The sequence below is a fragment of the Elgaria multicarinata genome, chromosome 19, assembly GCF_023053635.1.
Source record: "Elgaria multicarinata webbii isolate HBS135686 ecotype San Diego chromosome 19, rElgMul1.1.pri, whole genome shotgun sequence".
Classification (NCBI taxonomy): Eukaryota; Metazoa; Chordata; class Lepidosauria; order Squamata; family Anguidae; genus Elgaria; species Elgaria multicarinata.
This window is the reverse complement of record NC_086189.1, coordinates 3,447,225-3,566,242: the sequence shown is the minus strand read 5'-3', so window position 1 is coordinate 3,566,242 and position 119,018 is coordinate 3,447,225. Positions and strand designations below refer to the sequence as shown.

Sequence of the window (119,018 nt, the reverse complement as noted above, 5' to 3'; positions counted from 1 at the left end):
TAAATCCCCTGGTTTTTCCAGTTTGTTAAAAATGTATATCTTATCTTGGCCTGTTGCAAATCCCAAATGTTCAATTTGAACGGTCTGGGGTGTGTGTGTGAAGGGGGAGTTAGTGCTTCCCTTCTGCACAACTTGTTTCCTTTTTGTGTAACGTACCTGGGGCGGGTGTGGGATGGGGTGGGGGGAGACTGCAAAATCTCTCTTCTCCCCCCCCCCCCACAAATGGACTCACTTTCTCAAGGTCGTTCCAGGAACAGTAAAACACTCATTTTGAAAGGGTGAAGTGGGGGCAATCTGAGGCTGGAAGAAACGGCCCCGCGCCAGGCCCCCCTAGAATTTGAACGCAGGGTTTCTATGCGCTTCGCCACTAGAGACCACAGGATCTTCTGAATGTTGGGTTGTGATCTGCCACAGGGTCCCACCTCATCCTAAAATGGCTCACACCCATTTTTAAGTTTGTCTTTTCAAGGGGCGAGGCAGAGACCCTCCATCTACACATTAAACATAAATTGGTGGAGTACCCATGAAATTCCCACGGGTTCCCCACCCTTGCAAAGAATACGGGGAATTGCATTTTGGTGAGGCTGAAAATTCTTTTCCATCGATTCCCAGCCCTCCTCTTAGAATTGCGATTCTCTGGGGAAAAGGAATAACTATTCAATCCGATTAAATTCTCCAGTGTGGATCTGCACCAGAGATAAAGAGAATGTGTGTGAGTGTGTGATTTGGGGGGATGGCGGACGGATGACCATAGCAACACAGGTCTAACACTTCAAAATTTTAGCTCTTCACTCCTGTGCAGGCTTACTCACAAGTGGGTCTAACAGGGCTTTCTCCCTAGTAAGTGTCTTTAGTGTTGCAACCTTAATGGGGCTCATAGGACCGTTGATGTGCAGGGGGAAGAGACGGACTCCTAGTCGCAGTGATGGCGAACGACCTTCCCTTTTGCCATCCTGCTCGGGTGATGTGTGAGTGTTTGGAGGCGGGGGGGAGGGGAGCTTCCCCCCAAAGTAGGAGTAGGCCAGTCTTCTTGAATGTAAGTGCAATCCCCCCAACCCATCAATTCTATTGGGGGTTAGAACTGGACAGGATTGCAACGTTCCAGCCCCCCCCCCCCAAGTGCAAGGGAGGGGGCGTAGCTCAATGGGCGAGCCCCTGCTTTGCATGCAAAATGTCTCAGGTTCGATTCCTGGCAACTCTGAAGAGGCTCGGAAAACCTCCTTCCTGGAACCCTGGAGAGACAGGCCGTGTCCGCTAGAACCATGTGCACGTGGCCTCTCAACATTCTCCACCCTATTTGTGGGCAGAGAAATTGGAGGCACAATTTTCACTTGCAATTTCTTGAAAATTTTCTTCCACCCCCACCCCGAAAGAGGCTTCCATTGTTCTGCCTCATTTTCAGGGTGTTTTATAATTTATGTTTGTGATGTATTTGAGCTTACCTAATCACTGCGAGGCAGCCAGGGGTGCAGTGTGTGTGTTTCCTTTCTGTTACGCATCTCTCCGTTGCTCTGCAGCCTCCTAGGCTGCCCGTGCTCCCTGATCTGAAAAGGCCCCAAGGGAGGAATGACTCCTCCGGGCTTTAACAGAAGTGTGGGAAGCCAAGGAGGCTACAGGCTGCCAGAGAGATGAATGTACAATGAAAAAGAGGACACTAGGTAAGATAAGCGTAAGCAACCCAACCCACGAGAATTTCTCAGAAATGTTCACCATTTAATTTCTTTTTGAAAGCTGTTTCTTTCCTCTCAAACGTTCGTGGGGAAATGTGGGGGAAGTTTTCAGTGTCAACAATACCAGGCTCAGATTGGGATTCCTCTGGGATACTTAACCTTCCGGCCAAAACGTCACCCCCTTTTGCAGGCGGAATGAAAGCGCAAACCTCCTGTTTGTACATCAGTGAAGAGCAGCTCAGCACCCTTGTGTCCCACGATGATGCTCCTACGCTTTTAAGTGTGACGACTTCCCATGAGGGATCGTCTGTTCGTAGAGGGCCCAGGTGGCACCACATACGAGGGCGGGACGGGGCACATTCCCGGAGCTTTGCCAAATGCATATCTCAGGATCACCTCTTTTGTTTGTGTCTGAGTGGCGTCTGCAATTGCGTCCCCCCCCCCCAATTGCATCCCTGGGCAGGTTTCTTGCAACAGGCCAAGCAGCCCCCCCCCCCCCCGTTCCTGCAGCAGTGTCAACATCTGGCCCGACCGGAAGGGAGGCACGTCGATAGGGGAAGGTCCAAATCCGGCGCTCCGACGTTCTTTAGATTTCCGTGCCTCCTTTCCTCAAAGGGTTGCTGGTTTTCCAGCTTTTGCACACTCCTAAAAGGCTGAAGTGCCCCTCCCGAGGCGGAGTTACTGGCAGTAAGAGCTTGGAGCTAAAATAGCGCTGGTGGTCCTGGCATTTTGGCCCTTCCCCTTTTTGCCTTTAGCCACGCCCACCACTGGACTGGCCCGTGGGCTAAAAGAAGAGGTGGCCTCTTTCTCCAGGATCGTGTCGTGGGCCAACTTCTTCCTTGCTGGCCTCTGAAGCGCGAGACCCTGTTAGCCCTCCTCCGTAGCTGCCTCTGTATCCCAACCGGTTTTGCTTTGGATGCTTACAGCCGCTGTTGCTGGCTCTTGCTTGCAGTGTCAGGGTTGGGGCCACGCGCTGCACCGTTACGGGAAAGGAGGGTTTGCAAAGTGCAGTGGAAGTGCCCCCTCCCCTCGCCGGTGGCTCTTAAAGGCATTTTGCCAGAGGGCAAGACGAGTCCCCCCACCCCTCTGCAGACGACCACATTTTGGGAACCTTTGCTTCTGCTTTCTATCGCTTTGCTTTGACTTCTGCCAAGTGCTCTTTCACTCCAGGAACCCTGCGCAGTCGGTCTCTAGCTACAAGTAAGAACTTGCCCACAACTCCATGGGACTCGAACCGGGTTCTTGCGGCTCAGAGTTCAAGTCTCCGTAGCTGCGGGCCACACAGATTCCTCATGAATCCATTCACCCAATTTTCGATCTGCGTTTACACTTCCTTTCAGCGCCACTCCACTTTACGAGGCCCTCTCTGCCACTGAGCATGCATTCTGGCCTGGGTCAAATGTGCGCCACTCTGCACGCTGTTTTGGCACAGAAGTAGCTTGGCTAAAGCCCTTCTCCTGAGTCTTACTGGGGATATGATGGGGCATCGGGGAGGGGGGGCAGAGGGTGCCACGCTTCTGTAACTTCTTATTCATTCTTCTGTTACATGCGACTCTCTCTCCAAACTATTTCTTGTACGGACTGTGTTTAGTATTACTTTAAAAAGAGAGGAATTTTATTAAATGACCAAATTTCAAACTGACTCATGATTACTTCTCCCCCCACCGCCCTTCTGTGCCTTAAGACAAGACAATTTTTTTGGCTTTTGGTTTGAGCATCGTCTTAAAAGCAGTGTGCCTGTGCATGTCCTCACCCACAGCTTACAATATTGGAGGAGACTTTTTGTTTTTCATGGACTAGATTACATGCTTAGAAGCTGCTTCCCAGAATCCCCTGGGGCACACGAGGCTGACCGGGGGTCTGCTGCCAAGTAACCCCTGTGTGCTCCAGAGGGTTTGCAGAGTGGGGCGCTGTCTAGGCGGGCCAAAAACAGGGTAAGCTTTCCCTGCCGACGTCTACCACTTAAGCTGTTGAAGGCACAGGAGTGCTTGCCAGGAGAAAAGGTGGCAACCTAACGAGGGATTGTTGGCAGAGTTCCTGCAGGTGGAGAGATGTCATTGCAATTTTGCCCATGTTTGTAATAAAGGAGTTCTGATCAAATTCTTAGTAGAGGGTTTTGTGGATCTCTGCCCACCCACCCACCCACGTGGGCGCCTCTTGCTTGATTCCTTTAGCCTTTTCCAGCTGTGCAATACAGGACAAACTCTGCCCAAACCAGGAAAAGGAAACGCAGCAGGGTCCAGCGTGAGGCCTTGGCTAAATCTGTGCTGGAGAGCTTTTGCCGCAAGGGACGGTTTATTTATGTATGTATTTATTTATTTATTACATTTCTATACTGCTCAATAGCCAGAGCTCTCTGGGCGGTTTCCCAAGTAATCTTCCGGATTGCAGGGAGCTTCTGCTGGGACAAAAAAGTTAGTCTGGCTAGAATTAGTAACTGTCCCTGGATGTACAGTAGTGCCGACTGAGATTACTTTTTTGGTGTGGCAAAAGTACACTCGGCACATGTTCAGAGGTATTTCTAAAAAATGTTTTTAATATATTACAGCAGGGCAGAAATGTAGCAGAAGCATTGCACAAGCATAACCAACAATGTGATGCGAAGGAACATAATAACACAGGCACAAGGAAAACACTGATCAACAATGAATCAAAATTCAAGTAATTAACCGATTCAAGTAATTAACCGATTCAAGTAATTTGGATTACAACTGTAAATGGTGAGCATGCTTGTTGGGTAAAGAGCAGTTTCTCCTAATTTTTCGCCAAAGTCTGTTCCCCTGCAATTTCCATCCATTGGTTTTAGTCCTGGCCTCTGGCGCACCAGAGAAATTAATTTTGTTAACGTAGCACCATTACTGCATTCTGTAAAGTGCAACACAAAGTTCCCTGCCCCAAGGAGCCTGCAGCACAGATCTTCAAACCTTGAACACTTATAGCATACAACAGAATTTTGATTTGCTGTGTGTGTGTATACACACACACAAGTTCCTGGGCTATTCTAAGCTATTCCATTTTTTAAGCTTGCTTTGCATGTGAGTTTGACAGTTGTCATTACATTGATCAGTCACCCTTCTTCCAAGGCAGTCAAGGTGGCAAAGATGATCTTCCTGCCACCATTTAAGGCTCACAATAACCACCCTGCGAGGTAGGTTAGGCTGAGAGATCATGACTGGCCCAAGATCACCCAGGGAGCAGGTAATTTGACACCAATGGAGATGAGGGGATTGTGTTTGGGGTGGAGGAACAGGTCTCTCCTAGGCCGAAATCCTTGGGGCACTTCCAAATGGAGATCTCCTATGGCTACCAAACAAAGACCTTGTGCTTTGTTCTGTGTCTCCATCCTTAATTTTTTTTTTAATGGACTTGAAATCTATGGGGCTTTTCCAAACCACTAGATGGAGTGAATGAGCCGTGCTATGAACTACGCAGCTGCAGAGTGCAGGCAAGAAGAAAGAAAAAGGCTTCTTCCCTTGCCATACGGAGTTGGTTCCCACAGGATGTTTGTGGTCGATGGCCGGCAACTTGCACGGCTTTAAAAGGGTGGCCGGACAAATTCACGGAGGAGAAGAACAACGGTTCCAAGTCCTCATGGTTCTGCGTGGGCTGCGGTGCTGGAGGCAGAGGCCGCCTCTCGAAGCCGGTCGCTGGGGGATCCAAACAGGAGGGGGCCAAACATTGCCTATGCCCTGCTTGGGGGGCTTGCGGCCCTGCAGGGAACTGGGACGTTGGATGAAGAAGGCTTTGGGCCTGACCCGGCACGGCCCTTCGGAGGTCCTTGCTGCTGAACCACTTCGCCAACCTCCTGCCCTCCAGGGGTGTTGGAAAGCAACTGTAGCTGTTGCCTGTAGCTGGACAGTTGCTGTCTGACACCCCTGCAGGGCAGGACGTTGGCGATGGCTGATAGAAGACCGAGGCAGGAATGATTTCAGGGTGGTTTTCTGTTTAGAACTCCCCTCCCCCCCAATGATAATCTGAAAATACAGTGTGTGTGTGTGTGTGTGTACTTTTTAAAGCTTTCATGTCTGAGGTCAATCATGTGCCAATCAGAGTGGTTTCCCACTGGGCCCGTCTCGGCTCCCTTTGCCCCGGCTGCCGTAGCAAGAGCAATTCCTCATCAGCTGCCCCCGAGTGGGACAAAATTGCCCCTTTCCCCCTTCTGTCACCTCTGCTTAGCCCTCTGCCTCTTCCCCCCACCTCCAATCCGCCCCCTGCTCCTGTGTCGTCCGGTGAAGCCTTCACACGTAAGCATGAAAGCACACCTGCTGATGCTCCTGCCTGCGTGAAAACTTTGGAGAGGAGCCCAGCAACCACAACGGAGTGTGTAGGGCCGGCTAGAAGCAATTTCTCTGGACTCCCCCCCCCCCCCCCCGCAAGGAGTAGCAGTACCAAGAACCTGTCAGTCACCGAATGATTCATCTTTTCTCATCTGGCTGTGCTTCAAGAGAGAAGTCAACTCTGTTCCCCCCTGCTCCAAACCACCCTGAGTGAGAAGGGAAGGGCTGAGATTTCGGCAGGTTGTGGGACATGAGTATTGACTCTGGGGCTGTTGGCCAGCCATGGTCTGAGAGAGCTGCTGGGCTGTGCATCGCTGTATTTCAAGGATGCCAAGAACCTCCTCTCTATCGGTGCAATCGCCTTGACGACAACCCTGCTGAGCAGGCCGCAATGAGCTCCAGAACACGTGATCCCCTTGGCCTTCTGCGAGGGGCCACCTAGGCACACAGGAGGCTTTGCTGCCTCCCTTTCTTTCCTGCCTGCTTCAGGTTGAGTAAACAGGAAGGCCCCAGCTCTCGCAGGCGAGCGAGGTGCCGTCGCCCTCGAAGGGTGGTGTGGGAGGGTGGCTTCCTCCCCCTCGCCTTGCGGTAACGGGGGCCAGATTGATTGCTCTCGTTGGCTGTAGCTTGACAGTGCTGATTTCACACCTCGCAGTGAGGCCTGCGAGTGGGAGACCTCAAGCCAGCCTGCAGGGCTGGCGCCGAGGGTCCGCGCCCGAGGAGGGGCTCACTGACCCCTCCCCTCTGGAGTCACGCCTCCTCTTCGCCACAGCAACCTGCTTCTTCGCTGCCTTTCACTCTGTTTCAGGCAAAAGTGGTGAGAAGGAGGGGCAGGAGATGTCAGGCTCTCCTCGCCCCCCATCTCTCTGCCTCTGAAGCAAGCGAGGGGCAGCAAGGAGGAGGAGCTATTGAGAATGGTGGTGGATCCCTGAGTGGGGGCACGGAGGGGGTCCTTCCCATGGGCCCTGCGTCGCTCACTAGACCCCTTTATCTCCCTCTGTGCATCCCCAAGCATCTCTTCTACTGTCGGCACGGAAGTTTGCAGTCTCCTTGGGGCAGGGTCTTGTCGACACGGCTTCCGTCACAGCACAACAGGGCCTTGGACAGTGCTGGGCCCTTTGGCGGTCGTGCTCTTAGCTCAGGGTGGGCCAAAGCGAGAGTGGTGCTGCAGTGCCAGGTTTAGGGTCTAAAGGGGTTTGGGTGGGTGAGAATAGAGAGAGACCAGGAGATGGGTGTCATGTCTAACCCTACTGCCCCTGTTTGAGAGAAGATGTTTCAGGTAATCAATCAGAATCAGATTCAGAACTAGAAGATGCAGCGCCAGACACCAGCCAGCCTGTACCAGTGGGGGAGGAAGCTCTTACGGGTGATGCCCCAGCTGAGAGTCAGCCCTCTCCAGAGCTTATCTCCTCAAGGCCAAATCCTACGCACTTGGTGGGAAGTGAGCCTTCTTCCGGAGGAGAGCATCCCAACAAGCTAGCTGATGCTAGGGTCCGCCAGAAGCTCAAATGTATGGGGCGGAAGGAAGGTGTGAGAAAGTCAGTTCAATTACAGGAAAACCTGCCTCCGCACCAGGCTCCCTGAAGTTATGGGTGTTTGCCGAGTGGCTTCCTATTCTTGAGTGGACAATTGTCTTGCTTAGTTGTCTTCCATAGGGGGAGTTGTCTTGCCTAGGGGGATGTTTCCAAGAGGTTAGACTCTCCTCAGGTAGAAGAGACGTTTCTTGCTTAATAAAAGCTTTGTGGATTACTTAGCAAGCCTCGTCATTTGCCTCCCATCGAAAGCAGTTGTTTTCTGAGAAACATGACAATCGCCTAGAAGAGACTAGCAGGGCAGGGGGCAGGGCTGAAGGAAACAAAGCACACTGGGAAAGCTAGAGAGAGAGAGGGAGGGGAGGTCCAGCTCCCTTTGAAGCAACAGTCACCAAGTATATCCCGCCTTTATTAGGCTCTTTTGGAGATTTTTTTGTACTTCTGCAACCCTCCCTATTTTGAGGGATGGCTACCCTTTTGTTTTAGAACTGCTATGGCTACATATGCATCGGCACTCACACCTGCATGTCAGAACTAGAAGGAGCTATTGGTGGCAGAGGGGGAAGAGAACGTGTGTGTGTGTGTGTGTGTGTGTGTGTAAGTGTAATAAAGACCTGGTTTGGCTGAGGTTTGTGTAGGGAGTGAGGTGGATGGACATTCCTGAACCTTACATGGACATTCCTGAACCGGGTTTGGACAGGTGGGGCTCATTGGCTTCTTGGCTTTGGAAACTGTTATGCGCATGATTAAGTTGATTGGAAGCTGATCCAAAAAACGTGTGTGTGTCCGACCCCCTCCTCCATGCTTTCAGATTAAACAAGGACAGCAGAGTTTAAGAGAGAGAGAGAGAGAGAGAAGCTGATCAACTTTAAACATCTGCTGCTATCAACCTCTTCAGGAAACAGAAATTTGTAATTTCCAGAATCAGATCTCTAAACCCATGTGAACCTTCTTCCAGCCCCTAGCCAGAGGCTTTTCCTCTTCAGTGTCTCCCCAGCCTCAGTTCCTGGCATGACAAGGAGGTGGCTCTAACGCCAAGGCAACGGGAGGTAGTTCCCAGCGGCTGCAGGGTTTGGTCACTGTGCAGCGTGGCAGGCAAGCAACGCTCCTGGAGGGGCAGACCATGGAAGGCCTCTTGCGTACGCCCTGGTCATGCTGGGGAAAGCGTCCCGCTGAGTTGTGTGCCCCCTTGTTACTAGCAGGGGCTTCACGCTTTAAAATTGGCTGCTCCTGCTGGTGAGATTTTGCTCAGTTTGCGCACAACCACCTAGGCGGTGGTGTACAAAATGGTGTCTGGCCAGGCACACACTGGCGCAATGTGAAAAGCAAAAGCAAAAATACCCCCACCCCACCCCCCATGGACACAACATACCAGTTATGAGGGTCGTGTCAGCGCCAGGTTTTGAAGGGGCCTCGGTTGCCCCCCCCCACTCCCAGGACGTGTGAATCGGCAAAGCCGCCCTTGCCGAAGCTGCCCAAATTTCATCTTGAAGCTCCTTCTGACTTGAGTGCGTATCAGATGACAAGCGTTTCCCTTTCCTTTCCTTTTTGCATGAAAAGTCGTGCGTATTTCCAGGCGTATTTCCCAAATGTAGGCATCGGTCGTGCACAGCTTTGAAACAAACAACTTCTTCCATTGCTTAAAGCATGTTCATGAGCATTTTTCAAAAGTTTGCATTCTTTCCATGTGCGTTTTCAACTCTGTGCGTGCCGCCGAACGCGCCGACTTTTGGTCCGTGAGTCACACAAGAAGCTCCGAAATGTACAGGCTTTGACCGCAGGTCGCATCTGGGTCTGCGTTGAGCCTGGAAGTTGAGAACTGGATAAACCCTGGTAAAAAAAATATGACCTGAACGAACTTCTCATACACCCCCCCTCTCGTGAGTCTTTGCCTTCTCACCGCCATGGTCACCAGCTGCTCTTGCTTTCCTCCCTTTCTCATCATGCTTACTTGAAGGGCAGGGAGCAAGCGGGCTGCAGTGTCCCCTGCCCCTCCTCAGCACTGCTGTGGCCTTGGACAGAGCAAGAGGCAGGTGAGCAAGCAGGTTGCAGCAGAGGAGAGGAGGCGCGACGCCACAGGACTTGTCAGTGGGGCCCTGCTGGGGTATGTGCCCTCAGCAGGTGCCCGAGCAGGCTGACCCTTGACGCCAGCCCCGGGTAGGAACAAAAGGATGAACCCCCAGCGCATTAGGAAGAGGACAGGACATACGAGGCTCAGCAGAGTTGAGAAAGTGAGCATTCAGGACTACGGTTCACCTGCCGTAGCACAAGACTCTGCTCACAGCTAAGCTGGTGTTAGTGCTGGTTGAGGGGAGCTGAGTGCAAATCCTAGTAGGAGTGGGATAGTTGTTGGAGCTTTGAGGCTGATCAAGAGGAGGGTCAGTCCAGGAGGAGATGCAAATGAGGCATGGGGGGTGAAGCCAAGAAATATGCCTGGGCCGGGTGGCCGAGGCTAGAATGAGAAGAGTGGTGGTGGACGAGTGCGGGGTGTTGCAGAGCAAAGCTAGAAAGCATTACAAGCAACCCGGCTGTCTGCCCAAGGAAGATCCAGCCATGACCTAGAGGCATTTGTAGCCAGGCCAGGTCAGAAGGGACCAACGTGCTGCTTGCAAAAGAGAGGCGGAGCCGTGGGGCACTGGCCTGTTTCCTCTCCCGGCCTCAACGGCTCCCCGGTTAGAACCCCAGGCCACTGTGACAGCTAATTCCAGAACCATCGCTCCAAACTCGGGTAGACTTTCTCCTTGGGCAAGCTGGGATAGTGCTGGCAGATGAGACAGAACCGTTCCTGCCAGTTGTCATAAAGCTTCACCGCATAGCTCCGCTTCCATTCGTAGTAGCGCCGGTAGCTGGTTTCGTTCATGGCGGTAAGGAAGTGGGCGAGTTCTTTTGCAGAGCTGAAATCATCCACGTGGATGAAGGCCTCGGCGGGGAGGAACCGCTGGTAGTTGGCTCTGGGCGGTCCCAAGACCACAGGGACAGCCCCGGCGAGGAGGGCGTTCCTCCAGAGCTTCTCCGAGATGTAGTCCAGGTGGATGGAGTTCTCGAAGGCAAGGTAGAACTTGTATTTGGAGATGGTCGGCAACAGGCAGTCCGGGCAGAGCCGCTTTCTACTTGCTTTTCCGAAGACATCGATCTTGATGTGCTTGGAGAGGCTGCGGTGCATCCGGGCTCTTTCTTGGGTGTGGTGGTAATTGCTGGTCACCCAGGACACTAAGCCGGTTTTCTCTGGGATCTCCACCGTATCTGAGGTCCGAGGCACGAGCTTCCCGTATGGGACAAAGATGTCCGCGTCCTGCCTGTATGACATGACCCAGTTCCATTCCGTCCCATTCCAGCCAGCCAGGGCTTGGGTATGTTTCGGGGACTCCAAGGAGATCCAGAGCCACTTTTGCCCCGGGTGAGGCCTCGGTTTTGGGAGATGTGGCCTACTCCTCTGGAGTTCTCGGTGGTGGAATGCCACGACGTCCGCTTGGCCGTACAAGCTGCGGTTGTGGGTCAACCAGCAGCCCTCTATGCCGTAGTGCACAGCGCAGATGTCACTGCTCAAGTTCAAGACTCGTCCAAAGGGCCAGTCCCAAATCAGGACCATCAGTGGGGGGTTGCGGAGGGCCTGAGCTCTGCTGGGGCTGCTGAACGAGATGAAGGCCATCGTGCAGAGCACGGCACCAAGAAGGGACACGCCGGGAGGCCTCGTCAGATCGGGGTACAAGACCATTGTACGGGGATATGCCAGCCCCTCGCTCCTTCTGCTTGTGGCTCGTTTAGGGGGTGTCGTTTTCTCTTTCAGCTCAGCCTGGCCTCTTCCTCAGTCACTTTAGGAACTGCAATAGCAAAGGAAGATGAGGGATCACCCCTGTGTCACTCAGAAGCCAGGAGAACAGGGTTGCGAAAGGCCCCTTCCGATTTGGTAAGTTCTCCTTCGCAGATTATAGGAAGCTGCCTTTGACTGGGTCAGATGGTTCACCCTGCAAGCCTGGTCTACTCCACGGCCAGCGATTCTCCAGCACTCTCAGGAGTGCTGAGAGGAGAAGGCTCATTTCTATCACCTGTTACCTGAGCCTTTTAAATGAGAGATGCAGGAGGGGATGGTGGGGGTTAAAAACTCTCCTGCCCAGTGCAGAAAATTGCTTTCAACAGGGATTATTACAATTTTGTCCACTTTCTCTCCCTCCTTCCTCTTTTTATCGCCTCGTTCCCCAAGCCCAGCCAAGTTTCGCAAGGCCAAATTTTGACATGTTCCTTCCCTGTTCCTTACAATGACGTTTAGAAAAGCTTGTGTTGAGGACATACGGATTTTGTTAGTTCCATCCCATCTGTGCTTTGCGGATTGTCGTTCTGTCCTCCACTCAATGACAGAATCAGATTTTGTCAACCAGAATTTCGTTCTGTTCATGCTAATTCGCATGGGCACTAAGGCAAATTATTTTATTTTATTTTATTTTATTTTATTTTATTTTATTTATTACATATTTATACTGCCCAACATCCTAAGCTCTTTGGGCAGTTTACAACTAAAACCATAAAATCCAAATTAGCGCGAATCCTCACCCACCCACAAAAGCTTTTTTAAAAAACAACAGTCCACAAGTTTGTGGTATCTGGATGACTCAGATTCTGTATGCTGTAGAATCTGCAGTTCTGATTCACCAAAATCCGAAATCAGTTGTAGATTTCTCTGCCTTATAGGTGTTTGCTGAGTGATCATGAGACTGCCGCCACCCACCCCAAATCTGTCCTCTACCGTAAACTTGCTAGCTCACTGACTCGCTGCTGAGCTACTTCTCCCTCTTGGCCTCAGCTTTCCCGATACAGGGATGAATCTACTGGCCTACATTACAGGGTTGTTGTAAGGTTTGTGATGCCCACGTGCTAAGGTGTTTGTTTGTTTGTTAATTAATGCCAGTGTTTGTTTATTGACTATCGATATTCATATGCCGCTTTCCAACCACACAGACACACATTCTCCCAGGCCCTGGAGGTGGCTCACAGACAATATAAAAAAGTATTAATTAAATTGTTTTAAATGGAAATGAATTTCACGTAACAATCTGAAACTGCAGTCAGGAGGAGGCAACAATGAAATGCACATCCTTAAACACTAGTGCAGCTTTTCCCAACCTAGCACCCTGTGGATGTGTTGGACTACAACACCCAGCATCCCTGACCACTGGCCATGCTGGCTGGGGCTCTTGGGAGTTGTAATCCCATGCATTTGGAGGGCTGCATGTGAGATTGAAAGCAATATTTCTGAGGACTGGGAGGGGAGGAGAGCAGCAAGCCAGTGGTTAACATTTTTTTTTAAAAAAATCTAACAATGTGAGGCTCCATCATTTTCTGATGCTTTAAGCAGATAAAGCAGCAGGATGCATTTTTCACCAACGGCTGCATCAGCCACCTTTGAAGCATCTTCAACGGCATCCTTCCTCAACTTGGGTCCCTGCAGATGTGTTGGACTACAATGCCCATCTGTCTGAGCTAGCATCGAAGCTTCCAGGTTGGGGAAGGGTGCTCTGAGATGGGTGGGGATTTCACTGAAGATGGTGGACAAACAAAACTCTCCCATGACCTTTTATCCCCATCCCAACCCTATGGAGTATTTTGGGCTAAGAGAGAGAGAGGCAGGGTGGGTGGGTCAAGGAAACCGAGAACCCAAGTCAAACGTTCTAACCACTGCACCACACTGTCTGTCTCAGTGCTAGGTAGCACTGTTCAGAGTCTGGATATGACATGCTTTGCACAGAACCTGGAAGCCCCTGGCTTGAGATCTCCTGTTGGTAATGTTGGTAATGAACAGCCCAGGGTGCCTTGCAGGAGGGGAAAAGGCAGGATATGAAAGTCATAAAATATTATTCCTTCCTCTCACAAGGAACCTCAGGTGTTTAATGTGGCTGATGTGGACTTCCCAAATTCTTTGTAAAAAATGTCGTCATCTGATTCATAATACTACTACTTAGCAGTCAGAGACAGACAGACAGACAGTTATTATAATATTTATTTCTTTACAATATTTATATCTAAGCAGATTCTAGAGCGGTGAACAATAAAAGATAAAAAGAATAAACCACCATATTAAAAGGTTTTTTTAAAAACAAAACAACAACAACAGAAAAGCAATGGCTGGCCAATCATGGAAGGCATGTTGAAATAAAGATGTCTTCAGCAGGTGCTGAAAATGGCACAATGTTGTTGACCTCCAGAGGAGGGGAGCTCCATACGGAAGGGGGCCCACACGGAAGGCTCTGCTCTGGGTGGGTTCCAACCGGGCCACAGGAGTATCGCATATGGTGGCCTCACTGGCTGGAGAGGTTGGTTGATGTTGTTGTTGTTGTTGTTATTATTATTATTAATTATTATTATGTGTAGTAGTTCAGCTAGTTACTTTTATGCCCTGGAATTAATGATCCACTACACACCACCAGTGCCATGTCATGCTTTGCAACTAACACTCTTGATTTGATGGAACAACCACTCTGCTTGCCAACCTGGATTTAAAAAACAACCACAACTCTGTGCATGCACAGTTTTGGATTTTAAGCTCCCTGAAATCTTATGAATAAAATGGTGCTTCTGCCATCCTTGTCACCTGCTTCTCTCCGGGTGATCATTCTACCCCTGCCCGCCCCCTGGGGTTGCAGGGCCCTAGACTTTGCCTCCATGGGCCATCCCTAGCAGGACCACTGGGTACGTGTTCGAATCCTGACACTGCCTGGACCTGCCCAGATGGCATGGGCTGATGGTGACAAGGAGGTGGTGCAGGGAGCCCTGGAGGAAGGAGCATGCCTCCAAAATGCCAGCTGGCACAAAATAAGCAGGCACTTCTGTGATTTTGTGCCACTTTTCCACTTTGAGGCTCCTTGGTGCCTCCCTGTTTTTGGCTGCACACAAGCAGGAACCAGGCAAAATGGCCCCGGTTGCAGCTGGGCAGAATCTAATAGCCACAGGGGCTGCGGGGAAGGAGACGGCTGGCATGAAATGGAGAAGTCGGGTGGAACTGAGATCACAGTGAGCTTAAAAAATCTCTTCTCTCGAGCAACCTTTTCCTTGCAAAAATAATCATATATATGTCCTCCTAATTTGCATACACACAGAGAGAGAAGAGAGAAAATAACGACCTTACCTAGCAGGAACCCTGACACATCAATATACCCTCATTAGAATGTCACACACACACACACACACACACACACACACACACACACGTGCGATAGACTAAAAACCGAGTATATTCAAAATATATTTAGAGCTAAATGTTTCAGCTTCTGCCCTCATCACTAGCTGTGATGTTAAATCAATACTTGTGCATACATACATACACACATACAGATTGTGACATCTGTCTGTCTATCTATATCTGCTCCTCTCTCTCTCTCTCTCTCAATCATCCTTACAGCAAAAAAATAATTCTAACCCTAATTTCCGTTCTGCATTTCTTATTTATTTATTTATGGATTTTTATGCCACCATTCAGCCAAAAGAGGCTCTCACGGCGGCTTACAAAAGTATTTCTTGACATCTTTCTCAAATGTAGATATTTGCAGGAATCCAAGGTTCAACACTTACATGCACGCACACACAGAGAGAGGTTTAGATTTGGCTAGTTTTTAAGCTTTATAGTTATATTACCACTTTGTAGTGGTTGTTTTTCAATCCCTCCAAAATCAGGTTTTTCAGGGGAAGCGAAATATGCCCACTTTTGGTGTGGGCGGCAGGTAGATATGAATTGGGTGTGTGTGTGTGGTGGGAGAGGTAGTGGTGAATCGCTGGCTGTAGAAGAGAATGTGCAGCTCATGTACTGAGTCAAATCAGGGGATGAATTGAGACAAGGCAATGATGGGGAGATTAATTTCGTTAACTGACCATTTTTACCCTGCCTTCATTCAACGTTTCAAAGGCAATATTGCCATTGACCAAGCAAAACCGCCAATATATAAATTACTCCCACTTTTTACTGTAGCAAAACAGAAGATGGCATAAACCAATTTTTAAAAATTCATTTTTATCATAAAATTTAAACAAAATAAAACAAGAAAAGAAAAAAGAATTGCAGCTATATAGATTGGAACAACATAACTTTAAGAATCGAATGCCATTTAAAATCCCAATAAAAAACTACAGATTTCTTTTTTGTTTTTACTATGCTAGAAAATCAAGTGTCTTGCCTTTTTCATGCAAAAAGCAGAAGCTTCTTGGAATGCTTTTAATTAATTAGCCTTTTTTTAAAAAGGAATTTGCTTTGTTTTAATTTTCATTTTTAGACTCCCCCCCACCCCAATTTGGCTCAAAGCGCCTTAACCAAAATCTCAGAAAATCTTAGTATCTTTATGAGGTAAAATCAGTGTAATAGTTTAGTTACCTTTTTTTGCACTTCCTCCTCTTGAGATGCTGGTCAGAATCTCTCTGAGCTCCTTCTTCCAAAAGGCCAGCAAGGGAAGCAGCATGAAACTGCAACTGAGGTCACTTGACCACCCTCCTTCCCTCTTCTTCTTTTTTGGTAAGATTTCATCACAGCCACCTTTTCTTTTCTTTTTTTACACCTTAGTTATACAGCTGAGTATTTCCTGGAACTGTAGCTTTCGTGTGGTTTTGACACCCTCTTATGCTACTGGCACTTGGCTCTGCATTGGGGCAGCAGCAGATTTACTGGAAGTGCCACCCTAAGAAGAAGGCCACTGAAAGGAGAGACCCTGAGTGCCACAGAAAGGCATGCCACGTCCAATTAAGACAACCGGCTTTGCGATGGGGCGTGGAGGTGGTGGTTGAATTGATGCATGTCGTGTAGAGAGATATGGGGTAGGTTTGCTGGTCCCCCCCCCCCTTATCATACTAGAAAGTTGTGCCAGGCAACAGAACTGATTCAGCATAGATAAAAGGAACTTCTGAAGTGGTTTCCTTCTATAAAAGGAAGCAACTTTTTCAGAAGAAGGGACAATTGACTTCACTTACTGCAATCTTTCCCATTGAACGCTGACTTACAGAACGTCTTGCCACCAGATTGCATTGAACACAAGAAGAGCCCTGATGCTGGATCAGACTGAGGGTCCGTCTAGTCCAGCACTCTGTTCACACAGTGGCCAACCAGCCATCAGCCAGGGATGAAGAAGTAGGACATGGTGCAACAGCACCCTCCCACCCATGTTCCCCAGCAACTGGTGTACACAGCCTTACTGCCTCGGATACTGGAGGCAGCACAGAACCATCAGGGCTAGCAGCCCTTGAGAGGCTTCACCTCCAGGACAAGGCGAAATTCATGGAGGAGCACATCGGGGCAGTCAGGTCTGGGAGCTGCTGAATAATTTTCCCACAATACCTCTGAAGGGTACTAGGACAGAGGCATTGTGGGAAATGTGACATCGGCTGCCCAGTGCTGATTGGAACGCCGCTGCCACCCGGCTCACCTGTCTTGGAAATGGCTGTGCAACCAAGGTGTGAAAAATGGTGGTTGGTGATGAAATCTGACCAAAAAAAAAGAAGAAGAAGAGAAGAGGAGGGTGGGAGAGTGGCCTCAGTTGCAGTTTCGTGCTGCTTCCCTCCCCAGCCAAAAGAAGAGCATTTGAGGGAAGGAGCCCTGAGAGATTTTGACCAGCATCTCAAGAGGAGGAAGAGGAGAAAAAGGCAACTAAGGGTGCAATCCTACACACGTTGGCCACACCCCTTCTGCCTTTGGCCACGCCCACCCTGAAAATTCCCCCCCCCCCCCGGGAGTTCAAATCTGGGCAGCAAGTGGCTCCCTAATCCCAGGGCTATATAAATGCTAAAATGCCATTTTAGTCACCACCGCTTTATTATTATTATTATTATTATTATTATTATTATTATTATTATTATTATTATTTATTTATTTATTTATTTATTTATTTATATAGCACCATCAATGTACATGGTGCTGTACAGAGTAAAACATTAAATAGCAAGACTCTGCTGCATAGGCTTACATTCTAATAAAATCATAATGAAACAATAAGGAGGGGAAGAGAATGCAAACAGGCACAGGGTAGGGTAAGCAGGCACAGGGTAGGGTAAAACTAACAGTATAAAGTCTGCACAACATCAAGTTTTAAAAGCTTTAGGAAAAAGAAAAGTTTTTAGTTGAGCTTTAAAAGCTGCGATTGAACTTGTAGTTCTCAAATGTTCTGGAAGAGTGTTCCAGGCGTAAGGGGCAGCAGAAGAAAATGGACGGAGCCGAGCAAGGGAAGTAGAGGCCCTTGGGCAGGCGAGAAACATGGCATCAGAGGAGCGAAGAGCACGAGCGGGGCAATAGTGTGAGATGACAGAGGAGAGATAGGAAGGAGCTAGACCGTGAAAAGCTTTGAAGGTTAACAGGAGAAGTTTATATTGGATTCTGAAGTGAATTGGAAGCCAATGAAGAGATTTCAGAAGCGGAGTAACATGGTCAGAGCGGCGAGCCAAGAAGATGATCTTTGCGGCAGAGTGGTGAACAGAAACCAACGGACTGATGTGGGAAGAAGGAAGGCCAGAGAGAAGAAGGTTGCAGTAGTCCAACCGTGAAATAACCAGTGCATGAACAAGCGTCTTGGCAGAAGAGACAGACAAAAATGATCGAATCCTGGCAATATTATACAGGAAAAATCGACAAGATTTAGCTACTGCCTCAATATGAGGAATAAAGGAGAGCGAGGAGTCAAATATAAAGCCAAGGCTACGAGCTTCCTTGACCGGAGTAAGCGTAACATCATTGACAGTAAGAGAGAATGAGAGATGAGGAGAAGGTTTAGGAGGAAAAACAAGCAATTCAGTCTTTGCCATATTGAGTTTCAAACGACGATGAAGCAGCCAAGCTGAGATATCTGAAAGACATGCCGAGATACGATCGTGAACATCAGGAGAAAGTTCCGGAGATGACAGATATAGTTGTGTATCATCGGCGTACAGATGATATTGGAGGCCATGAGACTGAATAAGCTTGCCCGAGGGCAACATGTATAAGGAAAACAACAACGGGCCAAGCACCGAGCCTTGCGGAACCCCTACTGAAAGGGGAAAGGAGGAAGATGAGCTGCCATTAGCCAACACGCTGAAAGAGTGACCTGCTAGATAGGAGGCAAACCAGTTATAGACAGAGCCACAAAATCCAAGGTCATGAAGGGAATCTAAGAGAAGATCATGATCAACCGTGTCAAAGGCTGCAGTTAGATCAAGGAGAATAAGAACGGAATAATGGCCTTTAGACTTGGCAGTAAGGAGATCATTGGTGATCTTAGTAAGGGCTGTTTCGGTGGAATGCAGAGGACGGAATCCAGATTGAAAAGGATCCAAAGCAGAGTTACTAGAAAGAAAGTCAAGACAGCGAGAGTAGACCGCACGCTCCAGGATCTTTGAAACAAACGGCAACAAAGAGACAGGTCGGTAGTTAGACAGAGATAGCCTATCAAGAGTAGGTTTCTTGAGAATGGGAGAGACTGTAGCATGTTTAAAAGCAGAAGGAAATGAACCAGAGGACAGAGAAAGATTAATAATATGAAGCAAGGAAGGGAGGATAGCAGGAATAAGATTAATAAAGACACGAGCGAATGGGAAAGGGCAGCGGAGAAGAGGTCACTTCACATGCTTGATGTTAGGCGGGCACTAGCTTTTTACAAGTCGCGCACAGACTCCATCCGTAGATCACAGCGACTCTTCATATGTCACAGTGGCCCTCAAAAGGGCTTACCTGCATCAAAACAAAGAATATCGTCATGGATAGTTCAGACCATACTTCTGGCTTATGAACTAGCAGGCATGACACCTCCAACTGGTGTAAAAGCTCATTCCACCAGAGCAGTCGCAACGTCTACTGCGTTCAATAAGGGCATCTCTGTCACAGAGATTTGCAGAGCAGCAACGTGGTCTAGGGCGACAACCTTTATTCGGCATTACAGACTCGATACTAGAGCAAGAGCCGATTGTTCATTTGGAAGAGCGGTCCTGTCATCAATCCTGCACTAACACCTACCCACCTCCGGTAAGTGAGCTTGCTAATCGCCCATATGTGTGATGCACAGAGACCACGAAGAAGAAATGCAGGTTGCTTACCTGTAACTGTAGTTCTTCGAGTGGTCATCTGTGCATTCACACAACCCACCCACCGTCCCCGCTTCGGTGTGGTGCCAGGTTATGTTATATAGATTAGATTTTACAAAATAATTCCTCCTCGGTACCGAGGCTAAGGTCTCAGGAGAACTGAGGAGCTGGGCGGGGACCCTCCTAGACATGCACAATAGGGAGTGGGGGAGGGGTTCCCGCCTAAAAGATTTTCAGCTTTAGAAGTTTCCCGACAGCAGCTCGCGCAGGCGCAGAGCCCATATGTGTGAATGCACAGATGACCACTCGAAGAACTACAGTTACAGGTAAGCAACCTGCATTTAGACAGAGATAGCCTATCAAGAGTAGGTTTCTTGAGAATGGGAGAGACTGTAGCATGTTTAAAAGCAGAAGGAAATGAACCAGAGGACAGAGAAAGATTAATAATATGAAGCAAGGAAGGGAGGATAGCAGGAATAAGATTAATAAAGACACGAGCGAACGGGAAAGGGCAGCAGAGAAGAGGCTGTTTTGAGGTGAAGTTCCACTTTCAGCCAGTTCTAAGTTTCATTTTTGGATTTCAGACCCAGGAGAATCTCTGAATCGATCTTGGACGTGGCCGCAGGCGGCCCAGATGCTCAGCAGACTCCGCGTCCCCAGTCCTGCTTCTTCAAAGTCCGCCTTGTCCCTGATCGGCATTTCCCACGTCTGTCCCTCAGGGGGCGCCCTTGTCCCAGAACTCACCACTTTCGCTTCCGTTTTGATGCTTTCCCTTCTTTTCGCCAGAGATGTCTGAACCACAACATAGAAACTCCCCGCTGCTGCGGATTGTCCTGTGGTCTAAAGTTCGGGTAACTTCGGAAGGAAGGACTACTAAAATGTCCAGAAATCTTGCAAAACCAAAGACACTTCCGAACCAGCCGGCTGGAAAATTGCCAGGAAGAACTCTGCCATTCTGTTTGGACCCAGGAGAACATTTACTTGTATTGAGAAATTCATGTGTGTTTTGTGTCATTTCAATTCTTACTACAGACACATATTGTGTTCAGTTATACCAGTGGTTCCCAAACTTTTTCAGGTAACCACCCCCTTGGTTCCACAAACTCATGCCCAGTGCCCCCTGGGCGCGGCCCCTTTGAATGGGAAGCACCCGCCTCAGGCTTGCCGAGGGAAAAGAGAGCAAACACCTCTGTTTTGCAGCTGGCGTGGCAGGGCACACCAAGCAGGGTATGTCTCTTCATTAGCGTTTTGGTGCTTTTGAAACATTTCAATTCACCATTAAAAGGACTCTTCTTAAACAGTATTAATACATGTGTGGATTCTTCCCCTATATGGCTTGGGACCAAACTACCTTCTCCCATAAAAATGTCCCTGGGTTTTAAGACCTTCTGGAGAGGCGCTTCTCGGAAAAGACCACCTCGAGCGCCCCCCTGCTGCCCCCTTGCCTCTTAACGCCACCCCTATGCAATCCCACCGCCCCCAAGGGGGCGGTACTGCCCACTTTGGGAACCGCTGAGTTATACCTTTGCAAGTTGTGTTCTAATGAAGCTCCATAAGACCTGCACATGCAGAGGTCATATATAGTCTCACTACATTCTTTAGTGCCTTTTAAACAGGGAAGGGTGATTTATTTATTTATTTATTTATTTATTTGCCATATGCAACTTTTTTTCCTTCACAGCACTCCAACAAGAAGAGAAATTGTAACTGTGCTGAATGTACGCAGCCTACTCAGAGTAGTAGCAAGGGTGAAATGTCATTGCCAAGTTTCTGCAGCTGGCAACAGCCCCTACAAAGTCCTGGGTCCATCCATTGTTCTCCATCCAGGTGGGCCACTCCGTTGGGGGGGTTCATTCCCACTCCCTGGAGGATGTGCATCCACTACATGTGATCCCGGCGGGGATATTTTCTGCCTGTTCCAGCAGTTCAGTCAGGTTCCTGAGAGCCCCCGGGGGAATAGGAGCTGTGGAGCGCACTATTTTGTCACTCCAGGGCATTGGTGCTGTTGGACATCTGGAAGGCTGGGCCAGGCGAAGGTCTTGCCCTGCCTGCATCACCAAACTGGAGAAGCTGGGTAAGGATGTATGTCAAATGTGAACCACCCAGAGCGCTTTGGCTATTGGGTGGTATAATATATATCTATATATCTATATCTATATCTATCTATCTATCTATCTATCTATATCAAAGAATATATACTGATAACTGGAACAAGGGGGTTTGAACATATAACACCGATTCTGGCCCGCTTGCATTGGCTGCCTATACGCTTCCGAGCCCGATTCAAGGTACTGGTTTTAACCTATAAAGCCCTACATGGCTTGGGACCGCAATACCTGATGGAATGCCTCTCCCGACATGAACCTACCCGTACACTACGCTCAATATCTAAGGTCCTCCTCCGAGTGCCTACTCCGAGGGAAGCTCGGAGGGTGGCAACAAGGGAGAGGGCCTTTTCGGTAGTGGCCCCCCGACTGTGGAATGATCTCTCCGATGAGGCTCGCCTGGCACCAACATTTTTATCTTTCAGGCACCAGGTCAAGACTTTTCTCTTCTCCCAGGCATTTAACAACGCTACGTTTGTTTTTTAACAGACCCCAGAACTGTTGTTTTTAAATGGATACTGTTGTTTTTATACTGTTGTTTTTATGTTTTTAAATTTTGTATACTTTTTAAATGTTTACTGTTCTTAACTTTTGTAAACCGCCCAGAGAGCTTCAGCTATGGGGTGGTATATAAATGTGACAAATAAATAAATAAATAAATATTGCGAAGAAGAACTTGGCTCGGTCCATCTGGATTTAGACAGCTGGAGGCTTCTGGGGAGCACCTACACAAGCAGTGATAGGAAATATCCAACCTCTGTTGTTTGTCCTCAGCATCTGATATTCAGGGCTCTACTGCTCCCGTTCATGGAGGTTCCATTCAACTAATTCAGCTAATGGACCATTGAACCCTAAAAATGTATATTTTTCCTGCTGGTTTGGAACTAGGCTCAAGAAGGGACAGGGTCAAGCGTCGGCCTCTTTGGGCATGTGACGAGGGCCCACACCCCAGGAGGGGCCCACGGAAAAGATCTCCGTGGAGCTGCTCTTGCTGCTCTTCCTCTTCCCCGCTGCAACCTGCTTGTTCCCTTGCCTCTCACTGTGGCCCAGACAATGGAGGAGGAGGAGAAGAGGTGGTGGCAGTGATGAGGAAGAGCTGGTGACCATGGCAGTGAAGTGCACTCCCTGAGGGAGGGCGCCTTGCCCAGGGGGACTCCAAAATCTGCAACTGGCACCGTATTCATAGAAGTATAGAACTGTGGAGTTGGAAAGGGCCACAAGGATCATCTAGTCCAACCCCCTGCAATGTGCAAGGAAACCATTGCAACCCCTCACTGCTGTCGGTAGACTGTCCCACTGATCATACTGCTCCCAAACGAGGCACAAGCAGACCAGGAAGGGAACACGTTTTCATCAGAGCTGTTACTCATCTGCAACCTTGAAGTGCTGCTTTTGGCGGAAAGGCAGGGATATAAATTAAATAAATAATACTCAGTATGGTAATAAATGGCTCCGTTTTGGAAGTAGAAAACCACCCAACCACCCATGATCAAGAACACAAAGAACGTCCCTGCTTTGATTTCTTCTTTTGCTTCAACTGAAAAGCAAACAAAACCTGTCATTTTATTGTTGTTGTTGAACGTTGTTTTCACTCTGTGCCCTGGCAAGTGCAAATATTTGTAGACAAGTGGGAAACAACTGAAACGGATGAGAATAAATACCAGGGCAGCTGGCACAGCTCTGGCGGTGACGTTGTTCGGTGCCTGGCAAAATTGTTTCTTTTTGTGCGGCCGTTCCAGTGTGAAGCATGGGCTGGCCGTAACAAGGCCTTTGACGTTCTGCTGTGTTTTACTATTTCCTCTTGCTTTCGGTTTTTTTTTAAATTTTAGTTTTAGAGTGTCTGTTTTTAAATTCTGCATGCTGCCTTGTTTTTCAGAATGGTGGCCAGCAAATCTGGATTAATTAATTAATTAATTAAAATGGTTGCTATTGCGAATTCCAGAGGGAGCAGCAGATGCGTTAGTCTGTTGGCAGCAAAAACAATAAGGAAAAAAATGTGGCTCCTTAAAGCAACTTCCCCTAACCTAGCACCTTACAGATGTGCTGGCCATGCAGGCTGGGACTGATGGGTGTTGTAGTCCAACACATCATGAGGTTGGGGACACCTGCCTTGAAGACTAAATGGTTTATCATGGCTGAAGGTCTTTAAGGTGCTGAAATAAGACTTTGTTGTTGTTGCTGTTGTATATTGTCATTGTTGTGTTCATTTGGCCCGAGGAATGGGTGGACAAGAGAGGGGGAAATGGAAAAAGCTGAACCATCCCAGCTGTTGTAACCTTCCCCCACAGGGGAGATGCTCCAGGCCCTGATCAGTGGCCCAGTGGCCCTTTTCTGCCCTTTTCCCAGCTCTACAATATCCTTTTTTTGGGTACGGTGATCAGAACTGTACAAAGTATTCCAAGTGTGGTGGCACCTTAAATGTGTGTAAGGGCAGAATGATATTGGCTCAATTCCTCAATTCCTTTCCTAATTATGCAGGACATGGAATTTGCCTTTTTCACAGCAGCCCCACACTGGGGGCAACATGCTAACCATGCTGTCCACCATGACCCCTCTGAAGAAATTGAAAGCAGGGGCCCGCTTGGAGCATGCAATGGCAGAAGAAAAGAGGGTAAAGAAATTTGATTGTGTTTATCAGGGACCTGATAGGGACTATGGTTTCTATGCATATTATAAAGACTCTTTGTGTGCCTTCAAGTTTGTAACTGTTGTTTTAAGAGAATGATCTGCCAGTTTAACGCCATTGCCGTTTTTTCAGACTCAAAGCCAGTGTGTTGCAGTGATTAGAGTGTTTGACTGGGACTCAGGAGATCCGGGTTCTAGACCCCACCCTGCCATGAAGTTCTGTGGGTGATTTTGGGCCAATAACTGACTCTCAGGCTAACCTACCTCACAGGATTGTTGTGAAGGTAAAATGGTGCTTGGGTTCCTTGCAAGAGGAAAAAAGGCAGGATATAAATGTAATGATGATGATGATGATGATGATGATGCAGTTCCATTTACAGTATCTGATGAAGTGGGATGTAACCCATGAAAGCTCATGCTAATTTAATCAACCCCCTGAACAACTAAAACAGTCTATATCTGTGCTAACTCTTGAATGTGTAGAGAAGGCGAACAGGCTTGTGCTATATTGTTGACAGCAAAACAGTTTGCCAAACTTACTTATACTCTGAGCATGTGCACTTTTGCATTTCCATTTCAGTTAGACCAGGGGTGCAGAAACCTAAGCACAGGGTCCCAGCAGTGTCCCTCCCTTTGTCCAGGCTGCCCCCCCCCCCCATGCTAACATGCTGGAGCACCTCTGCTAAGGCTCAGCTAATTAGGGTGACCATATTTGGGAAACCAAAAAAGAGGACACCTAGGCCGTAGCTAGACCTAAGGTTTATCCCAGGATTGTCCTGGGGTCAAACCTGTTCATCTAAGTGCTACACAGGGCATCCAGTGCTCAGGCAGGGATGAACCCGGGAAGATCCTGGGATAAAGCTTAGGTCTAGCTACGGCCCTAGTGTGTGTGTGGGGAAGCAGCTTTCTGAGTCCTGCAGAAAGTACATTATTCCCCCGCCACTTTAAAGAACCCGATTGGAGTGGAGAAGGGGAAAAGTTTTCATTCTGCACCACCACCATCCACTCCAATTGGGGCCTTTTCTATAATGTCCACGAATGACCCACTTTCCCCATTATTATTATTATTATTATTATTATTATTATATTTATTAGTATCCCGCCTTTTGCCCAATGCTGGGCCTCAAGGCGGCCTTACAAAGTTTAAAATATACATGTGGGCGGGGGGAGGGTAATAAAACCATAAACAATTAAATAAAAATACACAACAAAATTATAAGACATTAACGTAGATAGAGGGCTGGATTATTCTCCAAAGGCCTGCTTGAACAAAAACGTTTTAGCCTGCTTCCGAAAGCCCATCAAGGAGGGAGCCAGCCTAGCTTCCCCAGGAAGAGAGTTCCAGAGCACCGGAGCAGCCACCGAGAAGGCCCTCTCCCATGTTCCCACCAAGCGCGCCTGTGAAGATGGTGGGACTGAAAGAAGGGCCTCTCCAGAAGATCTCAAATCACGGGCAGGCTCATAAGGGAGAATATGTTCTTTCAAATAACCTGGACCCGAACCATATAGAGCTTTATAGGTCATAACCAGCATTTTGAATTGTGCCCGGAAACAGACCGGAAGCCAGTGGAGCTGTTTTAACAGGGGAGTTGTGTGCTCCCTGTAACCAGCCCCGGTCAACAATCTGGCTGCAGCTCTTTGAACCAGCTGGAGTTTCCGAACACTCTTCAAAGGCAGCCCCACGTAGAGCGCGTTACAGTAATCCAATCGGGATGTAACTAAGGCATGTGTCACCGTGGCCAGGTCCGACATCTCTAGGAATGGGCGCAGCTGGCGCACTAGCTTTAACTGTGCAAATGCACTCCTGGCCACCGCCGAAACCTGGGCATCCAGGCTCAGGGCTGAATCCAGAAGTACACCCAAGCTGCGGACCTGCGTCTTCAGGGGGAGTGTAACCCCATCCAACACAAGCTGAATCCCTATTCCTTGATCTGCCTTTTGACTGACTTTAAGACCTCAATTGGAGCTCGGGGTGGGGGAATGATGTGCCTCAAGAGAGCATGTCATTCCCTCCTGCCATGCTAATGGCAGCCTTAAAGAGGAAGGTGTGTCATTCCAGGACATTATTGAAAATTATAGAAAATCCCCCCTGACACCATGGAAAGAACAAAAACCAGGACAAATCCTGGGAAATCCTGACAGTTGGTCACCCTACAGCTAATGTTAGTAAGAGCTTTCAGCTACAATAGCCTGGCACTCTTATGCCGTTGGCTCTCGCCCTTTTGCCTTCAGCCCCCCCCCCCCCGAAATCCCCTCTTCAACTTCTCCAAAATAGAATTTTGGAGAATTTTGGCCCTGGCTTCAATCCCAGCACCATCATGGGTACATAACAGCCATAAAAAAAACCCATTGAGTTTGCTTCTGCACTTGCAGCTCTCTGGGTATTAATTGTGTGGTGGGGGGAAAGGAGAAATCCCACCACCCTCCGGGTTGCCAGGCCATGGACTTTGGCACCGAGCTCCCACCCTAGCTGCACCGCTGGATCCTGGGGATGAACCTCCTCCAGCACCGACCGGATGGCTCCCTCTGCGACTCCTTCAACTCTCTCCCTCCCTCCCTCTCTCTCTTGCGCAGCTAAATCCGAGCGGCCTCTTTAAGAGCTCCGGGCCTGCCTGGAGAGGTGGGCGGGCGGAGGCGAGGCTTCCATGCAATGCAGCAGCGAGAGAGCGGAGGCATCACAGAAGAGGCAGGGCTGCACCTGGTGGAGGAGGAGGAGGAAGGGGCAGCCCTATTTATTATTATTATTATTTGCAAAGCGAAATTGTCCAGGCGCTTGTCAATTGCGCATTTACGCACCGGGTCGTTTGGGGAGATGAGGAGTCCGAATTTTGCGTTGGCCTGCAGAAATCCCTCCCCCGTGCCTGCCCGTTTTTTCTAGCGGGGTGGCTGGGATCGCTGCCTTTCCCCCCAGCCCGAGCTGCACACACACAAAGCCACAGAGAGGCAGGCTCCGGCGGCGGCAGAATCAGGAGCTGTCTGTCTGTCTTTCTTTTCATTATTATTATTTTGGAGAGGGAGGAGAACGAGGCCACCGTAGGCCGGGCTTATCCCTTCCCCTGCCCCCAACTCCCCCCTCCCCGACACCCTACCATTGCATTCCGCCGACCCCCTCCCCGCCGCCACTCATGCCTTGCAGCTAATGCATTGCAAAACGAGCCAGGATGGGGTTTCTGCACCAACTCTATCTCTTGCTATGGAAGAATGTGACCCTCAAACGACGCAGTCCGGTTAGTAATGTGTATTTTTTGTGGGGAGCGGGGAGAGTTGGTGGAGATTTCTCTGTGTGTGTACGGGGGGGGGGGGGCGCGTTTCTCATAGAGAATATATATTCATTCAAAGATCTGGGAAGGTTTGCAGGCTTAGATGGATGCTGTGGCTATTTTAAAGGATTTCTTTTTTTGCAAAAGAAGGAGAAGAGGAGGGGTTTCTCTTCGGGGAGTGGGGGGCTCAGACCTGATAGGGCTGAGGATTGGCCCACGTTGGCCCTTTCATCTGTAGGAGCAGCAGCAGGGCTGTCCGGCCTCTAGAAAGCAGGCAGGTTTTAGGAGCAACTCTGATATGCAAAACAACAATAACAAAACCCCTTTTCATAGGAAGGGGATCAACAAAGACTTGTGGGGAGGGGGTTTGCTTGTGGGGAGGGGGAGAGAAGAGAAAACCAACCAATCTCACCTCCTCCCCACCCCCTTTTCACGTTTGGCCGCAAGAGGGAAGACAAATAGGAAGGACGCTTCCATCCCACATTCAGTTTAGGTGCAGGAAAGTCTCTCCCTAATTTAGAAAGGAGAGGGTGAAGGAATAGGGAACCCCCCCTTTTTTCTGGATTTGGAGGAGGCCAGAAAAGAAACTGCCTCTCATTTGGGCAGAGGGGCAAATGGTGTGCCGCTCTGCGTCGTTTTGGGTGCTCAGTTTTGGTTTTAGTGGATGAAATGGGGGGGGACTTGTCTGTCACTCAAATCCTTCCCCAACCCCCAATTTTGAGCTTATTTATTGCATTGGCTTGAAGCGGTAAATCCACAAAAAGGGATTGGGGGGGGGGGGAATTAAGCCTGCAAGCAGTGGAAAAGATGTCATTCTGCCGGATGTTTGCATTTCAGAAACTATTTTTTTTTTCCTGCGATGTCTTTCAGCCCCAGCCCACCATTTTATTACTGAAATGTTTGGCCCTGGAGCATTCTTTAAAAGTCATCCCTGAACCCTTTAAAAATAAGCAAACAACCCCCAAAACATATTTCTGGCTGCCGACAGAAGCGGAAGTATTTCTCTTGCACGGTGCATTGTTAACCTGTGCAACTGTTTGCCCTGAGATGTGTGTTTGTGTGTGCGTAGAGGATGGAGTTCTCAGTTTGCATGAGTACGCCAGGCCAGCTTGAGATATTTTGCTGTGCTGCATCGCAACCTGGGGTGTGCGCTTGGGATCCCTTGGGAAGTGTACCTTTCATTTTGCTTTCTTGGCAACCCTTAAAATGTTTTTGCTGCCCTGGCTGATGACATCAGGGCGCGATGGAGTCAGTGGCGAGATTTGAATCCAGTTTTCTCTGGATGGGGTTGTAATTGGACACCCTGGCCTTTGGAACTCATTGCTGCAGGATTTTATGGTTGCATTTATTTATTTATTACATTTATATACTGCCCCATGGCCGAAGTTCTCTGGATGGTTTACAAAGTTTAAAAGACTGAACATGTATGTCTGTTAAACGATAAAACAAATGCATGGAGAGAAGAATTCTATCAGCAGCTGCTGGTAATGATACCTTCCAAGCTCCTTTCACAGAGAAAATTAAATTTCCGGAGACTTGTTGCTGGGAATTACAAGCAGCAAAGGACAGATATTCCCATCATGCTCTGCTGGTGAGCATCCCTGGGGCATCTGATTGGCCACTGTCCATTGGCAGAATTCCGATCAGATAGAGCACAGATTTGGCTCAATATAGGAAATTTTATGAGAGAGATATTCCTTCTCTCTGTCTGTCTCTCACACACACAAGATGGAAAATTGCTAGGCTCTTTGTTGCTTTGCCTTCTAGAACATTGATGCATTCCAGAGTGAATGAAATATATATTTCTCCCAGCTGCTGTATACTCAAATTGTACATTTGGGCACTTGCAAATGTACAATGCCCCTGTGGAGTTCACAAAGACATTTGGCCAGCCCCAAGGTGATAACAATAGGAGGATGGACATGCAACCTGTGGACTTTACAATTCACCGCCTTTCTAAGGGGCCACCCTCTTTCTGGGTACAGCGCTGGACCCCAACCATGGAAATGTTTTCCTGACCCATGTATACCTGTGATTCTTGCCCCGCTTGCTCTGAGGCTGAGGAATGGGTGGTTGGGGGTCCCCAGGCTGAGGCTTGGCCCCCCTGTTTTTAAATACTATGTTCAACCCTGCAACACTGGCTGGGGGTCCCTGCGCAGGTCGCTCTTTCCGAGCCACGGAGGAACCGCAGCCAGTTCCAATACACTCAGAATAAATGGAGGGGGTCAGCAACTGGCGTCCTGTACGGCACGACCAGCCCAGGGACAAAATAGGGCTGGAAAAAGTGGCAGCTGCGACAGGCTTACTTTGGGGGACAGGGTGGGGAAGAGGGCTCAGATCCCCGCCTCCCCTCCCCGCCCTCCTCTGGCCAACGTAGTTGCTGACTAAGGGATTACAGCACCCGGCCCTCGGAGAGACGGCCCCTCTGCATCTCTGCAATTAATCACTGCTATGCACTCCCTCCCCCCCCAACAACATGATTTCTCTCTTCCGTGCGTCACTTCAACACCTGCTGGGGATTGGGCCCTTCAGTGTTCTTCTCTGACTCCCTGTCCACCTGACCGTGGCATCGTGCTTCTGCAATGGGCTTATGCATCCATCCTTGTGCTATATTTAGCTTTCTCCAAATCTTATGTGGGTCAGATCTCTCTCCCTCCCACCCCACCCCACCCATTATGTTTTAGAGACCCTTTTCTCCCCTTGTCGAACTGTCCTGCCAGCTGGCAAAATGATTTGGTCTTTATCCTGCACTTTCTTGCCCGATTTCTCTGTCCTACTGCCCCCCTCCCCCACCTAGCAGGGTGTCAGCAGTGTTTAATTGCAGGGATGCAGAGGGGGCAACTCTCCAAGGGCCGGGTGCTGCAATCCCTTAGTCGGCAACTACATTGGCCGGAGGAGGGCTGTTTGGGGAGGCGGGGAGCTAAGCCCTCTTCCCTGCCCTTGCCCCCCTCCCCCCAGAATAAGCCTGTCGCAGCTGCCACTTTCCCCAACCCTATTTCGCCTCTGGGCTGGTCATGGCTTAGGGGATGCCAGTTGCTGACCCCTCCGTTTATTCTGAGTGTATCAGAGTGGGCTGCGGTTCCTCTATCGGTCAGGAAGAGCGATCTGCACATGCACAGGGACACCCTGACAATGTTGCAGGGGTTGAGACCTAGTATTTAAAAACGGGGGTCTACAGCTGAGCTGTGGTACCATAAGCCTTTCCCGGGCTTCAAAGTCAGGGGTTGGGTTTCTCCTGTCAGTTTCTATTCGCATTCTGTGTGAATCGCAAGTATGGTCACCTTCCTAGTGCCACTACCTCATTCACTGCACCGTTTTTCTCTGCAGAAGCGAGTCTTCAAGGGGCATCGATTTTTCTCCCTTTTTCTTTCGCTCTCTTGTCTAAATTTATGTGCATTATAATGAAGGATTCCCACCCACCCACCCCGAACATCTCCAGGGCTTCTGAGGTGTACGGCTCTTTGCTTCTGGGGGGGATTAACTCTGCAGAAGGCTTTTGCTGCAGAGTGTTAAAAACAAAATTTGATTTGGAGGGGCAGGCAGGCATCGGGGGCCTAGGTGAAATCTGTTCCTGGTGTCAAGATGGTGAAAAGAAAGGACCTCTGAGCATACTCAGAGCACTTTTCTGCTTTCCTGTGAATAACTCCACACTGTCTAAACCAGCCTCCCCAAATCTGGTGCCCTCCAGATGTGTCAGACTGCAACATTCCATTTGGGAATGATGGGAGTTGTAGTCCAACACATCTGGAGGGCATCACGTTTGGGAAGGCTGGTCTAAAATGGGGAAACTGGGTTCTTGGGTTGCAAATTGTGCCTTTTGGAAGTAACCAGTGATGTTTCATGGTGGGCTTCCAGCTTGGGCGTGCTTCCTTCGGTAAAGAGGCACAGTTGCCAAAGAGGCTGTGGGGTAGCCCAGCTAAGAATTCATGGTGGCCCGTTGCTTGGGGCACAGGGGCAGATTTCTGGTACGTTTCAACTTGTGAGCCAAGTTTGCAAAAACCAAAAATGGGATTGCGAAGAGCTCCACAAAGCTCTCTCCCAGCGGGGCGAAGGGGCGTCCAAATGAGGTTCAAGGAAAGCAAGTGTCGAGTGACGCTTGTTTGGTGCAGAAAACCCCTCCAGCCCCCCCACATATCTAGGCTCGTGGAACCTGAGGTGCAAGTGACAAAGCCAGGAAAGAGTCCTTGGGGTTGTGGCGGGCAGCGTGATGAAAATGCCCACCCCAGGGTCCAGCTGCTGGGAAAGAGGCAAGCTCCCATTTCGGGCTCATTAGGAAAATAAACGGCCAAGATCATACTACTCTTGTAGAAATCTAGGGTGTAACCCTACTTGGAATAATGTGCACAGTTCTGGTTACGGCCGCTGCAAAAGGATATTGCAGAGTTGGAAAAAGTGCAGAAAAGGGCAACTCAAATGACCCAGGGTCTGGAGCAGTTCCCCTCTGAGGAAGCGTTGTGACATCTGGGACTGTTTAGCTTAGGGAAAAGGCGAGTAAGGGGAGATGTGGTGGAGATGTTCAAAATGATGCATAGAATGGAAAATGTGGCTAGGGAGACCTTTTTCTCCCATAATACTGGGACCCAATAGGGTCATCCCATGAAGATAAACAATGGGAGATTCAGGACAGATCAAAGAGAGAACTCCTCCATGTTGTGTATAGTTAAACTACAGAACTATTAAATGTTGGCTAACATTGTAATTATAACCCAGATGATTGATATCCTATTAACACTCTTTTTTTAAGCACTTTTGCTGGCTCATGGAGGGTATGTTATTGTCTTATCTGTTTGTGAATGGCCCATGTGGCTAATATGCAATAAAGTTTATTGATAAACTACAGAACTCACTGCCACAAGACATAGTGATGGTCACCAATTTGGATGGAATTTGCTAAACCAAGACGTAGCAATGGACATTTAGCTAGGAGAAGGGCCTGGATAGATCTGTGGTGAAAGAATTAGCTGTGATGTGTCTATGGAACCATCATATGCAGGGGCAAGTGCTTCTCTGAGCACCAGGCAGCTGGCAGAGGAGAGTTGCAGACTTCATGCCCTGCCTGTCAGCTTCCATCCCCATCTCTGTCTGGCTGCTATTCGGATCAGGGTGCTGGTCTCCCTTTAGTTTGATCCAGTAAGGTTCGTTTACGCCTGCATACTTTTGCTGGCCTGATTTTAAAGTGGAAAAGAAGCCCAATCCCCATTGGAAAATGGGAATTTCCAATCTGCCGTTCTTTGGGGGTGATGGTGGGAGTGAGGGGACATGGCTGGGCGAGCCAGTGGAGGCTGGTGGATCAGATGCCAGTAGGGCAAAATTTCAGCCAGAAACTGTCAGAGCTCGGAAGGAGCTATAACACTCATGGTAGCACATAATCTCTTACATTACAGGGTCAGCTGATAGTGGATTTGGCCAAATCCTGCCAACTCAGTACGAGGAGGTGTTGAGGCACGGGATTTGGGGCAATTCCTCCCACATACTCCCTTTCAAGGTGACCCGCTGGTGAAGCCGGCTGGGTGGCGGCTTGCAACTGAACGTGCAAAGACGCCTTATCCTCACCTAGTTTGACTCCAGTCACAAAGCCATCGTTCCGAGCCCTGGTATACTGAGGACTGGACTCTGACCCTTATTTGCGCAAAGCAAGGGAGCTGTGGGCCTGCTTGTATAACTTGGAGTAAATGGTCTTGTGGATTCAAGAGGCAGCTGGACAGGCATCTGTCAGGGATGCTTTAGGGTGGATTCCTGCATTGAGCAGGGGGTTGGACTTGATGGCCTTATAGGCCCTTCCAACTCTACTATTCTATGATGCTATGATTTGTGCGCGGGCTCTTCTTGGCCAGTTCATACAGATAATGTTGCATTTAGTGTAGTCCTGTCCCTCCCAATTTCCATGGGGCAGCTGTACCGCCGTGGTGGCATCAATGCAGCTGAATTCTCCAGTGTTGTCATCACACCGGAGACCGATCTAGGTGTGGTGTGTGTAACACGTTGCCCTGGGACTGGCTGAAACGTTAGATATGTTTTAATGAAAGCTGAAGTGAAGATGCTGATGTCCATACTATATCCTCTTTTTGGTGGGCAGCCGACATGCAGTGGTGCAGTAGTCACTTTGACAAGAGGGCGCTCATCATGATATTCTGCATAATATTCCCAAGGAGGGTCTGAAAATGTAGGCAGCTGTGTTGATCCATATCAACAAACCAGGTTTAGGAGCTTTCATCTACACCAAGAGCAGGTCTTTTGTGTAGCTAACGGGTCTGAATTGTGCATTCACAATATCAAGCCGCCCTGAAAATATTTTGCATTACAACAAGGAACAGTGTATTGTTGCCGGAGGAATGTTATTTCCCCATCAGCTACTGTGAAGATAAGCTGAGTTAAGGTCAGAGGGAGCAGCGTAGTCTGAGGGACGAGAGGCAGATGAAGTCAGTGTCCCTGCTAATAAAAAAGTCCTGGGGCCGCCTCCCCGTGAGCCCTGCTTTCACTACGCCACTGTGCGCACACACAGACTCAAACACACCAGAGTCCTGGGAGTAAATTTCGAAGGTGTTGTGAATGTGAAAATGGGACTTCTGTCGAAGGACAGCTGTAGTGGGAAGAAAGGGTGTTGACTCAAGCTTTAAACACACACATGCACGCACTCACTTGGGGTGAGTCTTTGGATTATTTTTCACGAAGATCTTTTGTTATGTTGCTAAAGTGGACTTTTGCGGCACGGACAAAGGGCCATTTGTCTGCGAGGCGATAAAAGCAACCAGAGCAGTAGGTCCCACACAGCTGAGTTATAGGGTAACTTGTGAAGTCTGTTAAAGGGACACTGTGTGCCCTGTGGGTCGTTCCAAACTGCCCTCGCCCCCCCCCCGACCCCCAGCAAGGTCATAAAGCACAGGAGGCAAGTTTAAAGGAGTTTCTCCTTGTGGCCTGGTTAAGAGTGATCTGTTTAGTGCCACCTGAGGTACGTGGTGTCTTCATGAGCAGGCTAAGAAATGGGCGAGACCAGAGCAAAGCAAAGGACAGATGTAGGCAGACAATGGAGTAATTAGGTTTGGTTTCACTTGGGAAGGGAGGTGAAGAATCAGGGGTGGACATCGGAAGTGGGTCAGAGGAGTCCAGTATGGACCAGTCCGACAGGCAACTGCCTGCTGGGTTTCCAGCCGAGTTCTTGTGCAATACCTGCTACCCGTGCTTTAAACCTTCTCCAGATGTTGCCCTGGGGGGGGGGTTTACATAAAAAGAATGTGCTCTTCCATTGAGATGGCCTTCCCAACTGGGTACCTTCCAGATGTTTTGGGCTACAGCTAAGGATGGGAGCAAATCAGTTTTATTTATTTATTTATTGCGTTTATATCCCTCCTTTTTTCCTCCGAGGAACCCAAGGCAGCACCCATAATCCTCCTCCTCTCCAACAACAACCCTGTGAGGTAGGCTGGGCTGAGAGTCTGTAACTGGCCCAAAGTCACCCAGTGAGCTTCCATGGCTGAGTGGGGACTAGAACCTGGATCTCCTGACTCCCAGTCCAACATTTAGCCACTACGCCACACTGGTTTTGAATTAGGAGAAATTTATGTGAAAATGTGGACAATTTTTTTTGTGGGGATATAGCACAGTGGAAGAGGGGTGAAGCAAACCTAAGGTTGGGAAAAGGAGAAACAGAGGCTGAAATGGGTACATTCATCCCTCCCAAACAACAACTCCCATCATCCCTCATTGTTGGCCATGCTGTCTGGGGTGTATGGGCATGGTAGTCTGAAACATAGAATCATAGAATCATGGAATAGCAGAGTTGGAAGGGGCCTACAAGGCCATCTAGTCCAACCCCCTGCTCAATGCAGGAATCCACCCTAAAGCATCCCTGACAGAGGGTTGTCCAGCTGCCTCTTGAAGGCCTCCAGTGTGGTCCTAGTCTTCTCCCACTATCTCAAAGGTTGGAGAAGACCAGGATCTTTTGAAACAGGTGGGCTTTATTTTATGGCACGGTTTGTGACGGGACACCAGTTGTGAACCATTTCTGGTTGGCCTGCAAGTGGCAGGTGAGGCTGCTTGAGTCTCTTTGCTAACCGCCGCCTCTCCCCCAGCCCCAGGAGCACCTCACCTTACGTCAATATCGTTCCTGATTGCAACCTGAAGTGCGTGACCTCCTGGCTTGTAATAAACCAGGAAGTTGAAGGTAGTTTTAAAGAAATAAATGCATTTCTTTCTCTCGTAGGGATTTGTTGGCCGTCTTGCAGGTCTGTGAAACGGTTACAGCAACACAAAATGGTCTTTCTTTGGTATAGTTGCCGGTGCACTGCTTGGACTCGCCTCTCCTGATATAGGTTGGCCGTTGGAGAGATCGGGAGCATTACCTGGAGACTGGAAGGTCATGCAGAGCATTGATGAGAGCCAATGAGAGGAGGGCTTTGCCATGTTGCCCCAACCAGTGTCAGTTTTGGGTGATAGGCAGCAAAACTGGAAACAAAGCCCTAGGAAAAAGAAGTATCCATAAAGCTGTTAACTGCACTGGATGCCGAAGTGGTCAAGCTGTGTCATAGCTGTATTTCTGAATTCCCTTCCCATACATACACCAAAACATTCCCTGCATGTAGAACACTAGCATTTCAGGGAGAACTAAAATGCTAACTTGCTGCGTACCTTATTTTTAAATACGAAGGAACATTTGATTACATGAGCCCTCGCCTTCAGTCACCTGCTGATTTCTTATTCATTTTCACCTGGCCAGCAACTTCCTCCTTTTATACAAAAGAGAGATTAATCTTTTTTTTTTTTTTTTTTAAAAAGCCAACTCTCTTAATGCCTCTCTACTGGATTGAGTTGCAAAGTCAGAAGCACCTTACTTGCTCTGGAAGAACAGGTGGCGAGAGGTGGGTACAGCTCTACCCGCGCCGTTCCCATGGGGACGCACGAGGAAGCGGAGGCAGCGCACTCGACAAATTAGCGCCACATGTCCATTCCTCTCCTCTCCTCTCCCTCTTTCTGACCCCCCCTTCATTTTCTGTGTGGGAGCTTTGGGAATATCACACAACCAAAGCAAAACAGGTGCTCAGCTGGCCGTACCAGTCCTGGGCATTGGTCCGAGGCAAAGGAGGAGTTGTTGTTTTAGTAGGAGGCCTTTGCAAGGGACACTTTGGCCTGCAAACGAGGACAGGAAAGAGATTGGCTGGCATGCAGGGGGTGGGCAAAAGGCACGCCAGTATCACAGAGGGATGCCCTTTTCTCCTGGTTGAGCGGTGGCTGTAAGAATCATAGAATCATAGAATAGCAGAGTTGGAAGGGGCCTGCAAGGCCATCGAGTCCAACCCCCTGCTCAATGCAGGAATCCACCCTAAAGCATCCCTGACAGATGGTTGTCCAGCTGCCTCTTGAAGGCCTCTAGTGTGGGAGAGCCCACAACCTCCCTAGGTAACTGATTCCACCGTCGCACTGCTCTAACAGTCAGGAAGTTTTTCCTGATGTCCAGCTGGAATCTGGCTTCCTTTAACTTGAGCCCGTTATTCCGTGTCCTGCACTCTGGAAGGATCATTAAGAGATCCTGGCCCTCCTCTGTGTGACAACCTTTTAAGTATTTGAAGAGTGCTCTCATGTCTCCCCTCAATCTTCTCTAGGCTAAACATGCCCAGTTCTTTCAGTCTCTCTTCATAGGGCTTTGTTTCCAGACCCCTGATCATCCTGGTTGCCCTCTTCTGAACACGCTCCAGCTTGTCTGTGTCCTTCTTGAATTGTGGAGCCCAGAACTGGACGCAACACTCTAGATGAGGCCTAACCAGGGCCGAATAGAGAGGAACCAGGACCTCACGTGATTTGGAAGCTATACTTCTATTAATGCTGCTGTCACTGTTGTTGGTGCTGGGTCCGGGTTTTGGAGGGTCCTTGGGCAAAGGCATCCCCCGTGGGCCCCTCCTTCAGTGAATCTACCTTCTCACGGCCACTGTCAGCTCCTCGTTGCTGCCCATTGCTTCCTTGAGAGGTAGAGAGCTGTAGCATCTCCAGTTTCCCCTTCTCCCCACCAACGTTGTCTGGGCCAGACGGCGAGACAGGTGAACAAGCATATCGCAGTGAGGAAGAGCTCTTGTCAGTGGGCCCTGCTGGGGTGTGGACCCTCGGCTGGTGCCCGACCAAACCTACCCTTGACTCCGGACATGACTGCTGTTCACAGGTGTCATGGCCCAAAGAACATGAGGAAAGCACTGCTGGATTCCTGCATCGAGCAGAGGGTTGGACTTGATGGCCTTATAGGCCCCTTCTAACTCTATTATTCTAGGATTCTGTGATCAAGCATCCAAATCCGTCTAGTCCAGCCACCTGCTTTGCACCGGGGCCACCGAATGCCTCCCAGAAACTCCGCAAACTAAACATTTTCTGCCCCATGAAAGGGGCTTCTTTGGGTCACGGTTTACTTTCTTATTCCAAGCAAAGGTGGTACCTGGCCATCTCTGTACAGTCAGGAGCACCTGTGCTTGCCTGTGGCACCCACCTGGCCAGGTGGGGAGGAGCAGATCTGTCTAGATGGACTTTTACTCTGTTTCCACAGTTGCTGCGAAAGAGAATGTCATTTAGCTGCATAACCGGCCACCAGCTATGCCCCTGAAACGGGGCAGCAAGGAGAAATACCCTGGAATGCTGACATTGCAAACCAATCCCTTGCCCAGGTTTTTCCTGCCCTACTGGAATAAAAACCTGTTCAGAAGGGGTTTCCTGCATGTGTACACGCACGTCATTTTAAGATTTAGGGTTGCCAACTTTTTAAAACCACCCCTGCTCCTGCGCCTTTAATGGCAGTTTGGTCTGCAGTCATTAGTGGTGCCTCTCACTATACTGAGAAGAGCTTCATTTCCTCGTTGTGTGGCAGTCAAGCTACTGTTACAGGTGCAAGAGCCCTTCCGGGTGGGGCTTTTCTGATCAGTTGGCAACGCCGCCTGTATCTCTCTTGCTGTGTATGACTTGCATTGGTTTTGTAGGAGCTAAATCCTAAGTTGTCACCGTGTGATTTGTGTGTGTGGTTGTTGTTGTTGTTGTTTTGGGGGAGGACGGGGAGCTGGGGGAGGACAAACTGGAGTGGGTGCTGCTTGCAATTCTAAATCTGTTTCCGTTGCTATGGAGACGCATCAAAGAATATCTTCTTTATCAGGCCGGGCCTTGTTTTGCAGGGGTAGCTGAACAAGGAAAAGGGGTTTTGGAAAGGGGTGGGGGAGCAGAGGGAGCGATAAAGCAAGCAGGGTCAAATTTGGGTGGCTCTAGGGTGGCTCTGGTGGCGTGACCTGAAGGGGCCATGTTTTCCGTGGGCCATATTTTCATGGTTCATCCCCCAACCCCGGGCATCCCAACGTTAATTAATGATGGAGACTATGCCAAATTCTTGGTTTTATCTCTTTCTGGGTGCCTTTTTAAAAACAAGGTTTTTCCGCCCCCCCCCCCACCTCTGAACTTGGAGGTTGGTGCTTTGAGGTCAAAGAAGCCCCTCTATAAACAAGCAAAAAACAAACGTCTGCATTTCAAACAATCCACTGTGTGTGTGTGTTTGTGTGTGTGTGTGTGTGTTTAAAGTAGAAAATAATGGATGCACGTTCTTGCTTGCTAAGGTGGCCTTTGAAAATTTGAGGTGCGTTTTAAGGTTGGCCTAGTTTTTTTTTTTTTGTTTAAAAAATTGTGCTGAATTGGCTTTTGTGAGGAACAGGCATATTTTTAACACAGCCCTAAATAGGTGACCTTTCCATAAAGGGTGTTTTTTTTTGGGGGGGGGGCTTCACAGGTCCACTTTTATCACAGGGATTCTGAGGGACAAAGCTGAGAGGTGTCTGTGGGCTCCTGGAGAACCCTCTGCCTCAAAAAAACAGAAAAGGCAAGAAAAGAGGTTGCCCAAGTCAGCCCTCCAGCAGTCGGTTTCAACTGGCGGCGAAGGCATCCTTTACAATACACCGTGACCACATCCTGTACCACATCTTGCCTCACAGTTCCTTCACAGTGGTGGCCTCCGCCTCAAAAATGCTCACCTCAGTCCTCCATGTAGCTAAGCCACAGATTTAGAACTGAACATAAGGACACAGAACATATGAAGAGCCCTGATGCTGGATCCTCCCAAGGGTCCGTCTAGTCCAGCCAACCAGCTGCCCACAGGAAACTCACAAGCAGGACCTGAGTGCCACAGCACCCTCCTGCCCATGTTCCCCAGTAATTGGTGTGTACAGGCTTACTGCCTCTGCTAGTGGAAGTAGCACATAGCCATCAGGACTAGTAGCCATTGAGAGCCTCCTCCTCCAGGAAGTCTTATATATGTCTCCTTAGAAGCAAAGGCCCATTGAATTTGGTGGGGATTAGTTCAGTCCTATGTGTGTTAACTTAGAAGCAAGCCCCATTGAGCTAGACTTAGAAGCAAGTCCCATTGAGTTCCATCGGGCTTTGTGCAGTCCCATATGTGCCAACTTAGAAGCACTGAGTTCCATGGGACTTAGTGCAATCTGATATGTGCCTCCTTAGAAGCAAGTCCCATTGAGTTCCATGGGGTTTAAGTAATTTGGTATAGGATTGCGGTCTGAATTATCCGCTTTGGGGGTTGTTTCAAATGGGAAGTGGTATCTAAATACTAATACCTACCTACCTGCCTACCTACCTGAAGAGGGTTAACATGGGGCTCCACCCATTTTGCCTTTCGCCCCGCCTACCACTGGCCGTGCCGCCCCCCAGAAGCTTCTTTGAAATGGGTTCTGCCCCCGTACTCAAAAACGTTCTGTGCCCCCTGCTATAGGCTGTTGACGTCATTCTCGACCCTTCCAAAATTGTGCCGTTTGGTGAGTTTCAAAAGCATCTTTGTCTCTGGGTTTTGGTTCCCTCCATTCTGTGCACGAGCCCTGCAAAGTGGATAAAACAAAATCCCCTTTGGCCAGTGAATGAAGCTATTGTGTGTACAATGGTAATACAGGCTACCGTTGTAGAAGAATCCGGAGTGAAGTTTGGTGCTCCCCGCTGCGGGACCGGGGTTTTGGTCCTACCACCGTTACGATGCCTGGGGCAGCCTCCGTCCATCGCCTTCTGTCCCCTATATGAAAATCGATGGCCTGCCTCACGGGCGTTGTGGGCACGAATAAGCCATGTTCACTACTGGTCTGGGGAAAGTGCATTAAGTTTCTTGCCACGACAAACGTTTTAGTGATGTCTCTGGAATGTCAAAGCAAAACAAGCCGTACCCAAGCTGAGTTGGGCACTGCCTGGTAGGAACTGGTGAAGGAAACGGGTGTTCATGTTTCATGGTGACAAAGTGACAATTGTGCGAGAGCTCTCCCCTGCCCCCAAACAAGAAGTAAACAAAGAGTGGGGAGAGAAGTCCCAGGAACAATGGTGAAATCCAAGCTGGGGGGGGAGGGCAGCTCCTACTCGTGAGGAGAAAGTACGGAAGGGACTGGCTTGTGGTTCGAGTGAGGGCTGGATGAACAGCTCAGCTCACTGAGCTGCAGAGCGCAGCATAACTTATCTGCACGCTTTGCTCCCGATGCCCAGCTGCGTTACAAGCACAACATGCTTTCCCTCATCAAGAGATATCATCTTGGTGTTCTCCAAAATGTTTGAGATTGGGTCCATAAAGGCTCAGAATAGGGTCTTTAGGGTGCAATCCTGTGCATGTTGAGACAGAAAAAGCCCTACAGCTCTGAGCTGGTTGGGGAATGCTGGGAGTTCTATCTAAATCTGCATAGGGTTGTGTATTTAGTGTCACAATGCCCGCTCCTCTCCGGAACTCCCAGCACTACAGATTTGACAAGTGACGAGTCTTCTGGGGTTTTGCCACCTCCTGGAAACTTACTTACCTGGGCTCTCCCATGAAGCTAAACAATGGGAGATTCAGGACATACAAAAGGAAGGACTTCTTCACACAGCACAGAGTTAAAGGAATTCATTTCTACAAGATGTAGTGACGGCCACCAATTTGGATGACTTTGAAAAGGTGTTGGATAAATTCCTGGAGGAGAAGGTGATTAGTGGCCCCATTCAGAAGACACCTTAAACCATGGCTTTAACCATAGTGGTTAAACCAGAAAGCTGGACCGTGTTCAGAAGACACCTTAAACCACAGCTTTAACCATGGTGAAAATGGTAAAAAGTCTTATTCGCTGTGGTTAAAGTCGTGGTTTAAGGTGTCTTCTGAACGGGGCCAATGGGTACGTGCTACCTCCAGTATCCGAGGCAGTAAGCCTATGTTCACCAGTTGCAGGGGACTAGGTGGACCCTTGGTCTGATCCAGCATCAGGGGTCTTCTCATGTTCTTACCTGTTCTGACAACATTCCCCGGAACGGCAATCTTATCTTTTCCCTTGCTGTTGCGCCATGGTCTCTTCTCAGTTTCACACACTTGTCTTATTATGGTTTTATACCGGGTGTTGTTTTGCGTGTCACTTGGAAGTTTCTTTTAATGGAAGCGATTTGTAAATATCAGAACATAAGGTCACTACTAAGTGGATGGAGCAGGGTGAAGAACAAATTTCACACACAAGATTCCACCAGCCACTCAGCTAGGGGATGTTTCAAAATGAGCAACGCAAAGGCTTCCTACGGGTTCTGCTGGTTTATCTCTGTGTTTCTTGCCAGGCCTCTGCGATGAGAGTTCATCTTGACTTTGAAACCTGATATCCTTCGCCTTTATCACGAATACTGACTTGGAGGGTGTACAGTGGAGTTTCCTTTCCCAGTAATCGCGATGGTTACCTTTGATGTCTATTTCTAAGACTGGAAATGACTAATACTCCATGTTGGCTTTCCTTCCCTGCCTTCGCGCCCATGTTCCACTGCTTCTTGGCCTACAGTGTAAGGCCCTAGCTGTGACTTTATATGAAAATAGGGATGCAACCCAGAGTTTCCCCAGAGTTTGTTGTTGGGTTTATTCTTGCGTTCTTTAACCACTAAATAACCCAGTGTTTCTTCTTTTTTCTAATTGTGAATTTTTGTGAACCGCCCAGAGAGCTTCGGCTATTGGGCGGTATAGAAATGTAATAAATAAATAAATAAATTGGAAATCCCCAAACACGTTAGCTTTCCCTCTTGATCATTTTGGCTGCCCTTCTCCAGGGATGTAGTGGTAAATTCTGAAGTGCGGACGCTCATTATGACTTAATTGCCCATTCATCCTGCAAATACTTTGTGTGACAACAGGGAGAACTCACAGCTATGCATTGTCCTTGGGACTGACGTCACAATCTTTCTAATGCAAAAGGGGCTGTGCGTTGTCCCTGTGAACCCTGGTTCCACTACAATGCTGCCTGCCTCCCCTGCCTGTCATCTTTTCTTCCATGCTACTAATTTTCTACATATCCCACTTAAGCATTTCTCTTGGGCCAGGATCTCTGTGTGTGTCTGTCGTCTGACTCAGTGGAAAACTTGTAGGTGTGTGGGAGGGAACGGGGCGTCTCGAAAAGAAAGTGATCCTTCCAAGTTAAGCCAACAAGCACGAGGGTTCCTCCTCGCTCTCCCCCCGCCCCGGCATTCGAGAAAGGCGTCTTCCAATCGCTGAAGACGGCAAGTACAACCTGCCGTTATTTTAATCAAAGGAAAGAATCTTGTGGCACCTGTTAAAGATGAAAGCTTTTGCCATGCTAAAAAATATATGTACGTCCAAGTCTGTGCAAACTCCCTGTGAACCTGAGGGGGAGGTGGGATTCCTCTTTTTGGAGATGCCAAAGTCACTAGTAAAGGCCAGCAAAATGCCTGTTCTGTGTGTGACTCAGTGTGAAGGGAGATAGGCGTGTATACATCCCCTCTATGCACGCACACCCCCCCCTCAAATGCCCTTTAGTCCTGATCACTGAATTCCAAATTCTTGATGAGTTGATCCATCTGGGTGGGGGCTCACCTGACTGAACATATTGCCTTATTTTAGAGAGAGAGGGAGAGAGATCCCTGCACATAGAAAACTAGCATGTAAGCAGGGGCGGATTAAGACATGCTAAGGCCTGGTTTTTGCCTCCAGTACTAAATGATCTGTTGCCACGCTTTCTTTCTCTATCAGGCAACTTTGCTGAAAGTCACATCAGACTTTCCAATGTATTTACACCAAAGTGATTTCAATTTTAATGCATCTTAATTATCACCAACATTGTTAGAGGCCCCTCATTATACAAGGCCCCAAGGCATGGCTTACTTGGCTTGTTCTTAAATGCAGCACTGCGTGCAAGGGAGGGGGGAATCTAATCCCTGACATGCTAGTTACATCACACTGTTGGCTCCTATTCAGCTTGTGATCTACAATTCCAAGATCCTTCTCGCTTATAGTATTGCTGAGCCAAGTATCCCCATCTTGTAACTGTGCATTTCGTTTCTTTTTCATAAATCCCAAGTCCTACACCTAGGAAAAAGAAACCAAATGCACAGTTACAAGATGGGGGATACTTGGCTCAGCAATACTACAAATGAAAAGGATCTTGGAATTGTTGTAGATCACAAAGCTGAATAGGAGCCAACTATCATGGGCAACAGGGTCCTTGGGCCGGGACGGACAGAGATGAAACCGGCTTGGGCAGTTGGAATACTGGTGGAGCAAGCTGGGGGTGAGGTACAGATCTTGGGTGACAGAGTCCAACAGAGGGCCAGAGGCAGATCCAGGAAACAAGCACAAGGTCAGACACAAGTTCAGAGTCCAAGCGGGGCCAGAGGCAGAAGAGAAGTCCAGTCAACAAGCAGGCAAGGTCCGGGCAGAGATCAAGGCAAGAGGCAGAGTCCAGGAGGAACAGAGTCCAAACAAGGGCCAGAGGCAAAAGTCAATGGTCAAAGGCAAAGCAAGGTTCAGGCACGTACCAGGTAGCAAAGGGGCCAGAGGCAGAGGCGTGGTTGAGACAGGCATGAGGTCCAGCAAGGTGAGGCAAGATCCAAGGTAGCAAATGATCAGGAACCGGCTGCAGCTAGTGCAAGAGACCGTGTTGCTGTGGCAAAGGCTGAAGGTGAAATGCAGCTCTTATACAGGACTTTCCTGGCAGCTCCCAGCTGTTCCATATGAGCCAACCTGGGAATGCCTGCTGGTCTGGGCCTGAACCCTGCCAGGCTTTACCAGCCAGGGCTCGCATCCTGTGAAGCCCTATGGCTGGTTCTATGGCAGGCTGCCGCCAGATGGTGCTGCAGGAGAGGACAGACCGTTTTATTTGAGGGTATATATAATATTACACAGTTAGGATTTATTTGAGGTATACAGATCGTTTTTGGTACATAGTATATTAAAGACTTCTTAAGCATTTCATTCACCTGTACCAGTTTTTATGATTAGAAGCTTTCCCACCCCTTTCTTTCCAGTTCACAGATCCTGACACCAACAGTGTGATGTGGCTGCAAAAAAAGCAAATGCTATTTTGGGTTGCATTAATAGAAATATAGCTTCCAAATTGTGCAAAGTACTGGTTCCCCTCTATTCAGCACCGGTTAGGCCTCATCTTGAGTATTGCATTCAGTTCTGGGCACCACACTTCAAGAAGGATGCAGACAAGCTGGAGCGCATTCAGAGGAGGGTAATGAGGATGATCAGGGGTCTGGAAACAAAGCCCTATGAAGAGAGACTGAAAGAACTGGGCATGTTTAGCCTTGAGAAGAGAACACTGAGGGGAGACATGATAGCACTGTTCAAGGACTTCTCGATCCTCCCAGAGTGCAGGACACGGAATCATGGGCTCAAGTGACAGGAAGCCAGATTCCGGCTGGACATCAGGAAAAACTTCCTGACTGTTAGAGCAGTACGACAATGGAATCAGTTGCCTGGTGAGGTGGTGGGCTCTCCCACACTAGAGGTGTTCAAGAGGCAGCTGGACAACCATCTGTCAGGGATGCTTTAGGGTGGATTCCTGCATTGAGCAGGGGGTTGGACTCGATGGCCTTGTAGGCCCCTCCCAACTCTACTGTTCTGTGATTCTAGTTCTTGATGTGCAGGGACTTGTTTAGAGGAGCGTTCCATCGATTTGCTGCAGCTAGACATCAAAATTTCACTGCGGGGACCAAGTGCTCAGGTTTACTGCGCAGAGCCTAGCGTGAGCCTGGTACCCACGCTTTTGATGCTGGGAGTTGGCAGGGTGCGACCATCGGACTCTGGCTCCTGCGTAATGCGTGGACGACCGCCCTCCTTCAGCGCGCTGCGTGGCAGCGTGAGGTGCTTCAGAGGAATGTGCTGAGTCACCGCAGCCCTCCGAGTCCGGGTTCTCTGTGCTTTGCACGTGCTCAGGCGCATTTGGCACATGCAGTGAAGGCCGACTCATTTTTCTTTGTCATTTAAAAACAAAAATCCCTGCTAGCTGCTCTCAGTTGCAATGCTGGCCACTCTTCTGCGGTGCAACGAGGCCCTCAGACTGTCCCGTTTCACCGGCAGCTCGCTGGGAACCCTCTTTCTTCTGATCTATTATTTAGAAAGCACCGAAGATTAAAACAGCAACTCAACGAACAGCAAAATGACAGCTGTGTTCGCTCCACGTCTTTCTCCCAGCGTGATTTTACACGCTTGCAGGTGTGTGTGTGTGTGAGTGAGAGAGATGGCTCTCTGTGTCTAGGCCTGCTCTTTGCAACCTAGGCAGGGGGTGTCCCTGTGTGGTATAGCCCCTGCTTTGAATGCAGAAGGCCCCTGGTTCAGCCCACAGCAGCATCTCCAGCTGGAAAACAACAACACACATTTATATATAATAAAAAAAACCTTATTAAAAAAACAACAACACACAAATGGGCCCATCTGTAGTTTTTAAAGGTTTGTAAAGGTTTTTATCACACATACATTTACATTTTGTCCGATGTGCCCTTTTATATCTGTATCACAGTGCTTCAGGTTTTAAAATTCTGCTTTTATTGTGTGAGACTATGTTCTGGGCAAAATGTTTTTAATATTTTCACTTTAGATCAGTCTAATTGTGTATATTTTTGTAGCTTAACTCTGTTTTTTGTCACTTGCATGTGTCTTTAAGATCTCTTGGTGCTTTGTTGTCACTATTTATTTATTTTATTTAAACATTTGTATCCCGCCCTATATCACTGGGATCTCAGGGCGGCATACAGATAAAATCATTCAAACAGTATAAAACAGTAAATATACACAGCTAAAAACAAATTAAATCATTAATCAAGCTAAAACCATTACAGAATTCAAAAGCCGTAAAAACAATTAAAACCATGTGCAGCCTTGGTGAATTTAGCTACCAAAGGCTTTGTTAAAAAGCCGTATTTTGACTGGGTACCGAAATGAGGCCCGTGCCAGGGCCAGCCAGGCGTCCAAGGCGAGGGCAGTCTGCAGCCAGGGGGCCACCACAAAGAAAGCCCTCCCCCATGTCCCACCATAGCATATGTCTCACATTGGTGGGACACAGGGAAGGGCTCCTGCAATAGATCTCAAGTGTCGGGCAGGCATATGTTGGGAAAGGCACTCCCTTTAAAGGATAGCATAAGCAAAAAACACAGAGTGTCTGCTCCGAAGAGCTTCCAATCTAAGTCAGACACCAGAGAGGGGGAAGGAAGACCCCAAGGTAGCAGTCAGGCCTGGAGGCAGCACCTGATCTGTCCCCAAAACTGCAAGAAAATGGGAGGCTGAACGGAGTTTACCCTTTCTGTGCACTTCTCGGTTCCTCTCTGGAACTCCCCATTTTTGGCAGGCCTTGGGTGGGGAGGAGCGAGGCCCCAGCTCTTCTCTCCATAAACCCAGGAGGCGAGAGGTGGGCAGCGTTCCATCTGCAGCCAGCTGGTTAGGACGTGGAGTTATGTAACTCCACCGCTGCCCTTTTGCGCTCCCTGAGAAGCAGCTTGTTAACTGATACAGCAGCCATGGCACCTGGGCCTGCCCCAGAGGGGGGTGGTGGTGGTGTGGGGGACGGAGGGGGGGGAGAATTTTCTATTTCCATCTCTGCCCCTGCTGACACCACTACGAGCCAGTCCATACCTGGGTGGGCGAAGGCACAGCAATGCCAGTGGAGGCTGGTGGCTCAGATGTCAGTGGGGCGGTGAATCCGCTCCGGGTTTCAATCAGAACCAATCAAAACTCTGAAGGAGCTGTTCAGGGTCCCTCCGTCTTTGCCTGCCTGTGTACATGGAATTTGTTTACTGCAGACTTATGATACTTCCTGGGTGCCATTTGCCTTTGGAGCCGTCAATGAGGCTTTTGGGCTGCATAAAAGGAAGATGCTTCTGCCTGGGAACGGCGATGGAAGCTGTTAATTACAGCACAATTAAAACGAGCATTTAAGCAGCCACAACTCACAGTCCCAACAGTGCGGGGCTGACTTGTAATGCATTGGTAGGCGGCAAAAAGAGTGAAAGCGGAACTGATGAGTTGGAAAGGAGAGGAGACCAAGATTTGGGTTTTAATTCTCTCTCTCTCTCTCTCTCTCTCTCACACACACACACACACACACACACACACACATGCTGGACTGGGTTCGGTTACAAGCTTCGTTGTTTTGTCCGGCATAGCTAGGAAACATTGCGTGGATTTGCAGTCCGTTACAACTGGAGGGCTGAATTTAGAGCAGAGTGACAATGATTTCCTAGCTCACTGTCGTAAATCACAGGAGTTGCGAGATAAGCAGCAGCTAGAATGGTCATTAAGCAGTCCAAGGTCAGTACGCCAAACTTATCCGTCAGAAGCTGAGGTAGACAACGCTAGATTTAGGGACGCACAGAAGAATGGTCTAAGTCTTTCCAGGTTCAGGTATAGTCCAAACGGAGTCAGGGAGCTGGCAGGAACGCTGCTGGGACACAGCGCCAGTGACAAGAATGGCTTCCAGCAAACCCACAGCCTCTGAGGCTTGCCTTACATTGTGCTGGTGATGACGGAGTGAGGCCGGCTGGGCTGGGCTGCAGCTCCCTTCTGCTTGCTCATGTGCTGGGCCCCTCCCCAAACATGCTCAGGCCCAGCTGTTCTGCTTTCCCCCTCTATCCCAAACACTCACAAGAATGCCAGAAGAACTCCGCTTGGTGGGATCCGATCTAAGATCCATTTCGCCCAGCATCCAGGTCAATTCTGCATTAGAGTGAGAGGCAGGTGGCAGGGCGGGGAGGGGGGAAGGAGCAGCAACTCCAGGGGCCCCCTGCTAAGGTCTTGGCCACCAGCAGGAGCCCAACCAGACCTACCCTTGATGCTGGACCTGATGGCTACTAATGCTAGGAATGGCCGAACTCCACCATGCCCCTGCTTGCACTGGGCTCCTGGTGATTGCCTGACACTGGCATGTGGGGAAAGGGGGAGGTGAGCCGCGCTGCACCACCGGATGGTCTGTGAGCTCCCGGCAAGAGCTCACACCTTCTTCTATGAGCTGCAATTTGAGCACGTTTATCACTGGGAGTATTCATGGAAATCATGGCTTGTGCAAAATCGCAGCCATAAAGTGTGCAATTTGCATAAAATGCAGGTTTAAAGGACCATTTATGCTTGGAATTTTGGGCAAATCGCACTATTTACGATTGCGATTTTGCGCAAATTACAATTTCTGCAAATTTGTGCAAATCACAGTTTTTACGAATTTTGATTTGTGCAAATTGGGATTTGCACAAATTTTAAAAAGTGAGTAACTTTGAGCTTCCTGATTTGGTGCACACAGAGTTGAGGCAGCTCTGGGATCCACAAACTAGGGACCTGGGGGTGGGGGTGTTGCCTCGCTCCACCGTCATCCCTAACTAATATGTAGACCTACTGGAGCAAACCAAGGCCCCATGGAGCCCAACGTGTTGCTGGTGCAGCCGTGTTATCTCTTTTGTGGTGACTGGATTTTGCAGTGCCAGCATGTTCTGAGGAAAGAGGGGTTGGGAGAAATCAGGATTCAGTGCAATGGCGAAATTTTCTCCAGGAGAATTATTGAGTGACACCCCTGAAAATGTATAATGTTTAGGAAGTCGGATTTTGTTGTTGTTGTTGTTGTTGTTGTTGTTGTTATCGCAGTTTCTGTAGTATGTTTAGTATAACTAAAAAGACTGGTCTCTATAGCTCTTGAGGGTGATTATTCCTAGTAGAAGTGGAAATACGCCAGGGATCCGTTGAACTGATATGTCAGCTATAAAGTATATGTGTTGGTATTGATTGATAATTTGATGTGAGATTGATATGTTTGATGTATATACGTTGGAAATGTTTATTTCTTAATTGGTGTGCATAACCAACAGCACCTTATTGATTTATGCAGATGTTTATAAACCACTATACATTTATTTGTTTTATATAATATATTGATTAAGTGCAGTACTTGTGTGTTTGGGGTGGGGTGGGGGCGTGCCTTTTCTGTTTTGTAGCCTTACCGGATCAAACCAAGGCCTCATGTAGCCCAACATTCTGTGTCTAGAAATCACATGAGCATTACGGGAAGGCAACCCCCCTCCCCCTCTGCTGTAGCATTTGATATGCAGTGGTATACTGCCCCTGAACGTGGAGGCTTTGTAGAACCACCATGCTTAATCGTCACGGATAAATATATCCTCCTCTTCCATGAATTTTTCTTAGTCCCATCAATGCAAGGTTGCATCCGCCCATCTCGTGGCGGTGAGTTCCACAAGTTAACCATGCGTTGCGTGAAATGTTTCTCTACTTGCCAATCAGTGTCACCGGATGACCCTGAATTCTAACAGGAGGGGAAAGAGAAAGGAAAACACACTTCTCTCTGGCTGTGCCATGTTTGTACGGATCTGAACCATTGGCGGTAGGGGAAGGAGAGGGCAAGCCAGAGTTCATGCCACTGTTCCATTTCCTCAGTGCCTCTGACTCTCCTGTCTTGCCCGTCATTTTTTCGTCCCCAGTGGGTGCTGGCTTTCGAGATCTTCATTCCTTTGGTTCTCTTCTTCATCTTGTTGGGTCTGCGGCAGAAGAAACCCACCATCCCCGTGAAAGAAGGTAAGCAATGGGCTCAGCCCAGGAGAGACTAGAAAGCAACCAGAGAGTGGGCGAGGTGTCTGGGCAGAGAGCGGCTCAGGTAATGCCTACCTCTGATGCTAACGTGGTCAGTGCCTCCTCCTCGCTTTGTGTAAGTACCAGCTGTGCCGTTAACTACAGAGGCTCTGTGCCCCGAATGTGAAACCGGCAGAAGTTCAACAGGTCAAGCCTTTCTCAGCGCTGCATCTGTTTCAACGTCGGGAAAAGCTTCACCCATAAATGTCTCCCTGTTGTGCCACTGTGAAGCACACAGGAGCCCTAGCAAGCGAGGGGAGTTGGCAATCCTTGCTTGAGAAGGCCGGGTTTTCCCGAGTTTCAGTTACTGAGGCTTCCTGAATGAATAATAAGAATAAAAAGGAAGCTGTGCTTTACTCCGAGTCGCTGTTCTGGGTGTGGCTCCAGATGGGAGGGGGAGCAGTGACTCAGACAGGGGTGCAACAGGCAGCCTCCTCCCAAGAACAGCAAATCCTGCTGACTGAGCACATGGGTAATTCAGACAGAAAGCAGGGAAGGGGACAGGAGTGCTCACTCTGCTGGAGGCAGATTAGAAGGTCAGACCAGTAGATCGTGCAGAGATGCAATGGGCAGCCTCTTCCGTGAATTCAGGTGTGTGTGTGTGTTCACAGTTAGAGAATGACAGCTGCTCCCAGAAAGGGCTGAGCAGCTACTAAGCATCCTGCAGATGTTGCATGGGTGGCTGGCCTTTCGTGGTAGACGACGTGGCCCAAGAGCCCTTGAAACCTGGGCAGGGTCTACATTACTGCTTTAAAGCGCTTTGTAATAGTTTTGACAGCTGTTGGGGCCCAGGACACACTCCAGATACCGTTTTCAAAACTGTTATAAAGCGCTTTAAAGCAGTCGTGTAGATCCGGCCCTGGTGTGTTTGCTGCATCCTCTGCGCGGTGGTCCGAAGACATCTGGCGGTTTGTGTTGGTCTTGCTTCCTGGCCTGTTTGCAAACAGCACGCGCAGGGGCCTCCCCACGCAGGAGGTTTGTTCCTTGCAGCGCCACAGGCCTGCCTCCCCCACCTGGGGCCCTTCGGACGTGTTGGGCTACATGTCCCATCACCCTGCTGGCTGGGGTGATATTTATTTATTTAAGGATTTTTATGCCGCCATTCAGCCAAAAAAGGCTCTCATGGCGGCTTACAAACGTATTTCTTGATGGATCATGTAGTCCAACATGTCCGGAGGGCCCCAGGTGGCGGAGGGTCAGATGTGTGCAAAGCTTCCAACCACGTGTGAGTCTTCCTTGGACCATGTCAATGGTCCATGCTGGCTGGGGGTGATGGAACATGTAGTCCAACATGTTCAGATGGCGCCAGGTGGGCCCTCCAGGGAGACTGGAATAGACAGTAGTGGGCCATTGACATGGTCCAAGGAGGACTCACACGTGGCTGGAAGATTTTGCCCACATCTGACCCAGCGTGGCAGCCTCAAGACTTGCAGCATTTCTGCTTAACAGCGGTAAAATTCGAAGCGTGTACAGATGGGCTGATGGAGACCACCAGTGGCATCTCCTCATTTTATGCTGCGTTCGTGTAATCAATCCCTTGAGCAGCCGTCTCCTACGCCTGTGACGTCCGTCATGCTAACGGCCAATGGTCAACCATCCATCGTGTCACACCTTAATTGTATTTCTGCGTAGCCATTGTCTGACATTTATGCTTTGGATTGTGTTTTTTTGTTATCTCTTATACATTCTCCCCCCTTCTCCCCTCCCTTGTTTTTTTTTTCTTTTTCTTTGTTTGCCTTTCTCCCTGAACCCTTCATACTTCTGTTTACGTTCTTTGAAACGTGGCTTCTGCGTCCTCTCTAGTCTGTAAGTTGGGTTTGTCCTTCCTCCCCCCACACCTTTCCTTTTGCCCCGAGCAAAGCATTCTGGGAAAAGGGCTGCCATATTGGCCTCTAATCCTTTGGACGTCTTTGACTAACATATGCTCATTTTAACCGTTGCTTTCTTACCCTCCCACATCATTCTTTTCTTTTCGGGGTGCGGCCGAAACCACAGGGATGTAAATTCTTTTGTGTACCCAAGAAGAATAAAAGCTTCTGTCAAAAGTTCAAACGAGGCCTAAGTCAAACTAATTTGGCTTAGCCAATTCAATAGTTGCACGCTTCCTTTGTGGCCCTCTGACCCCAAAGAGGCTTAAAGTTAAGTTGAGCACAGGGGTGCACGAAGGAGTTTACTTACCGCGCTCTTAGACCCACCTTTGGCTTTTATTGTTCTCTGCCTTCCCATTTCCCAGCCTAATTTTTGTTCCCAACTGATTACAACTGGGGGGCTGAATAGGAATAGATCCGTGGAGGGTGGGTCGAAGGGTACGGTCCTTGAAGACCTGTGAGCGCTGTGCCATAATAATCTCTCGTCCCTCTTTCTCTGCCTTTTTAACCTGCCTTTCCCCCTAGGATATGTTTAACTGGCTGGCCAGAGCAAAGACATCTTTGGCCGGGGCGGAAAGGTTAGCGGTCATCTCCGTAGAAGTGGATGAAATGCTCATTCAGACACTTCTTGAATCTCAAACTCTTTCTGCTCCTCTTGCACCCTTATACTACAGAGCAACGAGTCAAATTGGATACCGGATGTATTTTAATTTATTTATGCATTACGCAAATGTATATACCGCTTCCCACAAGCTTATTCAAGTGGTGAACATACGATGTCGTTGATCCTAAAAATGCAATGACAAGATGCAACCATCAATAATTACTAATTTGCGACAAAACTGTACGCCTGGGTGAATGGACGGGACGACCACTGACCTTTCAGCCCTCTGAACGTCACCCTCTCTTCGGTTTAATGGACAGAACGTGCTAAACAGTAATGGTACTGATCCAGCACTCACATTACTCTTTGAACTGGTTGTGTGTCTGCCCCCCACCCCACCCCTCCGCTATCAATTTCCCCCACCCCTCCTCTTTCTTCTCACATTCTCCCCTTCTCTAGCTTACTACACGGCTGCTCCGCTCACCTCGGCCGGGATCTTGCCCGTGATGCAGTCCCTGTGCCCCGACGGACAGCGAGACGAATTCGGGTTCTTGCAGTACTCCAACTCCACGTGAGTCTGCACTTTTAGCTCTCGATCTGCTTATTGTGATAAACTTCTGCAATTTCAACTATCACTTGTTTGAAGTAGGAGGGAGGTATGTTTTGCACGGAGCAGAGCGGTGTTGTGTTTTACAACTCAAAGACATGAAAGGAATTCCAAACAGAGGGCACAAGTTGCCTGAGATCTTGTTGCTTGTTGTCTGAGTTGAATGGGTGATGCTTGACTAAGGCTGCTTTTTTGTTTGGTTTTTACTATATGTAAGGTTACAGGCAGCTGGCATGGGGGTGGGTGGGTGACGCTCCTGGTATTAATGGATGCTAGCTGGACATCAACCCTTCGAGGTCAGCAATAGGAAAACAGGGTTGTGTGTGTGTATGAATGTGGAGGGGTCAAAATTCTAGGCCAGATACAGCATTGCAGTATCAAAGGCAGTGAATGCACCAGTTGCTGGGGAACATGGGTGGAAGGGTGCTGTTGCACCATCTCCTGGTCGGCCACTGGGTGAACAGAGTGCTGGACTAGATGGACCTTTGGTCTGATCCAGCCTCAGGGCTCTTCCCCTGTTCTTTAGGCTCAGGGCAGAACTTGATCAGTGTTTGGGAAGGGCGTCATCTCTTTTATTCTTTCTCTCTTTAACTTATTTTTTATTATCATTATGGAGAAGAGGTTAGAACGAGCATTCCAAAGTTATTGAGGAAGTCTGTGTGGCACAAATGGACTGACCTGCTGTTGTGAAAACCGGTTTGGCCTGTTAGATGGCTTAGCTGCCCGGTACCAGTTTTGCACGTTGCGCTCTGTCCAACGTGTGATATTACCTCTCCCGCGAGACTCGGGTGGGTCGTTGAGATGGAGAGATAAAGCAGGAGTGACGCTGGCGTGCCACCCAGTGCCGATCGGACGGAGGCCTGTGCTAAGCATGACGGGCCCACAGATGCAAAATCCTGCCTGCTTTTGTTGATTGCCTGGGGGAAGGGGACATAGCTCAGTGGTAGAGTCCTCGCTTTGCATGGAGAAGGTCAGTGGTAGAGCCCTTGCTTTGCATGGAGAAGGTCAGTGGTAGAGCCCTTGCTTTGCATGGAGAAGGTCAGTGGTAGAGCCCTTGCCTTGCATGGAGAAGGTCAGTGGTAGAGCCCTTGCTTTGCATGGAGAAGGTTCCGGGTTCAATTTTCAGTATCTCCAGGTAGGACAAAGAAAAAATCCAGTTTGAAACTCTGGAGAGTCGTTGTTGCCAGTCAGTGTTGACAATACTGGGCCAGGTGGAACCAAGGGTTTGAATTGGGATAAGGCAGCTTTCTCTGTTCCTGTAACTGGCTGAATTAACACGGTACGGGACTTGTTAGAAATCATCAACCCATCAAGGAATTTCTGGTTGTATCTGGAGATGGGGTACTTCGGGTCCAACTTTCCTAAGCAAAAGGCTGCTCTGCCTTTTGATGCAATAAGCTCCCCACAACCTCCAAGTGTGTTGGACTGCAACTCCTATCTTCCCCAGCCAGCATGATCATTGGGGACGATGGGAGTTGCGGTCTGACACATTTGGAAGGCACCAGGTCGAGTGTGCTGCTAGGGCTGGGTGCTGCTCCGTCCTGTGGCAAAGCCGTTCAGTAACGTCTGAAGAACTGGGAGAGACCAGAAGGCCAGAAAAGTCCCTGGTCAAGAAAGAGGGTGGCCCAAAAGCAGCCCCTGAGGTGGAACTGAAGGCAAGCATGGGCCAGCGGAATAAGTCAGGCACAATCCAGGATTTGGGGGGTTATCTGGAGCCCAGGGGTCACAGAATCATAGAATAGCAGAGTTGGAAGGGGCCTATAAGGCCATCGAGTCCAACCCCCTGCTCAGTGCAGGAATCCTTTAATGATCCTTCCGGTCAGCAGCCGAGGGAAGAAGCCGCATCAGCAAAACTTGGTTGCCAGGGCCCGGGAGCAAACCTCGCTTCTATTTTGTCTCAGCAACCAGCAGGGCTGAACTGAGAGTTTATGTCATCCTTCCCCAACCTGGGGCCCTCCTGATGTGTTAGACTACAGCACCCAGAATCCCCTGGCCTGGGTTGTTTAGCTTAATGGGAGCGGGTGGGTTTGCTCACTCCCTCTTCCGCAGCAGCTGCAACGTCCGAAATGGGCCTCATTGGGAGGTTCGGATGATCATGTCGGTAAAACCCCCCACCAACACCCTCGATGCGGTGCGGGTTGGCGTCTCGTGCAAACCCGCATGGTGCGGCAGGAGTGGCTGCATGCCCACCCTGCAACCTGTACGGCAAGTTACTCATGCCGCACGCCAGGTTCGGATGACATGCCAACCTGCACTGCATCATGGGTAAATCATGCAAATGATGGTTCTGCGCAATCTGCACAGGGGCGGGAGAGAGAAGCCAGGATGGCTTCTTTTACCGGCGCAGTCGTCCGAATCCAGTCATTGTCTCATGCTGTTTCAGGTTACTCTGTAGCAGCCTAAGCCTTGAAGCGTCTTGTGGGACCATCAAGACTCAGACAGTTATTATGGCAGAGGCATTTGTGGATTACAGTTCACTTCTCAGAGGCATGGGGTGTTACCCTCTGTTGAGAGGTCAGGGATCTCCGCACACACGAAATGGTAATGAAATGCAAAAGTTACAGCCCATGACAATTCAATTAAGGATTTTAATTGTATGCGTAATAAGCACAGTGACCCCTCACAACAGTAATCTGTCGTCTCAGTTAACTTGCTATGGGTGCAGTTCTACACATGCTTAGACAGGAAAATAAATCCTTCAGTTCCCAGCGTGCCTCCAGCCAGCCAGACACATTTCTGCATAAACATGCATAGAATTGGGCCCTTAGTTAATTTATAACTGTAGTGGGAAACACAGTCATTGTCTCGATTCAGACCCAACTGTACAGAATCAAACTTCCTTACAAATTTGAATCCCGCTATTTCACACTCATAGCCTTCCTTTGAGGAGGATTTTGCACCGTTGGTTTGTTCCAGGTGGGGCTCTTGGGAGTACGGCGCTGACTTTCCTTCCTTCCCAGGCTCAGCGCCCACCCCGTATAGCTAATGCCTCTCAGTTGCTCCTTCCTGTAGGGTCACGCAACTGCTAGAGCGGCTCAACGAGGTGGTGGAGAAGAGCAATTTCTTTGACCCGAACCACGCGGGGCTGGAAGAGGATCTGGAGTCCTTACGCCGCCACTTGGAGTCTCTCAGCAGCAATGAGCCCAGTGCCATGGAGAGCCACTTCAGCAACCAGGCAGGTATGTCCCAAGACTGGACCTTGGAGGCACAGGACCCCAGCTCAGTGGCTCAGGGTTAGTCCTCCGCATTAGGGATGGGCGAATGAGCTCTCCAGGGTTCCCCGAACGTGGTCTTTCCTCTCGTCTCGTGCCGGACTCCCATTTGCAATTGCTGCTCGCTCAGCACAAATGGAAAACTTGTGCAAATCGAGCAGCGATCAAACTGGAGCTTTGCGCATATTTCCTCCAAATTTGTGCAAATTCCTCCGTAGGCTAAATTGGGGATGATTCTGTCCACAGAGGGAAATGTGCACGAATTAGGAAAATTCTGCAAATTGAACTGGGAATCAGTATCGAGACGAACGCCTGCAGGCGTTTGACCATGTACGAATATTTTCAGAGAAGTCCTTGGGTTCAGAGCTTCGAACGGGCCATGTTCACCTGTTTTGTGAGAAAAAAACCATTTTTCTTTCTTTATTGCATTTCTATACCGCCCAAAAGCCGACGCTCTCTGGGCGGTCCACATTTGACATATATCCTTACCCAGCATCTCCATTTAAAATGACGAGGGAGTGGGAGCTGGGAAAACCGCTTCTCAGGCTGAGTCCCTGGAGCACTGCTGCCCACCAGAGTAGAAGATACAGGGCTGGATGGACAAACAGTTTGCGCTGAAATAAGCCAGGCTTCTGCATTGTTCCTTCGTTGATTGGCATTCATTTGCTAGCCTTTATAATCTTCCTTGTTATTGGTGGAGCCCCTATGATGTCAGAGAACATTTGTGGGCATTAGCTTCTTGCAAGGGGAAGGGTTCAGTCACAGAATGTTGGGAGTCAGCACACTGGCTTTGTGGGAAGTGGAAGGTCAGTTTGGCTGGGGAGTCCAAAGTTCATGGCTAGGGAGTCCAAAGGAATATGTCTTCTCTCCCCCTCCCCCACATACCGCCCCCTCCAACCTCAGATGAAGCTGTGTCAGTGGCTCCCCAAATACTCTGGCGGAATGCAGGGGCATGTTTTTCCAAGCCCTGCTAGCAACAAACCTTTAACTCTGCCTTCCCCACCCCTGATCTCTCCTCCGGCTTCAACCCCGCAGCCCCTGGCTTCACACTGGATTCCACCGCCAAGGACAAACGTGAGTTCCACCGCTTCCTCACGCAGAACCTCTCTCTCTCCAACGAGACCGTTGAGCTGTTGACGGGGTCCAACGTTAACCTCAAGGAGGTGAGTTTTGGTGGGTGGCGGCAAATGTCGGTGCCTGCTGCACGTCCCGGCCCAAACCCCTGGCATGTACCTCTGTTGGCTTGTACATGGAGAAGGCTTTGGTTAGTGGGCTGTGGACGCTGGGTTGGAGGCTAGGATTGAGCAGAAAATGTTGGGCCACCAGCGGGGGCTGCTTGGTTTTTGGTCTCAGCTTCCACACCCCTGTTCTAACGGCTTTCCATGTAAGCAAGATCAGTGGAGGCTGGTGGCTCGGATGCCAGTCGGGCGGTGAATCCGCTCCAGGTTTCACTCCGAAGCAGTCAGAACTCAAAAGGAGCTATCCAAGGTGAGGAAGCACCTTAGATGGCTCCTTTAGAGTTCTGACTGGATTGGACTGGAACCCGGAGCGGATTCACCGCTCTGCTATCATCGGAGCCACCAGCCTCCACATTACCCCCAGGATTTTCTTTCTAAAAAGCCCAAACAAGCTGTCTCATCGGATCGCGCCGGTTCTCTTCTCTAGGTGTACCGGCTGTTCTTTGGCACCTCTCCTGCCTCCTCAGGCGGCTTCCAGGAGCCGTGGGACCGATTCAGCACGGCCGAGAAATTGCTTCACCTGGAGGTGAGGCGAAGCTCTTTGGCTCTCGGGGCCGTTATTTCGGGGGTGGGCTGGAGGCGGGCTGGAGGGGTTTCTGGTGGGCCCTCACTCTTGCAAGGAATGACGGAGTCGGTGCGCCTGGTTCTGTTCCTGTTGGGCCGCCTCCAGTAACTGAAGCAAGAGCGCATAACCAAGGTCACGTCACGGTTATGCTTTTCCATACTCGGAGGTCCAGAGTTTTGTAGTAAAATGCAACGTAAGCCCTACTTAGAGTAGACCCATTGAAATAAATGGGACTTACGTAAGCCATGACTCACTGAAGCGTTATTTATTTCAGTGGGAATACTCTAAGTAGGACATATGGTGCATTTTGCCCTGGGTCTTTGCTTCCTAAATTTCTAGTTGCTTTGGGTGGCTGTGAATGGTTTTGTAGCATGTTTTAGTATGCATTTTATCATGCTGGCTGGGGGATTATGGGAGTTGTAGTCCAACACTTCTGGAGGGTGGCAGCTTGGGGATGGCTGAGCTAGGTGTTAGAGGAAGCGTACCTGCAGGTGATCCATCCCTGTCTTTAGCCGATATGAACCCCCCCTTCCCCTCTCTTCCCCAGGAAAGCCTGCTGGGGGGCCTGCGAGCGGTGGACGATGGGCTGGTCCGTCAGGCGTTGCATTACCCTCTGAAGGGCCCCCACAAGAAGGCCCTGCTGCAGCTCCTCTCCCAAGCCCTGGGCCTGGCTGGCCCCGTGGCCGAGTCCCCTGGCTCCTACAACCCTCAAGCTTTTGTGAAGGACATGGAGGTGAGGGGATGAGGATGGGAGCCGGGCTGGTGGTGGGTGGCGAAGGATGGGAGGGGCGGGTGGCGAAAAGAGGGCAGCTGGCAGCACCTCTGGAGGGTGCTGGGACTCCCTGGAGCCCCCTCTGGCGTTGGTTGGCGTTGCTGGCGGTGGGCTATCGAAGTCACAGACAGCCATTCCCAAACCTTCTACCATAAGGGAACCTGTCAAATTACCCGCTGAGGGACACCCGCTGCGGGCCCTTGTACGGTGTGGAGGATTCTGGGTATATTCTAAGTCAGGTCCAGGAAGACTCTGGGCTGGCCGGTCCAGCGGTGCGTTTCACTGGAGCCTCCGCTCACTGGGGAGCGCAGCCCGAAGCAAAATGTGGCCAGGGAACCAATGACCTGCTTCATCCGTGTTTTGGTTTCGACCCTCCTTCCCACCCTAGAGAGCCTCGTGTGGCGCAGAGCTGTAAAGCAGCAGTTTCTGCAGCTGAAACTCTCCCCACGGCCTGAGTTCGATCCCAGCGGAAGCTGGTTCTCAGGCAGCCGGCTCGGGTCGACTCAGCCTTCCATCCTCCCGAGGTCGGTAAAATGAGTACCCAGTGAGCTGGGGGAAAGGCAATAATGGCTGGGGAAGGCAACGGCAAACCACCCCACTATAAGGCCTGCCAAGAAAACGTCAGCGAAAGCTGGCGTCCCTCCAAGAGTCAGTAATGACTCAGTGCTCGCACGAGAGGTTCCTTTCCTTCCTTCCCACCCTAGAACATTCTTTTCACACCCACCGTGCTGGAGACCCTCACTTGCCGCCCGAGTCAGGAGGAGCTGAAGCGCGTCCTGGTGGTCCCAGCACGCCAGCGCCCCCTCCTGCACGCGTACCAGGCTGCCATCTGCAACAGGAGCGCCAGCCTACGCAAGGACTATTTCGGGCAGCTGGCCGCTGAGCTGAAGGAGCAGCTGGATGCCCGCAAGATCATCACCCAGGTGAGTTCGGGAGTGGGTAGGAGTGGAGAGGCCGCCTCGAAGGCAGGTCCTCCAAGGCTTCCCACAGCATTAATGGCGCGGTGTGTTCCCACCTGGGCCGGGCACCTGATATTTGGCTTCTCCGACGACGGCGCAGCGGCTTTCTGCGACGACTGAAGACCAGCAACTCGTTTTGTCACCAGGTTGCCTGTCCTAGCTGGACTGTCGGGAAAGCCTTTGGCCTGACTAACTTGATTCCTGGTAGCTGCTGGCATGCTGATCCCAGCTGCTGGGATTCCTTCCGATTTGGCACATGCCCCCTATTGCACAACTTTATCACAACAAGGACACCCTTAGGGCTGGTGTCAAGGGTAGGCGTAGCTGGGCACGGGCCAAGGGCCGGCACCCAAGCAGGGGCTGCTGACAAGAGCGCCCCCTGGAGTTGCTCCTTTTCTCCTCCCCTGCAACCGGCCCATTCACCTGCCTCCCGCTCCGGCACAGACAACAGTGGTGGTGGGGAGAGGGGCAGGAGACCCCGCAGCCCCCTGGCTCTCTGCAACAAGTGGTGGCAATGATGAGAAAGTGGGGAGCAAGAGCGGTTGTGGGAAGGGGCTCCTTCAGGGTGCCTGGCCCGGGGGCCCTCCAAAACCATGTGCTGCTGAACTATTGAGAAGCGTAAGAATCCCAACAGCCTTTCTCCCCTATTTTATATGCTGCCCCAGCCCAGCCCACATGTGTCCGCACACTGTTCCCATGCAAACTACCTGAAAAAAACAGTTGGCTAACAAGAACAGGAGCGGGCCAAACCGGGCGTAGAAGAAATTTTCGGAAATTTTCGATGGACCTGAGCATCCCTGGTCGTCCCATCCTCCTGCCTCCTCCCTCGTCCTCCTGCCTCCTCCTCCTGCCTCCTCCCTTGTTCTCCTGACTCCTCCTCCCTCTGCCTCCTCCTGCCTCCCTCTGCCTCCTCCCTCGTCCTCCCTCTTCCTCCTCCCTCCTCCCTCTTCCTCCTCCCTCCTCCTTCTGCCTCCTCCCTCCTCCTCCTGCCTCCTCCCTCCTCCTCCTCCCTTGTCCTCCTGACTCCTCCTCCCTCTGCCTCGTCCTCCTCCCTCGTCCTCCTCCTGCTTCCCTCTGCCTCCTCCCTCGTCCTCCCTCTTCCTCCTCCCTCCTCCTCCTCCCTCCTCCTCCTGCCTCCTCCCTCCTCCTCCTGCCTCCTTCCTCCTCCTCCTGCCTCCTCCCTCGTCCTCCTGACTGCTCCCTTCTCCTTGGCTCCACAGCTTAAACTTGATGAGGTGAACGGCACTGCGGCCCGGAACCGGCTCCGTGCCCTGCTGGAGGACTTGATGGAGATGGAGAAAGTTCTGAAGGACGTGGACATCCTCTCGGCGCTAGCCAAGCTGCTCCCCCAGGGGGCATGTGCTGCCAAGGCTCCCCCCACCACTTCGAACAGCACCAGCCCATCCGGGAACTTCAGCTTCGGTTCCAATTCCAGTGCGGAGGAGGGCAAAGGGGAGAGCGAGCCCCCGATGGAGGACCCCCGTGGACAGTGCTCAGCTTTCGTCCAGCTGTGGGCCGGCCTGCAGCCCATCCTCTGTGGCAACAACCGGTAAGGCTTCTGGGCCCCAAGCTGGAGTTTTGCTGGGTCTCAGTGAGGCATCTCATGGGCTCCTTAGGGTTTGAATTAGGTCATGTTTCTGGGCTTTGTGTTGGCCTCTTAACAAGGGAGGCTGGTGGCCCCGATATCAGCGGAGCGGTGAATCTGCTCTGGGTTTCAGTTTGAGCTCTGAAGGACCTATCCAAAGTGTGGAAGGAAAACCAGAGTGGATTCACTGCTCCACTGACTTCGTGGCCGCCACTACTCAGAACCCTCTGCCTGGGAGCACCCCAATATTTTTTCTCATCCCTCTGCAGAACCATTGAACCCGAAGCCCTGAAACAAGGGAACATGAGTTCGTTGGGGTTCACTAGCAAGGAGCAACGGAATCTGGGCCTCCTTGTTCACCTTATGACCAGCAATCCCAAGATCCTGTATGCTCCGGTCGGCACCGAAGTGGATAAGGTCATCCTGAAGGTGAGGCTGTGAGAGAAATTGACTTTGGGAGCCATTGCAACTAGAGGTGTGCACAGGTCTCCCCTGCCAGTTTCTGAGGTCAATTTGGAGCTTCCACTCTGGATTCTGAATTGAAGCAGGATTTGGATGACTGAAATTATTTGGACATCCAACAGGCTGGAAGATTGAGCAAGGCTTTTTAGTGTATTCCATAAAATCTTCTGGAAATGGAGGCCATGAAGCAGTCACGTACACAACATTTCATGAGCAAGGGGCAACCCAGATTGGCCTGAAGCACTCCTAGCCTGATTCAGGCCACTTTGGTCTGAATCTGACCCGCTTCGGAGCATTTGGCTCCGCCTGCCACTGGAATGTGGCCCCCAAGAGCTACCCTGAAATTGAATTCAGGCCTTGGCCTGAATGAAAGAGGTTTTGCCATAGCTCCGTGGAACTTTAGTGTCCCAGAGAAATGAGTCACGCTCCGAATGCCAATTGCTGAGGACGTGACCAGACAGTCACCTTCTCCCTGCCTGGTTTGGGTGCCTCTCAGCGCAGGAAGCTTCCTTGATTTTAATCCAGGAAGGCAGTTCTTCCATTCCCAAAGCTTAAATGTGTGCCCTATTTTTATAGCCCCAGCCCTAGAAGTAATTTGCAGGGCGTGTGCATGTGTTGCTCATGCTCCTGGTTTTGGTGTCCCTTCCGTTGGATGACGTGTTCCTCTGTCCTTGGCCCTTCTCATGCTGCAGGCCAACGAGACCTTTGCCTTCGTCGGGAACGTGACCCGCTACGCCCAGGTGTGGCTGAACATCTCGGCTGAGATCCGCAGCTTCGTAGAGGAGGGCAAGCTGCAGCAACGGATCCGCTGGCTGCAACAGGTACGGCAATGGTGGGATAGGTCTTCTTCCCCTTCTGCCCTACCTGGGTAACAGTGGAACGGACAACGGGAGTACCCGTCCCACAGCTGTAGCAACACGCAGCTGTAGCAAAGGCTTGGACCCAAACAGAGGACAAAACCACATAGGATGATATTGATATGAGTTCTGGTGCTGTCCCAGAATCCCACAGCGCATTCCAGGGAAGAGGGGTGCCTGTGTTTCCACTGTGGGTTAAGGGTATCTTTCCTGGAATATCCTGCGGCCACAAGCGGCTCTGTGAGGGTTCCTGGCCCCTTGCTGCGCTTTATTTTCTTTCTTCCATTGATGCTCCACCTTTTCCTCCAAGGAACCCAAGACAGCGTGCCTCCTCTCCCTCTTCCTCTCCATGTTTTCATCCTCACAACAACCCTGTGCGGTAGGTTAGGGCAGAGAGTCCCGAACGGGGACACTAGAACTTCAAGTCTCTCTAGACCCAATCAGACACTTCAACTGCTACGTTGCACTGGCTGGCTGCTTTTATTTATTTAGTAAGTCAAGTCAAGTTTATTGTAATTAGCAGCCAGCCATTATACAGTTTCACATAGATGTATTACATTCATCCCCTCGGCCTTTGCCCAGAAGTGCAGGGCCAGCACAAGACGTTTGGCAGTTCTAAAAGTTAGATATGTATTAAAATCGTTCAATAAAAAATGCAGCTTTTGAAAGAGTGAGCTTCCTTTCATCCAAACCAGCAAAAGGAAAGATATAGATTTTCCTAATGTCAGAGCAGACTTCACATTCTAAACTAAAGTGAGTGATGACTTCCAAAAGTAAAAGGTTGCAAAAAAAAATAGCCTCTGGCTTCCTTGGGGATAACCTGAAGGCGCCCCGTGCAATGTGCCGAGGGGAGCACATTTAACCTTTGCCCAGGAATGACCCTTCAGGCTCTGGGGTTAGTGAAACGGGTTCTCTGGGGTTAGCACTTAACCACAAGCCGTTTAGCAAAACACGTTGCAGAAGACCCCTTAAACCCTGCTGCTTAACCAAAAGCCTTAACCAGCAGGGTTTAAGGGGTCTTCTGAACAGGCCCATCATCAACCAGATATTTTGGAAGGTTAAGGAAAGAAGGAGTTGAGTCCACATATAGCTTATTAGATGTACAACTTGTAATTTCAGCCGTATTTAGTAAGCCTCTAGTCCCTTTTATGTCTGGAGCTGTAAGGAAATACCGTGGAGGAGATATTGTTTTCAACCCAGCTGCTCAGGGGAACCCTGCCAGCTCCGGCCTCCTGCGCGGCTGATGAATAAGCCAGCCTGCCCCTTTATGGAGGCTGGCGTTCTTCAGCCCGACTGGATGGCAAAGGTTGGGGAAGGCAGATGTAGGCACTCCCTTTCAGGCCTTCTTGAAACTGAGCCCTCAGTTCAGCCAAGCAGATCCTTCCTGTGCGGGCACAGGGATTTCGGACGCTGCTGAATCTTTGTCCATCTTGCCCAGGAGTGCCTACGCGCCCTGGCAATGGCTCTCCAGACATCCAGGCAGAGAAGCATCGTCTACCCACCTCCTGCCCCTTGCTATTCTTTTAACCAGAAGTGCTGCCTGGGTTGAACCTGGGATCTTCCCTGGGTGCAGCTGGGGCTCCGCCACTGAGCAACAGTCCAATAGGATCTCGACTGACGGAGTGGACGGTTCTTCGGGGGCGGGCCGTGAATCTCTCGGGCAGGGGTGGGCAACTCCAGAGGCTCCGGGGGCAATTTCCCACCGTGGGCCATCTCCCTCCTTCAGGGGGAGCATGAATTTGGACTAAAATGATGCCTAGCTCTCTCTGCCCCTTCTTTTAAAGTGAAGAGGCAGCAGGGTGGTGTCTTGTTCCTGCTTCCACCGGCAAATTCTGCAGCGACTGGAGCGGGGGAGCAGGGGGCCGCGTGCCTCGTGTTGCCCCCTCCTGTCCTAGAGAGAGCCAACGCCTCTCTCCAAAGGACGGTGCCACAAGTCTCCTTGCAGGGTCTACTGGATCCCTTGCCTGCGCTTTGAACATAGCGTGCATGAACAAGAGCTGGAAAAATGGGAGAGAGGCTTCACCCCTGACGCCATCCTTGTTTGAGGTCACACTGCCCTCCGCTAGGAGCAGGGCCTTTCCTGCTATGGCCCCCCGAGGTTCAAATGACATCACCCTGTGGTGTGAGCATGTGCGTACGTGCAGGAGCTGCCTCTCTGCCCCTCTCCCTGCTACATTTGTCTGCTGCCTGCAGATCGCTGCCGACCTACACAAGCATCCCGAAATCCTGAATGTCTCAGACGGCGACGTGCTCCACAACCTCATGGACAGCAACTTCTCTCTGCCCAACACCAGCACTCTCCTGCAGCAGCTGGACACCATCGACAACGCTGCCTGCGGCTGGATCCAGTTCATGTCCAAGGTAGGGGTCCCTGGCCTGGCTCTGGATTAGCCCACTCGCTTGGTTCTGCTCCGCCATTGACGTTCTGACATCGCAGCCTTTGCCAGCCTGGTGTGCTCCATGTGTGTTGGAGGAACAACGGGACACACATTATACCACATGTCTGGAGGGGACCACGTCCCCCTAAATGCTGGTGGAGATTGCAGATGTTAGGATGCAGGGAAGTGTTTGTGGTGCACAATTTCAAAAAGCAAAAAAACAAACAACCCCCGCCCCAAAACTCTGTGAGGAGTTTTCTCTGTTTTAAAACAGAAATAAATATATAAAAACACCACTTCACATCTTTAAAAGCATTACAAGGGACTTTATTATTCCATTCTGAAAAATAATATGTTGTTTAAAAAGAAAAAGAATAGTTTTAAAACTTTTAATTAATGAATTTTTAAAAAGGTGTTACAAAACTCTGGAAATACAAAACCACAGATCCCAATTGCATTTGGTTCTGTTCCATTAAACATATCTGGTGATGTGAGATGCTCAAAGTTTGGAGCAGATCCGGTCATAGGTGGATCCAGGAATCACCCTCAGTTCCAAACATAATACTTGGACATGGAATAATGGGCTCAAGTAACAGGAAGCCACATTCCGGCTGGACATCAGGAAAAACTTCCTGACTGTTAGAGCAGGATGACAATGGAACCAGTTACCTAGGGAGGTGGTGGGTTCTCCCACACTAGAGGCCTTCAAGAGGCAGCTGGACAAGCATCTGTCGGGGATGCTTTAGGGTGGATTCCTGCATTGAGCAGGGGGTTGGACTCGATGGCCTTAGAGGCCCCTTCCAACTCTACTATTCTACTATTCTATGACTTCCTTTTAAATGATCAATTTTAATTTGTTGTTTTATTCTTTTTTAAATACATAAATCTTTTCATGCTTTTATTCCTATGTTCACTGCTCCAGAATCTATTTTTGATGTGGAGCGGTATATAAATATTGTAAATAAATAAACAATAAATAAATAATGCCCCATTCCCACTTGTGCTTGGATGTCTTGGCTCCATGGCAGCTGGGCGCCTGGGTTTGCCTCAGAGCAGAGTGACAGACGGGATGCGTATCCCCGGTTGCGTATCGCCCTCACAAAGTCTCTTTGCTCCCCACCAGGTCAGTGTGGACATCTTCAAGGGCTTTCTGGATGAGGAGAGCATAGTCAACTACACGCTCAACCAGGCCTACCAAGACAACGTCACCGTGTTTGCCAGTACGGTTCTTCCTCCTTTCCCCTCCCCCTCTCCTGACGCAATCAGCTTGCCTCTCTTCCCACTAGCACTAGCCCAGGACGGAGAGGCTTCACGGCCCGGCCTTTCTACCTGCGGTTGGTTTAGTCAGCCTTTCCCAACCTGATGCCCAACGCTGAGAGTTGGAGCAAGTTGGTAAATCGTCCACACCGAGCCATTTTACACACCTCATTTCTCATTGCTGATCATTGAGTGGGAAATGGAGAATGTAAACTCCACCCCACCCCCAAAGCCACTGGAAATCTCTTTCACCAACACCTTCTGGCTTCTCAGATGTCAGCAGCCATGGCTTGCGGGCTTTCCCGCATACCTTTAGGCTAGAAACTTGTTTTTTCTTCTATATTAGAAGGCGAGATGTTTCTTGTGCCCGATGCTACATTCCGTGCCTGTTTTCTATGTTCCTGCAGGGTCTCAACCTTTGTTCTGCCAGCTGGCATCTGTAGAGTTTTCAGGCAGATTTTGCGGTCATAAGGACTAGAAACATGCTCTTAAAAAAAACAAAAGAAGATGGCTGGCATCCGAGGATGCTGCCTGTTGCACAGATAAAAACCAACCAACCAACCACTATTTGCTTCTGGGGTCTGTGGCAGCAAGCCGGAAAGCAACCATGGGACTGCGCTGTGGTCTCACGTCTTGCTTCTGGGAAACCTTTTGCTGGACCTGCGAGGCCTTTGGTCCGGTCCAGCTGCGCGCTTCCTCTTGCCTTCCTTGGTCCGATGCATCATGGTTTGCCGTTCTCTTTCTCTGTTGCCCTTATTGTGTGTTTTCTCCCGCCACCCCCCAATGAAGGTGTGATCTTCCAAACCAACAAGGATGGCACCCTCCCTCCCCACGTCATGTACAAGATCCGGCAAAATTCCAGCTTCACGGAAAAGACCAACGAGATTCGTCGGGCATATTGGCGGCCTGGACCCAACACCGGAGGCCGTTTCTATTTCCTCTACGGATTTGTGTGGATCCAGGGTGAGCACATCCTGAGCCTCTTCTTGTTTTTAGCTGTGTGCTGCAGCCCCAAATATGGCCAATTCTCTTCTCCATCTTCAACAGCGGGAGCTGTTGTTGCATCTTCTTCTGCTTCTCCCAATGCCCTGTCTGTGCGGTTACATCCTCGGACTGTAGGGTAATGAAATCCCCGGTAGGGTATCCCTTGCTAGGGATGTTTGTATTTTGTAAAATCTGTTCCATCCACATTTCATGGATAAAAATATAAGAAGAGCCCTGAGGGTCCATCTAGTCCAGCACTCTGTTCACACAGTGGCCGACCAGCGGTAGACCAGGGACCAACAAGGCAGGATAGGAGTGCAACAGCACCCTCCCAGCCCATGTTCCCCATCAACTGGTGCACTCAGGCTTTCTGCCTCAGATACTGGAGGTAGCCCATAACCATCAGGGCTAGTAGTCCTTGACAACCTTCTCCAGCTGCCTTTCATTCTGGTGTCCACTCATTAACAGAATTGGATTTTTCCCCATTTGCAAAATTCACACTTGCAGAAATGTGCAAATCCGTCCAAAATGCGCATTTTCATACTTTAGCCTATGGGGGAAGTGTGCATTTTCAGCCGGCGTTTTTTTAAAATTTGTTTGCATATTTTTCTGTGATAAAATTTGTGTAAAATTATAGAAAGTAAAAAAAAGAAAAGCCATTCCGCATGTCAATTTCAGTTCTGGGCTCCACAATTCAAGAAGGACGCAGACAAGCTGGAGCGTGTTCAGAAGAGGGCAACGAGGATGATCAGAGGTCTAGAAACAAAGCCCTATGAAGAGAGACTGAAAGAACTGGGCATGTTTAGCCTGGAGAAGAGAAGATTGAGGGGAGACATGAGAGCACTCTTCAAATACTTAAAAGGTTGTCACACAGAGGAGGGCCAGGATCTCTTCTCGATCCTCCCAGAGTGCAGGACACGGAATAACGGGCTCAAGTTAAAGGAAGCCAGATTCCGGCTGGACATCAGGAAAAACTTCCTGACTGTTAGAGCAGTGCGACGGTGGAATCAGCTACCTAGGGAGGTTGTGGGCTCTCCCACACTAGAGGCATTCAAGAGGCAGCTGGACAACCATCTGTCAGGGATGCTTTAGGGTGGATTCCTGCATTGAGCAGGGGGTTGGACTCGATGGCCTTGTAGGCCCCTTCCAACTCTGCTATTCTATGATTCTATGATTCTATGATTCAACAGAATCTGTGTGACTTGTGAAATCTGGTCTACTGTGGAAGTGATAGTTTGGAGTCATAGAAATCCGAACTCATCTAATTCTGTTGCAGATTTCTCCAACATCCCTGTCATTTGCAGAATCCTTTTTTTATATATACTTGGCATGCTGAAGAGGCCATCCACCTTGCCTTCCAGTGCGGCTTGCCTTTTCAGCAGCAGAAACGACCGCAGTGGAAATTGAGGCGACAGCACCACCAAAGAATTTCAGTTGTAGTCCTATTCATGGTGTTTGTTGTTGGATCAGCCTCCAGGGGCAAATGCAGCCAACGGAATGGGCCAAGCAACTTGTTCAGCCTCAAGCACTGAGTCAATGTCAGAAACTTTCTAGGAGCAGGGCAGTCGGATTGGCCCCTTGGCGTCACCTGATCCCAGCTGAACTGGTAGCTGCAATGCCGCTGCCTGGCCACCTGGAGGGGCGGTTCTGAAGGGCAACAGAAATCATGCCACGCTGTCCTGCCCCAGTGAAGTTACCTCGATGCCCACTTAGAGACTCTTTTGCATTTATATAAGACTGGTTTTAAAGCTACTGATAGATACGGACACGGAATAATGGGCTCAAGTTAAAGGAAGCCAGATTCCAGCTGGACATCAGGAAAAACTTCCTGACTGTTAGAGCAGTACGACAATGGAACCAGTTACCTAGGGAGGTTGTGGGCTCTCCCACACTAGAGGCCTTCAAGAGGCAGCTGGGCAACCATCTGTCAGGGATGCTTTAGAGTGGATTCCTGCATCGAGCAGGGGGTTGGACTCGATGGCCTTGTAGGCCCCTTCCAACTCTGCTATTCTATGATTCTATGTACTGAGAAAGAGCGTTGATAGATGTCTGTTGTCTTCCTCTCTCTGCCTCTCCCTCTCCCTCAAAAGATATGATGGAACGAGCCATCATCAACACCTTTGTGGGCCACGACGTGGTTGAACCCGGGAATTATGTCCAGATGTTTCCCTACCCCTGTTACACCCGCGACGAGTGAGTACTCTTGTGTGTGCTTATGTGAGAAGTTCTGGGATGTGCAGAACCTTGAGAGCTGGTGATTCTGTGCCGTGAATGCCTGTGTGTGCACGTTTACATGCAGCAACAGCTGCATGTAATGGCCAAGGTGGCCCTCAGGGTTGAGTTTGTGCACCTCTGCTATAGGTGATGCCCCACCTCTTCCTCTCCCCAGCTTCCTGTTTGTCATTGAGCACATGATGCCCCTCTGCATGGTCATTTCCTGGGTCTACTCGGTGGCCATGATGATCCAGCACATAGTGGCAGAGAAGGAGCACCGCTTGAAAGAGGTAGGACCACCACGGCGATTCTAGGGCTGGGGGAAATGGCGGGCAGGGCATACGGCCTCCTGCGGCCCCCTGACACCGGGGAGAGTCACAGTGGCCAAAGGAAGCCTCCATGTTCAGAAGCAGCAGGCGGCAGTTGGGTTCGCACCTCGCTGGTCTCCTGTTCCAGAGGTGTCTGGTTGGCCACAGGAGGAAACAGGAGGCTGACTAGATAGCTTTTTATGGCTCTTAAGTTCTTGAGACTGTTTTTGGCTTTTGCTTGCATGGGCGCGCGTCCTGTTAGAAGCTCCAAACGTGACCACCTGCCCACCCAACATATTTGCAAGTTGTGCTCGAGTTCGTCTCATTCCTGGTTCTCAGTTGGATTCATGCAGGTTTCCCAACTTGCACAGATTTCCCCATTAGACTGAACCAACCCTGTTTTAGCCTACAGAGAAGATTTCTGGAGACCTGCGCAAATCTCCTGTTCTATTGGCGCAAGTTTCCCATTCGCGCAAAGCGAGCGCCGAGAGCCAACACGAATGGGAACGCGGCACGAGACGAGCAGCGAGGCAACTGCAGCTGTCTCGAACATTGGTTGTTTGCCCATCTGTAGTTGGAAACTCAAGGCTGCCCTTAGCCAAGGCTGTGGCACACACACCCCCCTTTGACTTCATGTTGTCCACTGAATAGTAGACATCCATGAGTAGGTAGAAGAATAGATTCCCAGTGCCTTGTCCGCCACTGCGAAACTCCTAAGAGTTTGGAATTTTCCCAGGCTCCAATTTCCCAGGCTGGATGCTGACACTGCAAAGCAGTTTGGGGGCTCAACTCTGAGCCCGTCCTTAGATCTAAGCTGGATTCTCTTCCAAGCACTCCCTGCGTCCAATCCCAGAAAGTGGCCTCCTGTTCGTGCCAGCGGCCTCCTCCTGCCCGTTCCTGTATGTTGGCAGTGCCACGCTCTGCTGGCTCTCCGCTTAACGAGGCCATGATGAAGTGGCCGGGGCGCGGAGCCAGCTTGCGCTGCCTGTAAGTCGCCGGGGTTCCCAGTAGCCGGGCGCGTGGCTTCCTCTGTGCCAAGGGAGAGAGGAAGGCTGGCAGAGGATACTGGCTGCCAAGAGAGATTCCTCCTGGCGTTGAGCAGTGGAAAGGAGAGTCAGACAAGCTGCCTATAAAGGGAGTTGTAGGTCTCTGAACAAGGCGGCGAATGTTCCAATCTCATTTCAGTAACTCCTCTGGCCTGGAGAGGAGATCCCTGAATCCTGTTAATTCCTCCTTCCTCAGCCTGGTGCTTCTCTGATCCATTGGACTCCAGATGTGGAGTTGGACAATTGTTGTTGTTCATATTATTGTTGTTGCTGCTGTTGTTGTGTGGTCCAACACATCTGGAGGACACCAGGTTGCAGAAGGCTTGTGGGAGATCCAGGACAAATAAAACGAAGTACTTCTTCACACAGCGCATAGTTAAATTATGGAACTCATTACCACAAGATGTAGTGATGGCCACAATTTGGATGGCTTTAAAAGGGGGTTGGATATATTCCTGGAGGCAAAGGCTATCAAAGGCTACTAGCCCTGATGGTTGTGTGCTACCTCCAGTATCCGAGGCAGTAAGCCTGTGTGCACCAGTTGCTGGGGAACATGGGCCGGGGGGTGCTGTTGCACCATTTCCTGCTTGTTCATCTCTGGCCGATGGCTGGTTGGCCACTGTGTGAGCAGAGTGCTGGACTAGATGGACCCTTGGTCTGATCCAGCATGGTACTTCTGATGTTCTTAAGGCTGAGTTACATGAAGACATCAGTGAAAACAATGCCATGAAGCGCACAAAACAGATGCAAACTGCAAAATACGACCTGTTAAAGGGCACAGTCATGGAACGATCCCTTAATAAAGGGGAACGTGTAGGAGAATACTCTTAATTCTGTGGCTTCCATGCAGTTTAGCTGAATCGTTGTTGCTACAGCCAACTGAATTTCATTTTTTAAAAAAAGTTTCCAGATTTCATCAGCTATTGAGGTTGAGGGTGCAGGTTTGGATGTAAGACTAAGCCAATACTATCTGAACAAATCTTTATGGACCCTTGAAAATTCAACCTTCCGTCTTCAGTTCTGTGCAGCCTGTCCTTGGAGAATTCTGTTTGTGGGGTGAAAACAAGACAGATTTTTCCAGTTCTGCCCTGTGGATTTAATTCATTTTCTCTTGCTGTGTTGATTCAATAACAGTAGCCAGTTTATTTTGTTTTTTGTTTTTGCAAAATGATGACAATTCGTGCAAGAGGGGAAGGCAATGTTGAAATTTGAAGAACTGGTGTTGTAATATTTTTAAAGAATGGCGATCTTGCACAAGTGTGCAGGATCACAAGTGCACACGATCGCAGAGCTGTATCCCCTCTTGTCAATATCCTTGTCAGTTTCATCCTCTCCACACTACATCCAGCACAGCTGTATATTCCCTACTTGTCAAAGGACTCTCCGGCATTGACACAAGGGCAGAGCACCATGTGGTGGCTGCCCTGCAAAATAGCCGCCAAGGCCTGGGGATTCCGTGGCCGCATCGTGCACAGAGTCTCAATTCCCAGTCTCGCACGTCCCGACTGCAAAGCCTGTTGGCCCAGAGATAGAACTGGGACCAAAGAAACGAGTGTGTACCACGCAGGGAGCGGATCCGCGCTCTCCGTTTAGCCTCTTCCGTTGGTCTGAAGCTCTAGGCAGGCTCTCTGTGCAGAGTTGCAAAAGCCATTCGCCATATGTTTCTGCTTGGAACATCCTAATTTTGTGGCGAGCCCCAACTCAGCTCCAGCTGACGTCCCGTCTCTGGCTAATTGACTGCTGAGCTCAGCCACTGGGGAAAGAGTTGGGTGAGGAGCCTGGCAGGCCCAGCGCAGGTGGGTCGATATGACAAATGGTTGTTTAAGGGCCTAGATTGAGGCTTTCAGACAGCGAGCGGCCTCCCCTTGGGGGACGGCAAAGCATTGCTGAGCTGTGAACCGAGCGCTCCGGCTCGCCTTGCTTGCTCCTGACCCAGAACATTACGGGTTGCCCGGCGGTAGCGATAACGAGGCTCAGCGCTCACCTCTTATGCATTAGCCATCCAACCTTGCAGCAGCTCTGTAAAGTAGGTCAGTGTTACCGAGGCTATCGAGGGCTACTAGCCCTGACGGCTATGTGCTGCCCCCGGGGTCAGAGGCAGTATGCTGGGGAACATGGGCAGGAGGGTGCTGTTGCACTCCTGTCATACGTGTGGGTTCCCCGTGGGCAGCTGGTTGGCTACTGTGTGAGCAGAGTGCTGGGCTAGATGGACTCTTGGTCTGATCCATCACGGCTCTTCTTCTGTTACTATTCTCACTTTACAGTTTCTGTGTCTGCGGTTGAGAGAGAGAGAGAGAGAGAGAGAGAAGCAGCTAGCCTCAGTTTCTCCTTTGGCCCTGGCTAACTGAGGACAGGGCATTCTCAGTGGTGGCATCCCATCTCCAGAGCTCTCTCCCAGAATTGCGGCATCTGGTACCTACGCTGATGTCATTTTGGCACCAAGCAAAGACTTTTTAAAAAACTTCTCCCCAGCTTAAAAAGAAAAGGAAAACACACACACTTTTAAAGCCACTGTGGAGATCGTGTTTTTATTAGCTGCGTTTCATTTATCATATTTTTTTACTTACTGTTTAGTTTTAGTTTTACACATCAAGAGTAACAGGAGATCGGCTATTGCACGTATGTTATGACTGTACCAAACGTTACTTTGCGCTTGTTATTTTTCACCAAGTGAGAAAACAGTGTAGGAGTTTTAGGTGGGGTGGGGCTAGGGGCAGCCGTTCAGTCAGATTTATTAGTTAAAATCCCTTACAGCTTCGTCCAACATTCCCCAACTTGGTGCCCTCCAGATGTGTTCAGCTACAAAGGATACTGGAAGTTGCAGTCCAATTTTTCTGGAGACACAAGGTTTAAGAGGACAAAAGATCTATCTATGGCTGCAGTCCTGACAGTTCCGTGGAATACATTTATATCTAATCCGTTGGGCTGCTACGGCAAACATAGAAATCTTCTATGCAATGTATTTATCAGCAACACCCAATAAGTGACAGCTTTTTCCCTGGTGTTCAGGAGAAGAGTTTTCTTGAGAATCTCTTTCAAAATCCTCAGGAAATTGTACAGATAATAAATGTTTTAATAAACAAATAAATAAATAATACAATATAATACACAACAAACCATTTCTTCCACCACTCCCTGGCCACAAATACACAAATGACAGTTTACACTTCAGGAGTCCTCAAGCTTTTTGGGTCGGTGGGCACATTTGCCGTTTTGAGAGTGTTGTGAGCGCTTTCACAAGATGGCTGCCAAGGGGAGCTTCTTTGTTGGTAAAATGGTGGCTGTGGTGGGCGTGGCTGGTCACCAAACATTCTTTCTTCTTCTTCTTATTATTATTTATTTATATAGCACCATCAATGTACATGGTGCTGTACAGAGTAAAACAGTAAATAGCAAGACTCTGCCGCATAGGCTTACAATCTAATAAAATCATAGTAAAACAATAAGGAGGGGAAGAGAATGCAAACAGGCACAGGGTAGGGTAAGCAGGCACAGGGTAGGGTAAAACTAACAGTATAAAGTCTGCACAACATCAAGTTTTAAAAGCTTTAGGAAAAAGAAAAGTTTTTAGTTGAGCTTTAAAAGCTGCGATTGAAGTTGTAGTTCTCCCAGAAGTTTTCTCCCAGAAGGCCCACTGGGGAGATGGAAAGAGAAGTCACTTGCCCAAGGATCCAAGGCCTTGAGCTATAAAACACAAACCCTTTGTTTTGAACCCAAATAAAGATCTAAAGCAACATCAATTTTAAAACATCTTCAGAAATAAAATACAAATCTGGAGGGGCAGGGCGCCTAGCGGGTGCCAACAGAGGTGTCCATGACCTGCCAGTGTGCCATTATCTCTCCCCTCTCAATATGGGGGCTGATTGGACTCTGAAAGCTGCATTCTGGGGAGGGCTCTGGACCTGTCGGGTGACTTGGTTTCCATCCCACAGGTGATGAAAATGATGGGGCTGAACAACGCCGTCCACTGGGTGGCCTGGTTCATCACGGGCTTTGTCCAGCTGTCCATCTCGGTCACGGCCCTGACCGCCATCCTCAAGTACGGGAAAGTTCTGATGCACAGCGATGTCTTCATCATTTGGCTCTTCCTCGCCATCTACGCTGTGGCCACCATCATGTTCTGGTGAGTAGGAGCCTGAGGGGGAGGAAGCCACGTGGGCAGCCACAGAATGTGGACAAGGGCACAAGGGGAAGCAGCGTGCATCATCATCATGCACATTTGTGTAGCGTGCCAAGCATATTGCGTACACCCTTAGCATTCCTTACAACAGTCCTGTGAGGTAGGCAAGCATTACTATTATCCTTATATTGTGGGTACTTTTTAAAAAATAATTACATTTCTAGACCTTATGATGATGGTGATAAGAATGGCCATCTGTGTGGCAGAAGTGAAATTTAAACTAGGGACTTCCTGGTTCACAGCTCAAGTTTCTCTGGTCTAGTTTTCTCACTTGGTGTGGCTCTCGTATTCAGGTGGCATCACTTACAACTGCAGGTAAAGGCTAACAAGATTGAATACACACTCTCTCTCTCTCTCTCTGTCTCTATATATACATACACATACACACACACACACACACCAGCCAAACCATCCCTGAACGTAGAAATCTAGTATGTCAGGGAGAAGTTGAGGTGAGAACCCTTCTCCCTGATAGGCTAGTTTTTTACATGCAGGGATTGTGTTGTGTCATGTGGAGTTGCATTCAGACATGTGAGCTGTTCCTGCTGTCAGAAGTGTTCCAGTCCAGGCAGTTCAGTGATAACAGAGAAACTCTCAACTGCATTGCGAAAAGTTTCCATCCATCCCATCAAGCTGCAGCAGAGGGAGAGATGAGAAGTGGGGTTGTTCCATCACCCCTACTGAAAGACCAGCTTCTTGGGGTTTCTCCTTTCCCTCATTTGGCCTCCAAATGGCCACCATTTAACTTTAAGAATTGGTACCTGAGTGTGCTTTTTTCCACTTCTCCTTTTTCCTTTTCTGCCCTGTCTTTTGTTTCTATTGATCCTACATAAGGTGCTCTGGGAACCTTTTTGACCAAAGAGCAGGCTGACAGTGCTTTAAAGAAACAGCTTAGCAATTTGGCCTTGATGCCGCGAATTGGACGCATTTATCCCTGCCTGACAACCGAGAGTGGCTTCCACAGATCGATAACGAGGCAGTCCCGCCCCTCAGGCTTACAGTCTAAAAGACACGACAGTAAAGGAAAAGTCATGGGAAAGGAGGAAGAAAAAGGCAAAACACTGCACCCGTCTTTAGTTCCCAAATACCTATCGTTCTTTCTGGCAGGAAGGGCGAACCAAACTCCGTGCAGCTTGTTCCTTCTCTGGCCAATTAATGGGGCCAGGTTTGTCTCCCCTTTGCCATGATGTTCTTCTTGGGAGGCAGTGTGTGTGTGTGCGGGGAGGGTGCACAGCCTCCCAGTGGCACAGGATTCTGGCTTGGGGACGCAGCTCTGAGCTTGTACACCGCTTCGTCTTTGGCAGCCAAGTCAATGTGCAGTTGGTGAATCATCCTCGAGGCAACGCGGTTGCTTTGGAGAGATGGGGTGACCATTCTTCCCCCTCCACGGAAGAATGTGGACCAGTGGGACATGCCCGTCTCTCTCTCTCTCCCCCACCCCAGTTTCCTGGTGTCTGTGCTCTACTCGAAAGCCAAGCTGGCCTCGGCGTGCGGCGGCATCATCTACTTCCTCAGCTATGTGCCTTACATGTACGTGGCCATCCGGGAGGAAGTTGCCCACGACAAGATCACGGCCTTCGAGAAATGCATCGCTGTGAGTAGCTGCCTCTTCTTCCTTTGGATTCCTTTCCTGGGTGACTCCGAGTCAGCAACCGGGAGCCTTTCTGCCAAACCTGGTCCCCTGAGGGGGGTCTCACCTGCCTCTCTCCCCTCCCTGGCCACCTTGAGCCCAGGCGACTGGTTATTGAACTTGCTAGCAGGCAGCTAGGAGAAGGCGGAACGGGGGTCATTTATGCTCTCTCCCTGCTGCAAATTCCCTGCTTGAAATGTCCCAAGGGAGTGTTGTGCAGACCTGTTTCAGTCTGAACGTAATCGAGGCACAACCCTGTGTCCCTTGCCACCCCTCCTGTGCCTCAGGGAATTGCCAGCCTGTATCCAGGGCTGCACTTTGCCCATGCACAGATTTTCACACTGTTCTCGAGAACAGCTCCTCCTAACTGCCCCCACCCCTGCAGAAGAGCAAGTTTCTGGACTTTATGATGTAGAGATCGAAAATGTTGTGATACCTGCTGATATCTCAGAAGCCAGAGAGAGGAGCCGAGCTGTAAGTCCTCTGAGATGATCAGTGGGCTTAAAGGGCCGCCTTGTTCCCATCCCAGGAGCAGAACCCCTCATGCAAATGTGTGCAGGGTTTATACCACCCTCCCAATTTCTATTTGGAATTTCGTATTGCGTTCTTACATGGCGTAGACCCAGCCTGGTCTGTACATTGTATACTGTGGTCGTCCCACGACCGGCAGTGTATCATCATATAACAGCACCACCGCAGTGGACCTTCTGGGCCCAGGCACCCTCTGGAACGCTCTCCCACATGGGTCCAAGAGGTGGAAACTGTGGCAAGTTTTAGTCTTTCTGTGACTTATAATCATCACACCCACAAGCTGTAGTGATGGACACCAATCTAGATGGCTTTAAATTTGGATGGACAAGTTCTTGGAGGAGAAGAAGGCTATCCATGGCTACTAGTTCTGATGGCTCTATACTACATCCAGGATCAGAGGCTGTAGGCCTATGTATACCAGCTGTCGGGGGACGTGGGTGGGAGGGTGTTGTTGCACTGTGTCCAGCTTTGTTGCTCCCTGGTTGACAGCTAGTTGGCCACTGAGGGAGTAGAATGCTGGACTAGAAGGACCCCTGGTCTGATCCAGCCTCAGGGCTCTTCTGAAGTTCTTATAATCACATTGCTCTGTTTTACTGTTTTTGTAACACTTCAGATATATTTATCCTTGGTTTTACATTGGTATGTAAACCGCTTAGAGTTCTTATGATATCAAGGGGTATAGAAGTAGTTTAAATTAACAAATATGCAAACATGCCTTGGCCCGGCTGATGCCTTTGGATCTTTTCGCCTGCTGTTCTTTCCCAGTCTCTTATGTCCACCACGGCCTTTGGGCTGGGTTCGAAGTACTTTGCCCTCTACGAGGTGGCGGGCGTGGGCATTCAGTGGCACACCTTCAGCCAGTCGCCCGTGGAAGGGGACGACTTCAACCTCCTCCTTTCGATGCTGATGCTGATCATTGACACCGTGGTCTACGGGGTGCTGACGTGGTACATCGAAGCCGTGCACCCAGGTATGTGGTGGGCGGGGAGGCCTTGCAGGTGCACCCAACATCCTGCTGGTCAGCTGGTGGTCCTGAGGATGCGTATCTTCGTGGGGCGGCGGGTGAGACCTGACCTTTGGAAGTATCTGTCCATCTCCTGTTGCCACAGATGTAGGCTCTGTCCCCTGGTTGCTTACCCCTTTATTGGGTAGAAAGGGGTGTGTGTGTGTGTGTGTGTGTGTGTGTGTATGCATATTCATTGGCTTATGCACAGTCAGGGGTGGGCCACATGCCCTTGCCCCGACTCCACCCCCTTTGCCCCGACTCCACCCCTTTGCCCTGACTCCACCCCTTTTGCCCCTGCGTTCTTCACCCCTGCATTAGGCAGAGAGACAAAATCAAAGACAAAATCATCAGTTTCCCAGACTCAAAGTTTAGAGTCCAAGCCAAGAAAGTAGAAGGTCAGGCTGATGGAATTGGGGGGATCCGGTTGTGTCTCCACACCTTTTCTCAACCTGAGTCTTTAGCTGTGGCTCTGGGTTCATGCCTAATCTTGTTCCTCCCCCCAGGAATGTACGGCCTGCCCCGGCCCTGGTATTTCCCGTTGCAGAAATCCTACTGGCTGGGAAACGGCCGCACGGAGGCATGGGAGTGGACGTGGCCCTGGTCGCGAACCACCCGCCTCAGCGTGATGGAAGAAGACCAAGCTTGTGCCATGGAGAACAGGAGGCTGGGTAAGACGTGGCAGCAGCGGATGCCTAGTGGGAGGAGCGCATCTTGGGCTGGGGGAATCTGCAGGAGAAATTAGAACCCGCTGGGCCGGTTTGCTTGCTTTTATAAAGGAGAAAGTAGAGACTTGGGACTGGGGAGAAATTTGTTTGATTCACATTCAAATGTGAAATCACCTGGTTTTGAACTTCTGAACCGATCTGCGAACTGAAACTCTTTGAAATTCGCACTACTCCAAATTTTGCAATGGAGTTCTGAAATAAAATGAATACAAAAACACCTGTGTTGGGGAAAATAACATTAAAATGTATTATACAAGGGAAATTGCTTGTAAAAATGTGAATATTGTGCGAAGTTACAAAAATGCATCTATCAGGGGAAATGCACACAAGTTTTCATGCAAACTTAAAAAAAAATCTCAAAGTTTGGGAATCTAAGATTAGAAAATTTTCCAAAGTTCAAGATGAACCAAACTTAAGGTTGGAAAAACGAGATACTGAGAGAAAAGTTAACGGCAGAGACAGAGAACGTGTTGAAAAGGGGGACTTTGGGCCAATTGGAGACCGTTCTGTTTTGGATGGAGCACCTCTCCACACCTTGCATTTTATATACACCTACCTGCCCTGTTCCCGAGCTTGGTAGGTTTAGGGATGCTGTCTGGGGATACTAGGAGTTGTAGGACGGCAACTGGAGGACGGCAGGTTGGAGAAGTCTCCATTAAAGTTCCACCTGTCATATCAGGGTGGTTGATATATGTGATGCCTTTGCTGTACCATCATGGTCCGCACCCTCCAACATCTTGGTTTTGTTTTGCGTGCAGAGGAGACCCGCGGCATTGAGGAAGAGCCGATTCACCTTCCGCTGGTGGTCTGTGTGGACAAACTGACCAAGATCTACAAGACGGACAAGAAGCTGGCCTTGAACAAGCTGAGCCTCAACCTCTATGAGAACCAGGTCGTGTCCTTCCTGGGTCACAACGGAGCCGGCAAGACCACTACCATGTGAGTGATTCAGCTGTGGCGACAGGGGCCCCAAATGCCAGATTTCAGTGGCTGGTAGAGGGGCAATGTCCCCCTCAAATGCGTCTAAATGAGGGCAGGTTCTACCAAGTGGAAAGGAAATGGTCCCGTTGAATTTCATCCGTCATGGATAGGACTTCATTGGGAGTGAATCTGGAGAAACTCTAACCAGCACCTTGAGAATCTCAGTTTGTTTGTTTTTCTTAAAACAACAAACAAACCAAGATTCTAGACCTTATGCCTGTGAGAAGGAAAGCATGAAAGATATGTGCACAATAAACATAGGCCCCATTCAGAAGACACCTTAAACCATGGCCAAAACCACAGTGAAAAAGGCAAAAAGCCTTATTCACTGTGGTTAAAGCCGTGGTTTAAGGTGTCTTCTGAATGGGGCCATACTGGTTTTACCCTTAAAGGCAGCCTAAAAATATTTATAATACCTCTACTAATCAAATTCTGGAAGTTTTTCCAACTATTTTTCTGGCTCTGCAGGCCCTACACATTTTAAACCAGTTTCAAACCTGCTTTTAAATGTCATGGCCACCATCCAAGGGTACGCTGAGAACTATGGTCCTACGTAGGGTAGGACCATAGATCTGCTTTTAAGACTACATGCACTAGGTAGTGGGCACTGAGCAGAAGGATAAAATTGGGACATTAATTAACTGGTTACAAAACCACTCTAAATTTATATTGCAGGTATGAACTCAACATTTAGCAATTGTGACCCATTGATGGTCAGCTGCTCCTTTGACGTCATGCAGCCTAAGAATTTGCCCGTTACGTTTTTCAAAATGAAACGTTCTATAAGTTACTGGAAAGTATGTGATTTTTCTCAGTGGTTACGTGGATTCGGAGACTCCCTAAATATACTTGGATGGATGCTCAAACGAATGCAATTTGAAAATTATTCAAGCTTTCAGCCTAAAATTTGGTGGTAGATGACATTTTTTGAATGGTTTTGGAATAGTTCTGTTTATTTTGGGCACCCAAAATAGATACCTCAGTTTGCCACTGAGGTGGCAAATTTGGTGGGGGTGAGGGAGAGAACTGTGTGTCAACCCTGTGACTGTTTCCACCGCCATGACCTCCTTTCGATTGGTAGGTGGTAGGCAGATGCTTTTTGATGACATCATCACTCCCTCCCTTCCCACTCAGGTCCATCCTCACGGGTCTCTTTCCTCCGACCTCTGGCTCGGCCACCATTTATGGCCATGACATCCGGACCGAGATGGACGAGATCCGGAAGAACCTGGGCATGTGCCCACAGCATAACGTGCTTTTCGACAAGCTGACGGTGGAGGAGCACCTGTGGTTCTACTCGCAGCTCAAGGGCATGGCGGAAGAGGAGATCCGCAAGGAGATGGACAAGTAGGCAGTGCCGCGTCGCCCGTCGCCCTCTTTCCCATAACTCTTGGGGGTGCACATGGGTGCACATCCCAGATTCGGCAACGAAGCACATAGGAGGAGACTCAGCCTGGGATCCCCCACGTACTTTGCAGAGGAGAGAAGTACCTGATAACAGCACTTTTGCTGAGCTCATGTTGAGTGACAGAATACCTTGGCCACAATCCGTGCAAATGTCTATTTCTGCAAATTAGGAAGAATAGGGTTGGGGGCTGGAGGTTGACGGGCTTTCATCGGCTTGGCCCCCTGGACTTTGGCTCTTCTTCCTTTAGTTGGCCCAACTTGGTCTGCAGTGAGTCAGGCTTGCTAGTGGATTTTCCAGTTTGGGGGTTTGTCCATCCCCTGGAAATAGACATTTGGGCAAATTTAAATTGCAATGTGCATAATTTGCCCAAATTTCAGCTGCACTTTGTGCAATTTTCACACATTTTGGCCACAATTTTTGCAGATGTCTATTTCTGCAAATTTTTATAAAAAATAAGGAAAAGGTCCCTGGATTTCAGGAAAAAAAACATGGCTTGGTTTGCAAATCCGAGCTGAGCCAAATGGGGGGCAGATCACACAGGAGCCAAGCACAAAAACCTCCGGCAAAGGCCATCACATGCCAAGGTGGTCCAAGCTGAGGAATCTGGTCCCAAAGAGCTTGTTACAGGTCAAGATGGGAGAACTGCGGCGGCTTGAGTGCGCTGAGATTCTCCGAAGCCCACCCCGAAGTTCGGTGCGCCTCGCTCCCGTCTTCGTTTGCTACCTGTTTGCTTTTTATTGAACAGGAAAAAAGCACATTTCAAAAGGGAAAACTGTCCTTGCTTTCCCCCATTCTCAAGTACGAACATGCATATTTGGGGGGGTGGGATGTGCCCTCTTTGCATGCAAGCGCGAGCTTAGAAATGTGCAAGTGTTTGTTTTTTTAAGGATGCTTCCCTTTGGGGTTGCAAACGGGGCACATTCTGATGATTTGCAATCAGAAACAAGCCCCTCGTACATCTTCTTATAGAATCGCAGAGTTGGAAGGGGCCTACAAGGCCATCGAGTCCAACCTCCCTGCTCAATGCAGGAATCCACCCTAAAGCATCCCTGACAGATGGTTGTCCAGCTGCCTCTTGAAGGCCTCTAGTGTGGGAGAGCCCACCACCTCCCTAGGTAACTGGTTCCATTGTCGTACTGCTCTAACAGTCAGGAAGTTTTTCCTGATGTCCAGCTGGAATCTGGCTTCCTTTAACTTGAGCCCTTATGGGGATGCTGTGGGTTAGTAACAGAAAGGCAGGCAGGAGGACATTGGAAGTAGCAGGCAAGAAGTGTGGTAGGCAAGAAACAGAAAATACGGGGGAGGCTGACAAATGAAGACATACCTGAGTACTGCCCAAGCAACGGCTTGGATTGCATTTGGACGTATTTCTCTTCGGCTTCACTGCCCTTTCTTCTTCCACTTTGAAACCTCAGGAGCTTTACCTCGGGGGCGCAGATGCAAACCCCAGGTGGAGGCGGCGGCTCTGAGTTCAGGTTCTGCCTGGTCCTGACCCCGCATGATTTGGGAGAGGGCTGGAGACTGTCGGATCTTCCTGGAGGGGGCCCCCCAAGCCCTGGAGTGAGCCCTCAGCCACCTTGGAGTGTTCAAACCCCTCCCTCCCGTTACGTTTCTCCAGGATGATTGAGGACCTGGAGCTGACCCACAAGTGCCACTCGTTGGTACAGACCCTCTCGGGGGGGATGAAGAGGAAGCTGTCGGTGGCCATTGCCTTCGTGGGGGGGTCGAGGGCCGTCATCCTCGACGAGCCCACTGCTGGCGTGGACCCCTATGCGCGGAGGGCGATTTGGGACCTCATCCTCAAATATAAGCCAGGTGAGAAATGAAGGGGGTCCCTGTCCCCCCCCTCTACCAGGCCTCTCGAGACGAGAGACATTGCCGCCTTTCACCCTCTCCTGCGCCACGCGGCTTCGCTTATACTCGAGTGATCTAAAATTTCGAAAGGAGGCATCGTTTGTCTGGAGGCGCTCCTGCCCTCTCCATGTTCAGCACAGAGGCCTGGCTCTTTCGTGGGGTTGGATAGCTGAAAGATCTGCCTCAGACCTTTTCATAGCTGTGTGGGTTTTCCAGGAAACATTTAGATGCCCTAAATCATGGGGAGGCAATCGTTTGGGGCCGGTGGGCACATCTGACACTTTCAAAAAGTGTTTGGGGCATGTTGGAAGCGCCCCCACCCCACCCGCTCCCTGGATTCTCACTTTTCTTACCCCACCCCATCAGCCATTTTGGGTTGTTCCCACCTCTATCCAAGTCAATGAAGCAATATTGCTGTATCATCTCTAATGGGGTGGGGGAAAGGGTCCTCTGCCAAGAAATGCCTGGAGGAGAGAGAAGCCCACCTACCAGGGTGGGCTCCTCCCCTGCAACACACACACACACACACACTCAAAAGGTCTAATTTATTATCTAAATGATCTCAAAAGGCTTTCCCCCCTCCAATTCCCAAACACGTTGCACTGACACTGAGTGCTTGACTCAAAAGTTTGGCCCAGTCTTAAATGTCCATTCACCTTTTTAAAAACATGAAATCAAGAGCTAGTGTGGTGTAGTGGTTAGAGTGTTGGAGTGAGACTCTGGAGATCCGGGTCCAAGTCCCCACTCAGCCATGGAAGCTCACTCAGAGACTTTGGTCTATTCAGTGACTCTCAACCTGACCTCCCTCACAGGGTTGTTGCTGTGAGGATGAAATGGAGAGGAGGAGGAGGAGGAGGAGGAGCAGCATATAAGCTATCCTGGGCTCCTTGCAGCAGGAAAAATAAAAGTAGGATAGAAATGTAATAAATGAATGAAATAAATAAATGTTCCCCCCCTTTCACATTTCAGGGATGGGGCATGTGGTTTTCCGTGAGGGGGCTAATTGGACTTCCCGCACTCTGATTGGCTGGTTTGCCATTTTCCCCACCACTACCACCAACACCCAGTGCCCCATTTGGAGGGTTATTCTGGGGAGAGAGAAAAATGGTAGCCACTCTAATAAAACATGGCGGATGCTGATAGGGCAATGGCCATAATTCTCTATGCACAAAGTAGTGCCTTTCTATCCCATGTCATCTCTATGGTGAAAACATTGAAAAGTTAAGAGAGGAAGCCCAGTTCAATTTTACACCAGTAAGGACCTCAGTGGAGCAAGTATTCCTCCATCTCTATGGGTGTTTCATTGGCTGTGGTCTCTGGGGGAGGCTCTGTGGCCCTGCCGTTCACACCGCCCCCTCCCCACAGGAAGGACCATCCTGCTCTCAACGCACCACATGGATGAGGCGGACCTCCTGGGGGACCGCATCGCCATCATCTCCCATGGCAAACTGAAGTGCTGTGGGTCCCCCCTCTTTCTGAAGGGCACCTATGGCGACGGGTACAAGCTGACGGTCGTGAAGAAGCAGTCGGACTCCCGAACCAATGCGGGTAAGCATGGCTGCCCTGGCCTCGGTGGCCTCCGGCCTCCTTCCCAGCAGCCCTTGCAACAGGAAATGGGATTAGGCTCCCAGTAGGAATGAACCGCAGTTCTTTTCTTCTTTTTCCCCCCAGAGCAAGTTGACAATGCTGCTATTCACGCAACACGCCAACCTACACACACTGGTTGAGTATGAGTTGTTGTTGAACCGTGGGTTATTTGTTGAAGTGTGGGTTAGTGTGTTGTCTGAACCCAGGACATTTCCCACAGGATGGCTTGTTAACCACCCTGAACAACCCAACAACAAACCCTGGGTTCTCAAGGTGGCCTGTTCGAGACAGATAAGCCCCCCTGCATGGCTACTGAAAACATCTTGGGTTCAGACCACTCTAACCCACACTTCAACAAACAACCCACTGAGTGTGGGTAGCGTGTTGTGTGAATCCACTGTGTGGCTGTCTCACATGCAGGGCAGCTCTTCTTTGTTTGTCCTCTGCTTCTGGCACGCTGACTGTGAACATGGAGGTTCCACTAAGCCACCACGGCTAGTGGCCATTGAGAGACCCCCCCTCTTCCTTCCCAGTTTATCTTACTCTGTTTTAAAGCCACCTAAACTCATGGCCGCTATTACACAAATTATGTGTCAATATGTGTTAAGTGAAGAAGCACCTTCTTCCGTCCATCTTGAATCATCTGCCCATCAATTGGATTGAGTGACCCCAAATTCTAGCAGTATGTGTAAACTGTGTATGATTTTATCAACCTCTCTCATTCCCCTCCCAACCCTAACCTTCACTTCATTTCTCTTCCCCCTCTGAATGTAACGCTGCGAATGCCCTGGCCTTTCCTCCTAAGGAAGCCACTGCAAACCCCTTGGTTGCTCTTTCCTGCACCCTTTCCGGCGCTCTGAGGGCCCTTTTCCCCTTGGTCCTCTCTGCCCCTGTTCTTCTGGTCCTGTTGCCCGCCCAGAATCGCTTCCCCACCCTGCCCACGCGTCGATGAGGTGCAAAGCTCCCTTCAGCCAGGCCTCTCTCTCCGTCTCGCCTTCCCTGCTTTTCTTTAGACTCTGGGCAGACGCACAGCGCCCCCTGCCATTCCGCCATCAGCCCCTGCTCCGAAGTGCGGGTCACGCAGTTCATCAAGAAGTACGTGGCTTCCTGCCTCCTCATCTCAAACACCAACACGGAGCTCTCCTACATCCTCCCCAGCGAGGCGGTCAAGAAGGGCTGTTTCGAACGGTTATTCCAGGTATGAATGCGCAAAATCAGGGAGGGGGTGGAGGAGGCTACGGCAGGAAGCAGTGTGTGGGGGGGGTGGCACATAGGGCACATAGGATTTGAATTTCGGAGCTGTCCCACCCCCACCCACCCCGCTTCCCAAAGGCCTGGGTGTGGGAATATAGATGCTGTTTAAATTTTGTGAACAGCCGAACACAGACGTGATATTGCTTGCACTCGTCATGCCTCTCCTCAGGGACGCCGGAAGAATCCACCCGGTGGAGTCTGCTGACCTGCCTTCAATGCAGATTGAGTTGGGCTTTGGCTTGTTTCCTCGCAAGCTGCATTGAGCCAGGCCAGTGCAAAGGGTTTCCAGCCTTTTTATATATGCGTAAAGAGAAATGTGAGCAAATTGCACTTATGATTTGTGCAATTTACAGCCAACATTTGTGCAAATTACACAAACTGGAGCTGCAATTTGCACAAATTTCTAATCCCACACAATTTTTTTAAAACAACAACAAAATAAGTTCCTGGATGTCAGGAAAAACCCACAGCTCTGCTCGCAAATGCTAGCCGAGTTGGGGCTGCCGCGGAAATCCGGCAATAGCAAAAAGGGCCAGATTTCCTGGCGAGGGCAGGGGCCTAATTTAATATATTGAAATCCCTAAACTTATTAAGCATCCCCAATATATTAAGCATCCCTAATGCTTAATATATTGAAATCCCTAAACTAGTCCCAACGGAAGTGTGGTCAACATTGCCACAAGATGCTCTGACTTTGGGGTGCCTCCCTGGGGACACGGTTAGCAAAGTTTTAGCATACCCACAAAAGACCAAAGGCCTGTCTTGTGCAGCCTTCCCCAACATACTGCCCTCCAGCTGTTTTGGACTACAGTTCCCATCTGCCCCAGCCAGCATGGCCATGGACCAGGAATGTGGGGAGTTGTCCCCCAAAACATCTGGAGGGCACGAGGTTGGGGAAGGTGGATCCAAACCGCTGTCCTGATTCCCAGAATGGCCAAACTGATGCTGCTGAGGAGCCCAAAAGGACCCATGAAGGGAGCAGCTCCCCCTAGTGGCTGGAATTGAAGCTGGAGGCTCTGTTGGCCACCGGGACTAGTAGCCTTTGGTAGACCTATACTCCTCCGGGGATTTGCCTCTCCCCAGTGGCACTAGCGTGGCCTCTTACACATGGTCCAAAAAGAGGGCACTAATTTGCATAAGATTTGAATATGCAAGTGTGTATGTACAGGTGCCAATTTAGAAACTTTAACTGTGATCTAAATAGGAATCTATGACATCTCACCATGGTGGGGAATGCTGGCCGGGGGGCAGGACTTGGAGTAGATAGCCCTTAAAGGAGGGAACAGTCCTCAGAGCACCAGGCCCCTTGAGGGGGCAATCCGCACATGGGGCGGCCGCCAATTCCATAAGTTTAGGTCACATGATGGGGAACAGTCTTGTGCCCCTCCCAAACGGGGAGACGTCCCATCAAGAGCATCTCTCGGCGTGATCTTGTGCCTGGATGATCCGCGTGAGTGGGGGGCTTTCGGCTGATCCGGCATCCCGTCACTATCCGGCATCCCGTCACTAAGGAAGCTGGTGGCTGCTTCCAAGGCCAACTCAGCCCGGGTGTGTGTGTTCTCCTTTCTCTCATCCCTCCTCAACCTTCTTTGTAGCACCTGGAGCACAGTCTGGATGATCTGGAGCTGACCAGTTTCGGGCTGATGGACACCACCCTGGAAGAGGTTTTCCTCAAGGTCTCAGAGGAAGATCAGTCCCTCGAGAACAGCGATGTGGGTAAGGGCTGAGACGCAAGAGCCTTGCCCGCTCTCTGCAGTTCCCGGTTGGGAACCCCAGATGCCACCGCCTTCTCCTGCGGGTACCTCGGCGGACCACCGTTTCTCCCTCTCTCTCTTCCCTCCATCCTTTGCAGACGTGAAAGAGTCCAAAAAGGACGCCCTGCCGCTGCCCGACCTGCAGCTGGGCCCCAAGCCCGAGGCCAACGGAGAAGCTCTTCTGGGCTCAGAGGCGCATGAGAAGCCGGAGGCGGATCGGGGCAACCTGCTTGCCTGTGCCAAACTGGCCCAGTCTCAGTCGTCGCTGCGCTCCTCGTCTTCGGCCGGCTCAGTGCGCGGCGATGAAGGTGGGCCTTATTCGGAGTTCTATGGGGATTACTCTCCGTTGTTTGATAACCCGCAAGACCCTGATAACGTCAGTCTGCAAGGTTTGTAACACGCGAGAGACCTCGTGTGTTCCCCTGGGGGGTGGGCAGGGGCAAGGAGAGTCAGGCCTTCTGAGCTGCGGGGGCTGGGGTGGGGGGTTGGCAGTGGCAGGTGCTCTACCTGGAAAGCCTACGTTTTTGGATACCCCTTGTTTTTTAATTAGGGTCGTCGCCTGATTGCAGGAGACTTTAATTTCCACGTGTGATTAAAAATGATGGCTCAGAAGCAAAAGGTGTACTTGGGTGTTTCCACACAGACGGCGCTTAGCCCTAGAATCATAGAATCATAGAATAGCAGAGTTGGAAGGGGCCTACAAGGCCATCAAGTCCAACCCCCTGCTCAAAGCAGGAATCCACCCTAAAGCATCCACCCTGATGAACCATTGCTCTTAGCGAGAAGTAGCGTTGCAGCAGGCCTTCCACACCAGGGAGGGATATTGTGCTTCGTCCTGTCTGTAACAGTGCACTTGGCACAGGAGCGGCCCATTGGTGGACCTCCAGATCTTTGGGCCTACAACTCCCATGATCCCTTGCTGTTGGCTATGCTGCCAAGGGTTGATGGGAGTGGTTGGCCAAAACATTTGGAGGGCCACAAGTTGCCTTCGTGCATGGAAGAAGTGGTGGGGAAACACAGGTGGATTACCAGTGGAAGACAACAGCACCCTCCCATAAGGACATCAGAAGAGCCCTGAGGCTGGATCAGACCCAGGGTCCGTCTTGTCCAGCACTCTGTTCACACAGAGGCCAACCAGCCATCGTCCAGGGACCAACAAAGCAGGACAGGAGTGCAACAGCACTCTCCCACCCATGTTCCCCAGCAGCTGGTGCCCACAGGCTTACTGCCTCTGTTCCCCTTATAATTTCGTGAAGGACGCAGCCTTTGAACTTAGAGGTTGTCCCGTGTGCCGCAACAGTAGGGGTGGTGGCAGCAGAGAAGAGGCATTTGAGAGGGGCGCAGGAATGCTTCTTCTCACCCTTTGCAGATTTTTTTAAGGTATTTGTATATAATTCTTTATTTTCTATTGTGAATATCAACAAAACAGACAGAAAATAGATTGTGAAAATGAAAAACAATAACCATACATTATGTATATAAGATTATCGTCATTTTCCATTATGTTCATTAAAAAAAAGGGGGTGGGGGAGAGAGTTATGCAAAGGTCACCCCATGAAGCTGATGGATGAGAGATCCAGGACAAATAAAAAGAAGGACTTCTTCACACAGCGCATAGTTAAATGATGGAACTCACTACCACAAGATGTAGTGATGGCCACCAATTTGGATGGCTTTAAAAGGGGTTGGATAAATTCCTGGAGGCAAAGGCTATCAATGGCTGCTAGCCCTGATAGATGTGTGCCATCTCCAGTATCAGAGGCAATAAGCATGTGTGCACCAGCTGCTGGGGAACATGGGCGGGAGGGTGCTGTTGCACCATGTCCTGCCTTGTTGGTCCCTGGCCGATGGCTGGTCGGCCCCTGTGTGAACAGAGTGCTGGACTAGATGGACCCTTGGTCTGATCCAGCCTCAGGGCTCTTCTTATGTTCTTATGTTCTAACGACTGCAGACCAGATATCTGCATATCTATCCACTTGCAAGTCTATATATCTTCCGTCCAAAAGTTATTGGGTCCTCAATCCATTGCATTATGGGAGGTGTGGATTTGTCCTTCCAATGTGAGAGTATAAAAGCCTTTTGGCTTTCATTTAGGGACTAGTATTAAACCTCTGAAGAGGCATTCACTCCTCTGAGCGATAGAAAAAGGGGGGTGCGGCTCTTCTGACAATCCTCGTGGCCCGCAGGTTTTCTAGGCGTACGTCATTCATTAATGCGGAGCACCCTTTCGGGCTATCCAAAGTAGATTTCAGTCCCTGAAAACTTGTGCATTTTGAGAAAATTTTGCCTTTTTCAAGTACACGTTATGTGAATGTGAACGCAAGTTCAGGAGTCTGTGAACATTTTCGGAGGAAATTTGCATTTGGGATTGCAAACCGGGCGTTTCCGGGCGCTTTGTGAACTGAAGCGACGTCCTCCTGCCTCCCTCCCCGTGGGTCAGCGTTACGTGCCAGAGAGAGTGAGTGAGTGAGGCCTCAGTCTCTCTTGCCCCTTTGCTCTTCCCCGCTGCAGACCAAGAGGCCGATTTGGAGGAGCCCACGCTGGCCGGCCAGGGCAGCTTCAAGCTGGAGGGCTCCTGGCTGAAACTCCGCCAGTTCCACGGGCTGATCGTCAAGCGCTTCCACTGCGCCAAGCGCAACACCAAGGCGCTCTTCTCCCAGATCCTGCTGCCCGCATTTTTCGTCTGCGTGGCCATGACGGTGGCTCTCTCCGTGCCCGAGATAGGTGCGTGCCCTTCCTCCTGGGAAAGGCTCCCCCACAGCTGGTGCTCTGGGAAGCCAGATTAAACGCAAAGTCTAGTTTTCATTCATTTCATTTATAGTTCTACGTTTATATCCCTGCTTTTCCTCCAAGGAGCCCATGATCCTCTGAGGTAGGCTAGGCTGAGAGTCGGTGGCTGAGACTCTAGGTTACCCAGTGAGCTTCACGGCTGAGTAAGGACTCGAACTCAGATCTCCCCAGCCCAACACACTAACCACTGCACTTCATTGGCCCTTATACCACAAAGGCAGGGAGACAAGGAGCAGCCCAGGAGCAAAGCCTTTTTGCGGGGAAATTCCTGGCCCTAGAAACTTCTTTGGTCTCTGCAGTAACGATTCCCACAAGATCGATAAACACACTTTTATTTTGCCGGGCCTTTGATTTGTTGCTGTCCCGTTTCTCTGGTTTAATTTTTCGGCCATCCTCTCCATTGTGTCGATCCTGGGTTCACTTGTAAAAACAACCAGGAGCCTTGTGGCACCGTGAAGGCTCACAATGTTTATTCTGGCTTAAGCTTCCGTGAATCGCGTGGTATGATGGGCAGCGGTAGGGCATTGCCCGCAAGTGGTGGAGCATTGTGGCGTTGCAAGGTGAGCCCTGGGTTGCGGGTGGCATTTTGCAGCAGATACGGGGGCAGAGTTTGCATCTGGGTCCGGCCCTGTAGCGCTTGAGGATGTCCCGATATCCACGGTCGTTTCCCGGAGCTCCAAAGCCGTTGGGGCAGATGTTGTGTTTCCCCGCTTCCTCCGCAGGAGACCTGCCTCCCCTCACCCTCTCGCCATCGCAGTACCACAACTACACCCAACCGAAAGGCAACTTCATCCCGTACGCCAATGAGGAACGGCACGAGTACCGGTGAGGGCCCGACGGTTTCCTTTTCCCCGTCCGATGGGGCCGCCAGCTCCCGACCCAGAGAGGCCCTGATGGTGTTTTATGGGTTGTGTATGTAGGGAGGAGAATTTTCCTAGTTGCAACTTTTCTGTGATGGGAAAATGCTTCTCAGGCTGCTGGCTGATATCTTCCTGCCCAACACCTCTTCTCCTCCACCTTGAGGGAACTCGGCAATGGCAGATGGGGACCCACCCTTCTCTGCCTTGCGGGGGGGGGGGAAGGGTGTCCCCACAGGCAGAAAGGCCTAGCAGCCATATTGGTATCCCATGATGCCTTTCGCCTGAGAGATGGCTCACTCCTCTCAGCTTTGGCATCTGCGCATGAAGGGAACCTTGTGGGTAGGTTGGTCCTTGGCTGCTTTGGTTAACTCTGGCAGCTCTCCCTTAAGAACAGCCTGTGCCACTCACCAAGGGATCCATCCAAGGGATCTTTGAGCATGTAGAGCGATTGTCCTGAGCTGCAAAGATGGCAGCCAGCTGAGTTTATTTATTATTTTTAAAGGGGTGGTTTCATCCATTCATGATGTGTGTGTGTGTGTGTCCGTCAGTGGCTGACCCTTGACTCCGCCATGCAGCCTTCACCAGGCTGGCACTCCCCACCCCCACCCCCGGTGTGCCGGACTTCAGACCCCGTCTCTTGCAGCCGGCGTGGCCGTTGGCTGTATCCCTTATTAGGCATTTAAAGTGTTTCTGTCCTGCTCCTGGGCCAAAAACGGCTCCTGGAGTGGCTTAGAATCAGTCCGTAAAAAGAGAAGCATCCGTGGCTGCAGGCCCACAGTCTAAAAAGACACAAAAAGGGGATGTGGAGGGGAAAGGGAAGAAGTACACACCTGGGGGGCACCAGGTTGAATAAGAACCTCCGGTTTCTGAGGTGGTGGGACCGTAAAGATGAACCAAGTTTTATTATTAAGCCCTGAGCTTTCGTGGGCGAAATCTACTTCGTCAGGTGCAGGAATGATGGAAGTGGAAGCTGGGAAACCGTCATCACCTGGGGAGGCGGGGGAGTCCAAATTTGTTGGGGCGGTGAATCCGTTCTGGTGACTCCGATGTCCGTGGGGCAGTGAATCCGGTCTGGGTTTCAGCCAGAACCAGCCAGGACTCTTAACGGAACGATCCAAGCTGCAGGCCCTATTTTAGGGTTAGGGTTCAGCACCTTGGAGAGCTCCTTTAGAGTTCTGGCTGGTTCTGACTGATACCCAGAGCGGAATCACTGCCCCAACGAAATCGGACCCACGCGCCTCCCCTGGGCGATGACGGTTTCCCAGCTTCCGAACTCCACCGGCCTCCGTCAGTGTCCAGCTTGGCGAATCTTTTGTTCTTGCCTGCTCTGAAAAATCCTTCTGTTCCTTTGAGTTGAGGGCTGGGGGAGAAAAGCATTCGAACGATATCCCTTCTAACGGACGTTCTTCCCTTTGTGGGGTTGGGGAACTCCCAAACCCACCACAACTTGCAGGCTGAAGTGGTCGCCGGATGCCAGCCCCCAACAGGTGGTCGGGACCTTCTACCTGCCCTCAGGGGTGGGCGCCACCTGCGTGCTGAAAACGGCGTTCAACAGCACCTTGGACCAGCTGGTGCAGTCCCTGAACCTCAACAGCAACGAGTCCAAGATGTTGGCAGCCAAGTACTTCGACGCCATGTGCGTGGACTCCTTCACCCAGGGCCTGCCCCTCTCCAACTTCGTGCCGCCCCCTCCGTCCCCCGCCCCCTCCGACTACCCCTTCTCCCTGGACGAGGACTTGCTCCGGGCCTGGAATTCCACCACCTACCCGCCCACCGTCAAAGGTAAGCCCTGGGAAACCCCTCGTTGGGGCAAAGGGGGCCAGAGGCTTCCCGGAGGTTGAGAATTCCAGCTGGTTTCGGAATAAGCGCCATCGCTGCGGCCAAAACCGCCGTTCTGTTCTATTGGCGAGAATAGATCAGTGCTGCTTATTTCTTTGTTGCTGTTGTGTTTTTAAAATGCATCTTTATTTGTTTTTATGCTATGTTTTAATTAAGATTTTGTTTTTAAACCTGATTGAATCGTTAACGGCCTTGAGTGCTGTTTCTTGGCGGAAAGGTGGGATAGATAAATAAGTAAGGGCGCAATCTACGCTTGTTTAGGCAGAAGAAAGTCCTACAATTCCCATCATTCCCCAGCCAGCCATGGAATGCTGGGAGTTGTAGGACTTTCTTCTGTCTAAACGTGCGTACGATTGCGCCCTAAATAAATTACTCAGGAACACCCCCATTCCTCCTTTTTCACAGGCAGCACCATCAAAGTTGGAGTCTTGATGATAAAACCTCATCAGAGTTCATGACACAAGAGATTTAAGTGGGGCCACATGATTTTAATGGGCTTAATCGGTAGATTAATCAACTAAAATGTTAGTTGATTAATCGGTGGAGGTCAATTTTAATTGGAGAGGTTGAGAGTAAAAGGGGTTCTTTTTTCTGAGAGAGAGTGAGAGAGTGACTATTTCAAGATGGTGTTTTTTTTCCTTTCTTTGAACATTGGTTGGTAGCTCCTGCTTCTTAAATGAGCTAACTTTGGTATCTGAACTATCTGATTTCCTTTTAGCTGGGAATATCTGGGGGGTTTATGTATGTGTGTTTGTTAATTTATTAAAATTTCTGTCCTGCTTTCCTGCCCCAAATGGTGCTCATTTCTGCGTGACTTGAATTGGGAGATTTCAGGGCTGGGTAGCGGCAGCGGTGAAGTGAACAGTGCAGCTGAGTCCTGGCTTTTAAAGGGGGGTGGGGGTGGGGGGCTTACCTACGAGGTACATGGCGGCAGAGGGTTTTCCTTTCTTTTAAATAAATCCGAAAGCTCACCGCTGCTTGATGTATCATGCAGATGCGCATTTTTACGCTTCCTGTAAAAGGGGCGGAAAACCCGCACTCCACCCCCACTTTCGTGGGGCCCAACTGCTGCCACAAAGGTGACAGGACAGAGAAATACTTAGCTCCGTGTTCCACAGACTGCCACCCTAGCTGGCTCCACTCTGAACATCTACCACGTCTCCAAAAGTCTTTAGTTCACATTGGATTCATAGAAACTTTGCACATATTTCACTCTCCTGCGCCGTTTTAATGGCTTCCACCCTGGAAGGCCCTGGGATGAGCAGTGCAGAAACAGCCCCGCTGGATTCAGGGTGCCGCTGCGCAGGGCGCCACCCTCGGTTCTGGGCCCAGCTCGTCTTGCTCGTCTCCCCACAGAAGCCGTCACCTCCGCCCCGTCCCTGCCCAGCGTCATCCACGAACCCATCAAGTGCACCTGCTCCATGCAAGGCACGGGTTTCTCCTGCCCCAGCGGGGTCGGCGGCCACCCGCGCCAGATGAAGGTGGTGACGGGTGACATCCTGGTGGACATCACGGGGCGCAACGTCTCTGAGTACTTGCTCTATACGTCGGACCGCTTTCGGCTGCACAGGTGTGTGTGTCTCATGGGGTGGGGGCAACGGGAGGGAAGGCAGCCTTCTAAAAGGAGGAGAGATGAGGCAGCTCCCTCTGTTCCCCAGTTGTGCAAATTTCAAATCTTACTCCTTGTGTCTGACAGCAGTGTGCTTCTCCCTCCCTCCCTCTCTCTCTCTCTCTCTCCCCCTCAGGTACGGAGCGGTCACCTTTGGCAATATCCAAAAATCCATCCCAGCATCCTTTGGGGCCAAAGCTCCTCCCATGGTGCGGAAAATCGCTGTCCGGAGAACCGCCCAGGTAGGACGCCCCGGTTGTGTTTCGGTCTGTTTCGTGGGGTGGTAGGGCCGGACCGGGAGAGCTTGGTTGGCTCCAAGGGGGCGGGGGCGGGCCCCTCTTTCCGCACAAGCATCGAATCCATTCCAGACCAGCTGCTGGCAGCTGCGTTCCAGTGGTGGGTGATGTCGACCGCCAAAGAGTTGGGCTCAAACTGCTAAAAACGCCAGCCTAATGGCGCTTCAAGCTCTTCTCGCCAGGGATTCAGCCTCAGCATTGCAGCCATTGGGAATGGGGGATAAACAGCATAAAACTGGAGAACTCCATAGGGCCAGAATGGGACTGGATTTGGCCCCCGGGCCTGAGGCTCTCCTCCCACCCCTAGTATAGCAAACATGGCACTGGCTTTCAAATCAGGAGGACATGGGTTCGAGTCCCAGCTCAGCCATGAGTTTCATTGGGTGACCATGGGCCAATAATGATCTTCTAGCCTAGCCTAGCCTACCTCACAGGGTTGTTGTGTGGATTAAATGGTGATGAAGGAGCTTAGCGAAGGAGCTGATGTGCTCTGAACTGTCCCACCTCTCTTTCTCTTCCCAGGTTTACTACAACAACAAGGGCTACCACAGCATGCCCACTTTCCTCAACACCCTCAACAACGCCATCCTCCGCGCCAACCTGCCCAGGAGCAGGGGGAATCCCGCGGCCTATGGTGAGCCGGGCAGCTCCTGGTGCTAGAATCGAGGAGGTGGGCAGGGAGGGAGGGAGGGGGCCAGACATCCCACCTTGCAGTAGCAGGAAAGGCAGAAAACACTCAGGATTGGTGTGGCAATTAGATTTCTTTCTTTCTTTCTTTCTTTTGAGCTTGGTAGTTTCCAGCAGTGTGTGTCTCTCACTTGAGGTGGCGAAAATCTATTCAGCGTCGGGTCCAGGATCTGCCAGATCTGCTTGTGAAGGTCCCTCCACCCAATTTGGGGGGCTCCCCCCTCCCACAGACCTTATACCCACAGCTGATTCAGCAAGGAGCGGCCAGGAGGTCCCCTTCCTCCAAGGCTTGAATGTGGCTCTAGCCTTTGATGCTGGCTGGGGTGCTGTAACTTGGGTGTCTCTGCGTTTGCTCCTCAAATTGATTTGGATGATCGGTGGAGTTGTAGGTCAGTGGAAGAGACCCTGCATTGCACACGAAAGGCCCCAGATTCCATACCTGGATCTCCGGTTAGGGCAGAAGAAACTCCTGCCTAAAACCTTGGAGAGCCGCTGCTGCCAGACAGTGTCAACAATACTGGGCTAGAACTGACGCAGTAGAAGGCAGCTCCTGATATTACTGTTTAATTCAGCCCTGTATTTAGATTCATAAGGACTAGAACCTTTGTTTATTTTTAAGAAAAGGACCATAGCTCCATAGTGGGAGCTCTGGCTTTGCACGCAGAAGGCCCTGGGTTTGATCCTGGGCATCTCCAAGTAGGTGGGAAAATGTCCTGCCTGAAACTCCAAAGATCCACTCCAAAGGGTCACCGGTGCTGGGCTCAGTCTGACTCTGGCTGAGGTGCAGCTTCCGATGGTCCTGTCCTCGTAACAAAATATGCACTTGCGTTAACTAGAGAGTAATTTTGCATCCGGGGCCTTGCTCAGATGGTTGTAATTTTGGTGAACTGGCTGGGAAGTCCATGGCTTCTTGGCTGCCCTTGCCTACCTGGGGCAGGTGATACAAAGCCCTGTGCTTCTCCCTCCAGGTATCACCCTGACCAACCACCCCATGAACAAAACCAGCGCCAGCCTCTCCCTGGATTACCTGTAGGTACCCCTGTGTTCGTTTTACTTTATGGTTTGTTTTCTTCTTCTTCTTTCATTTGACAAACGTTCTCAAAGCAGAGGGGACAACATGATAAAAGAAACCAAATACAAGAAATTATTATTATTATTAGTAGTAGTATTGTTGTTGTTATTATTATTTTAAACTATGCTTTTTCAACACTAGCAAGCTAAACAAGAGGTCACAAATGTTAAAATATGTGTGGATAGGAGATTTCTTTGCAAAGCATATGGGGAAAGGCCAGGGCCTGGAAATGTTGGGAATTTGTAGGACTTTTTCCTGTCTAAATGTGTATCATATTGCGTCCTAAGTCAGCATGGTACCAAAACCTCAGAATACAACCTTCCCATTTAGCTTGTGACTATGCCCAAATGATCGCCCCATGTCATTCTCTCTCTCTCTCTCTCTCTCTCCTTCCTTCCTTCCTTCCTTCCTTCCTTCCTTCCTTCTTTCTCTGGCCAACCATAGCCTCCAGGGCACCGACGTGGTCATCGCCATCTTCATCATTGTGGCCATGTCCTTCGTGCCGGCCAGCTTCGTGGTCTTCCTGGTGGCCGAGAAGTCCACCAAAGCCAAGCACCTCCAGTTTGTGAGCGGCTGTGACCCCGTCATTTACTGGCTGGCCAACTACGTCTGGGACATGGTACTGGGGCAAGGTTTTTTTTGTGGTGGGGGGGCGCTCTGCGTTAGAGAAGCTGTAATCGGGTGGAGGAAAACCTCACAGGAATCCTGTCAGTCATGCTGATGGGATTGTGGGGGCTGGGTCCGATCTTGGGGGTACAAGGTGCCTTCCTCTCACACCTTTGCATGCCTTTCCCTTCTGTTTCAGCTGAATTACCTGGTACCTGCCACGTGCTGCATTATCATCCTCTTCGTGTTCGACTTGCCGGCGTACACGTCGCCGACTAACTTTCCCGCTGTGCTCTCCCTCTTCCTGCTCTATGGGTACGTGGGCTCTTTGGGCGGAGATTAGGACATCCCAGAATAGTATGAGGCAAGCGGGGCAGAGAGCGAGAAATGGGCCGTTAATCGGATCCATCAAGGCCATCCTTACGCTCTTAGTGATGATATTATAATGATGATGATGATGATGACGACGATGAATGACTCAGCGTATAGCCAAAGCACTCAGGTCAACATATGTAATAAAAGCAAATACAATAAAACCAACAATTTCTGTTTCTTAGCCATGGCAGTTAGGAATGAAACCTCCATGTTCAAGAGCAGTCTATGACACATTAGGAGGTGCTGGGAGGAAAGGGCAGGAGGGCGGCTGACTTCTTGCCCTGCTATTGGGCTTCCCAGGGGAGGTTTCAAATGGGAGGTTTGCAGTCTGAACAAATTAGCCAGCGCTCAGTGTGGCAGCCATCAGGTTATACTGAGCAATGCATTCTGGGGGAGAGAAACAATGGCTGATGTCTGTTTCTGAAAACTCAAAGGCCGGCGGTAACTCTGAGCTGCCTCTTGCTACTGAGGAGAACTGGGCTGGATGGGCCTCAGGCCTGACCCAGCCTGGCTCTTCTGACGCTCTGATGGCCAGAGTCGGCATGATCTGCCTCTCACGGTCTCCCCTCCCCGCCCTCCTGTGTGCAGCTGGTCCATCACGCCCATCATGTACCCAGCTTCCTTCTGGTTCGAGGTGCCCAGCTCAGCCTATGTCTTCCTGATAGTCATCAACCTCTTCATCGGCATCACGGCCACGGTGGCCACCTTCCTGCTGCAGCTCTTTGAGCATGACAAGGTGAGGGGGTGGGACCCTGCCAGGGGGCGGTATGACCTCCTCGTGGCCAAACAGCTGGACCTCGAAACCTGGGAGACCTGGGTTCGAATCCCTGCTTAGTAGCAATGGGGAAACAACGGATGCTCCAGTTCACCAAGATCCGGCTTGATGCTCGTCTCTCCTCGATTTGCGAGAACGTGAACATTGGATCGAATGTGAAAATGTGAAAAAAATCCCCAAGGATGCCAAAATTAACCCCCTCCATAAACTAAAGTGTGAAATAGCATGTTTTTTTAAAAGGGCAGGTTCAAACTTTTTTTCCTTAGAAAAAACGAGTTTTCAAGTCCTAGCATAGATTCACAAAATTGCAAACATTTTCAGAGCTGGTGTTCTCCGGCTCACATCCAGGGTTGTGAAAAGGGCCTGCTTGCACGTTTTGCGACTACAAATGAAATTCTCGTACATCCCTGATGCTTAGCGATGTTGCTCACTATGCAACCCATCAGTCTTTTTGTTGACTTAATTTCTTGGCAGCCTTTCTGGTGCGTCCGTTTGCTTGACCCCTTTCAGAAAGAGACAGAGGCAGCTTCCAGGTGGGGCTTCCGCTGTGCAGTGGCCCTCTGCCCCTATAATCGCCCTGCCCCATCCATGGGAATTTGTTGTCTTCCGTTTGTGTCCCCTCTCATGTTTCCCCACCGCCTTTTCCATCATTTATTTTTCCCACGCAAAAATCCATTCAGGAGGAATTGCTGCACAATGTTTTTTGATTGGGGTGGATCGAATTTGTCCATTTTGCTTTCTCCTGTATTTGAAGTTTTTTGAAATCTCACTTTCCGGTATGTGAAGGAATTTGCAACTTTTGGTAAATTCTTACTAAAAACTGAGACAAAATTCTCAACCATCTACACTACCCAAATTCGGCAGGGGCAGGAGAGAGGCATGTTTTACAGCTGTTAAAAATGAGGACCCTGCCAGAAAGAAAGAGGTGGTGGCCCCAGCTTAGTTCACTGCCACAAGACATGTGGGTGGCAACTACTTTCCAAACAAACAAAAATGATAAGCCAATTTTATGGAGGAGAAGCCTGTTAATGATTATGTAGTGGTACCTAAATAGAACCTCCATGTTCCAGGAGAGTCTACCTCTGAATAACAGTTGCTGGGGGGAAACGGGTGAAGATTAGGGCTCCCTTCGGACTTCCCGGAGGGAATGGCTGTGGGGAGTACAAAACTGACCCACCTCATCCTGATCCATCAGTGCTCTTCTTAATGTCCCCTTTCTGTAGGACCTCAAAATGGTGAACAGCTACTTAAAAAGCTGCTTCTTGATCTTCCCAAACTACAACCTGGGGCATGGGCTGATGGAGATGGCCTACAATGAGTACATCAATGAATACTATGCAAAGATCGGTGAGTTTCCCCAACTAGATTAAGAACCCCATAGCAGCCACCTGGTCTCCCCACATCACCAGCGTTCGTTTCTTATAGTCTGGGTTTAGACTATAAACCCAGAGGCATGCCCCTTTGCCCCCACCCCCCACTGAAATGTGCCCCCGAGAGCTTCTCTGAAATTGAATGCAGCCCTTGTCAGGATCAGGCCCCGTCTCCCTGGTGTGTATCCCGAATTGGACTCTGAGCCTGAAGAAGAAGAAGTAGACCAGCCAAGACAGGAAGCGGGGTGGGGTGGGGAATTCTCCAAGACTCTCCAGGAGTCAAGGAGGAATCTTCCCAGGAGCTTCTCAAACAGGAGGCCCAGGCTCAGAGATTTAACCTCATAAGCCCCTTTTGGTGCCTTGGTCTAGTCCTGGAAGCACTCACCGGGGTGGGGGAGGATTTTGAACATGTGCAGAGTGTCTTTCTGTCACTGCTTGGGTTATTACACCCAGCACTGAAATCTCTGGGCTCCCAGTGGAAAGCAGACTTCATGCAAGTTTGAGACCCTGCACCTCTTGCTAATCAAAGTAGCTGTGGAGCTGAGAACTGCCTGAAATGGCCGCTGGGCTTAAGAGTTCCTGAGCAGAAACTGACTTCTCGGGCAAACAGATCCGGCACGGGGGGAGATCTGGCACTCTTTGAAATCTGGCTCTTTCTTTCTGACCCCTTAGGGCAATTTGACAAAATGAAGTCGCCGTTTGAGTGGGACATCGTGACCCGGGGCCTGGTGGCCATGACTATCGAAGGCTTCGTGGGCTTCTTCATCACTATCATGTGCCAGTACAATTTCCTCCGGAAACCACAGTGCGTGTGTGTGGGGGGGTGGGTGGGAGTGGGGGTGGGTGGGGGTGTAGTAGTAGTAGTAGGTGGGGAGCCCTCCGGGAATGTCTCTGGGATGAGGGGAGGGGAGGCTTCCTCTACAACTGAGGCTCTCGCTGTTATTTACATTGCGCCATCCACATGCACCACGCTGTACAAAATATAAGAGGACAGGTCTCTGCCCCGAGGAGATTGCAATCTGAAATTTAACACGGAGATGGTGGCATAGGGAGGGGAAAGAACTGGAGTCAGGAGTGAAGAGGCCAAGGGTGGAGGTTTCGATCTGTTACACAGTCCTCGGCTTGGGTACCTTAGGGCAAAATTCTAGACACCCCAGGGGTGCTCGAAGGATCATCCAGAGAGAGGCAGGTGATGGAACCAGTGATGAACAGGCCCTGTGTTTGCGGCTTTCCCTGCACTTGCAGTTTGAAGACAGTCTCGAGATTTTTAAGCTGTTTTGTTCAGTAGATGGAATCCAAGGGCTCCGTTGCCGCCCCCCTGGTCAATGGCCTTCCAGCTCGCCCTCATGGACTGGCCTTTTCCCTCCCTCTCTCTCTCCCCCCGAGACAAGAGTGCAGAGCCATTTGGGGGCTGCCTTCACCCCAGAGCCTCACCCCACACCCCGTTTTCTCCCTCCCCTCCCCTGAATCTGATCCAGGCGTCTTCCCGTGTCCACGAAACCCATCGAGGATGACGTGGACGTGGCAAACGAGCGGCACCGGGTGTTGCGGGGAGACGCTGACAACGACATGCTGAAGATCGAGAACCTCACCAAGGTCGGGACATTCCGCCTCTCCGTCTCCTTAGGCTCTGGCAAGGGTCAGGGGTGCAGAGTGTGAGGGCCATGGGCCAGATCCGGCCCCCTGAGGTTCCCATAATGGCAGCTCCCCCACCAACCAAAATCCCCAATCGGCAAACGGGCCACAGGCAAGATGCGTAGCCCAAACCCAGAAAGGACCAACCATCCGAGGCTGCAGGAAGTTAGCTGTCCCCTCACAACAGAGGAGAGTTGCTGAGAATGAGGAGCCGGTTCAGAGGCTTTATAGGGCCTGCTGAGCTGGGATTGGCCCTCGGAGGTCAGCTGATGGAATGCGCCAGCAGGCTGGTAGTGCAGCCTAGGTGGCGCCCTTTGGGGTCCGTTTCCAAGGCTTGCCGTGGAACTGGAATGCCGACGGCACAGCAGGTGGAGTGCTGGGTTCAAGGCACGCCCCTACAGACCCTCTTTGAAAGCTTGGCCGGGAGTGGGGAGGGTTACCAGTCTGGGCTTTGGAGTCAGGAGAGGAAAGGGGCTCCTGCCATCTTTTGTCACTTGACGTACAGCAAAGTCGCTAGCCAGGAAAAGTTGTGCCAACAGGGCACACCGTGGGAGGGCTGCTTTGGCCGCTAACGTCCGCTTCCTTTCATTCCCTCGTGGGCCACCAGGTCTACAAATCCCGCAAGATTGGGCGCATCCTGGCCGTGGACCGCCTGTGCGTGGGCGTCCGGCCGGGAGAGTGTTTTGGCCTGCTGGGCGTCAACGGGGCCGGGAAGACGACCACCTTCAAGATGCTGACGGGAGACGAGAGCACGACCGGCGGCGAGGCCTTCGTCAACGGGCACAGGTGCGTCCGGGTTCTGGGTGGGGGGACATGAGTCCCTTGCTTTATTTCAGGGGCGCAAAATTATTTTCAGAATTTTCCTCCCCATTCTAAGAGGTCGAAGCGCCCCGCTTAAGGCTGAGCTGCTGGCGGCTCCAATAGGCTGATATTGTTGGCCCGCCCCTTTTTCCTTTGGCCCGCCCCTTTTTGCCACCCCTGGAAGGCGGCCACGGAATTCCTGCTCCCCCTCTTCACGCCTTCCCAGATGTGTTCCGTCTCCATCTGACCTTTGCCTTCTCCCTTGGAAACACCCCGGCCCTACGTCTCTCTCTCTCCCTCCCTCCCTCTCCGCATCTGCAGCATCTTAAAGGAGCTCCTCCAGGTGCAGCAGAGCTTGGGCTACTGCCCGCAGTTTGACGCGCTCTTTGACGAGTTGACGGCGCAGGAACACCTGGAGCTGTACACCCGGCTGCGCGGCATTCCCTGGAAGGACGAGGAACGGGTAAGGAAGAGCGGGAGAAGGCCTGGATGCAGCGGGTCTTGTCCTTCCCAGAGAGCTGGTTGGCCCATGCTTTTGGGGAAGCTGAGGGTGGGTGGGCGGGTGGTCCTCTGACGATGGACGAGCAGAAGGCCTGACTTCTTCACACAAGATATAATTAACAAAGGCACAGGCTTTGGTCTAATCTACACTGCAGAGTATATCTGCTGATTCTGCTTATACTTGCAGTGTAGTTGGCTTTGAACTGAAGGCTTAACTTAATCACAGAGAGAGAACAAAATGTAATTGCAGCTAAATTGATAAGAAATGAAGTTTGACTTCCCTATGTTATATAGCTTACTACTGTATTAAAATAAAGACAAATGCAGTTTCTTTCTTTAAATTACTTGCTTTCCAAGTGCTTTGGAAATAAAAGGGTGTGTATTATTCAGACTAAACAAGACATAGTTCAGTAATTTGATGATTTAAACAGTAATTTCTAGTTTAAATCCAGAGGTGCTTGGAACTGTGCTTGGAACTGCATTTTCTCCACCAGGAACTTTATTCTCCTCTTTAAAGCTTGGAGAGCACATTCAGGAAGATGTGTTTGCTTTTTCTTCACCTTCCACTTGTGTGGTGTAAATACATTCTGGTTGTGTGCAGCCTTCTCACTGAATCCTCATAACTAACAGAACAAGTATATTAGAAGTTGTTACACTTAACAATTTTATTTATTTATTTATTTATTTATTTATTACATTTTTATACCGCCCAATAGCCGAAGCTCTCTGGGCGGTTCACAAAAATTAAAACCACAGTAAAACACCCAACAGTTTAAAACACAATTACGAAATACAGTATAAAAAGCGCAACCAGGATAAAACCACACAGCAAAGTTGATATAGGATTAAAATACAGAGTTAAAACAGTAAAATTTAAATTTAAGTTAAAATTAAGTGTTAAAATACTGAGTGAATAAAAAGGTCTTCAGCTGGACACAATTCACAAAATTCACAATTCACAATTCACAAACATGCAGCTGTTAAACAGGATCTTCATTCTTTATGAGCAAATCTTTCAAGAGTTGAGCATCGGGCTTAGAGTAATAAGTACTGAACATAAAATTTGGGAACATTAGACTACAGCTTTAATTACATTAAGGACTAGGGATGTGCACGGACCCCCTGATCCTCTTCGCGCCCGATCCTCCTCGATCCGCCTAGGGTCCGCTCCGCTCCGCTGTGGAGCTCCAGCTCCGAATCGGAGCTCCACAGTGGCAGGGAGTGGCGCCAGGTAAGTCCCCCCTCCCTCCTCCCCCTTACCTGTGTCCATCCCGGCCCATCCCAGCTTCACTAGAGCCCGCGGCTCAACCAGAAACTGTAGCAGTTGCGGCCTAGTCTTCCTGTTTGAGTCCTCGGGCTCAGTTGAAGCAGCCACGAGACGGCGGACAGATGCAGGTAAGACCCCCCTCCCTCTTACCTGGCTCTGCCGCCGTCACCGCACAGGCGGCAGCAACAGCGGCAGGGCCAAGTAACCCCCCCTTACCTTTTTTGCGGAGCTCCAGATTGAGGCGAAGGATCCGCCTTCACCTCGATCTGCTCCGCTGCTCCCCCGATCCTCTTCGCCTCCGCCTTAAGGGGAGGTGAAGCCCCCCGATCCGCTTCTGCTTCTCCGGTCCAACAAGAAGCGGAACACATCCCTATTAAGGACCCTACTGATTTCCAAGGTCCTATCTAGACTTATTAGTTTTCAGTCTACTTGGAAAAATTAGAGGAATATATTGTGGTATTTAAATATCATTTTAGGTAAAGTATTTAGCATCAATTTTTGTGAACCGCCCAGAGAGCTTCGGCTATTGGGAGGTATAGAAATGCAATAAATAATAACAATCACTCACGGCCATGAGACGTGGCAGAGATGGCCTTTCAAAGAGGGCTCTAGGCAGCCTCCAGCCTGGGCCCCACCAGGTGTGTTGGTGTTCTTACGATGTGTTACGTCGGTGTGCATGTGACACCTCCCCCCCAACTTTGCTTTTCTCAGGTCGTCAAGTGGGCGCTGCAGAAGCTGGAATTGGCCAAATATGCGAACAAACCTGCCAGCACGTACAGCGGCGGCAACAAGAGGAAACTCTCCACAGCCATCGCACTTATTGGCTACCCGGCCTTCATTTTCCTGGTGAGGGGCGGAGGTAGGGGTAGGGTGCGTGGCACCATCTTCCATGGCCCTCATGAGCGACAGATACTTCAGTACCGTGTAATGCTTTGTTCTTCCCCCAGGGGCCGCAGTAGTGCTAGTACTGTGGTTTGTGTGTGAACTGAATCCAATAAGCACTCTAGCGGCACCTAGGGACAGAAGCCCGGCCTTACAACACCCACGCAAAACCAAGTTTCCAGCCACAAAATATAACCATAGTAAATGTAATCTAAGCAACATAGTGCAAGTTGGGCTTCCTGGACCCATCCCTCCCATACGATTTATTTTTGGGACCTATAGCAACTGATGCTTGGCCTCCTGTGGGGACAGCCCCCATGATGGTGAGGGTTGGGGATGCCAGAGTGTGCAACTAATCCTGCCCTCTGACTGCAGGATGAGCCAACCACGGGAATGGATCCCAAGGCCCGGCGCTTCCTGTGGAACCTCATATTGGACATCATCAAGACAGGCCGCTCGGTGGTACTGACCTCGCACAGGTTGGTGAGGCTGTGGGAACACCCTCTTGCCCTCTGAGGAGGACGAAGGGGGAGGATTGAAGCCAGTGTGGTGTAGTGGTTAGATTGTTGGACTGGGACTGGGGAGACCCGGGTTCTAGTCCCCACTTGGCCATGGAAGCTCCCTGGGTGACTCTGGGCCAGTCATTGACTCTCAGCCTGACCTACCTCACAGGGCTGTTGTGAGGAAAAAATGGAGAGGAGGGGGCGGATCATACGCGCTGCCTTGGGCTCCTTGGAGGAAAAAAGGCAGGGATGATGATGATGATGATGAAACCAGTTGCTGACAGCCCCAGGATGTTCTGCCCAGCCTGACTGGCTCCTTGCTCATGTGCTCTTCCCCCCACCCCACCCTCCACCCCCCAAATTTGTCTCCCTCAGCATGGAGGAGTGCGAGGCGCTCTGCACGCGCCTGGCGATCATGGTGAACGGGCGGCTGAAGTGCCTGGGCAGCATCCAGCACCTGAAGAATAGGTAAACCAAACGGGGGGGGGGAGGGGAAGCAGGGGGCACCCGAGTGTGGGGGGCGGGGAAGTTCTCTCTGGTGAGAGAAAGAAGGGGAGGTTGGGCTTTCTTCGTCCTTTAGTGGTGCTTGTCGGGGTTTTAGGAGAACCCTCCTGCCCCGCAATGGTGCTGGGCGTCTCCCGTTTTCGTGCACAGGAAAAAGTCCTGTTAGGATTGGGGCTTTGTTTGTTTGTTTGTTTAAAAACAAAATTAAACCTGCTAAGCAGTTAATCAGGGACGCATTTTTAGGTGGTCCCTGACCACCTAAAGGTTTCAGTCCTGCTAAAATCCACTTCAAAGTTGGTTTGCAGAACCGCCCCATTACAGTCTGTGGGGCCAGGAACCACGCGTCACTTTGGGCGTGTTTTGGGGGAGACGGGCCGCGCGGGTGGAGCACTGACCTGGCCCTTTTGATCCTGGCTAGGTTTGGGGACGGCTACATGATCACAGTGCGGACCAAATCCAGCCTGAACGTCAAGGAGGTGGTGCGGTTCTTCAACCGAAACTTCCCAGAGGCCATCCTCAAGGTGAGCTGGGGGCCGCGGCGGGGGCCTCTTTCCTTCGGTCTCTGCCACGAGGCGCCTCTGTGGGAGGGAGAGGATGACAAAACCCTCTTCAAAGGGGCCGTCGTCTCCCTGTTCCCACACTCCTTACAAGATTCTACGCCAGCCTTTCTACAACTCCCATCATCCCCAACCAGTATGGGAATTGTAGTCCAACACATCTGGAGGGCAACAGGTTGGGGAAAGGCAATCTATTCTGCCCGTTCCAGAGAGGTTTTGGCTCACCACAAAGAGAATAAGTGAGCCGCTGTGTAACAGATGGCCGGGGAGGGTGTAAAATCGAAAGCCCCAGGTTCAAATCCCCCCAGTTAGCCATGACATTTGCTGAGAGGAAGGGGGCAGTGCTTGGGCTGGTTCCAATCTCTTGCCCCTGGCCTACCTCACAGGGTGGTTGTGGGGATAAAAATGGGAGGGTGAGAAAGAGAGAGAGAGAGAAAGAATATTATTATTATTATTATTATTATTATTATTATTATTATTTATTTATTTATATAGCACCATCAATGTACATGGTGCTGTACAGAGTAAAACAGTAAATAGCAAGACCCTGCCGCATAGGCTTACAATCTAATAAAATCATAGTAAAACAATAAGGAGGGGAAGAGAATGCAAACAGGTACAGGGAAGGGTAAGCAGGCACAGGGTAGGGTAAAACTAACAGTAGAAAGTAACAGTAGAAGTCTGCACAACATCAAGTTTTAAAAGCTTTAGGAAAAATACACCCACTGTGATTTCCCTGGAGGAAGTGTGGGATTTAAAAGAAGAGGAATGTAGGAATGTCTCTTCATTGGCTTCCAATTCACTTCAGAATCCAATATAAACTTCTCCTGTTAACCTTCAAAGCTTTTCACGGTCTAGCTCCTTCCTATCTCTCCTCTCTCATCTCACACTATTGCCCCGCTCGTGCTCTTCGCTCCTCTGATGCCATGTTTCTCGCCTGCCCAAGGGCCTCTACTTCCCTTGCTCGGCTTCGTCCATTTTCGTCTGCTGCCCCTTACGCCTGGAACGCTCTTCCAGAACATTTGAGAACTACAAGTTCAACCACAGCTTTTAAAGCTCAACTAAAAACTTTTCTTTTTCCTAAAGCTTTTAAAACTTGATGTTGTGCAGACTTTATACTGTTAGTTTTACCCTACCCTGTGCCTGCTTACCCTACCCTGTGCCTGTTTGCATTCTCTTCCCCTCCTTATTGTTTTACTATGATTTTATTAGATTGTAAGCCTATGCGGCAGAGTCTTGCTATTTACTGTTTTACTCTGTACAGCACCATGTACATTGATGGTGCTATATAAATAAATAATAATAATAATAATAATAGGACATCAGAAATATGGAGCAATTTTTGGTGCCTCTCCATGTTATAAAAGGGTGTTATAATCATGGAGTCGGGTAAAGCCCTGTGCTGGAGGTGGCTTTGCTCTGCTCTTGTGGATGCAGAATTGGAAATGATCCCCTAACAGGAAGTGAAAACCATCTCCTTTTTTTTTTGCTGTTTAGTTATATACCCCTCTTCTAAATGCTGGAGTTTTACTGCTTATTTTAAAGTAATACTTTTTAAATGGATTTTATTATTGGTTCCTTATCGTTGGTTGTGTTGTTTTTGCTTTTACTGCATGTGTCACCCTGAGAGCTTCAGTTGTGGGGGGACACGGAAGTGGGTTGATTGGTTGAATTAATAATAAAAGCAATTCTTCCGCTCCCCCACCCCACCCCCGGTCTCCCAGGAACGGCACCACACGAAGGTTCAGTACCAGCTGAAGTCGGAGCAGATCTCGCTGGCCCAGGTCTTCAGCAAGATGGAGCAAGTGGTGGACGTCTTGGGCATTGAAGACTATTCCGTCAGCCAGACGACGCTGGACAATGTGAGTGAAGGGTGGGTGGGTAGGTGGGCATCCGACGTGAGAGGCCGTAGCTGGGGGGGGGGGTGAGAGCCGGAACAAAAGACTGGTCCAGTTGGATCAGGCCAAATGGTCTTCCTAGTCCTTGTTTGCCCTGTTTCATCCCTAGTGGCCGCCCAGACGCCCCTGAAACATGCACCAGTCAGACACTAGCTGCCCAGTAGCTTTATATCATTGGGCCTGCTTGTTGACCTGTACTAAATTTTGGCCTTTCCAACTTACATCAGTGTTTCCACCTTGGCCAGTTTTGGGATCTTTTTGCTTGGACCTTCTCTCTAAACAGTATGAGGTTCCCAGCCCATTCAAATGGGCAGTGTTCCTCCCACTGTTCCAGCTATGAGAGACGTGTGGCATAGAATGACACATCAAATCTGTTTTGATCCATCTTCTCCTGCCAAATTGAGTCTGTCGGGAAACCCAGACTTTAGAAATTGGTGTGAAAATGGTCTTGTGGCGGACTTGGATGGAGGCGTTGATCACTTAGTAGGAGATGATGTTGATTCTGGCATTTTTAGTTTCAGGTCTTGGGTACAGGGCTAGGAGTGGCCTTGGTCCGAGACCCAGCCGGGCTGTGAATTGGTGGACCAGGAAACTGACTCCTTGGGCCTCTGGGCCTCTTCTCTCCCCACAACTCCAGGTGTTTGTGAACTTTGCAAAGAAGCAGAGCGACAACTTGGAGCAACAGGAGTCCAGCCCGGCTTGTGCAATGGAGTCTCCCCTGCAACGCCTGCTCAACCTCCTGCGGCCCCGAGCGGCCCCGACCGAGCTGCGTGCCCTGGTGGTGGAGGAGCCCGAGGACCTGGAGACAGACGATGAGGGGCTGATCAGCTTTGAGGAGGAGCGGGTGAGGAAGGGGGAAGGTACGCGGGAGGGACGGCCTTGCGAGGGCTGTACCACCTCGGGTCTTCTATCCAGCCAGCCAGGCCTTTCTGAGAATCCAGGATGTGACAGAAGGATGCACAGAGACGGGGCAAAGGAAGCAGGCTGAGGAGAAGAGGGCAGACAGACTAATCTGATCAGTTTATTGGTTTTGTTCTGTACCCTGACTTTCTTCCACAGAAAAAGGGCATTCAGGGCGGCTTACAATCATAAATCAAACTTGCTTAAAGCAATAAATGCCCAATTAAAATGTGACAATAATAAAAGTTAAATAAAAATAGTAAAAGTAAATAATAAATAATTTAAATGATAATAAAAGTTAAATAAAATGCTAATAATTATTAATAAACAATAATGCAAATTAAATAAAAATGCAAAAGAACAGAGCAGAATGAAATCGAAGGAGAGAGCAGGAGTGGGGAAAACCTCGCCTGGGAGCTTTTGTGGGTTGGCAGATTGCAAATAAAGGAACAGGCCCACCCTGAGCTCAGCGGGGCGGGAGATCAAGGCGGCGGCAGGAGTGTCCGCTGGGTGTCCGCTACTGGCGCCTGCAGCGCCTCCGGCTGTCTTTGTGGTCCCACAGTGTAGATGATCTCTTAGTAAATAAACCTTTATTATGCAAGCCAGAGCCAGACCAGCCACGCTTCAGGTTACAGACCTATATTATTATTATTATTATTATTATTATTATTATTATTATTATTATTATTATTTATTAAGACATTTGTATCACGCCCTATAGCGGGATCTCAGGGCGGCGTACAGATAAAATCATACAAACAATATAAAGCAATAAATGTACACAGCTGAAAACAAATTAGACCTAATCAGCACCCAGCAACACAGAACCAAGTTCTCTAGTTCAGCTTTGTGTAATGCTGGTTAGTCTACAAGGGGCTGCCTTTGGTCAATGCACCGTGATAGGAAGTTGCAACGAGAGCTGGCACCCGCTGACAGTATGAACCCTCAGTAGCTGCTCCAGTCCTGCCCTCGGGAGGCTCTTTAGGCCGCCTCCCATCCCGAGGTTGCTCCTCCCTCCTCACACAACATCTGGACCTTGGGTCCGGTACTCCCGACTCCTCCCGCACCATTAGACCTGGCATTCCTACGGATGGAGAGGTCTCCGGCTGGCTTTGCTCTCACCTATGAGCTGGGATCTGGAAAGACTCCCCTCCTGCGACTTTAGGGCTGTTAGGATGGGGCCCAGGCTCCCTAGTTTGGTTTCAGTCCCTGAGTCAGACTCTGAGACAGAAGTAGAAGAAGCCTAGCCGAGACAGGGAGCAGGGGAGGAAATTCCTTTCGAATCTCCCGGAATCAGGAAGGACTTTTCTCTGGAACTTATTGGCCAGGACACCCAGGCTCAGCGAACGCCTTCCCCATGCCTGGGGACTCAGTCTTTGTCGGAGGGGGAGGGAGCATCGGAATGACAGATCCCAGGGCCCGCCACGGGGTCAAGTGGGCAGAGTTGAGAGGAGGTGGGAGGAGGAGCCAGGGGAAAGCCTTTCAGCCCCCCCCCCCCGGTATTGGGATTCCACTCTGTCTCCTTCTCGTCTCTCCAGGCTCAGCTGTCCTTCAACACCGACACGCTCTGCTGAGGACCGGAGGGGGATGCGACCCCTTCCCTTGGCTTTGGAACCGCCTCAGACTCCCTCCCGCTTCACGTCCACCTTCCTGGGCCCTCCCTCCACTGAACCTCCGTCAAGCGGCTGTCAAGACCAAGGCGGCCGGAGCCGCGTGGAGGGCGGGGGCCTTGAGCAGGCTCCCATCACATGAGCATCCGGTCTTTGCAGAGGGCCACGGCGGCTTCGTGTTGGCCGTTCGCCCCCACGGAGGAGGAGCCCACCCTGACCATGGCTGCGGGCGGGCGGGCGGGCGGGGGGGGGGGAGCAAGGAGCATTTCCCAGGAGCAGGCCAAGTCGGAGGGGTTTTTGGGACTGCCCATAATGCAGCCCTCCGGGCGCTCTGAAGGGGCGCTGGCTGGGATTTGAACATGGGAAATGCCACGGCAGGAGCCCGGTAGGGCTTGCTTGGGCTTCTTTGTGGTGGGGAAGGGCCTGCGCTCCCGTGGCCGTGACGCTTTCCTCTTGACCGCAGCTGGGTTCTTTTGCAAGAAGAGGCGCTGCGCTCGCAACCCCCGATGCCCCTGAGGGCGGGGCACGCGGGAGCCCTCGAGGGAACGCACGCTTTCCCGATGGCCTCGGCTTTTCTGGCTTGGCGGCCTTGCTGTCGCGCACCTGCGGAGGGGAGGCTCTTGCAAGACCCCACCTGGAGCTGGAAAGGCAAAGAAGCCACCGAACTGAAGCACGTGCATCTATGGATCTTGCGGAGTTTGGGGGGCAGTGATTTTCTGATTGGGGGGCACGAAAGGAAAGCGCTGCTTCGAGGAAGTGATACTCTGACTACAAGGCTGTCGGGACGAGCGTCTAACACCTCCCCACACAGGGTGTATCTGTGGGGCAGGCGCCTGACTTCCTCCCCTCTTTCTTTCTCTGTCACTTGGCACGGGGCCAAAAGAAGTGTTTGGAAAAGGTCAAATCCTGCTGGACGCTGCGCTAAGCGTGGGCTTGTGCGTGTCGCTTCGCTCCCCGCTTTCCCTGACCCAGCCCCTGGGTCCTTCTGCTACGTTTAAAACCAACCCATCACAAAATGCTGCCCTTCTCCTTTGGAATTATTATTTAAAAACCCAATGACTAATGTTACTAGTCCTCATGGCTGAAGTGCCGAAAAAGTGCCCACTTTAAAGCCTTCAAAGGGCAGGAACGTCCAGAGGAGGGCTGTATAGTCAAGGCTGGGAGGAAAGGCTCTGTGTGTGTGTGTGTGTGTGTGTGTGTGTGTGTGTGTGTGTTCCAGCTCAGTTTGGATCCCGAATCCTTTCCCGGAAAAACCCCCTCTGCCTTTGCCCAGGTAAACTTTGCTCCTTCCTCTCCCCGCCGCCGCCGCCCCTGCGTGCTTGGAACCATGGCTTGGAACGGGCGCAGGGATAAAGCGGAGCATTCTTTAGCCAATTTCACTCCCCCTAAGTGACGTGTTACACCTGCCTTTCCCAGCCAGATGTGTTGGACTACAAAACCCATAATTCCGCTGTCAGCTTGGATTATGGGTGCTGCAGCCTACAGGATTATGGGCGTTGTAGTCCAGCATGTCTGGAGGGCACCTAGTTGGGAAAGGCTGTGTTTCATCCATAGAGCAGAGCGACTGAGACGCTGCACCAAGAGGGATTCATCCTTCTGGTCATTTTAAGAGGGATTCATTCTCTGAGCAGCCCACACAGCCACTCTGACGTCCAGAACCAGTCCTGGTTCTGTTGGTCTCTGAGTCCATCTCGTCCGCCATCGTGTTCCCAATAGTGGCTGGCCAGAGGGCCCCGGGAGACACACCAGCAAGGCCGTGATGGGAGAAAGGCCAGCTGCCTCTGACCGCAGAGACCCCGTCGGCCAGGCTTGCTGTCCCGGGCGCAGAGCTGTCCATGGGCCTCTCCTCCACCCATCGTTTTGGAGCAGGGGCCATCGCTGCATCCTTCTGGGAGACGGAATGGGGGGGGGCAGGCTGCCTTTCGCTGCAGTTTTTATGGGGGTTCACCTGTAGCGAGGGAGTCAGGGTTGAAACAGATGCGGGTGCTTCAACGGTGATAAATGCCGGAGGGGAAGCGTTGTGAGGATGAGGACCGCCTGGACTTTATCCGGCGATTGAACGCGGAAGCTGGGCTCCAGATCCCTTCTGGAAAATCCGGGCGTTCTGAGTTAGTTCCGGGGAAACTCAGCAGTTTGAATTCTCAGGCGCCATTGGCCACTGACACAGACTCCTTGCACAGCCCTTTGCGGTTTTAAAATCCCGCATGATTTTTGCACCCAGGTTTTGAACGATCTCACTCAATATTTTCTCTGTGCTGGCGGGTGGCACCCTCTTCAGGTGGGGGCTCCTCTCCATCGCCTGCCAAGTGATGCTTTTAATGGGATTGGAATCTTTTGCATGCAAATCGTGACTCGGGAGGAGACCTGAATTTCAACTGTCCAAGGAAGTGAACGGAAATTCTTGAACTGGGTGCCACAAACGAACAGCTGGCATGCCACGACTTATACATTCATTAAAACAAACAAACCCTGAAGGCTTCTGTGAGGCCAAAGTCCTCCTAACCAATCCACGGAGGAGGTTGCTTGTTGCATCTCTGCATGCATCCAATCAGCCTCCACTGGGAGGACAAGTAACTCTGCCCCTATGTGTGAGTGGGACCATTCAGACACTCCTGATCCAGAGAGGCGGCGGAATGACCCTCCCGCAGAGGGAATTTGCCCAGTGTGTCTCTGTGTGAGTCACTGCTCTGGGCTCACCTCCTTCCAACCAGGAGATGATGATACACAGACACATGCAGGGGGGCAATGTGGGCAGGCAGGTCGTTGTTAGCCTTCGCTCTTCCCAGGTATCATGAGTGAAGTAGGTTTCCCGTTTTCATTCAGTGGACTCTTGTGTCTCTGCTAGAGGTGCCTGGAGTTCAGGCGGAGCGCCCCTGCTTTGCATGCGGAAGGGGTCCTGGGTTCCATCCCAGATGCCTTTGGTTAAAAGAAGAGGCAGGAGTATGGTACAACATGGGATTTGCATGCAGAAGGTTGCGGGTTCAATTCACCACATCTCAAGCTAAAAAAGAAGGCTCAGGTAGCAACAGTGGAGGCTGGTGGCTCCAGTTTCTGTGGGGTGAAAAATCCGCTCCGGGTTTCTGTCAGGACCAGTCAGAACTCTAAAGGAGCTTTCCATGGAGTTCTGATGGAAACCTGGAGTGGATTCACTGCCCCACGGACATCGGAGCCACCAGCCCCAACTGGATAGCAGGTGACAGAAAATACCCCTGACTTTCTCTGCCTGAGTCTATGAATGGTCATTGCTGCCAGTCAGAGCAGACATGCTTTGGCTAGGTGGACAAAGGGCCAACGTTTGTCTACGATACCCTCTGTTGCTCTTTATAAACTGTGCCAAATTGAGCTTTGGAACAACCACGAAACATCTCGATTGCAAACTGTCTTTTGAGAATTTGGGGCATAGATTTTATTTATGTATTTCCACCCCTCCCATTTAGCAAGCACAATATTCTTATTTAGTGTGTGTGTGTGTGTGTGTGTGTGTGTGTGTGTGTACGTACGTACATGTACTAGCCAGGTATAAACACTCTTGGTTAACCCCAAGGTGGGAAAAAAGAATTCGTGGAAAAGTCCAGAGATAAAACACGGTAGGTGGAATTTTGGAGGCAGGTTCCTCTTGTCTCAGCAGCTCAGGCAGGTTGCTCAGCATCAGCCCTGTCCGCGATGCCCCTGGAACTTTGGAGCAGAACGTGAGGCTCCGCCCCATCTGACAAGGCGCAAAGGAACTTGGGGGGGGGGAGCCCTGGGCTCTGCCTTCACCCTCCGGCCTTTCTTCTCTTTCAAGTCTCCCCTGAATATCTGACTTCCGGGCCGGCTTCCTGACCTTCTGTGCCTCACCAGGCTGGAGTTCTCTCCGTTGCACCGGTTCGTGTGGGGAGTGGTGGCCGTTGGTGAGGGCCTGACAAGAGCCTGTAAATTGCTAGAAAAAACAAACACAACAGAAACCAGACAGATAAAATGTGAAAATAATTATTGTTTTAATAAAAATGTCATAACCAAACAGTGGCTGCCTGTTGCTTTTGAGGGGCTTGTTATTCTGCAATGTGCAGAGACACCAAAAAAGGGGACCCTGAATGGGGTGGAAAGATTTATTTTTATTAATCTCTGTGTGTGTGTGTGTGTGTGTGTGTGTGTGTGTGTGTGTGTGTGTATTTAACAAAACAGGAAACAAATCGTGAATTGAAAAACGGAAAAAGGAGAAATTACATGCATAGAGATTATGCATAAACTTCAAGAAAAGCCGTCTGAATATGTGTTTATCCACTTGCGAGTGGTGCCTTCGTACCATCCATTCAAATGTGGATAGCGTTGTCAGGTCCTCAGTCCATTGCATTATGGGAGATGAACATTTGGAATATCAGTCTTTTGGCTGTCATAAGGCCTCAGAAAAACATTTGTGCTGACCATACCTTAGCTTCCAAGAAAGCAGTAAATAGTTCAGAAGGACATGCACATCATTCAGTGCTAAAGACAGCTCCAATACAAAGTTTATCCATATGAGGAGGTGTAAAGGAAGTCAGGATTCACCTGACAACCCTGCAAGGTAGGCTCCTGGACCAAACGTCCTGAACTCCCCAGTTGCCCACCTGCCAGCCCTGTCCACACCAATATGAGCTTGCCACAGGAATAAAACACGACACATATTTAGGGACCAAAGCAACTTTATTGCAATCGCTAAAACTAACACGTAAGGCCTTGGTCGGTAAAACAGCCCTTTAAAAAGTAGGAAGGGGGAGAAGAAGGAAAGGGAGAGGGAATGTGGACAAGGAAGAGTGAGGAAAGAAGTGAGAGAAAGCTCTAATACTTAGCCATTACCCCAAGAAGCATTCATACGACCCCACACCCAGCCGAAATCCAGCTGGCCTCCAGAATACTCACACGTTAAAACATAAAAAAACCTTTCTAACTCCGGGCAACCTCCATGGTTGCCATGGACCTGACCTTCCCACTTAATGTCTGCACGCACCACCAAGGAAGATGAAGGAACTTCATCATAGAGCTTTTTATCTCTTTTTGGGACCCCTGGTCCCATGACTTAGGTAAACCAACCAGTGCCCTTCCCGGGCTATAGCCCACCCCCTCCCATAGGGGCCAGGCCACCTCTTTTTCCTACAGCTGAATCCCGCTAGTTTGTCCATAATCTCCAGGTGCCGGCTTGAGACAAGAGTGACCTTGGCTGGCGGCCACCAAAGCCTGGCACAGCCAGTTTGAACAATAGACCCCGGATCCTACCAAGGGGCAGATCTCACAACCCTATGGCAACAGCAACATTAAAGGTACAGGTTTGCACCCCTGTCCTTCACAGGAGGCAACTATTGGACATTGCCAAGACATGGATAAAAGAAGCACTGGGTGCATTACACCTCCAACAATGAGACAAGCCCTTATTTCAAAAAGGTGTTGTGGAGTCCAATCAACCCGAAACAAGGTGCTTTACTGAGTAAGGGGCAGCCTAAGAGCTAATAGGGTCCAAGATGGAACAGCAATGGGCTGTTGGTGTTTTGTGGTTTGGCTTGGTTTTTGAAAGGGATTGGTAATGGCTTAATCCTCATCTCCTGAAAGCCTTGATGATTTTATGGCTTGAAGCAAGGACAGCGAGGGATCCTGACTTGGTCGCCCAGGAGTACAGCTCCTGCTTTGTATGCAGAAGGTCCTCGGTTCAGTCCCAGGCAGCGTCTCCAAGTAGGGCTGGGAAAGAATCCTGCCGGAAACTCTGGAGAGCCAGGGCTGCTGTCAGCCTGTGTCAACAATACTTGGCTAAATGCACCAAAGGCCTGACTCGGTATCAGGCAGCTTCTGATGTTCCCTGAAATCCCCACATTTTCATTTTCAGAAGACTTCACTCTAAGTTGTTGAAGAAAGCAGTAGGGAAGAGCCACACAATATTTATTTCATCAACTCCCCTGCTTCTCTTTAAAACTCCAAACGGAGATGGCAAGGGAGTAACATCTATCGTTAAACAGTTTAAAAAAGAGAGAACAATGTAGAACTCTAAACTCATCGCTGTTAGAAAACTTTAGCAAGAACCAGATGAAGACTGGAGGCACTGCCCTGTATTTCTGGGAGAGCTGTAGAGGTTTTTCGTTCATCTCCATCAGTCTTTCAAAGGTCAGTTGACTCATAGCCCTATAAAGAAATGTTACGGCTATTTTTATGTTCCTGGAGGTGTGGAGCTCTAGCTTTTGGTTTCAGAGGTGGTAAAAGCCCAAAGAGGGCAGGGGAGCAGATTTATACCTCGAAGGAGTGGCAATGCACACCAACCCATGAGCTTTATGGTTTCCAGCAATGGAATTGCAGAGATCTCATTTTGATTTTACCTGGCCCAAGGTGTGCTCTGGAACCTTTGAGCAATTTGTACAAATGAGGGATTTGGTACTGTTGCACAATAACTCTAGCATCAAGTAGTTTTCAATTATTACTGTAGCAAGGTAGGCTATGGCAAAGTTTTCGCCCAGGCCAAATGTTATCTTGCTATAGAGTGGGAGGCAATGGGCTGCATCGCCTATGAAAGAAAGAAGTTAAAACTCTGCACCGAGAGAGCCAAATTCCGCAGCCTACATCAATGAAGCAAACGCAACAGATCTGCAAGACTTCTTTCCTGACCGGCAGCCACGTCTGTATGTGGCAGCCAAAATAAGAAGACATCTTGTGACACTTTGAAGGCTTGCAGTTTTATTAGGGCATGGGTTGTTGTTTTTATGAGCTGCAATCCAGTTCATTAGAAGTGGGAAGTGTTATCCTGAGGACACGTACAGGTGGGGTAAACAGGAGGGAAATGAAAGGCAGGCAGTGCAGGCAGTGACAACAATATTGAGAACAGGGCCCATTCACAGAACAGTTGTTGCTGCTGACACAAAGCTCACATCATGATTCTAAAAATAAAATCGCACGACATACGTGAATTGACGGACCCAGTGCTGGAACCTTTGTGTGATCCGTCCGGTGCCCGATTCTCATTTGCATTTGCGATCGCTGCTCCCGTTGTGCCCAATGGGTAACTTGCACAAAGTGAGTAGCGACCGAATGGGAAATTTGCACAGATCTCCCCACATTTGTGCAAATTAGGAAATTTACACCAATCGAACTGGAAATCTAGAATGAGATGAATACACATTTTTGGCAAATGTTCATCTTCACATTCGGAGCTTCCAACAGGGCCCACTCGCACATTTGCAGACAAAAACAAAATTCTATGGCGTCCCTCGTTGTTAGCAAATTTTTGGGTTGGACGGCCTCTGTCCATATCGTCATTGCTGCTGTTCTCAGTACTCTGCCTAGTGGTAGAGCTGGCCCTGAAAGGGACTCAAGGCTGGGCATGAGAGCGAGGAATGCAGCTGGGCACATGAATGCCAACCCTGAGCATTCTTTTCCCATGCGTCTCTGGCAGCGACAGGAACCAGCTCTGAGCCACGCCAGGAGGGCAGGAGCTTAGCAGAGTTTCAGTGATTGCAAAAGGCCCTTATGTAATATGAAGCAGGCATATTTTCCCTGTCGCTCTGAGCCTTGGGCTGGTTGC

At 50.2% G+C, this 119,018-nt stretch overlaps 2 protein-coding genes across 2 annotated transcripts; one reads left to right on the top strand and one right to left on the bottom strand.

Moving 5' to 3' along the window:
- Positions 1-9,959: 9,959 nt before the first annotated feature.
- FUT7 (fucosyltransferase 7) lies at positions 9,960-11,327 on the bottom strand. The gene has a single exon (XM_063144688.1). It carries the CDS (start codon positions 11,192-11,194, stop codon positions 10,178-10,180), a length of 1,017 nt encoding a protein of 338 aa, XP_063000758.1. The 5' UTR covers positions 11,195-11,327; the 3' UTR covers positions 9,960-10,177.
- A 16,021-nt stretch (positions 11,328-27,348) lies between these two features.
- Positions 27,349-111,682, top strand: ABCA2 (ATP binding cassette subfamily A member 2). Its single transcript, XM_063144914.1, has 49 exons — positions 27,349-27,454; positions 50,192-50,285; positions 53,271-53,382; positions 56,431-56,597; positions 57,666-57,793; positions 58,296-58,394; positions 58,981-59,166; positions 59,910-60,128; positions 61,385-61,713; positions 62,019-62,178; positions 62,904-63,032; positions 65,262-65,429; positions 66,570-66,666; positions 67,493-67,666; positions 69,778-69,880; positions 70,077-70,191; positions 75,188-75,378; positions 76,879-77,029; positions 78,362-78,566; positions 79,106-79,270; positions 80,086-80,266; positions 81,443-81,655; positions 83,335-83,531; positions 84,936-85,118; positions 86,171-86,355; positions 88,007-88,127; positions 88,264-88,554; positions 90,677-90,889; positions 91,678-91,780; positions 93,269-93,597; positions 95,011-95,224; positions 95,400-95,505; positions 96,082-96,193; positions 97,215-97,275; positions 97,763-97,937; positions 98,124-98,239; positions 98,888-99,035; positions 100,298-100,421; positions 101,117-101,249; positions 101,923-102,040; positions 102,687-102,865; positions 103,202-103,343; positions 105,360-105,494; positions 105,906-106,009; positions 106,409-106,501; positions 106,956-107,058; positions 108,819-108,956; positions 109,630-109,836; positions 111,431-111,682. The coding sequence occupies exons 1-49, from the start codon at positions 27,389-27,391 to the stop codon at positions 111,464-111,466; spliced, it is 7,518 nt and encodes a 2,505-aa protein (XP_063000984.1). The 5' UTR covers positions 27,349-27,388; the 3' UTR covers positions 111,467-111,682.
- Positions 111,683-119,018: the final 7,336 nt, after the last annotated feature.

Bases quoted from the DNA above. Each gene is read 5' to 3' on its own strand.
- FUT7 (XM_063144688.1), bottom strand. From the start codon at position 11,194: ATGGTCTTGTACCCCGATCTGACGAGGCCTCCCGGCGTGTCCCTTCTT.
- ABCA2 (XM_063144914.1), top strand. From the start codon at position 27,389: ATGGGGTTTCTGCACCAACTCTATCTCTTGCTATGGAAGAATGTGACC. The intron at 77,030-78,361 runs GTGAGTAGCTGC...GTTCTTTCCCAG, and splicing joins CCTTCGAGAAATGCATCGCT to TCTCTTATGTCCACCACGGC. The intron at 97,276-97,762 runs GTAGGTACCCCT...GGCCAACCATAG, and splicing joins AGCCTCTCCCTGGATTACCT to CCTCCAGGGCACCGACGTGG.